This window comes from Zingiber officinale, chromosome 2B (assembly GCF_018446385.1).
Source record: "Zingiber officinale cultivar Zhangliang chromosome 2B, Zo_v1.1, whole genome shotgun sequence".
Classification (NCBI taxonomy): Eukaryota; Viridiplantae; Streptophyta; class Magnoliopsida; order Zingiberales; family Zingiberaceae; genus Zingiber; species Zingiber officinale.
Genome location: NC_055989.1, coordinates 144,039,463 through 144,183,641, shown reverse-complemented (window position 1 = coordinate 144,183,641; position 144,179 = coordinate 144,039,463). Strand labels below are relative to the sequence as shown.

General features: G+C 37.0%; 10 protein-coding genes and 1 long non-coding RNA gene across 14 annotated transcripts; 6 read left to right on the top strand and 5 right to left on the bottom strand.

The window, feature by feature from the left end:
• Positions 1-31,502: 31,502 nt before the first annotated feature.
• On the top strand, positions 31,503-32,105 carry LOC122048808. Its single transcript, XM_042610332.1, has one exon. It carries the CDS (start codon positions 31,503-31,505, stop codon positions 32,103-32,105), a length of 603 nt encoding a protein of 200 aa, XP_042466266.1.
• Positions 32,106-34,899: 2,794 nt separating this feature from the next.
• On the bottom strand, positions 34,900-37,120 carry LOC122049629. The gene is made up of 3 exons (XM_042610992.1): positions 37,039-37,120; positions 35,263-35,363; positions 34,900-35,162 (listed from the first exon to the last, which is right to left on the bottom strand). Exons 2-3 carry the CDS (start codon positions 35,354-35,356, stop codon positions 35,017-35,019), a joined length of 240 nt encoding a protein of 79 aa, XP_042466926.1. The 5' UTR covers positions 35,357-35,363; positions 37,039-37,120; the 3' UTR covers positions 34,900-35,016.
• A 3,890-nt stretch (positions 37,121-41,010) lies between these two features.
• On the bottom strand, positions 41,011-47,094 carry LOC122047585 (ADP-ribosylation factor 1-like 2). Its single transcript, XM_042608961.1, has 6 exons — positions 46,710-47,094; positions 45,699-45,789; positions 44,503-44,618; positions 42,246-42,305; positions 42,093-42,158; positions 41,011-41,423 (listed from the first exon to the last, which is right to left on the bottom strand). The coding sequence occupies exons 1-6, from the start codon at positions 46,764-46,766 to the stop codon at positions 41,247-41,249; spliced, it is 567 nt and encodes a 188-aa protein (XP_042464895.1). The 5' UTR covers positions 46,767-47,094; the 3' UTR covers positions 41,011-41,246.
• An 18,122-nt stretch (positions 47,095-65,216) lies between these two features.
• On the top strand, positions 65,217-71,702 carry LOC122047584 (protein transport protein SEC23-like). Its single transcript, XM_042608960.1, has 12 exons — positions 65,217-66,136; positions 66,218-66,391; positions 66,989-67,150; positions 67,313-67,455; positions 68,111-68,186; positions 68,281-68,453; positions 68,536-68,614; positions 68,904-68,981; positions 69,362-69,523; positions 69,655-69,918; positions 70,693-70,797; positions 71,250-71,702. The coding sequence occupies exons 1-12, from the start codon at positions 65,351-65,353 to the stop codon at positions 71,394-71,396; spliced, it is 2,349 nt and encodes a 782-aa protein (XP_042464894.1). The 5' UTR covers positions 65,217-65,350; the 3' UTR covers positions 71,397-71,702.
• A 314-nt stretch (positions 71,703-72,016) lies between these two features.
• On the bottom strand, positions 72,017-77,504 carry LOC122047583. Of its 3 annotated transcripts, XM_042608959.1 has the most exons (5): positions 77,436-77,454; positions 77,051-77,195; positions 76,022-76,141; positions 74,363-74,442; positions 72,017-72,367 (listed from the first exon to the last, which is right to left on the bottom strand). In XM_042608959.1, the coding sequence occupies exons 3-5, from the start codon at positions 76,130-76,132 to the stop codon at positions 72,295-72,297; spliced, it is 264 nt and encodes an 87-aa protein (XP_042464893.1). In that variant the 5' UTR covers positions 76,133-76,141; positions 77,051-77,195; positions 77,436-77,454; the 3' UTR covers positions 72,017-72,294. The 3 variants fall into 3 exon arrangements, with proteins under 3 accessions (XP_042464893.1, XP_042464892.1, XP_042464891.1); XM_042608958.1 differs by lacking the exon at positions 77,051-77,195 and having other exon boundaries at positions 77,436-77,504; XM_042608957.1 differs by lacking the exons at positions 77,051-77,195; positions 77,436-77,454 and adding an exon at positions 77,265-77,382.
• A 185-nt stretch (positions 77,505-77,689) lies between these two features.
• Positions 77,690-103,233, top strand: LOC122047582 (pentatricopeptide repeat-containing protein At4g04790, mitochondrial-like). Its single transcript, XM_042608955.1, has 16 exons — positions 77,690-78,272; positions 78,413-78,463; positions 79,696-80,328; positions 81,470-81,655; positions 83,983-84,047; positions 85,831-85,938; positions 88,089-88,202; positions 89,616-89,711; positions 90,199-90,297; positions 91,219-91,338; positions 91,457-91,561; positions 91,970-92,134; positions 92,250-92,377; positions 92,456-92,525; positions 101,613-101,824; positions 102,627-103,233. The coding sequence occupies exons 1-16, from the start codon at positions 77,726-77,728 to the stop codon at positions 102,757-102,759; spliced, it is 2,832 nt and encodes a 943-aa protein (XP_042464889.1). The 5' UTR covers positions 77,690-77,725; the 3' UTR covers positions 102,760-103,233.
• A 1,298-nt stretch (positions 103,234-104,531) lies between these two features.
• On the top strand, positions 104,532-111,506 carry LOC122047580 (monodehydroascorbate reductase 3, cytosolic-like). Its single transcript, XM_042608954.1, has 10 exons — positions 104,532-104,703; positions 105,249-105,320; positions 107,205-107,256; positions 109,284-109,364; positions 109,708-109,826; positions 109,928-110,147; positions 110,353-110,471; positions 110,544-110,669; positions 110,838-110,978; positions 111,046-111,506. Exons 1-10 carry the CDS (start codon positions 104,653-104,655, stop codon positions 111,367-111,369), a joined length of 1,305 nt encoding a protein of 434 aa, XP_042464888.1. The 5' UTR covers positions 104,532-104,652; the 3' UTR covers positions 111,370-111,506.
• LOC122047581 lies at positions 111,423-112,140 on the bottom strand. The gene is made up of 2 exons (XR_006130593.1): positions 111,675-112,140; positions 111,423-111,581 (listed from the first exon to the last, which is right to left on the bottom strand). It is a non-coding gene; the product is annotated as an uncharacterized LOC122047581 (long non-coding RNA).
• A 214-nt stretch (positions 112,141-112,354) lies between these two features.
• Positions 112,355-114,790, bottom strand: LOC122049628 (GDSL esterase/lipase At5g03610-like). Its single transcript, XM_042610991.1, has 5 exons — positions 114,721-114,790; positions 114,417-114,608; positions 113,246-113,520; positions 112,842-113,136; positions 112,355-112,764 (listed from the first exon to the last, which is right to left on the bottom strand). The coding sequence occupies exons 1-5, from the start codon at positions 114,776-114,778 to the stop codon at positions 112,547-112,549; spliced, it is 1,038 nt and encodes a 345-aa protein (XP_042466925.1). The 5' UTR covers positions 114,779-114,790; the 3' UTR covers positions 112,355-112,546.
• A 1,801-nt stretch (positions 114,791-116,591) lies between these two features.
• On the top strand, positions 116,592-121,156 carry LOC122047578 (nuclear pore complex protein NUP50A-like). Of its 2 annotated transcripts, none has more exons than XM_042608953.1 (2): positions 116,592-116,743; positions 119,515-121,156. In XM_042608953.1, the coding sequence occupies exon 2, from the start codon at positions 119,543-119,545 to the stop codon at positions 120,941-120,943; it is 1,401 nt and encodes a 466-aa protein (XP_042464887.1). In that variant the 5' UTR covers positions 116,592-116,743; positions 119,515-119,542; the 3' UTR covers positions 120,944-121,156. The 2 variants fall into 2 exon arrangements, with proteins under 2 accessions (XP_042464887.1, XP_042464886.1); XM_042608952.1 differs by having other exon boundaries at positions 116,619-116,787.
• Positions 121,157-133,880: 12,724 nt separating this feature from the next.
• Positions 133,881-137,626, top strand: LOC122047577 (ribosome biogenesis protein NSA2 homolog). The gene is made up of 9 exons (XM_042608951.1): positions 133,881-133,957; positions 134,047-134,166; positions 134,263-134,330; positions 134,765-134,873; positions 134,984-135,052; positions 135,146-135,203; positions 136,469-136,704; positions 136,831-136,882; positions 137,396-137,626. The coding sequence occupies exons 1-9, from the start codon at positions 133,955-133,957 to the stop codon at positions 137,461-137,463; spliced, it is 783 nt and encodes a 260-aa protein (XP_042464885.1). The 5' UTR covers positions 133,881-133,954; the 3' UTR covers positions 137,464-137,626.
• Positions 137,627-144,179: the final 6,553 nt, after the last annotated feature.

Below are 144,179 nucleotides of genomic sequence, written 5' to 3'. Positions count from 1 at the left end.
AAGCAAAAAAAAATTGTGAAAAAGAAAGTTTCAAACTTAAGTTTATGAAAGTGTTTTTAAGTTAAGTTTTGAAAGTTAAGTACTTGACAAAACATTTATTTTTAAAATTTAGCTAAATCTATGTTGAAAATAAAAAAAAACAAGTTTATAATGTTTTGGCTAAGTTTTCTTTGAAAAATCAAGTTAAAATACTTTTGAATTTTTTTTCCCTAAGTTTCATTGTACTTACCTAAGTTTTTCTTAAAAATCTTTTCAAAAACTAAGTACTTGATAATGTTTTTTTATATACTTTTCAAAGAAATTAAATCATTTTGTTAGTTAAATATTTTTAAAGGCTAAGTATTTTTCAAGCTAAATACTTAACTATGCTTTAATGAAAATCTTTTTAAATTTAAGTACTTAAACTAAACTTCTATCAAGAAAATCTTTTTAAAGTTAAGTATTTATCAATACTTTTAAGTATTTGTTAAAATCTTCTTAGAAACTCAGTTTTTTAAACAGCAATTATCTTCAAAAGCTTAAGTTTAACTAATTTGTTTTGTTGAAATTGACTTAAGTATTTTTCAAAGGATTTTCAAATTTTGCTAAGTGTTTTTCAATGCAATTATATTCAAAATGCTAAGTTTTCTAAGTTTTTTTTTAAAACACTAAGGATTGCCCAAGGTATTTTCTAAATTAAGTGTTTTTCAAAACAATTCTTTTTGAAACGCTAAGTCATTTTCAACTGTAAAGTGCTACTATTCAGGGGAAGCTTAGAATTACATAGAATATTTTTCTATTTTTTGTCTCTCTACTTATTCTTTTTGATTTATGTCAAAGGGGGAGAGAAGAGTCAAAGTTAAAGGAAATTAAGAATTAAGAATTTAAACATAAGGAGGAGCATAAGTTTTACAAATTTTTTTCATGCTCATGTTTAAATTTCTTATTAATTGTCATATTTTTACTTAACTTTGAACCGTGTTGCCATAATCAAAACGAGGGAGATTGTTGGTGTAGGAAGCATCCGACGATTGACCCTATGTTTTGATTATGTCAAAGGGTTCAAGTTAAGTTGTGTTGTTATCTAATGTGCTTGAATGAGTTTGCAGAAAAGTCCTAACTAAGGTTAGGTAGGTGGAAAATCCTAAGGGGCGATAAGCTTAGCTCCTAGGGAGTAGTAACCCTAGGTGGTGGAAAACCCTAAGGGGCGGTAACCTTAGGTCCTAGGGGGTGGTAACCCTAGGCAGAGGAAAACCCTAAGGGACAGCAACCTTAGGTCCTAGGGGGTGGTAACCCTAGGTGGTGGAAATCCTAAGGGGGGTGGGTAACCCTAGGTCCTAGGGGGTGGTAACCCTAGGCAGAAAGTCCAGTCGATGTGGAGGACCGGACTGGCATCAGGTATGCTCTCCTGAGTGGAGTAGGTGAGGACGCGTTCCCCGGAAGAGGGAACAGTAGGCGTCGGTTCGACCTAGGATTTCCTGTTGGAAATCCGAAATTAGAACCGGACAGTCCGATGATTGTCAATTACTTAATTTATTATGTTTATATGGTGCTAACTTTTGTCTTGTAGGGTATGTTGTTGTGTTGTGAACTAACATATTTTGCAGGGACTAAAGTGCACATCTTTCCTCGGATGAACAATACCCGAGGCACCCTCTATGGAGCTCAGAGGCGCCTCGGGTGCAAGGCAAGGTTGACTGCGAAGAGGAGCTGGAGGCGCCTCCATGGGACTTGGAGGCACCCTGGATGCTTGCTTGAAGGCGCCTTGGAGTGTTGATGGAGGCGCCTCCAGGCAGATAAGAGGCAGGCAGCGAAGACTCATCGCAGCGCAGGAAGCGGGATAAACCTTAGCCTTTGAGGCACCTCTATGAGGCATTGGAGGCACCCTCAACGTCCAATAAAAGGACATCTCGACCAGCAGATGAGAAATTCAATTCAAGAGTGTTGTGTCTCCTGTGTGCTGCTAACAAGACAATCCAGAAGTGTTGTTACGAGTTCCCGACGACCCGAAGCTTCAAGATTTCTATTTCGTGTTGTCAGTATATTTTTTTATTGCACTTATTGTAATACACATTTGTATTCTTTATGATATTATAGTTGTTGTCCATCAAAAGCGATCAACGATCGCGGGCCTTGGAGTAGGAGTCACCCAAGGCTCCGAACCAAGTAAATACTTGGATTCTTCTGTGTTGTGCTTATTTTAATTTCCGCTGCGTTACTTGTTGAGTCTAACGAATCCAAAACTCGTGAAAGCCATGAGCACTATTCACCCCCCCTCTAGCGCGGTCTCGATCCAACAATTGGTATCAGAGCCCGGACTGCTAGAAGGTTTAACCGCCGACTGTGCACAAGAGTTATGATCTGATTGAGCCATGTGGGTACATTATTAACCTTGAACAAAGAAAGTGGTGGCTCCTATGTTCGGATCAAGATGATCAGACACCAGAAAGAAAGTCCTAGTTGCGGCTAGGCAAGGAAATCCTAGTAGGTCGGGTGGACCGAGGGGCAGGAAGACCTGGTGGGTCGAGGATCATACATGGGAAGCCTGTGGTCCTTTGTTTGAGGGGGGGATTGTTGGGATTGTAAGGTTATAAATATAGTCCCACATTAAAACTACATGGGAAATATCATGGGTCTATAAGAGAAAAGATATCTCCATTGGCATGAGGCCTTTTGGGTAGAGTCCAAGAGTAAAACCATGAGGGCTTAGGCCCAAAGTGGATAATATCATGTCATTGTGGAGATATCTAAATTCCTTTCGATCCTACACTGCTGTGTCGGTCCTCTAATAATTTCGCTGTTGTGAAGTGTCAATCCTTGCCCTAATTTCGCCGTGAACTCTCCTCTTCAAGGATGTCTTTTCTAGTTTTCTATACGGTCGATGATAGCAACCTGCTAGCCTCTTCAATTAATCTTCCATTTTGGTAAGTTTTTGTTTGATCAGTGTAGTTTTTATTTCTGATCAACTTCGTTGTTTTTGACTTCTTGCTTGCGACATTAGTTCTCTTGCTTTTGAATTGTTGTGTTTTGTGCGGTTACAAAAGCAAGGAAAAAGGTGAGAGGGAGACAAGAGCAAAACTGATTTTTCTTGTTCTCTTCTGCCGCTCTGCTCCTGCTCCTTAATTCCTATTAACTCAATCCAATTTGATTCAATTAGTTTGTATCATTAAACTAGTTAGCTTTTTGCATCTGGAAGCGATCTAGAAAAAAGGATTCTGCACCTCCTTCGTAGGAAAAACATGAGAGATCTAACAAGCAAATCCACATCTAACAATTTAATTGGATTTTGCATGACTGATCACTAATGTTCATTGCATTAAATACTAAATATACCAAAAATAAAAACAAATAGATAAATTTTTCAGCAACAATTGGTCAATTGTTTATGCCCAAAACAATTCCTTTAGATTGGTTTCGCCCCAAGTACAAGAATGTTGGCTCATAGAATTTGACTGTGAACTCACTTAAGCAGGAGATATGCTAAGATGACTTTTTTATATGCAAGTAGTTGTTTTCTTCCTGTTCATCTGTTTGAGGTTAGCTCTTTGTCTCCAATCTACCATTTTGATGTCATTTTATGCTCATTTGTCATTGTAAAGGAGGACCTAATTGAATTAACCTCCCTGGCAAAAAACAGGCAATGAACAAGATCCCTTGTGCTACACTTGAATTGTAGCAGCATAAAATTTTCATGACTAGTTATGAGTGCAACTAGAGTCATTTGCTATATTTTCATTATATTTTGAAGTGTAGATGATTTTTTAAGTTAATATAGTAGTAAGATGGTGCAAGGGGCCCTTTTTATTGAAGTTCGACTCAGGCCATCAAAAGCTCAGGTACGACACTAACACCATAACAGATGGAAATAAGGAATCTTTACAAAATCGTGTAAAAGTAATGATATTCATTCATCACCATCATCATGAAACATTGAAAATTAAATATTTGACGATTAAATATCCACTTGAGCTATGGAATAATTTGAAGGAAATGTATAGCCATTATAAAACCGTGATTCTTCCAAATGTTCGTTATGAATGGATTCATTTACGTTTACAGGATTTTAAATCTGTAAGTGAATATAACTCAGCAATGTTTAGAATTAGCTCAAAATTAAAATTATGTGGTGAAAAAATTACTGATGAAGATATGTTGGAAAAAACATATTCTACCTTTCATGCATCTAACATGCTCCTGCAACAGTAATATAGAGAGAAAGGGTTAAAGAAATATTCTGAATTGATTACATGTCTTCTGGTGGTTGAGCAAAATAATGAGCTTTTGATGAAAAATCATGAGATCCATCCAATTGGTGCTAGTCCAATCCCTGAAGTGAATGTGATAACTGGTAAAAATTGATAAACGGCAGTACAGAAAAAAATTTCATCATGGTCGTGGTCATAGATACGGAAATGATCGATCTCAAGAAAATCATGATGGTTATAATAAAAGAAACACAAAAACTTACCAAAAGTGGGTTAACAATAATGTTCATCAAAAGTGGACAAATGACAATGGTAAAAGGGTTTAAAGTGGATTAGATAATGCCGAAAAGAAATTAGAAAATTCATGTTATAGATGTGGCATGAAAGGGCATTAGTCATGTACTTGTTGTACGCCAAAATACTTTATTGATCTCTACCAAGCCTCTTTAAAGGGCAAGGCAAAAGATATAGAGACAAATATTGTCTTTCAAGACAATAACACAATTGTTGGTCCTTCTATGACAACATATTTAGATGTTTCTGATTTCTTTACAAATCCTGATGGAGGGATAGACAATTTGATTGGAAATGAAGATATTTATGAAAATGTCTAAATTAATCATTTATTTTAAAATAAATTAGTTCATTTGCTATTATGTTTTCTTTTACTAATCTTTTAGTTGTTTCTCATTATGTATCTCTTTTGTTTTAATAAAGAATATCATGGCTTTTGGATTCAATAATGGAGATTTATGTCTTATTGATAATGCAACAACACATTCTATATTCAGAAAGATTTTTTTTTTCTTATTTAGAAATGGGTGAAAGAAATGTTAATATAATATCTGGTACTACAAATATTATTGAAGGTTCCGGAAGAGTTAATATATCATTATTTGGAGAAACAAAATTTGTTATTGACAATGCATTGTTTTCTCCCAAGTCTCAAAGAATTAATGGGTAAAATCTCCTCTTATAAATGTTTAAATTTGTATACGTCCACACTAACGTGACATGCAAAATTCACGGTGTTTTGAGGTGTTGGTGAATTTAAATAATATTGTTTGAGGACTCAATATTATTCTAAATTCTAAAGTCTTGACCAAAACTTATTTTGTGATTCTTAGGATGACTTTCAACCCACTGACTTTTATTCTGAAAGAGAACAAACTTACTGGTCCAAATTACATAGATTGGAAAAGAAACCTGGACATTGTCCTAACTGCTGAAGGCTATAAGTTTGTACTGTTAGAGGTTTGCCCTAATGTGCCTAATAGTGATTCTAGTGAAGAGGAGATTGAGTATCATAAGAAATGGGTAAAGGCAGATGAGATGACACGGTGTTACATTATGGCTTCAATGTCAAATGTGCTGCAACATCAGCATCAGGACTTGCCAACTGCCTATGATATGATGAACAATCTCAAGGAACTCTTCGGACACTAGAATCGGGCTGCTAGGCAGGAGGCAATGAGAAAATTAATGACAACCACCATGTCAGAGGGGACACTCGTTAGAGATCATATCCTAAAGATGATGACTTACTTGAACGAGACACAAATCCTTGGAGTTGAAATCGATGGGGAAACCCAGGTTGATATTATTCTCCAAATGTTACCCAAAAGTTTTGAGCAGTTCTGCCTGAACTACAATATGAATAAAATAATTTATTCATTGGCAGAACTACTGACAGAACTTCAGGCAGCAGAAGGACTATTTCGTCATAATTCTCAAATTCACTTTGCTGAAAATATTTCTACTTCTAAGTCGAAAGGCAAGAAGAAGAATAAGAAATAAGCTGGCTCGGCAAAGAAAGTGAGACAATCTCTAGGTACTGGACTTAAAGGAGGAGTAAAAAAGCCAAAGGGCAAGTGCTTTATTTGCAAGTAGTCTGGACATTGGAAGACGGACAGTCCTCGTAGGAAAGAGAACAATAAAGGTATATCTTAATCTCTTGTAGTTGAAACATGTTTAGCGGTATTATCTACCAGTACCTGGTGTGTAGATACAGGAGTCACTGATCATCTCTGCAATACATTGCAGGGGTTCCAGGAAATTCGATGACTATATGAGGGAGAGATAACCGTCTACATGGGCAATGCTACGAAAGTGGCAGTTGTTGCAATGGGAGACGTCTACTTATCGTTTGATAGGAATAGAACTTTGATTTTGAGAAATTATCTTTATGTACCAAGTTTTAAAAATAATTTAATTTCAGTTTCTAAAATGTTTTTGGATGAATATAATGTTTCTTTTGATGACAAAGTGGTTGTCAAGAAAAATAGGGTAATTATCTGTTCTGGTATATTAGTTGGCAATTTATATACTCTAAATCCGATAACTCCCACAAAGCAACAAATGAAAATTAATAACACATCCTCTAATTCTAATAAGAGAAAGGAACCTTCAAATATGAATCAAATATATCTTTGGCATCTAAAACTTGGTCATATTAACTTGAGTAGGATTCAAAGGTTAATAGCTGATGGACTTTTGGGTTCATTAGTGTTGGAAAACTTTCCAACTTGTGAATCTTGCTTGGAAGGGAAAATGACCAAGAGACCTTTTAAGGCCAAGGGGTATAGAGCAAAAGATGTGTTGGAATTGGTTCATTCTGATTTGTGGGGACCTATGACTATCCAAGCGAGAGGTGGGTTCGAATATTTCGTCTCTTTCATAGACGACTATTCGAGATATAGATACATTTACTTGTTGTGCCGCAAGTCTGAGTGCTTTGATAAGTTCAAAGAGTACAAGGTTGATGTGGAGAAACGTCACGGTAAAAGTATCAAGACACTACGGTCTGATCATGGTGGCGAGTACCTCTCAGGAGAGTTTAGGAATTACTTATCAGAGGTTGGGATTCAATCCCAATTGTCTGCACCTGGTACACCCCAACAGAATGGTGTGGTAGAATGAAGGAATATGACTCTTATGGAAATGGTTAGATCGATGATGAGTTATTCAGAATTACCAAATTCATTCTGGGGATATGCTTTAGAAATGGCAGTGTACATTTTGAACTTGGTACCTTCTAACTCAGTATCATCTACTCCCATAGAATTATGGAATTGACGTAAGCCTAGTCTGAGTCATATTCAGATATGGGGTAGTCCAGTACATGTGCTGAAGGGAAATACTGATAAGTTGGAATCTCGTACAGAAGTTCACCTGTTTATAGGATATCCCAAAGGAACGAAAGGTGGTTTGTTTTATAGTCTTAAAGATCAGAAGGTCATTGTTAGTACGAATGCCCGATTTTTAGAAGAGGACTATGTAATGAACCATAAGTCCATGAGTGAAATTGTTCTAGAAGAAATTAGAGAGAACACGTCTAGTCTAGTACCAACAGTACAAGATGAAATATCACAAGAAACTGCAACACGTGTCACAAATGATACACAATTACAGACAGTGTCTCGTCATAGTGGGAGAGTTGTGAGGCAATCTGACATATTTATGTTTTTGGGAGAGTCATCGGACTTGATCCCTGGTGACCATGAACCTGATCCTCGGACATATGACGAAGCACTCCAAGATAAAGATGCAGTATCTTGGCAAAGAGCGATGAATTCTGAAATAGAATCTATGTATTCTAATAAGGTCTGGGAGCTTATAGAATCACCAAATGGTGTAAAAACCGTTGGATGTAAGTGGATCTACAAAAGGAAAAGAGGGACAGATGGGAAGGTCGAAACCTTCAAAGCAAGGCTTGTTGCAAAGGGGTACACTCAGAAAGAGGGAATCAATTATGAGGAAACTTTTTCGTCGGTAGTCATGCTTAAGTCTATCCAGATACTCTTAACTATTGCCGCTCATATGGATTATGAGGTTTGACAAATGGATGTCAAGACAACTTTCCTTAATGGAAGTCTTGAAGAAAACATCCATATGAAGCAACCAGAGGGGTTTATTGCAAAGGGTAAAGAGCATCTAGTGTGCAAGCTCAATCGGTCGATTTATGGACTAAAGCAAGCTTCAAGATCTTGGAACATCTGGTTTAATGAAGTAATCCAGTCATATGATTTTATTCAGTGTCTGGATGAGTCTTGTGTATACAAGAAGTGTGATGGAAACATGGTGGCATTTCTTGTACTATACGTAGATGACATTTTGTTAATTGGAAACAATATCAAAGTGTTGTCGGAAATAAGGGTATGATTGTTCAAGCAATTCGATATAAAGTACTTGGGAGAATGCGCACATATTATCGGGATCAAAGTAATAAGGGATCGTAAGAAAAGAATGTTGTGCTTATCCCAAGTTTCATATATCGATACAATCCTAGCTCGTTTTAGCATGCAAGACTCCAAGAAAGGTTTTCTACTTTTTAGGCATGGAGTATCTTTATCTAAAGAGATGTCTCAGAAGACATCAAAAGAGATAGAAGAGATGAAGGCAGTTCCTTATGCTTCAGCTGTAGGAAGTCTAATGTATGCTATGTTGTGCACGAGACCAGATATCTGTTTTGTCATGGGCATGGTTAGCGGATATCAAAGTAATCCAGGGCAAAGACATTGGATTACCGTAAAGTATATATTAAAGTACCTAAGAAGGACTAGAGACTATATGCTGGTATACCAAGCAGATGATTTGCTCCCTGTGGGTTACACGGATTCTGACTTCCAATCAGATAAGGACAATAGTAAGTCTACATCAGGCTATGTGTTTACTTTAGGAGGTGAAACCATTGCATGGAGGAGTGTTAAGCAGAAATGCATTTCAGACTCAACCATGAAAGCTGAGTATGTGGCAGCCAAAGAAGCTGTATGGCTCAGGAACTTCTTGATGGACTTAGATGTGATTCCTGGTTTGCCAAAAATCATCACAATTTATTGTGATAATAGTGGTGCAGTAGCAAACTCGAAGGAACCACGAGCCCATAAGGCGAGTAAACACATTGAGTGCAAGTACCACCTGATACGAAACATCGTAAAGCGAGGAGAAGTTGTTGTCGCCAAGATTACATCAGCAGATAACCTGGAAGATCCTTTCACGAAGGCCTTTCTGACGAAAGCTTTTGATCGGCATGTTGAGGGGATGAGAATCAGATATATGATAACATATATGGCAGTATAGTCTTTTAGTATAAGTAGGAGATTGTTAGAGTGTATACTAAAAGCCTAGCTTTTTGTAAACATTTATTTGAAATAAAGAATCACATTGGTCAAATGTCTACATTTATATGCTAAGTGTAGTTGTTCAATTAATTTATATTGTAGATAACATGGTGTGTGGTGTCACACACAGAAGATCATGTTATCAGTTCCTTATAAGTTATAAATAGTAGCTCACGACTAAAATGGATAAGAACAAACCATTGGAATAGTCGTAGTATAATTTGGTATTAGTTTATCTTGACTATAAAATTATACTAGTACACTCTGAGTGTATTGAGTATGGTCATTTGAAGTAGTTTTTTTTTATACTGACTAAAAAAAAGAACAAGATCTCTATTATTATGGAAGTGTGTGCTCTTAATTCCGATATAATAACATGCACATATATTTAGTATTTATTTCTTTAATTTATCAGTAAGTGAGATTTAGATAGGCCCGATAAGTTGGGAAATAATATTATTTATAGTGTATGTTGTTAATTATAGAAGGAGACTGTGTCCTAACAATTTAGGTTGATGATGTCCCCAAGAGGAGCTCATAAGGATTGTCATATAAATCCTGCAGGTGGACTTAGTCCGACATGACAATAAGGTTGAGTGGTACTACTCTTGGAGTTAGATACTAATTAAGTGAGTTGTCAATAACTCATTTAATTAGTGGACATTCGATATCTTAAACACAGAGAAATTAACACACTCATGATAAGAAGGAACTCATATAGTAATATGGGATTGATGCGGTAGTTCAATAATAACTTTTTAGTGGAATGAGTTATTATTGATGAACTTGAGTTGGGTGTTTGGGGCGAACACGGGAAGCTCAAGTTCATCGGGAGACCAAAACCAATTCCTCCTCTCGGTCCCTGTCGTAGCCTCTTATTTATAAAGTCTTATATACACTCAAATACAACTTCTCACCCATCTTAAGGTGGCTAGCCAAGCCAAGCTTGGAGCCCAAGCTAGGGTCGGCCAAACCAAGGCTAGATGGGTTCAAGTGGTGACCGACCTAAGCTTGGAGCCGAAGCTTAGGTGGCCGACCACAATAAATTAAAAGAGGATTTTAATTTTTTAAATATTTCCTTATGTGGAAGCCATGGCTTTAAAATAGAGTTTAAAATTTAAATCTTTCCTCTTATAGCTTTCTACAAAAGATTAAAAGAAAATTTTGATATTTTTCCTTATTTGTAGTTGAAAATGGAGATTTTAATTTTGGAGAAAACTTTCCTTTTTTGCAACCATCCATATGCTTTAAAAGAGAGATTTTAATTTATAAAAGTTTCCTTTTATAACCAACCATGAAGGGAATTAAAAAGGAGAATTTTTTATTTTAAAAATTTCCGGAAACAAATAAGGAAGCTTTAATTTTGTATTTAAAACTTTCCTTATTTGGAGGATATGTAGGGGCCAGCCATAAGATGGATTGAGAGGAAATTTTAATTAAATTTTCCTTATTAGCCATTGGTAAAGAAAATAAGGAAGTTTTAATTATCTTCAAAACTTTTCTTATTTGCCATAACCAAGGATTATAAAGAGAGGGAGGGGTTGCCCCTTGAATAACACATCTATTATTTCTCTCTTCTAATTCCTTGGTGGTCGGCCCTCTCCTCTCTTCTTTCTCTCTTCTCCTTTTGTTGAGGTCGGTGGCACTTGGAGGTCTTGTTTCATCTTGGTGGCCGGTTGCTTGTGGAGAAGAAGAAGAGAAAGAAAGCTTCCCTTGAAGAATAGTTGGTGGCCGAAACTTGCAAGGAGAAGGAGGTTTGGGTGGATTCTCATCTTGGTAGATCTCACCCACACGATGACCGAGATAAGAAGAGGAATACGACAGAAGATCAAGAGGTCTCTAGTTACAAAGAAAGGTATAACTAGTTGTCTTGTTCCGCATCATACTAGTTTTCTTTGTACGGATTTTGAATTAACAAACACAAGAGGCTAACAATTCTAGGCAATCGAATTTATGTTTCGATTTTGTGTTTATTTTATTTTTCGATCTTGTGATTCGATTGTTCTTAATGGTTAAACCTAAGGTTACTATAAGGAGATTAAATATTGAATTTCGTTGAAAAGCTTTGTCTAGGAAGTAGTGGATGATCCCATACCCAAGAAGGCTTAGTGGCCCTCCGATGCTCAAGTCAGGCGAGGAATAACAAAGGAAGTGGCTTCAGAGATCTAGATGCGCGTACCTCCGGTGAAGAAATGGGGGCCTTATATAGACCTATTGAAGAAGCCTGAGCACGCCAATCGAAGCGATCACCTGCTTTCGATCATGCCCAGGTATGGGTCTGTCAGAAGGACATCCCTAAGGCCATACCGTTACTGTATCCACCTCTCTATGATGTGACGGCGAGATCCTCCATCGTGCGATCTTGTGTACGGCCTAATCATCAGACATGCTTCTGCTGATATCCCATATCCCGAGCCGAGCGCATAGGCCGCTCGGCCACCTTTGTACCCTCGCCCTTATCTTGGCCGAACGGACAACCCGCTCGGCCCTTTGGTCCCAGCCGAGCGGACTCCCGCTCGGCCCTTCGATCCTCCTGCCTTGGCGTCGGAAACCCAAGCCCATGGATGGGTTATCTCTAGCTCCGCTCGGACCATTACCCGCTTGGCCAGCCCTCCATCCGTCCTTAGGCTGGGACCCTTCAGAAGGTGGGCCCCTCATTCTTACTCCCGCATCACTTGCCTCTCCTTCAAGTCTAGTCGAAGGAGGCAGTGAGTCCGACTGACTGGGAATTTGATCTCCTCGTACTTCGCCGACTTTGTCCTCGACCGGGAATTTGATCTTCTGGTAGAATGTCGACACAGCAGCTCGAAACTCGCTTAACGCGCGGTCGCCCCAATATCACGTTGTAGGATGAAGGGGAGTCGACCACCACAAAGTTTGTTGTCCTCGTTCTCCGGAGCGGTTCTTCCCCTAAGGAGATAGCCAGTCTTACCTGTCCGACCGGAAGAACCTCATTGCCCGTAAACCCGTAGAGGGGGGTTGTCATGGGCAGCAGCTCGGCTTGATCGATTTGTAGTTGATCAAAGGGCTTTCTGAAGATGATGTTGACCGAGCTGCCAGTGTCAATGAAGATACGGTGGATGATGTAGTTGGCTATTACCGCTTTAATGATAAGGGCATCATCATGCGGCACTTCAACTCCCTCAAGATCCTTGGGCCCGAAACTGATCTCGGGTCCGCTCGCCCTTTCTTGGCTGCAACCCACCTCATGGACTCTGAGCTACCGAGCGCTTGCTTTTCTTGCCCTGTGTGAATCTCCTCCGGTCGGCCCACCCGCAATGATATTGATTTCTCCCCGGGAGATGTTGTTTCTATTCTCCTCTTCCCGAGCGGACTGCCTAGGTCGCTCATTGGACCTTCGAGAACGATCTTCATGCCTCGGAGGGAAACACCGTTCGGGAGATCTCCTATATGTTCGCCGACCGGACTCTTGCTGACGCTGCCGGCGGTCGGGCGAAGGTGATCGACGAGGGCCACCCCGTCGCACGGGGTGGGTGATTGAAGGCAAGCCTCGACAATCGCGGGTGTTGTGAGAGTCAGTATTATGGAAAGAGCAAAACATTGGAGTCCATACCCTCTTTTTCTTCATCCTTGGCCGCTCGGCCGCTACCTCTTGGACCACCGGGGACTTCGTATGATGCGCCCGGGATGCCTCAACTCTTGGCCCTCTTGGTGGCTGATGGGCAGCGGGCTGCTTCCGTTCGGCTTGGGCCGGACGTTCGGCATGAGTTCCCTTCCGTCGGGCAGCCTCCGCCTCTTCCACATTTATATACTCATTCGCCCGGTGCAGCATGTGGTCGTAGTCTTTGGGCGGTTTGCGAATGAGCGCGCGGAAGAAGTCCCCTTCCACGAGGCCTTGCGTGAATGCGTTCACCATTGTCTCCGAAGCGGCTGTGGGGATGTCCATCGCTACTTGATTAAATCGCTGTATATACGCCCGGAGAGATTCTCTTGGTTCTTGTTTGACGGTGAACAGGCTGACGCTTGTCCTTTGATAACGTCGGCTGCTCGCAAAGTGATGAAGAAATGCCGTTCGGAACTCCTGGAAGCTAGTGATAGAGCCGTCCGGCAGTCTCCGAAACCACCTATGTGCAGATTCCGATAGAGTGGTGAGAAATACCCGGCACTTTACGCCATCGGAGTACTGATGCAAGGTGGCGATCTTGTCGAACTTCCCCAAATGATCGTCGGGTCGGTCATTCCATTGTAAGCTCCGATCGGCGGTGGTGTATAATATTTTGGTAGCGGATCCCGATGTATGGCTTCAGAGAATTGCCGGTGAACCTGCTCGGGTGGCGCGTCCGCTCGGGGAGCTTTGCCCTTTCTATGATCCCGAACGGGAGGCTCATCGGACGAAGATCCTTGCTCCCCGTGGGCGGGCGCGGTTTCTGGGGGAGTACGGAAGAGAGCCCGAGGGAACCCTCCTGTTGAAACATATTTCGGGCGGCCTGCTGAAGCTGAGGTTGTTTGCTGTTGCGCTCGCTCAGCTTGTGCTTTCTCCTTTTGCTGCTCCACTATCTTGGCTGCCCTCGCCTCGACTATAGCGTCCAACTCTTCTTGTGAGAGTGCCACGGTGTGTAGTCTTCCAGCCTCGTCCATTGCCTCTGCTCGGATGCAGGTGCGTTCCCACAGACGGCGCCAAATTGATCCTGTCCGAATCAGGAGTCAACGGACGCTGGGGACGTGGCGCTCCCTGCTGGATCCTCGAGTGCTCCGGCGAACCTGCAACAAAACCGAGCCGGGAGGGGTGTCCCGGCGACGGCCCTCCGACGCTCAAGTCAGGCGAGGAATAACAAAGGAAGTGGCTTCAGAGATCTAGATGCGCGTACCTCCGGTGAAGAAATGGGGGCCTTATATAGACCTATTGAAGAAGCCTGAGCACGCCAATCGAAGCGATCACCTGCTTTCGATCATGCCCAGGTATGGGTCTGTCAGAAGGACATCCCTAAGGTCATACCGTTACTGTATCCACCTCTCCATGATGTGACGGCGAGATCCTCCATCGTGCGATCTTGTGTACGGCCTAATGATCAGACATGCTTCTGCTGATATCCCATATCCCGAGCCGAGCGCATAGGCCGCTCAGCCACCTTTGTACCCTCGCCCTTATCTTGGCCGAACGGACAACCCGCTCGGCCCTTTGGTCCCAGCCGAGCGGACTCCCGCTCGGCCCTTCGATCCTCTTGCCTTGGCGTCGGAAACCCAAGCCCATGGATGGGTTATCTCTAGCTCCGCTCGGACCATTACCCGCTTGGCCAGCCCTCCATCCGTCCTTAGGCTGGGACCCTTCAGAAGGTGGGCCCCCCATTCTTACCGCCGGATCGCTAATGAAAGTCTCATACCTTTCATTGAAACTCTTAATTTCCCCCTTGACACTAGAGTCAACAATTAACTTAGTGATAATCCCATATCACTTAAGTCTTTTAGGAGTAAAAACTCCCCCTAAAAGTCAACTCCCCTTGACTAATAGGTAAAATTCCCCCTAAAGGTCAACTCCCCCTTGACCATTGCACCAACAATGTCTTGGAGAGTTTCAACCCTTTAGAAATCCAAAACACCAACTTCATTGCTGAAATTTCAGAAATTTCAGACAGCACAGTCGAAACTGGCACGCCCTGATCGGTCACCAGACCGATCAGGTCTTCCCTGGATCGGTCACAGTGACCGATCCACGCACCCCTGGACCGATCAGAATCCCCTCTGATCGGTCCACAACTCTGATTTCTGATTTCTGATTTCTCTCCACGAAATTCAGAAACCTCTAGAAAATTATAGAAAATTCCAAAAATTGTGAAAGTTTGATAATACATTCCTCATAACATATACTATCATGGAAAAATAGTTTTCTATGAAAATAAGTTCCCTTTTCAAATCTTGATACAAAGTTCAAAAGTCTTTGAAATAGCTCAAAGTTAACTCATCTTTGTATCACTTTGCTCAATGATGAATGCTATCACTAGAAAAGCTTTATCAAGATTTTTCAAATCAATTTTGAAATGATTTTAAACCCTTTAATTTAGGACCACAATCTTAGGGCTAAATGTACATGACTTGTACACAAACTTTCCCTATGATCCTCAATTTCGAATTAGGCTCATCTAGGTACAAGAACTATGCACCTTGATCCTAACTCATGATCCTAATATCTCACACACATCTAAGGTGTATCAAACACATCCAAGTCAATTTTGATGTGAGATATGGGTTTAGGTTATCTTAGGCTAAGGTCTCATGCATTTTCTAAACATCAATTTGATCTCTATATCAAATTGTGTTTTTAACCTTAAATCCATTTCATTGATTATAAATGCAAGAGAAGAGATGATGACATGGCATATAATGATATCATAAATGAAACATGTGCCAATGTCATGATGTCATGGCATAAAGTATGAAACTTAAATAGAGCATGACATTTGACTAACCTAAGCATTATTATGACATTTTAAATGATCATAAAATAAATATGATGTCATGACATGGCATATGGCAAACAATATATGGCAAATAGCACATAAAGGTATAGAAAATACCTAATTCTAGCCTTAGTTGCCATTTTTGATAAATTCGATCATTTTGCCATAAATTCTATATTTCTAAGTGTGATAGACCTCAAATCATATACCAAAGATGTTTAGATCACTATGTGCCAATTAGATTGACTCTAGACAACTCCTCAAATTTGATTGGCACATTATAATCACCTTAGGAATAATTCTTAATTTCATTTTCAAGGCTTGATTATACCTTGAAAAATCCTAAAGTGCCACATTTTGCCATGATTAGGTTAACTACCTAGTCAAGTAAGGTTGGCACACCCTAACTCATCTAGCGTGATGAAATCACGCTCCTAGGAACCCAATACCTATTGGAGCTCATTGGGTTCACTAAATATTCACTAGGGATGACTTCCCTAGCAACCCTTCTAATGACCCTCCTAGACTTTGAAGCCTTGGTCATTTGGGACTCATCAAGATCAACTCTAGGGGTGACTCCCCTTGTGACCTTGGTGATGGTCTTCCTAACCCTAGGTCTTGTTCCATAATCGAATGGAACATTATGATAAGTGGGCTTGACCACTTGGGACTTAGGTTTGTGACCCAAACCTTTCTTGTCCTTGGACTTGGGTTTTTGACCCCTAAACCCTAGAGTCAAGTCCTCAAGAGCTTTTTCTAGAGAGTCAAGTCTTGACCTCAAGACTTGATTTTCTTTCTCTAATACCTCAAGCTTTAATTTATCATTTTTCTTTGAGGTATTCCTAGGCATGTGTCTAGTTGATTTGGGATTTCTACCTAGGTTATCCTTAACCTTAGATGAGTTGATCCTAGGGTTGGCTTTCCTAGTGTTATCCTTATCTAGGCTCACATGTTTGGCACCTAAGCATGTGTATCGATTTCTATAATTATCATGCTTATCATTATTGTCAATTGCAATCAAACTACTAGCATGCATCTTACTAGTATTGCAATAATGTGCCTTAGAGATTACCTTAGGGTTTGCCTTAGCTCCCCCTATCGATGTGCTCGGTCTCTTGTCCTTGTGAGATTGCCTCCCCCTCGGACATTGGCTCCGATAATGTCCCCTTCGCTTGCATTGGAAGCACACCACGTGCTCTTTGCCTTTGCGTATCGGGACTCCGGCTTTCTTGACCTTTGGCGCCGGTGGAGACTTTCTAATCCTCTTTGGACACTTACTCTTGTAGTGCCCAAATTCCCTACACTCAAAGCACATTATGTGTAATTTGCTAGAAATTAAAATGCTTGAGTTACCTAGGTTTGAGGTGGGATGTAAACTCTCTCCTTCATTCCTTCCGGAGGTAGAAGCTTCTTCTTCTTGCTCCGATCTTGAAGAAGAACTCTCCTCCTTTTCTTCCTTAGATGTTGAGTGGCCCTCAACTTCTAATTCCATGCCTCCATGAAGTGAGCTACTTAGCTCACTTGACTCCTCTTCATGACTTGAAGTGGAGCTTCTCTCATGGAACTTGGCCAAGTTGTTCCACAACTCCTTGGCATTGTTATATCCACCTATCCTACACAAAACATCATTAGGTAAAGAAAATTCAAAAATTTTCAATACCTCATCGTTGACTAGGGATTGGTGGACTTGTTCCTTGGTCCACTCCTTCTTCTCTAGGGTTTCTCCTTTCTTGTCCATCGGAGGCTTGAAACCTAATTGAACACAACTCCAATTTTCAAGGTTAGTCATAAGAAAGTACTTCATTCTTACCTTCCAAAACGCGACGTCGTCGCGATCGTAGAAAGGTGGAATTGTGATGTCCTCTCCAAGTTGATCCATCTCTAGCTTGTGCTCCCTCGGGTGTTAATCCAACGAAGAGCGACCTCGCTCTGATACCACTTGTTAGGATCGATGTACTCGGCTAGAGAGGAGGGTGTGAATAGCCGACCCCAAATCGTTCGTTTCTTTCTACAAATCAGGTTAGCGCAGCGGAAAATAAAACAATAGAAACGAAAATAAGGAAGAGCAAACCTCAACGCGATGATGTAACGAGGTTCGGAGATGAAACTCCTACTCCTCGGCGTGTCCGTAAGGTGGACGAAGCCTACCAATCCGTCGGTGGATGAGTCCCCGGAGAACCGGCTAATAAATACTCCTTGTGGGTGGAGAAACCTCGCCACAATAGCTTGCAACAACAATATGGAAATACAAAGAAGAGCAAGAACAAAATACACAATGAATGTACAAATACTCGCTTGCCTTCTCGTCGACTGAAGTCCCGGATGAAGCACCAACTTCACGGACGAATGCCAACAAGCAACTCAGTCGAAGAAGCTCACACGAAGCTTCAGAGCTCAGCAAAACTCAAGAGCACAGCTTTCAGAAGAACAACAGCTCAGTTCCGAGGAGGAAGAAGAAGAACTACATCTGTAGAAGCCCTCGATCTCCTTTTATATATCCTGCGAAGAAGAAGCACATAAACTAGTCGTTGTGTCGCAACGGCTAGGGCCTGGACCGATCAGGCACACTCCTGATCGGTCCAGACCTTCTCTGATCGGTCTTGGGGACCGATCAGGCTAAGCCTGGACCGATCAGGCTATGTCCTGATCGGTCCAGGAAGACCCTGATCGGTCCTGGGGACCGATCAGCCTTTCTCCTTCTTCTCTTCTGTTTGCTTCCTGATCGGTCTTCAGACCGATCAGATAATCCACAGAAGCATTCTGTTTGGTTACTGATCGGTCACCAGACCGATCAGCCGTATCACTGGATCGGTCCCCAGATCGATCCAGAGCTTGGTTTTTCCCAAACCAAGTCCCAAGCCTTCTAAACCAACATCCGGTCAACCTTGACCTATTGGTACATCATGCTTAGCATCCGGTCACTCCCTTGACCTGCTAAGACTCCCCACCAAGTGTCCGGTCAATCCCTTTGACCCACTTGGACTTTTCTCTTCGTGTCAAGTATCCGGTCACTCCCTTGACCTACTTGACCTTCTCAACACCAGATGTCCGATCACCCTTGATCCATCTGGATTTTCCCTTGCCCGGCTTCACTCACCAGGACTTTCACCTAGCTTCACTCACTAGGGTTTTCACCGGCTTCACTCACTCTAATGCTCGGCTTCACTCACGGGACTTCCAACTGCCTGCCTCACTCGGACTTCCCAATTGCCTAGCTTCACTCACTAGGACTTTCCGTCTGCCTGGCTTCACTCACGGGTTCCACATCCGGTCCAGAGCGAGCTGAGCCCTCTCGAACACGGTTCGGAGAACGAGCTGAGCCCTCTCGACTTCCATCCGGTCCAGAGAACGAGCTCCCGCCCTCTCGACCGGTCAGGAGAACGAGCTACCGAGCCCTCTCCGACTTCCCATGTGCCAAGCTTCCATACTTGGACTTCTCCGTGCCAAGTCTCCATACTTGGACTTTTCCCATGCCAAGCTCCCTGCTTGGACTTTTCACCAGATGTCTGATCAACTCACCTCGGGTCAACCAGGTCAACCTTGACCACGGGTTGCACCCACAATCTCCCAAGCTTGTATCCTTGTTAAACATCAAGATACAACTTTTCTGTTCACATCAAACATTGTTAAACATAACTCGTCAAACATCAAAACACAACTCGAGTCAAGTCAACTCGAGTCTGGTCAACCAGGTCAACCTTGACCTAAGGTTGCACCAACAATACATAGAGGCTACAACAGGGACCTTGCGGAGGAATTGACTTTGACCTCCTGATGAGCTTGAGCTTCCTGTGTTCAACCCGAACACCCAACTCAAGTTCATCAATAATAACTCATACCACTAAAGAGTTATTATTGAACTACCGCACCAATCCCATATTACATTATGGGCTCCTTCTTATCATGAGTGCGCTAATCTCCCTGTGTTTAAGATATCGAATGTCCATTAATTAAATGAGTCACTGACAACTCAATTAATTAACATCTAGCTCCAAGAGTAGTACTACTCAACTTCATTGTCATGTCGGAACTAAGTCCACCTACAGGGTTTACATGACAATCCTTATGAGCTCCTCAAGGGGACATCATCATCTTAATAAATAGGACATAATTTTATAGTCAAGATAAACTAATATCAAATTATGCTACAACTCCATCTTGGTTGTGAGGTACTATTTATAATTTATAAGGAACTGATAACATGATCTTCTGTGTGACACCACACACCATGTTATCTACAATATAAATTGAATGGGCAACTGCATTTAACCAATGTGATTCTCATTTCAAAATAAATATTTATACAAAAGTTAGACTTTTAATATACATTCTAACACCTCCTACTCATAATAGACTCCTGTTGTGTTCCGGAAAAGACTACATAATAAGAGAATTTTTTGCCTTTCGATTTCTGTACTGTTGCTAAGAAATAGTTGGACAAAGTATTGATGATAACAATTTTATAATTGAAACTTTTTGGTATTGTCAGAATATTCCAAATATTATCTAGTAGGTAATTCTATATATGGTCAAGTTTATCTTTGGAGGAAAATGAAATTATTCCTCATGTCTTGTAAATTGTTGTAATGATTGTCAAATCACATAGTTTTCATGGCAAAAGTTCATATCTTCTTTTGCTTATCCATAATCCTGAAATATTCAATGAAGTTTAATGTAATAGTCTAGATAAAGTATCCGCTAGGAAATTGTTTATTTCCTTAATATATTCTCAATAGATTTTTAATCCTCTATGACACTACTTTAAGTCCAAATGACAACTAATAATTCAAAATGTCCTTCTGGACATGAGAAGATTGTCCATCAATTGACTCAAGATGCATTTGTACTTGTTAGAATATTAACTTCATGTCAAACTTGGAATATCATTTTGAGTTTTATATTTTGTTAAGAAGTTGATCTTTATTTGGTATTTTTTTATCCATTCTCTTGATAGTTATCATTTAACCGTTTGTAATTAAAGATCATTCTTGACTATCCACATTTTTACTCAGATCCTTTATTTACTATAAATGTCGGGCTTCTATGTCTAGAGATGGATCATTGGATTGCTCATATGTTTAATAAATTGTTTAATGCACATGGTGCATTCTTCTACTTCCCAATTAATATATCTTAAGTCTTATGCTTTAATTGTTAGATCTAGATTTATTATAGAAAGTTTGCAGTTGACTTTATCTCTTTCCTAGTATTTAGTAGGGTTTTCTCCTATAATCTCTATTTTCTCCCATCTAAAAATTAGGGAGTCTAAGCTGGGTTTAGTGTTTAATAAGTGAAATAAATATACTAGAGAGAGTAAATAATCTATAGGAAGATCTAAGTCTTTAAGATTTTTTGTATTTGTTTCTAATTTTCCTGGACATGTAGCAAACATGGTCTTTTATATGAGTTGTGTGTATAAGTACTTCAGATTGATTTTGATATGATCAAACAAGTCAAGTTAGGTCTTGTTATATTTTGATGCCTTGTGTTTAAGTGTGCAGGGACTTTGGAACATAAGAAGTCGAGCGGAAGATACAGCGGACGAGAAAGATAGCACGAGAAGCGAGTTGACGGGTTTGGTGTATTTGAGGGATGAGCAGTTGCGGAAGAGTACATCGATTGAGCGAGAAGGATGCGTCCGACGCTTTTGAGGGATGAGAAGCTGGAGCAGAAGACTGCTCAAGGAGAGAAAGTCTAAGTTGTGTTCAGGTGAGCTCAACTCTGGATGACCGATGAATCACTCAAGCGATCGGAGTGGAAGCCGGACAAGTCAACGCAAAGTTGACTTGTCCAGGCGCTTGGACTAAGTCCAGGTGCCTAGACTACCCTGGTGTAGAAATGGTGCCTCGGCGAGCCGTTGCTGAGAGGATGACATTGAAGTCCATGTAAGCAACAGTCCAGGCAGCCGGATCGGTCCAGGCACCTGGGCATGGATAAAATTATTGCAAAATTCATGTTTTAATAATTGCATTATTCATGTTTTAAATTGTCAATTTATTTTTCAAATAAATTATATATTTATTTTACTCTAACTTTAACTTTTGATGCATATCAAAAAGGGGGAGATTATAAATACCCCGAGTTGGTTTTGATTTAATCAATCAAGTCAAGTTAGGTCTTGTTATATTTTGATGCCTTGTGTCTAAGTGTGCAGGGATTTAGGAACATAATAAGAACTCGAGCGGAAGATACAGCGGACGAGAAGGATGACATGGGAAGCGAGTCGACGGGCTTAGTGCATTCAAGGGACAAGAAAGTACAGAAGAGTACACCGGTAGAGCGAGAATGACGCGTAGGGATAGCAATGGCTGAGTTTAAACCTGGAACTGTATTAAACCCGCTCCATTTAGGGCGGGTTTAAACCCGGTCAAACGGGTTACGGGGTAGGTCTAAACTCGTTGACCGAGTTTAGAAGCGGGCTCGGGCCGTGTTACGGGTTTCAATGAACTCACCCTGTTTGTGTGTATATATATATATATATATATATATATATATATATATATATATATATTATATTTATCTTTTTAAAGTTTAGCGGGTTGGTGGGTCTAACCCACTATGGACCTGCTGGGTTTTGAGCAGGGTCGGGGCGAGGTGGGTTGAAAATTTAGGCGGGGCGGGTTATGGGATTAGCTAAACCCGACCCGAACCCGCCCCATTGCCATCCCTAAGGACGCGTGTGATGCTTTTGAGGGACGAGAAGTTGGAGCGAAATACTACTCGAGGAGAGAAGGTCGAAGTTGGGTTCGGGTGAGCTTAACTCTAGATGGTCGGAGAATCACCCAAGCGACCGAAGTGGAAGCCGAACAAGTCAACTTGTCCAAGTGCTTGGACCAAGTCCAGACGCCTAGATTCCAAGCGCTCGGACCATCCTGGTGCAGAAAGGGTGCCTTAGCAAGCTGTTGCTGCAAAGATGATGTCAAAGTCTGTGTTAGTGACAGTTCAACACCAGGAACGGTTCAGGCGTCCTGGCGTGGATAAAATTTTATCTAAGAGCCGTTTTGCGAAGGAGATAAAGTGCACCACTGGGGGCGGTCGGACCCACTCTAACCTGGAGCTGTCATGTTAGCAAATGGTCAAATTTGAGCAGAGGGCTATAAAAGGAGAGCTTGTTCTCCTATTCAAATACAACACTTGTATATGAGTCTTTAAAGTCAGTTTTCATTTTCTGAGCTATTAATTATTGTATGAGGTTTCTCCGCCCCTGACCTTGTCGAAGGAGTTTCGATAATGTACTTCACTTGTCTTAGATTAGCAACATCCCTAGTTGTAAACCATGTAAATCCGATAGCCTTGTTCAGGGCCGGCTTAAGCCTAGTTGAGGCCCTAGGTAGAAAAAGATTTAGGCTTTGATATTGTTTTAAAAAAATCTCTCACTCATTTTCATTCGGATTTGAGATAGATAGCAATAGATTTTTTTAGTAAACATATTTATATTCATATAATAATAATAATAATAATAATAATAATAATAATACAAATAATAATATAAGCCTCTACTAATTTATTAAAATAAAAATGTTTAAAATTAAAGGAATAAAATTTTGATTTATATCTTACAATTTCAATATAATGATACTTTAAAATTTGATACAAATTTAAAAACATTCTTTTAGATGTATTTTTATAAACAAGAGAAAAAAATAATAATGATTAATCAATATACAATCATTCTATAATAAAGAATCACTCAATACATTTTAAATTTAAATCTATTTTTAAAAAATTATTATTATTATCATTTTCGCTTCCCTTTCCTAAATCACAATCTTATTCATTTTTTTTTAATAATTTTAAATTCTCTATAAAAGAAAATTCTACCACTAAATTTTTATATTTTTTTATTTCTTTATCTAACAATAATTAACAAATAATTCTTTTCTAGCAAAAAGAGCGCAATGTGTTGATTGAATCATCAATTTGATAAAAAAAAAAAAAAATGCATTACAGAATATCAAATTTAATCATGCACAGGAAAAATAAGTTGTTGTGATTAAACTTTTAAGGTAATGAAACAAAACAACTTTTCTCTAAAAAAATTCAAAAGAAGATATTTTTATCAAAAAATAGTTATCGTGCATCACAGTCTCACCCCCTTGTTACTTCTTAAAATTGGCTTCAAGTTGGAAAAGGGCCAAAAGAAAAAAGAGGAAAGTAACAAGAGAAATCTAATGGAAAGGTAGGCTTTCTATAGATAAGAGGGATAAAAAAAATAGTATTTTGATAAATCCATTGGAACGTAACAAAATCTATGGGAAATCCAACAAGACCATGTAACATGCAAATCTTTTAATATCTTTTTATATTCATTCAAATACTGATATTATACGTGATTTTATTTTACGCGCCTGTACGCAACAGTAAACGTGTCATCTAACGTGGCATCTCATGCGTTTTTTTTCTTTCTTTGTCGCATCATTTGATATTTCCTTTTCTTTCTTAAACCTAGCTTTCGACGTCGTTCCTGCGACGTCGCTCGCCGATCCCCGCCTCGATGCTCCTCTCTCGCCGATCTCCGCCGTCTTTCGTCACTGCCGCCGCTGTCTGTCGAGAGCCACCTTCTTCGCTCTCCAATCCTCGCAGCCCTCACCTCGGCGTTCCTCGCTCGTCGATCCCTGTCGTGTTTCGTCCCTGCCGTCATTGTTTGTCGAGAGCCGTCGACGCCACGCCGTCCCTACTGTCGTCGCCTCTCCGTGAGACCCCTCCCTATTTGGTTTCTAATAGCAAAACTTTTTCTTGCAACACATTCCTGACTTGCTTCATGTATTGCAAGTATTTTAGAATGATTCGATGATGTAGCGGCTATGGTTTGTTTGATAGATCTCTAAGATATGGTTGTTCCACCATATGTAAATAAATAACCAGTCTGAGATCGACCTTTATGTGGATCAGATAAATATCCTGCATCTGCATAACCAATAAACTCTGAAGTAGATATATTAGAATAAAATAAGCCCAAATTGATGGTACCTTAAAGATACCTAAATATATGTTTAATTCCATTCCAATGTTTACGTGTTGGAGAACTATATCTTGCTAATAAATTTACAGCAAATGCTATATCTGGTCTTGTATCGTTAGCAAGATACATTAATGAACCAATTGCAGTTAAATATGGTACTTCAGGACCAAGCAGTTCTTCACCATTTTCACTAGGTCGAAAAGGATCTTTGTTCACATCAAGTGATCGATATCAATTGCAAACTGTTCAATTTGTAATCCAATACAAAACTCCATTTTTCCTAGATTTTCATCTCGAATTCTCTTTTCAATATATCAATTGTATTTATAACTTCTTCAGGACTTCCAATGATATTCAAATCATCAACATATACAGATAAATTTTAGTACATCCTTTATTATAAAAACACATGGACATATTAGATCATTTTGATATTTATGTTGCACCAAATAATCACTTAGACATTTATACCACATACGTCCAGATTGCTTCAATCCATACAAAGATCTTTGTAATTTAATGGAATAAATATTTTTAAAATATGAACTTGATGCTTCTAGTATTGTGAGCCCTTCAGGGATTTTCATATAAATATCATTATCAAGTTTTTCATACAACTAAGCTGCTACTACATCCATCAAACGCATTTCAAGCTTTTCTTGTGCTGTCATACAAAGAAAATATCGAAATGTGATTGCATCCACTATATGGGAATATGTTTCTTCATAATCAATACCAGGTGATCCGGCGGTAAGAATGGGGGGCCCACCTTCTGAAGGGTCCCAGCCTAAGGACGGATGGAGGGTTGGCCAAGCGGGTAATGGTCCGAGCGGAGCTAGAGATAACCCATCCATGGGCTTGGGTTTCCGACGCCAAGGCAGGAGGATCGAAGGGCCGAGCGGGAGTCCGCTCGGCTGGGACCAAAGGGTCGAGCGGGTTGTCCGTTCGGCCAAGATAAGGGCGAGGGTACAAAGGTGGCCGAGCGGCCTATGCGCTCGGCTCGGGATATGGGATATCAGCAGAAGCATGTCTGATGATTAGGCCGTACACAAGATCGCACGATGGAGGATCTCGCCGTCACATCATAGAGAGGTGGATACAGTAACGGTATGGTCTTAGGGATGTCCTTCTAACAGACCCATACCTGGGCATGATCGAAAGCAGGTGATCGCTTCGATTGGCGTGCTCAGGCTTCTTCAATAGGTCTATATAAGGCCCCCATTTCTTCACCGGAGGTACGCGCATCTAGATCTCTGAAGTCACTTCCTTTGTTATTCCTCGCCTGACTTGAGCGTCGGAGGGCCGTCGCCGGGACACCCCTCCCGGCTCGGTTTTGTTGCAGGTTCGCCGGAGCACTCGAGGATCCAGCAGGGAGCGCCACGTCCCCAGCGTCCGTTGACTCCTGATTCAGACAGGATCAATTAGGAAGAAACTCTTGACCTTGATTCACTCTTTTTGATGTGTGTCAAAAAGGGGGAGAGTAGAAAGGAGAATGGAGAATGTCTAGAGAATGTTCAGGGAAGAACATTGGAAAACCTAAGTTAGGTTATCGGGTTAACCTAACTTGATTATGGGTTTGATTATGGGTTTTGTCAAACATCAAAAAGGGGGAGATTGTTGGTGCAACCTTAGGTCAAGGTTGACCTGGTTGACCAGACTCGAGTTGACTTGACTCGAGTTGTGTTTTGATGTTTGACGAGTTATGTTTGACAATATTTGATGTGAACAGAAAAGTTGTATCTTGATGTTTGACAAGGATACAAGCTTGGGAGATTGTGGGTGCAACCCGTGGTCAAGGTTGGCCTGGTTGACCCGAGGTGAGTTGACCAGACATCTGGTGAAAAGTCCAAGCAGGGAGCTTGGCACGGGAAAAGTCCAAGTATGGAGACTTGGCACGGAGAAGTCCAAGTATGGAAGCTTGGCACATGGGAAGTCGGAGAGGGCTCGGTAGCTCGTTCTCCGGACTGTGGTCAGAGAGGGCTCGGGAGCTCGTTCTCTGGACCGGATGGAAGTCGGAGAGGGCTCGGTAGCTCGTTCTCCGAACTGTGTTCAGAGAGGGCTCGGTAGCTCGTTCTCTGGACCGGATGTGAAACCTAGTGAGTGAAGCCAGGCAGACGGGAAAGTCCTAGTGAGTGAAGCTAGGCAATTGGGAAGTCCTGGTGAGTGAAGCCAGGCAGTTGGGAAGTCCTGGTGAGTGAAGCCGGGCAGATTGGAAATCCTGGTGAGTGAAGCCAGGTGAAAACCCTAGTGAGTGAAGCTAGGTGAAAGTCCTGGTGAGTGAAGCCGGGCAAGGGAAAATCCAGATGGATCAAGGGTGATCGGACATCTGGTGTTGAGAAGGTCAAGTAGGTCAAGGGAGTGACCGGATACTTGACACGAAGAGAAAAGTCCAAGTGGGTCAAAGGGATTGACCGGACACTTGGTGGGGAGTCTTAGCAGGTCAAGGGAGTGACCGGATGCTAAGCATGATGTACCAATAGGTCAAGGTTGACCGGATGTTGGTTTAGAAGGCTTGGGACTTGGTTTGGGAAAAACCAAGCTCTGGATCGATCTGGGGACCGATCGGTGATCTGATCGGTCGGTGACCGATCGAACAACAGAATGCTGGATTATCGATCGGTCGAAGACCGATCGAGAAAAAGAAGAGAAGAAGGCTGATCGGTCCCGGACCGATCAGAAGTCGATCAGTAACATACTGATCGGTCCAGGCTTAGCTCGATCGGTCCCCAAGACCGATCGAGGTCTCTGGACCGATCAGGAGGTGTTCTGGTTGCGACACAACGGCTAGTTTATGTGCTTCTTCTTCGCAGGATATATAAAAGGAGATCGAGGGCTTCTACAGATGTAGTTCTTCTTCTTCCTCCTCGAAACTGAGTTGTTGTTCTTCTGAAAGCTGTGCTCTTGAGCTTTGCTGAGCTCCGAAGCTTCGTGTGAGCTTCTTCGACTGAGTTGCTTGTTGGCATTCGTCCGTGAAGTTGGTGCTTCATCCGGGACTTCAGTCGACGAGAAGGCAAGCGAGTATTTGTACATTCATTGTGTATTTTGTTCTTGCTCTTCTTTGTATTTCCATATTGTTGTTGCAAGCTATTGTGGCGAGGTTTCTCCACCCACAAGGAGTATTTATTAGCCGGTTCTCCGGGGACTCATCCACCGACGGATTGGTAGGCTTCGTCCACCTTACGGACACGCCGAGGAGTAGGAGTTTCATCTCCGAACCTCGTTACATCATCGCGTTGAGGTTTGCTCTTCCTTATTTTCGTTTCTATTGTTTTATTTTCCGCTGCGCTAACCTGATTTGTAGAAAGAAACGAACGATTTGGGGTCGGCTATTCACACCCCCCTCTCTAGCCGAGTACATCGATCCTAACATGTATAAAGTCTCGTATCCAACCAAGTTCACTTCTTACCCAAGTAATGGGTCGGCCACATCCTTACTTGGTGCCCAAGCAAAGGTCGGCCAAGCTTTGCTTGGAGCCCAAGAGGTGGTCGGCCAAGCCTTGCTTGGTACCCAAGCAAGGGGTCGATCACAGGGGAATTAAAAGGGAATTTTATTTTTTTAAATCTTTCCTTTTATAGCCATCCTCCAAGGGATTTAAAAGAGATATTTTAATTTTAAAATCTTTCCTTTTATAGTCATCCTCCAAGGGATTTAAAAGAGAGATTTTAATTTTAAAACTTTCCTTGTATAGCCATCCACAAAGGGATTTAAAAGAGATATTTTAATTTTTAAATCTTTTTTTTTGTAGTCATCCACAATGGTTTAAAAGAGATATTTTAATTTAAAAATTTTCCTTAATTGATAAGGGTCGGCCACACATAATAGGAAAGTTTTAATTTTAAATCTTTCCTTTTTTGCATTCACCAAAGATTATAAAAGAGAAGTAGATGGCGCCTTATAGGAGAACACAACCTAAGTCTCTTCTTTTAATCCTTGTTGTGGCCGACCCTCTTCCCTTTCAATTATCCCCTTGTTTCCTTTACCAAGGGTTAGCGACATCAAGAGGCTTCATCTTCTTGTGGTCGGTTACTTGGAGGAGAAGAAGAAGAGAAGGAGGCTCCCTATTCTAGCATCCCTTGGTGGCTGAAAGTCTTGGAGGCAAAGAAGTGGTTGTTCGGGTGGTGTTGTCTTAGTATATCGTCGTCCACACGACGTCCAAGAGGAGGAGAGGAATACAACAGAAGATCAAGAGGTTTTTAAGATACAAAGAAAGGTATAACTTGTTAATTGTTTCCGCTGTGTACTAATTTAATTTTCCTTTGTATGGATCCTAAAATACCAACACAAGAGGCTATCGATTTTATGCTTCAATTGAGTTCTCTGTAATTAAACCTAAGGTTTACTGTAAGGAGTTTAAATATTCAATTTCTTTAAAAGGCTTTGCCTAGGAAGTGATAGATGATCCCAAAACCAAGAAGGCAAAGTGTCTCACCAACGACTTGGAAGTCAGTCCTTGAAATAGATATTTAATCAACTTCTGTAATATGGTTTAACTTCTGAAGACCACATGAGTTGAACTTGGATTAATAATGTTAAATTTCGTTTGCAATCCAAGTTTAATTTTTGAAGAACACATGGGTTGCTAGGAAAAATTCTGTACTTGTACAAATTTTTGTACAGAGGAAACATAACGAAATTCAAAATAGCACCCAACAGGAGGGAGTCAAAATAGCAATAAAAGGTTGTAAAAAAACCTTTTGACAAAGGCTTTTACGTTTTAGATGAAACCTTTACTTCTACAGGGTAGCAATAGGTCCTAACTGCTTTATCAGCACATTACTTAAGGAAGGCGAAAACATTTAGATAGAAAAAACTTATGCTCAAGCAACTATCAATGAACGTGAACAAAACCTTCTAGACCTCCTCATCGATCTAACTACTTGGACCCAACTTAAAGTCAAGGTTGCTGAAACAATAGAATAAAGAGCTTCAGAAGCAATGCCCTTGAGACTCCCCACAACTATTCCAAAAGACATCTCCACATATGTTCATAGTATGGCAAAAAGATTCATCTTCCAAAATTTCTTAGACTTATTTGAGATACTTAAAACTTTTCATACAAGCCCTCTCGCGAGCATGACAATTGTCTATGAGGCAAAATTCATCTATAAAATAAAATACCAAAAGACTTCCCAGACCCATATATATTCAGTAAAATATGATAATCAATGTCAACTAATTTGGCCAACATTAACTATGAAAAATATATCTCAATAAACTTTAGAAGAAGACTTATCACTCAATTTACTTTCTAAGAGACAATATATTTTCAAATAATCAGCATTCAATTTCTATATGATACATTTATTGTGATTAAATTACTCCTGTGATGTTGGATCGCCATGCCACACCATGAATCATCACATGTCATGCCACACCATGAGTTATCATGCTTCCTAAGTTTACTTGCTAGATGAAATATGGAAATAAACCGTCCATCTCAAAATTAATCAGCTCAGCTCGTAAGAACTAGACACCGGATTATTAAAAAAAGGATCATGCTTAGCTCTCAATTCAACTTGACTACCCGTGATCCTCGCTCGACGTGACTAAATTGAAACCATGAAACATTTTGAAAGTTTTTTAGAAGCTAAAAGTTACCAAATAGACAATTTTGATCCTGTCACCGATGTAAATTCAAATATCTTGCCTTTTAGCATTCATTATTCAACGAACTTGCTCTACTTGATGAGTGAAGACAAAGTCGAGCTCGAAGGATCAATTTGACCCATGTTTTAGCTTCGATTCTTGCCTCTCGCATGCAAAAATAGCCAAAAATGTCCCTATCTTTAACAAATCATTTTTTTCAAAAAATAGAGAATATTATAGCCATTTTAATACTAAAATTATCATAATTCTCCATCATTTTCATCCTAATTAACTTCTAATTCATCTCGTAAACCCTAATTCAACTACGGCTAGGTAACGAATGACCCATTGACATGATTATACAATTCAAATAAATAAATTAACCAGTAAGAGATCGGCGACTTTCAAGATTAATTGATGTAAGTTGAATAACGGATGCCAACTTGAAAAAAAACAAAGGTTTCAAATAAATTACAAACCACATTCATCTATATATACAAAAATGATTATTCAGCCTTGCTTAAGCCTCAGCTTTCACTTCGTTGAAAAATTATGGCTATGTATTGTGCACAATAACATACTCGACAAACAGGAGAAGAACTTTTCCCTGATCAGAACATTCTACGATCGACACTTTCTATAGAACATGAACTTCACCGAAAGAATAATGCGGTAAAACAGCATGAAGTACATAACAACATCATTCGTAGCTTCCATAGCGATCGAGGCATTTACAATTGTTGAGGGAAAGCAAGCTTACCAATTTCGGATACACCAACTGCAGATGGTTGTTTGAGATTCATTCCTTGTCAATGAAGAAATCTTAAGTTGGCATGTACTTGAACTCCGCTCGGAAGCCAAAGCCTTAGTTGCAAAACACAAACACCCGCAAAAATGATTAGAACACTGTGATGAGAGAAAATATATTAGCCATATCGATTCCTTGATCATCTCTAGTGATGGCACCTCGTAAAGAAAAGGTTGAATTGCACAAGGCAAGTATGGTATTTTTCTTCGGGAAACAAAGAAAGCGATCAATTCCTTTAAGATCACATTTAGCTAGAAGACCTATTACTCAGCAAAGAAGATACCAAACTTTCCACATTACCTTGGACAAGAACCCCAGCACAGGGATGAAGCCACCGGCCGACCTCATACCATAGCTAACATCATAAGAACACGAATCGCGGTCGCTGTATTTCTTCTCCCCAATGCTGTTGATCACGGTTCATCATGCCACCCCGCCTGATTTCCCAAGAGGGTCGGCAGACCCATTTCGTGATCTGGACACTTGCAGTTCTGTGCGCCATCCTTACGATAGCTGTTATCGTCGCAGGCATAGCAGTGTTTGTAGTGTACATGGTCTACCAACCAAAGATGCCCTACATCAGGGTGGCCTATGCACATCTCGACGAGCTCCTCTATGATCAATTAGGGTTGCTCGAGATAGACATAACCCTAAATTTGGAGGCAGTGAATGATAACAACAAGGCCCACACCAGCTTCTCCGCCCTGAGCTTCCTTCTCCAGTTCCATGACATTGATGTTGCAGTGCTGAAGTCCAACTCGCTCGAGGTTCCTAAGAACAGCTCCCGCCCGCTCAATTATCACTTTCACTCGTCGCCAATACCACTGGACCAGGATGCAAAGGAGGCCATGGACAAGGCGTTGAGGCGGGGAATCGTGCCATTTGATCTCAGAGGGCATGCAAAAACCAGGTGGAAGGTGGGCATCTTTGTCTCCGTGAGGTTCTGGACACACACCTCGTGCCGACTCCATTTCTTCCAGACAAATGGCAGTACAGTTGAGTCAGGTTGCAGCACCACATCCCATTGATTGCCGTCGAATCAGATTGAATCCATTTCCCCTAAACAACAACAACTCCATTTCACATAAATTTACAAAATCTGTATAATCTAGATCTTGCTCGGTGATAGTTAAACAGAGATGCATAGAATGTGGCTAATAATGGAATAAGAACAAGAATCTTGTGAATTCATAAATAAGAACACAAACCTTGTTCTTCATGTTTTTGCCTCTACTTTCTCTCAATAGCATCTTCTCCATTTCCCTCAAGTTTATGAAATCTGTATGTTACTAGAGCAGTCTAGATCTTGCTTGGTGATAGTTAAACAGAGATGCATAGAATGTGGCTAATAATGGAATAAGAACAGAAATTTTGTGAATTCATCAATAAGAACACACGCCTTGTTCTTCATGCTTTTGCCTCTATTTTCCCTGAACAGCATCTTCTCCATTTCCCTTAAGTTTACAAAATCTGTATGTTACTAGAGAAATCTAGGTTTTGCTTAGTGATAGTTAAACAGAGATGCATAGAATGTGGCTAATAATGGAATAAGAACAAAAATCTTGTAAATTCATAAAAAAGAGCACAAACCTTGTTCTTCATGTTTTTGCATCTATTTTCCCTAAACAGCATCTTCTCCATTTCCCATAAGTTTACGAAATATGTATATTACTAGAGCAATCTAAATCTTGCTTGGTGATAGTTAAACAGAGATGCATAGAATGTCGCTCATAATGGAATAAAAACACAAACCTCGTTCTTCATTTTTTTCCCCCTCTATTTTCCCTAAACAGCATCTTCTTCAGTTCCCTTAAGTTTATGAAATCTGTATGTTACAAGAGCAATCTAGGTTTTGTTTAGTGATAGTTAAACAGAGTGGAATGCGAACAAAAATCTTGTGAATTCATCAATAAGAACACAAACCTTGTTCTTCATGCTTTTGCTTCTATTTCCCCTCAACAGCATCTTCTCCATTTCCTTCAAGTTTATGAAATCTGTATGCTATCACAGCATTCTAGGTTTTGCTTAGTGATAGTGAAACAGAGATGCATAGAATGTGACGGATAATGGAATAAGAACACAAATCTTGAATTCTTGGTTGAGGATAAGATACACACCTTGTTTTCGAGTCAAAAGCACAAAAAAAAGGGCCCTTTTTCATCTTCTTCTACCTTTACCAGCTAGGGTTCGCTCGCTTGTTCATTGCTGCTCAAATCCAGCCGAAAGCGAACACTTCGCGAAAAGAGAAAGTAGGAGAAAGAAAAGGCAAGCAAGATCGTCACAGTTTCCTTCTATAGTTGACTTTAATTGCAGGAAGAAATAGTTTATCCACAGAATGAGCCCCGGAAATCCAGAAGTAGATCGCAATCGGCGCTGGCGCCCCGCTCAATGCCTTCGCTCGTGAGAAGAAGCCGCGAGCAAGATAAATTTTCATTTTGGCCCAAATTGTTTTGTCTTTTTCATAAAATACTCTGAAGAGAAGAATTGAACACTTCGTGTTATTCACAAAATATTGGAAAATGAAGTAAAATTTTCAAAAAGACCTCCGAAGTTTTACTTTCTCTCAAGACGCATCCTTCTTTATGTAGAGACCAGATCTGCTCGTCCATAAAAGAGAAAAGAATGGACCAAGAATGAACCATTTATAATTTTGATCAAAGCATAGCCGTGATCCCACTGTACTTAGTTACGATCCCTCATCCTCAAGTTATAATTTGGATCGAAATGGACGACTGAAAGCCGTCCAAAGTGGGCAAGTGGCCATATTGCGAGGCGCTAAGAAGGGGTGGCCTCCAGCCGCTCTCTCCGATCTAAATTATAATGTGGGGGACGATGAATCTAGGAGAGATCTCAGTTAATTGAGCTCGAATCGTGATCACAATCTAATCACAATTACAATTGGTTCATCCCTAATCCATTTTTTTATGGACCAAGAGATATGTTCCCTTTAGGTATGGCCCAAAGTTAATATTTTTAAGGAGAAAATTTAAAAAGGCCACTTTTGTTTTTAAAAAAATTATTAAAACTGTAATGTATTTTAAAGTAAAATAGCTTTCATTAAGTTGTTTATCAAAGCTTAATATAATTGCTTAACAAGCCTCAACTGTGGTATTGCAGTTAGGCTCTTTAAATAATTAATTAAATATTTAAGGTTTGAATCTTAATACAGGGTACCATAGGAATTTTTTTCTAATGGGCAGATAAATCTAAGATTATTGGTCACTACTTCCTAATTACTCCTGGATAAATAAACATAAAAAAATAATTAGGTGGACGAAACTCCTATTAATAAATTCTAAAAAAAATCTTATTATTATCTATATTATAAGAAAAAAAAAATACACAGGATAAATCGAAAAGCGCTTGCAACGGACAACCCAAGAGCCCAACATCTTTTAGTTGCGTGCCCCATTTGAAGAAAAAATTTCTATAAATTCGTCATAGTTGGAGTTCGAATCACGGATGTCTTAAGTGACAATCTGAATACCCTGCCACGGCACCATAACCCAAGGGCGTTATCTATATTATAAGAGGTTGTTCCCTAAGTGGATAAATGAACATAGAGAAAATTAAAAGTATGAATATATAAATAGCATTTAATTTACATTTATCCCCCCTCCCAAAAAAATCAACCATTGATTTTTTTTTTCGTCTTTCAATGCTGTCCAAGCATGATAAAAACAATTTGTGTGATTAGCCATAACACAAAGAAAAGCAAGAATTGATCTTTGAGTCCATGAATCTGAAACTGAGGAATCTTAAATGCTGAAACCATGTTCATAGTTTTCATAGTAAAAGGATCAATAAGGACATAAACCGGAGTCAATCTGGAGAAATTATTACGACTTGGACATCTCCAGAAAGCAATAATCTTCAAACAGAATAGAAAAAAATGGGAGATCAAAATGGCAGCAGAATGTTACTCATGGCTTCCCTTCTTCATGACTCAGATGAATTGACGATGAAGTTCTGTCGGCGAATAGGATTCATGACGACGGGTGGTCCAGCAGTACGAGGCCATGCCTGGAACTTCTTATCAGTCTCCTCCCACCAGCTCTTGTCCGAGACTGTTTTGGGGGTTGTACCTGGTTTGAAACAAAAAGATGAGGTAAGTCCATTTTGTTAAATTTCAATTGATGATCTCCAGTCTCCACCTAAGGACTATGGGCGTGTGATCTAACTGACCTCCAAAAATCTTTACATCTGAAACTACTGTATCGGATACATATGATAAAATGCAGACTGCAACAGTAGTTCCAATAATTTTTCCGGCCGTCATGCCTGATCTGTAGAATAAATATAAGGATTTTAAGTTTTTGAGCACTCAAGAAAAAGGATAAAGGCCATGTAAATATGAAATTAGAAGTCGGAAAGTGAAAATTGCTTAGTATGACAAGATCAACTCATGAGTTTTAATTTCATAGTCATCTTCTATTTAGCTTGTTTAAAAATTCAAGCCTAACACAATGAAAAAGTTCACCCAAATTAAAATTTATGAAAAACAAGTTACAAAATAATAACAAACACTTTAAGTAATTATTAGTCACTAGTACCAAAATGGATGTCATGCATTCAAATGAGAGCATTGATTCTTGTAGCGTCCTAGTGAGATCATTTTGATACGGTTAAAGAAAATTCACATCTATTAACTTTTAAGAAAACATAGTTGTCTAGTTGATTTAGTGAATGCCCAACTAACTCCAAATAAAGTGATGAGCATTGCTCAGTTATTATAGCTTTACAGTGAAAATGAAGCTTAAAAGAACTGTTTTACATAAAGCTCTAATGGGCTGGCACTTGCTATATAAAACCACCTTTTAAAAGCTTGTCATTTCATTTCTATAGATCTAGACTCTGCCACTATTTGTCTGGCGACCAATTCAACTCAATGAGACCCAACCTTACATATAACCAATCAGAAATCTTACCACTTCAGACCATCTTGAACATTGGTTCCTCGTATTCAATTTAAATTAGCTGCTTCCTGACTAATCTATTGGTCTCATATCCCCATTTTTTGGGATTGACTACACCCAAAGATCATGTCCCATGTTTGAATTATAAGTCTATCTATATATTTTGTGATATCTAGATATTCTAAATCACTTAACCAAGCCAAATATATATTTTTTTGTGATATCTATAAAAACTTCCACAATGCTCATGCCTAGTCTTTGAATATGTCCATGTCCTCCAAATCCGTTTCACTTATATCATGAAACATCGTAGCTAATAAATAATGCTCCTAGACAGTAAGTTTGTTCACCGTACCATGCAATAACATCTGCAACCAGTAAACACCAAGGCAGTAGAAAAAACTATCGTAAAAGGCAAGGGATCCAAGAGATGCTAGAAAAATAATTAACTGCAAGCATTATTTTAGTTCATCCATGCTAGTTTCCATTCATCGAGGTCAAGGATCCACTTTCAACTGGATTCATAAACTGTATCTCTCATGCAACTGACATGGAATCTAAATATATCAGTTCTAAATGGGCCGCCTATATATATGTATCGAAGATTCAAACTCCAGAGGGATACCCTTCTCTCTGAGGTCAGATTACATGATCATTACTAAACCCCGCAAATCTGAAAGATCACTTGTTTTTGGTTGGTTGGCGCTATTGCGGTCACGTAGAATTACAAAGTGACAAAAAAAACTTAGTTCAACTCTAAGATAACCAAAAGAACAGATATATCAGAAGTTGATCAGATGAAAATCTTCAGTTATATCCACAAGAGGAAGCCATTATCTTTTAAAATTGAGCAGGCGTCGAAATTTGGAGCCCTAAACGCCGATCGGCCAATCCAAAAAAAAAATTAACGCAAAATAAATTCCTGACGACCACGGCAACACAATAAGCATTGAAACCCAAGATCGCCAGTCGATCGGGAAGAAGAAGAAAAACCAATCGAACAACAGAACGACTGAAAAACAGAAACATAATACTACAAACTCACGAGAGAACTGGATCGGTGGTTCTACTCTTCTCTTCGAGCTCCGTGTGGATCCGGCGGCGCTGAATTCGGCGAAATGCGTAGCTGATACCTGAAACGGGAGGAAAATGCTTAAATAGAGAATGGATTAATAGCAGACAAAATGGATTAATAGCGGACAAAAAGGGAGTACGGGAAGGTGACGACATTAGGGCTAGACTATAAATTTAAAGAGTTTAACGATGAAATTAGATTTTATATATTTATTTAGATTTTTTTATTATATTGATATCCTTAAATATATTTATTATACCGAGAACATTAACTTTTTTACAGATAAATCAGATTTTAAAATATATTTATGTTTAAAAAAATTTACTGTTTGATATTTAAAATTATTAATATAATCCGTTAAATTAGACGCGCATATATTACCTAATTTTATATATCATTTTAAATTTTTTATGTCTAACAATTAATTTTGTTCAAAATTAATTAATAGATTTAGAGAATTTATATAAAATGAAAGTTATCTTGATTATATTCCTATTTTTAAATATTAATTTAATACATTATATTGAGAATAATAATTTTTTATTTAAATCTAAATTAAATTTTAAAATTTAACTGACTATAAAATCATTCTCAAATAATTTATCGTCGGATAGTAAAAAAAAATAAATTGGATATGGAATATATGATTTGATAATTTTAAATTTTTAGATAATTTAAATATTCTGGAATTTTATTTACGTTCTTTAATTTGCCTAGACATAAAAATGGAGTGAATTTGATTTATTAGATTTAACCTTCCTAGAACCAACGGATTCATAAAATATTACCTTTTATGTTTAAAAAAAATTACGAAAGACTTCTAAATTAATGTATTTATGGAAATCACCTTACCACCCACCTTTTAAAAAATTTTAAAAATTATAATTAAAACTATAAAAATGATTTATTTGGGATAAAATAAATGATAAAAATACTCTTAATTATCTATATTATCAAAAATATATATATAATAATTTTTTTAATTATTAAAATAATACTCCACACTAATTAGATACCTAAATATCCCTCTTCGAGATTGTTCCGCTGTGGATCTGGCGGCGCTGAATTCGACGAAATGCGTAGCTGATTCCTGAAGCGAGAGGAATTGATTAATAGCGGACAAAAGGGGAGTACGGGAAGATGACAACATTAGGGCTAGACGATTCGGTTTAGAATTCAGACCGGTGCAACTTTTGAAATTTACAAACCCAACCGGATTTTTGAAAATTTACAAACCCAAACGAAACCGTTCAAGTCGACTATAAATTTAGAGAGTTTAACGTGGAATTAGATTTTATATATTTGTTTAGATTTTTTATTATATTGATATCCTTAAATATATTTATTATACCGAGAACATTAATTTTTTTACAGATAAATCAGATTTTTAAAATATATTTATGTTTAAAAAAATTCAATATTTAAAAATATTAATATCCGTTAAATTAGACGGGCATATATAACCTAGTTTTATATCATTTTAAATTTTTTATGTCTAACAATTAATTTTGATCAAAATTAATTGATAGATTTATAGAATTTACATAAAATTAAGTCATGTATATTTCTCTAATTATCTTGATTATATTCATATTTTTAAATATTAATTTAATACATTATACTGAGAATAATATTTTTTTTTTTAAATTTAACTGACTATAAAATCATTCTCAAATAATTTATCGTCGGATAGTAAAAATAAATAAATTGGATATGGAATATATGATTTGATAATTTTAAATTTTTAGATAATTTAAATATTCTAGAATTTTATTTACGTTCTTTAAGTTGCCTAGACATAAAAATGGAGTGAATTTGATTTATTAGATTTAACTTTCGTAGAACCAACCGATTCATAAAATATTACCTTTTATGTTTAAAAAAAATTACGAAAGAGTTCTAAATTAATGTATTTATGGAAATTACCTTACCACCCACCTTTTAAAAATTTTAAAAAATTATAATTAAAACTATAAAAATGATTTATTTGGGATAAAATAAATGATAAAAATACTCTTAATTATCTATATTATCAAAAAAATATATATAATAATTTTTTTAATTATTAAAATAATACTCCACACTAATTAGATACCTAAATATCCCTCTTCGTGATTGCTCCGCTGTGGATCTGGCGGCACTGAATTCGATGAAATACGTAGCTGATTCATGAAGCGGGAGGAAAATGCTTAAATAGAAGAATGGATTAATAGCGGACAAAAGGGGAGTGCGGGAAGGTGACGATATTAGGGCTAGACGATTCGGTTTAGAATTCAGACCGGTGCAATTTTTGAAATTTACAAACCCAACCGGATTTTTGAAAATTTACAAATCCAAATGAAACCGTTCAAGTCGATTATAAATTTAGAAAGTTTAACGTGGAATTAGATTTTATATATTTGTTTAGATTTTTTTTATTATATTGATATCCTTAAATATATTTATTATACCAAGAACATTAATTTCTTTACAGATAAATCAGATTTTTAAAATATATTTATATTTAAAAAAATTCACTGTTTGATATTTAAAAATATTAATATAATCCGTTAAATTAGACGGACATATATAACCTAATTTTATATCATTTTAAATTTTTTATGTCTAACAATTAATTTTGATCAAAATTAATTAATTGATAGATTTAGAGAATTTACATAAAATTAAGTATGTATGTTTTTATAGTTATCTTAATTATATTCATATTTTTAAATATTAATTTAATACATTATATTGAGAATAATAAATTTTTTTTAAAATCCAAATTAAATTTTAAAATTTAACTGACTATAAGATCATTCTCAAATAATTTACCGTCAAATAGTAAAAACAAAATAAATTGGATATGGAATATATGATTTGATAATTTTAAATTTTTAGATAATTTAAATATTCTGGAATTTTATTTACGTTCTTTAATTTGCCTAGACATCAAAATCGAGTGAATTTGATTTATTAGATTTAACCTTATTCATAAAATATTATGTTTTATGTTTAAAAAAAATTACGAAAGAGTTCTAAATTAATGTATTTATGGAAATCACCTTACCACCCACCTTTTAAAAATTTTAAAAAATTATAATTAAAACTATAAAAATGATTTATTTGGGATAAAATAAATGATAAAAATACTCTTAATTATCTATATTATCAAAAATATATATATAATAATTTTTTAATTATTAAAATAATACTACACACTAATTAGATACCTAAATATCCCTATTCTAAATAGATTTAAGGGCGAACTGCCCTAAACTTCCTACATGTAAATTTAATTAAAATTTATTTTCACCCTGCATATAAATTTTTCTTTGAAATAACTATTTATTTAATTATCCTTATTTTTTTAAGTAAAAAAAAATTAAAATGAGATATATTTTAATTAAAATTCAATATATTTTAATTAAAATTTAATATATTTTCTATTAAATTAAATATAACTCTTTTGCAGATTATATTTAATTATAATTAAATGATGCTGAATTTAAAATAAAATATGTCATTATTTTTATACCAAAATTATTTATTATTTTTTATAAATATAAAAAAATCTAAAATAAATTATGATTTTTTTTAAATTCAGTATCATTTACTTAGAATCTAATATATCAATCTTCTACCCAATTTGATTAAAAAAAATATAATCGAAAACGAGTAGGAAATTGACTTTGCTATTAGGGATTTTAGGACAATTAGATCTAACCACAAAAGAGGATTATGTATGAAATACTATTTTGATCATTTTTAAAAGAAAAATATCCTCTTAACAATAGAAATAATTAGACCGCCCAAAAATTAATATACAATTTTTCAATAACACACTATATAGCACGAGGAAATCTCACCGAAATAATTTCAGATTACTTATCTGTGTATAATAAATCTAATATAAAAATTACAATATCTTTTTAATAATAAAATATTTATTTCTGAAAAAAATACAATAAATTTATGTACTAATATTATATTAAATTTATTATAAAAATACATTAATAAATTATCTCTATTCCAAAATTCAGAAGACTCTTCACTCATAACTTGTGATGTGGAGCAAATGCAGTATGAACCAGTATACAACATACTCTAAAAAACCAAAGACACTGTACAAAGTAACAAGCAATCTTCAGGATCAAATCTATCATAACTTGCAATGGAAACAAGGAGTCGCAAACCAATCAAGTCGGATGCCGTCCAGGGACCTGCAACTCCTTCAGAGCTGACACTAGCCAGTCGAGCCCCTCGTACAGACCATTTCCGGTGAGGGCACAAGTTCCCTGAGCATGCCAAGTTCGGTTCCGCAGATCATGGAGACCCAACCCTTCGGCCACTTCCATTGGAGTCATTGCACCTCTCTGAATGAGAAAAATGAAGTTGAACACCAAAATCAATCTAACATGTAACTTGAAAACATTGACTCTGATTATCGAGAAGTTATGATGTAACCGGACAGACATAATAAGAAGATTTCACTGAGCTTAAGGCACGGCACGTAGGTTGATCTAAAGGAAATATCAAAAGGAGCAGGAAGAAAATTTTCAATGATAATCATGCGATCTGAATGTAGAATCGAGACAAGAATAAGGTCAAGTTAGCAAATAGAAGCATTCAAAATCCCAAAATCGAAAACAAAAACACTTCCATGTATTACTAACTCTACAAATACCATGAAGTTAATAACTGCAAGACCCGGACGATATTTGGAAAATGAGGATAGATCTATGCAGGGATATTTAAGACGACAGAATGGTTTGAAATCTTATATCGTATCTGGAGGCACAGTATGAAGACGAAGACACACTTTATATTGTTTCATAAGAGATCTTCATATTGTCCCAACAAAAATTGATTGTATAATCTTTGCTGTCATAAACTCCTTTTTCTCTTATTTGCACATTTTCACAAGGAATAATTCCACTCTCTATCCTCGAAAATAAACACAGACAAAGAACAAAAAGCAAAGCCAATGTTTGTAACAGAAACACATTAAGGATGACATGATGAAAATGAGATCGCCTACTTACCAAGTCTTGCTTATTAGCAAATACCAATATCACACTGTTCAACATGAATGGATCTCTGATGATAGTCTGAAAGAAATATACAAACTATTTATCAGAATTTTGTAAAGGGAAACAAGGCTAAATAATGGCATCATCAATCATTACACTCCATACCTGAAATTCTTCTTTGGCCTTTCCAATCCTTTCTCTATCCAAAGAATCAACAACATAGATCTAGAAGCATAAACAACATTAGAGCCGATAGTGATCAGTCGATGGAAAGCAACTCTGTGATTCAACAGATAATCAATTGTGCGAAACAAGAAAACAGTGACTTGTTGTAACAAAAGTTGGAGAGAGAATCTTGATATCCTGCTAATATTGATCATTTACCAGGTTATCAATCACCAAATAGCTTCACTGCAAAGAATAGAGTTTCGTACAGAGAAACCTTCTTAAGCTTGCATCAGTGAGACCTAATGCACTTCAGCTGCACTATTCTAATGATTCATGATTATGCATTCAAGGTCAAGGATATTGAGGCTAAAATAGCCATGCATGACGTGTCATTATTTTTGTTACTTCCTTATCTCACTGTATCAGTTTTTGTTTCTTTGATTCATAAACTTGCAGTATACAAGTTTGTCGAACTAGACACCATCATCAACTATTCATTAAAGTTTGCTCATAGATTCATGCCATCGTGCAATGCAGCAACAGAAAAAAAAAAAAAATCTCCCCCAAAATTACATAAAGATAATCCAATGTTATTGTTGGAATTTGTAAACTTCATCATCATTATCAAGCCATAACATTTTGTTTGATTCTCGAATCATGAATCATATGGTTCAGATAATTTTTTAAAAAATATATTAAAAAAATTCTACTTTATTCAGTTTAGTTTTGATATCCTAAAATATAAAAAATCACAAAATGTTTCATTTAATGGCAAAATAGAATAAATACAGTAAGTTCATATCATCTATTTATGACAACATATAAATTATTGTTCCATTAAGAAATAAAATAAAATGAGAAATAAGAATCTTTTGCTTTTGACATCAAACAATACATTGTTGTCAAATGTAAGCCAATTTAGGCACCACGTATCTTCTAAGTCACTATCGATTTCATCATTATTCTCATTTTATATATCAATCCAACAAGATTTATTGTATTTAATCACTGTGAGGTGTCAAATTCACATTGCCTATCATAAACTTTGTATCTTCACTTAACAAATTTTTTTGACACATCATTAATTTCTAAACTTCACTGTATTTGATCATTATGCTTCAATCCTATAACACAAAATTTATCATTTCTTCTTTTAAAAAAAATTCAGTTTAATTTCTAGTATATTGATTTAATTTAGATTGACTTTAAATTGGTTAGATTTAAGTTCTTAATGATTTCTCTTTCTTATCTTTAGATTCATACAAAATCATAGGATAAGATTTGTTTCAAATTATCACAATTCATTTTTTTCATATGTTTGAATCTTATTATTTTATATGTGAATCATATTGCATTGTATAATACATATCGTGAATTGTATACTAACAACTATGAATTGTATTCTTTGATCTTCATTATCCCTCAAACCTTCAAGTTTGACCTATTCAACTTTTCTGACTAAAAATCTATTAAATTTCTTTGAAAATGTCAAATATCATCTTATGCTATTTTCTTTTATTTTATAATCTAATTTGTTCATTTGATACTGAATTAAACAGTAGCATTTTGTTCATCCATAGAGAAGCATACATACAACTCATAGCGCACACAAATTAACAACCAAGAAATTTTTGATGCTTTGCATCATAAAAAGTGGATGATAAAAAATATTTTAGTGAGTTAAATGGAGCCGATAATATACACAAATTAACAACTAACTAAAGAATCTTTTGATGGTGCCATTGTCGTTGTCATCATACTAATCAAGCCATCAAGCCATGTTTTTCCTAACTATTTAAGGTTGGCTACATGAATCCCTTCATTAATTTATGTTCATGGTAGTATGATTAATAATATTTTGTTTTACTGACTAATATTTTTTATAGTCTCTCTCTATCTCATACACCAACTCTATTCGATTCAACTCTTCTAACCCTTGTGCATTTAAATACGATTTTTCATTTTCATAATTGTTGAAGCTATACTTATTACATTTTGCAATAACTTTAAAAATTATTCAGGTGACATGCCTCAAAAAATTGGAAGACAGAAGGAATTTTAGCAAGTCGAGATGTGTTTAAAACAAGCAAAAATATAATCAACTTTGACACTCAAAATTGTCAGATATCTCACTACTGAACACTACATCAGTACTACTTACCAATACTAAAACTACAATCAGATATCTAATGATTAACACTAAACCATACTGCTAACCAAAACTAAAACTAGAACATGAAGGATGACAAATTACCAGTGCATCAGTGTTGCTAAAGTAGTGCCTCCATAAGGGTCTTAATTTTTCTTGCCCACCCACATCCCAGACAGTAAAAACCACATTCTTATATTGAACCTTCTCCACATTGAAGCCTAAAAATACGTAAAAGAGATTTATTATCAACAATGCAATAGAGGTCAGTAAAACTCTCATAGCTATATAATGAACGAAGAGAAGAATCAAATTAGATATAATCACTAGAAAGTGGAATAGAGAATAGTTGGAAGATTCTAATATCATAGGCAAATAGATAATTCATTAATAAAGTTAAAAGAGCCATATGAAGCAAGAGATCTTTTACATAAAAGGACTAATATAAAACAAAAAAAAATGAGTCACAAAACTAGTTGTCTATCTATCGATGATATATTTTAATTACTAATACAATATCAATTTTAACCATAGAAAGGTAACAGATTATAATTTGAGTGACTCGTGGAGGGATAAGATCCATTGAGCGGGACCACATTCCACTTAAAAATATGATATCAAAAAGACAATGATCAAGAGGAAATAATAAGCAAGATGATAAAACCTCATATAAGCTCGAGTAGTAGTTCAAGATGATATCAAGAGGAAAGTTAACACATTATAATTTGAGTGGCTTGTGGAGGGATAAGATCCATTGAGCGGGACCACATTCCACTTAAAAATATGATATCAAAAAGACAATGATCAAGAGGAAATAATAAACAAGATGATAATACCTCATATAAGCTCGAGTAGTAGTTCAAGATGAATATGAACTTCCACCCATAAACTAGTGAGTTTTTCAAATCTATGTAGACAACAAAATGTCTTCAAGTAAAACAAATTTCTTCCCCTCCAATGCATGGTAGAAGAGTATATTCAAAACCAGACCAAACTGGCTAGTTCAACCAGCTAACTCAGGAACCAAAGAACAAGGCTGTCCAGTTTGATTGATGGGGGCATCCTAGTAGAACAGAATTTTAGCCCAGTTCAACCTGAAAAAGTAGGAACTAATTGGCCACCAGTCACAGTCTGGTTTTAAAAATACTTGGCTACTCTACTACTCACACCGAAATTCCATCAATATCAATGAAAGCCATGCAGATCTTATACTCATAACTTCTTGAATAATTATAATAAGCAAATCAGCTCCATAATTTCTGCAGCTTACCTATTGCATTTAACAGTGAAAGATGACTTACCAATAGTTGGAACTGTCGACAAAACTTCTCCAATGTGCAACTTATACAAAATAGTTGTCTTTCCAGCTGCATCTAATCCAAGCATTGCAACCTACAAAGGTCCAGATTCAGAATGTCATAGATATTCTCTGTGCTAATTCATAAAATGAATACAGATAAAACGAAAGGAGTATGATGTGAGATTCGATGCGCACAGTACCAACAAAGCAACACCTATGCAAAGGAAAAAAATGGCTGCAAACCTTTTTACTTATCTATCTTATAAAATCCTATCATGTTCTAATTTTTAAAAAGCATAGTTTCGATAGTAAATATAGCAGGTTGCAAGGGTCTGTATTATGGATTCAATTTCTTAATGCAGTTAAGCAATTACATTAGGTTCCTCCCCGCTTCTATAAGAGTAGCATCTGCTCTTCTTTGTTCTAACCCCAACAGAGTTATACAGGACACCCAATTGATAAATTGAAGTCTTCTTTCTTCTCTGGATAGCCAGTCAGCTTCTCCATTGTCTTCCTGCAGTCAGTAGTTGATCCGCGACTACCAGTTCTTCGTTCATCGGCCCTTAATACATGGAATGTTGAAGCAAAGTGATGGACACCTTCAGGCTCCATTCACGATTCCAGGAGCCTCCGAGCTGATATATCAAAATCCATCTCGGTACAAGTTACTCTGGACTGATAGGAATTATGAATTATATCATTCCAGACAAGCTTCTGTGTATTCTCAATCTAGCTTAAAGCCTACATATCTTGCTATATAATTTTGGCTCCGAAAGTACATGTGCGTCTCTATACGTGCTCCTTCTCGTTCGTTAAATTCTAGATCAAAAATCTTCTTGCTCGTCCATAAAGCATCTTCCCAGTTACCTACCTAAAAATCCGATCTTGCCAATCCTACCGATCACAGAGAAACAAAGAAAACTACGCGCTAATGGTTGATTTATCTGGACAACGAAAAATATCCGATCTCTACGAACAGAAAGAGATGAAATAAGGGGAGCGGAAGAGGGACCCTCATTTCGACGAGGCCGAAGAATCTGTCGAAGAGCTTGCGGAAGGCTTGCCCCATGGCAGGACTCGCTGCTCGCTTCCTCCCCCCTTGCTTCTCCTCCCGCAGCAGATATTCGCGTAACTCGAAGCCGCTCGATCGAGCACCCGATTGGCAATGGCGAAGAAACGAGGCAGCACGTGCGATTGAACAATAGAGGAAAAGGAAGTAGGGGAGGAGATCGGTGGTGGGATATGGCTGCTCGACTGGCCGGAGACGACGATGGGTTGGCGCTGGGTGCCCTAAACCGGTCGGGATTCGGATCTAGCTGCGAGGTGCCTGCGTTCGCAGGGCGTCGATGAATCCAACTTGAAGACCGTCGATCAGCCCCTCCACGATAAAAAAAAAAAATAGTGAAAATAAATGGGTGCAACAGCGGACGCCTTTAATGAATCTGAAAATATTAAAATTAATGAATGAATTTTCTATAATGTACTATTTGACTTAATAACATTAGGAGGTCCGCTCCATTTTTAAATCGATTTCAGATTTAATGAATTATCGGATAAATATTTTTAATAAATAATTAATTTAAGAATGTTAAATTAATGTACGAATATTTTTTTGATTGACCATCGAAAATTTTTATAGGACCGAATGCTTAATGTTAATTTAAAAAATAATAAAAAATAAATACACCAGATAAAGATAATGGATGTTCAATAAAAAATAAATGTTTGTGAGTTTTTTCAAAAAGAAGTATTTGATTTTTATTTTAAACTATCAAATTTAGTTGAATTAGATTATATTCGATATAATATTTTATTTAATTATTCATGAGTAACTCAGGATGAAATTTTATTTATTTTTATATAATTTTAATTTAAATATATCAAATTAAAATTCCAATAATTTAAATCAAATTTAAATTAAAATCATTTCAAAATTATAATTTAATTACGCTCAAATTAATATTCAAACAACTTCAATCGAACTCAATCAAAATTCATTTCGACATAAAAAGTATATATATATATACTTTTGACAATGAATTTAAATATTAATATTTTTATATTATTCACGTTCAATTCGATTCCTTTACAACCTCTAATTTTTTTTCTTTTGTCGGATTATTTTGTGCAGAGTCTTAGATCGTTTGGTCCGTAATTTTTTTTCTTTCATAATTTATACATTTGATCGTAATTAAAATTAATTATAATTTCTTCTAGGTCATCTTTTCATTTAAATTATAATTTTGAGCCGAATCAGGTAATCGAAGATCGTCAATGATGGATAGATTATATGGTACTGAGTAAGGCGGCCCATTTATCGACGATAACTTCTAACCTCTTATTCGATTCAAAATTATAATCTAGATGTGAACATAAATCTAAAAGAGATCTTAGCCAATTTTAACTAGATTATGACATGATCGAATGTGTATTATATAAAAGGGATAAAGAAAATTTAGAAATTATAAACCCAATAATCTAGACTCCTATATTTAGAAAGATCATTTAACTAAGGTTCGAATAAATTTTTATGATTTATCCCTTCCAAAATATTTCTTAGTGGGCCGCTAAGGTGACAGTACAGCGGGGTAGACACTTCAGCGGGGGAGAGATTTTTAAATTTTACTTGAGTTCGGATGAACTAATAATAAAAGAATATCAATTTGCCACTTAACTTTATTCTGCTAAGTGCTCACTCACCCAGACACCGTGCATGGTAAGCAACCAGGATGATTCTGTTGGTGTAATAATTAATAATTATGCCCTAAATTTAATGATCGTTTATGCTAATATGTTCGATTTTACTCGAATTATAAGTGTGTAGGATAAGGAAATTCTAAGAAGATTAAGGATTGATTTTTTGACAAAAAGATGTTAATGTAGATCGAAAGATCATATACCAAAAAAAAGTCCAAAAAATTCTAGGGTTGAATTCTTAACAAGAAAAAAATTATACAAGTTGAAAGATCGGATGCAAGAAAAAAAAATCCAAAAAGATCGATGGTTAAATTCTTGACAAGAAAAAGAGTATGTAGGTCAGAAAATAGGATACATGGTAAGAAAAGATCAAAAAAATTAAGGACTTGATCCATCGCAAAAGGAGGAAATCCAAATAGATTGCGAGATTAGATGCAGGGTAGATTAAGAATTAGAAATGAGAAAGCTCTAAACGCAAAGTCCATAAAGATGTTCATCTAACATGAGGTAATTAGGATGGATGGGTACATTAATGGGAGGTATATGGTTGAAGATTTAGGGATAAAAAATTTAATTTAGGGTTCACTAATCAATTGATGAGTTATACAAATCAATTGGTGAACTAAAACTCTAAACCTTAATTTCGGGTTTTGCAACACCAATCAATTGTCACAATCAATTAGTGGATTAGATAAGCATTGTATCAATCAATTGATAAAGAATTCCTAGCACACAGAATGTTCTCGAATTGATTGACCAGATCGATTATGCATTGTCGATTGATTGGATTGGCAGAGGTTTTGATTAGCCAATAAATTCAAATTGTCAATCAATTGACAAAAGTTTCGTGATGAAACAAAAGTCTGCTAAATTGATTGACCGATCGATTTAGTATTATCAATCGATTGATAATACTCACTAATCGATTGTGATTCAAAATCAGAATAATCTCAATCGTTAGTATGAAATCATTAATTGTTCAATGAAAAGTCAATGGCCAACAATCAATTGATGTGTTCTACTAATCGATTAATTATTTAAAAAAGTGAAAAAATGACCCGGTTCTAAATCCTTTTAGATTAATTATTTAAAAAAGTGAAAAAATGACCCGGTTCTAAATCATTTAAAAGGAGGGCTCAAGGCACATGAAGACACTACTATTGTCTTACAATTCTCCTGCTCATCTTCGGTGTTAAACTCTCATATGCAACATCTTCAAATAGCTAAGAGAAGGAGAACTAAGTCAAAACATAAAATCTCTTCTTTTCTTCTCTCTTATTGCTATTTAATTGTGGAACTTTGTAAGCTACTATAATCTTGTTGTAGATTTCTCCACCTTCGGATTTAGTTCTAGAAGGAAAATGTTTAGTGAAAGAATAGAGCTACAAGTAGATCCTTTAATTAATTGTCTTAAGGACTTAGATACTAAGTAAAATCATCTTAGTTAACATTGTGCTTGTATTGCTTCAAGGTTTCCATTTCCCAATCTCAATACGAAATGATTTGAGCTATTCAACCCCTCAGCTCATAAGGTCCTAATATATTCTCATGTAATGAGGGTTTAAATCTCAAACTAACATTTTTGAACCCCTTATAATTTGAACCACATGTGATGTTGAGTTTTATGCCAAAATCCATTTCCACTTTTCATGTTTACTAGTGGACCATTTATGGAGCGGGTCGTTTCATCATTTGAAAGATTAATTGGACATAACTAGATTTTTAAAAAAATCCGTGTATTATTATTATTATTATTTACGTTAAAAACGTTAATTGATATTATTGCTTTGAAATGACATCGAATGGTATAGGAATAGCACTTTTGCCATTTTTTAGTAAAAAATATAATTCATCAAATCAACTTATGTGAGTTTTTTTTTAAATCTCTATTTTAAAATTTTACGCTGGTAAACTCCATTTAAGAATTTTATTTTCATCATTGTTAAGAAAATATTAAAAAAATATTTCATCTTATTTTTTATTCTAAGCACTATTGTATAAATTAGGTCATAATTATTATAAATATTTTTTTTATTAAATTATTTATATTAGAGTAGTTTTCGTCCAAACCCCTCTAACAAATAATAGTTACAATCATAGTTATTATAATATTATTTAAATACTTTTAATTACAAATAATTTTAATTAAGTTAAACAATTTTTTTATATGCTTTATAGTTTATATAGGTAACAATTTTGATTATTTTTCAACTATAGTTACAAGAACGGTATTTTTAGAATAAAAAAAAGAAAGAAAGAAAAAAACTCTTTAATAAAAATTAAAAGAATTATTTATTTTAAAAGTACTCTTATTGGCAGTAGTCTTTTATTTAAACTACTATATATTACAATAATTTTAAACAAAATTCTTATAATAATATTGAAATTAATTTGTTCGAGTTGAAATGATTTTAATAAAATTAGAGTAATAAATAGGTTTAAAAATAATAATTGATATAATAATATTTTATATCTAATAATTTAGATAAAAATGGTCTAATTTTTTTAATCACGGACGCCCTCTTTGATATGTCCTATTTCACCAATAATTCATATTTTATTATTGTATGTCATTCCATCCTATCAACTAATTGTAAGAACAAGATTAAATCTTATTGTGGTCCGTGGGGGTCCTAGGACGAGAGTTTCATCTTTTGCTGTAAAAATAAAATCTCATTATATGTGATGTAAAAGGATAATAATATTCATCCTAAACACCTCTCCATTAGTTGTCTAGCCATGCCGAGAGATTGTGGAAGAGAGGTAAATTATAGTACCAAGCAACTTCTTAGATGGGAAAAATTTATTCCTTAGAAGAATGAATCCGACAAGTCCTCGCTCTAGCAACTATGAATTGTAGTTATCATAATAGCAGTTATGATTTCGTAACCGCTAGAATAATTATAACAATATTATTTGTAGCCATTATAATATGAATAAAAAAAATGACAATTCGGTGCACGAAGTTCCCGTCACGCGGGGTCCCGAGGAAGGATTCATTATAGTATACGCAGTCTTACCATGTTTTTTTATAAGAGACTATTTCCAGAATTCGAACCCGTGACTTTTTTGTCACATGGCAATAACTTTATCGTTACACCAAGGCTCCCCTTCAGCTATTATAATATGAATATTATTTAATAAAATAAATTTGATAATAACTACGGATACATAATTTAGAGTATCCATAATGTATCATCGTTATAACATCCATCATTTTATCAAAAAGTATGGGGTCCACTGTAACATATCATTATAACAACATCATTCTTTCACTCCACATTACTTTTAATATTAATTCTCATTATTTATGGGTTCCACAATCCACTCAATCATTTTAAAATTATATCATATTAAATAAATATATTTTAAATACGTTTTTAAAATATTTAAATTATTATTATTTTTTTAATAATAATCTTACTTAAAAATATAAGTTTTACTATTTTTGTATTAATTTTATATTTTAAATACGTTTTTAAAATATTTAAATTATTATTATTTTTTTAATAATAATCTTACTTAAAAATATAAGTTTTACTATTTTTGTATTAATTTTAAAAAATAAATATAATTAAAAAAAAAAACAAGGCGTTGCAATTGAATGTGTTTAAAGTGGGAGTGTTATAACACCCCTCTATAATGGGTGTTTAACACTATCAAAAAATATTATAACACTCCTTAAGTCCTTATTAACGAGCATTGTAGTCTGTAGATGCTCTTATATAATATTACAATAATTACGGATTCTTATATGTTACCGTATAAATATTGTTGAATAGATTAAACTTATCTAACATTATATTCAAATCCATCATTTTACAGGTTGGAGTGCTTTTTTTATTAAAAATAAAATAAAAAATGCCCCCTTCAACGTCCTCTTAATATTTACCATAATAATTTTAATAAGCACAAGGAATTTAATATTTTTTTTGTTAGGATACTTTGAAAATTAGAGAGACATGATTAACTGAATCACTTTATCCACGATGATTTGTCACAATAAGAAATTCGAATAAATAGTAACATTAAAATTTATTTGATATTCCTCTTATTAAGATGATTAATCTAAGAATCCATTCTTCTCACGATTTCATCCACTATGAAATTACTCTTTCTCATAAATAAATCGAAGACAATGAAGTCTCGTACAAGCTCACAACAAGAATACAAAGAAAAATAAGGAAGTAAATACATAATACAATGAAAACCTTGATTGTTTGATCTTTTGTTACTCAGAGATGTCTCTTGAAGTTTGGAAAGTGCAACAACACTTGCTCAAGAACTGGCGGAGAGTGTGTGAAGGATGTGGTTCAAAATGTCCACGAGAACTCTTTTCTAGGGTTCTTTGACACCTCCCAATCGATTAGGCTCATTTCTAATCAATTGTCACGTAGGATATGCTCGTTCAACTTGCAGAATGGCTATTTTTTCGAACCATAATCGATTAGCGAGTCATCCCAATCAATTCAGAGAGCCTTAATCAATTACCCAATCGATTTCGCAACTCTCTGTTCACTCGCAAGAATGCCTTAATTGATTGTCTCAAATGATTCTTGTTCTCGCGACAAAATACTGCATAATCGATTGACACAATCAATTAGAAGTGGCTGAATCGATTGGACGAATCGATTCAACCATTGTTTTCACAATTTCTTTTAGCGAAACTCCTAATCGATTAGGAATCCATACTAATCAATTGGAGCAGTCCTACTCGATTAGCCTAATCAATTAGGCTTGGCCCAATCGATTGCCCTAATCGATTGTCTAACTCTAACTTGCTTGATCCAAGTCTAAGGCTCTCTTGCCCAACATCTAATCAGCCATGACTTGTTAGAACTTCTTCACCAAGTGTGTGTTAGGTCAACCTTTAACCCACTAGGGCTTTGCCAACTTTTTGTTGGACCTCTGATCACCAAGTGCAGTCCTCCTTGACCTACTTGAATTTTCCTATTATCTAACTACAGTTAGGACTTTCCTTTTGCCAACGTTCAGTCCTCTCTAACTAACTTGGACTTTCCTTTGTCTAACCGCAGTTAGGACTTTCTTCTTGCCAACGTTTAATCCTCTCTGACTAATTTGGACTTTTCTTTGCCTAACTACAATTAGAACTTTTTCTTTTAACAACGTGCGGTTCTCCTTGACATACTTGGATTTCTTTTGCTTAACCGTAGTTAGGACATTTTCCTTTGCCAACGTGTTGTCTTCCTTGACCCACTTGGACTTTTCCTTTGCCTAACCCTCGAGTTAAACTTGCCCTGCCAATGTACGGTCCGCTTTGACTCACTTGGACTTTATCTTCCTAACCTCCAGTTAAAACTTTATCCTTGCCTAATCCTTGAGTTTCTTCATCCACGACCTACTTGACTTTCTTCTCACACATCGTCAAGTAATCAATCAACCTTGACCTATTTGACTTTTTTTTAGATATTTTTCAAACATATTATCCAAATATCAAAACTTAAGTTTGAACTGACTCGAACTTAGTTAACTAGTCAACCTTGACTCGAGGATGATTGCACCAACAATTTTCTCCTTTTAGATGTTTGACAATATGTATGTTTAAGTTCGGCTAACCCATATACATGAATGTGGATTTCTAACTTAAACATGAATGTGGATTTCTCTTTTTAGCCAAATTCCCATGCCAAATACATGAATGTGGATTTCTAACTTAAACCCTACATTTTCTCCCCTTTTAATACACATAAAAAATTCTTCACCTTAAGAGTCAATTTTATCACAAGAACTCGATGAAAGTCTCATACCTTTCATTATATCCTATTCTCAACCTTAAGCATAATTCTATTATAATGAAGATTTCCAATCTTCCATAGTTTTCAATGCTAGCATTCATAATAATGAAAGTTCCCTACCTTTCATTGTTTCTTCATCCTTATATAAAGAAAAATCATGCTTTTAAAGAAGACCTCCACCTCAAAACATGCACTAAATTTTTACCATTTTACTAACAATGATTTGATGTTTCTAAACTTTTAAGAAACCTAAAAATGAAGTTTTGAGATTAAAAATTCAATATTCAAACCTCCTCCTAAACTCCAAATCAGTCTCCTTTAACCATTCATTTCTTATTTTCATTAATAAAATTATTCTAAAATACTTGTAAAGGCATTTCTTTAGGTCATTGATGGTTAACTCGACTAAATGTGCCTTAATGGATTGAAATCATACCACTTAAACCAAAATCAGCCTTTCTAATTGATTGGTTTTAGCTATCAATCGATTACAACCTCTCTTAATCGATTGAAGTTGGGATTCAATCAATCATCGCGTGCTAATCAATTAGTACCTCTTAATCGATCACTTGATTAATTCTGCAAGCCTCTATGCTCGCGAAATTTACTTCAATTGATTGCCCTAATCAATTATGGTGTGGTAATTAATTAACCAAACTGATTACCGTAACTAAATTTTTGATTTTGATTTCATACTGAATTTCAGAAATTTCTAAATAATTCTATAATTTTCTAAAAATCATGAAATTTTACGCAGACATTATTTTGTTAGTGTAGTGAGTACCAATGATCAAACTTAGGTTTTTATAAATGACAAATGGTTAAAGTTATGTTCCTTATTGTTTAATGCTCTTACTAAGTGTGTAGGACTTGACGAGTCTAAAGGACCTGACACCAGGTTAAAATCCAGCTTGGTCTGTTGGACCTGACAGCCGGTGGGAAGTCTAGATAGGTTAAAGAGCAACCCGATATCTGGCGAAATGTTCGACTAGGTCCACGGGACCTAATAGCTAGCCGAAGTCTAGTTGGGTCTACGGGCTGACAACTGACAAGAAGACCTAGTGGGTCAAAGGAGAGTCAAGCGATTTTGCATGATAAAGATAGTGATCTAGTGAAGATGAGTCTCAATTAGAGACTTTAGGCATTGGTCTGACTAATATTCATTTTAGAAGTCTAAGTTGAAATCATGACTAGATCCTTCTTTCAAAAAGATAAAATCTAATTAATAGTCATTTTATTTTATTGTGTTAACTCTTTTTTATAGGCTATTTTTTATTATTTGGACTAACATGTATTACAGGAGTTAGTGTACAAAAATCAGTCTCGGATGAACAGTGTCTGAGACGCTTCGGAGGGTCAAAGAGATTCTTTGGAGTAGTGCAGAGGCACCCTCGCATGGATGAACTTTGAGGATAAAGTTCTCATAGTGGGGAGGCACCTTGGAGGCTCCTCGGAGTGTATTGGAGGCTCCTCGGAGTGCCTAGAAAGCGCCCTTGCACTGATAGGAATTGCAATTTGTGGAGCTTATTGAGTCCGAAGGCAAGGGGATCACATTTGTAGTTGGAGGCCCCCTCTGTTGGATCGAGACGCACGTGAGAGAGGGAGGGGGGGGGGGGGGGGGGAATCATGTGGTTTTGAAAAAATTTGTTCTTTTTCATTTTATAAAGTCAAGTGCGCAACGAAAAATTAAGTACTAAAGCGAAATCAAAGAACAAGCAACAAAACACGCAGTCGATTTTACTTTGTTCGAAGTCTTCGGCGACTTCTACTCCAAGACCTAGGTCCCGTAGACCTATCGACGGATAATCGACTAAATAACTCTTCTGGAATCACCGGGAGAGTAAATGAGTACAAGGAAAGTCAGAGAAGTGTAACACGCTACACTTCTCGTTTGCAGAAAGTAAATGTAGTAATTAACTTGTTATCAAACACTTGTTTGTAGTCGGTTAACTTCAGCTCGGTGTTTGGGCAGTTTCTTGGCGATAGTCGGGTGTACCAAAGTTGTAGTAAAGTAGCAGCAGCAAACCAGAGCAATCAGAAGGCCGCTCAGACGTGTAGAAGCTCGTATAGAAGTTGATGAAGAAGCTTTGGGTGAAACATCCTTTTATTGAGCATAGAAGGCGCCTTCCATAGCCTTGAAGGCATTTCCAATGTGAGAAATTTGATCCCGAACCACCCGCTCCTTATCTGCGATATGGTTTGAATTTTATCCTACGGAAGGCACCTTCTACAGTATCGATGGCGCCTTCCATGAATAGTGTGAAGACACCTTCCAATGCTTGAAGGTGCCTCAGGCACTGTTCATCCAAGGCCTTTTGTGTTCTTTTTATCCTGTAAAAAGTGTTAGTCTAATAACCTTCAAGATAAATGTTAGCATAGTAATAATGATGAATAGTAATTAGACCATGTCTCCTCGAGACTAGGATCTAGTTAGGGTCTCAATTTAAATTTTCAAAATGGACCTAAATTGGACCAACGCCTAATGCCCCTTCGAATGAGGACACATTCTCACTTAGTCACTCTCCTCCAGTGACTTACCTCTATTTACCAGGTGTAGAGTTACCTTCCGGAATCAAACATCCAAACTTCGGGAATTAAACATCCCGACCTACTGGAATCGCACATCCGGTATTCTCAATCGAGAATTGCACATCTCAACCCTTATAGAATCCCACATTTGGACTTCAACCTGTTGGGAATTGAACATCTCGACTTGTTGGAATCACAGATCCAGTCTTCAACCAATCATGAATCAAACATCCTAACTAGGGTTAGTCAACCCTGCACACTCGGTAATAAGGTTAAATTGTAACATCTCTAACTTTAACCTATTTGTCATTCATCAAAACTTAGGTTTGACCATCGGTGTTGACTGCACCAACAATCTCCCCCTTTTTAATGCAATGACAACTTGAGTTAAAGTTAGAAAAATAATACAAAAGAAATAACAATAAAGATTAAGTAAGTTTGTTCTATTCTCTTGAGCATTTTAAGGTTTTCAAATTTTTAGTAGTTTTCTTATTTAACCCTTACCCTCCCCCTTTGACATTCATTAAAGAATAGGTAGATAAGTATACCAAGAAATCGAAACACACAATAAATGTTTCCAAGAAAATTCTCACTTAATTTTGAAGAAGTTTTCAAAATTTATAACAGGTTTTGAAAGTTGACTTTTACAAAATAATTTTAAAGTTTAAAGTAGCTTTAAAGATATTTTCAAATTAATTTGTTAAAATGCTTGAAGAGTGGGTTGCAAAGCATTTTTTTTTAAAATAACTTTCAAAATAAGCTTTTTCAACCATTTCAAAAAGTTAAGTAAACTTTAAAAATATTATAAGAATTCGAAAGATTTTCAAGAAAATTTTTTAACCGAGAATTTAGAAAGATTTTTAAAGTATGTTAAATAAGAACTTAGAAATATTTTCAAAATACTTTAAATAAGAATATTCTAAGTTATTTTGGGTAAAAGAAATTTCTAAGTAAAAAAATTCAAATAATTTTCAAGGTGAAAAAGATAACTTTTGAAAAATACTTTTTAAAGAAAATTTCAAAATTTTTTCTAAAAACGTCTTTTAAAATATTTTATAATTTGCATTTTTCAAAGCATAAGGGAAATAAGTTTTAAAAAATTATTTTTAATTATTCTTCCCCTGAACCTGATATATAAAAAATATTTATATAAAAATTTTGAATTAGTTACTAACTGACTATCAGAAGATAACAGTATTCACTAGGATAATCAAGATAAGTAAACATATCCCGTTAGTGTTTGACTAAAATGGATTTCTTAACTTGATCACTATAATTTTAGTATTTTTCTCTCAGACTTGTATTGATGCACTAATATAAGCATCTGAAGTAAAGCTAATAGGCGTATGCATCTCACGCTGTTCTAAGTTTATGAATACATAATTAAGGTAGACCTATTGTGTTTGTGAGATGCTCAATTTCTATATCTATAGGAACATGCTTTCTATGCATTTGATATAAATTAAAGCTCAAAATTAATTTTGAAATTCTAAGAAAATAGAAATTTTTAGAAAAAATAAGTAAAGAATTTTTTCTAGAATTTGCAAGCTATTTGAAAGTCCTAGTCTATCGTGCACATTCCCAATCGTCTTTGTAGATTACTGAATTTAGATTCTGGTAATAGTTTGGTGATAATGACTAAATTTAACTTGGACTCAACACAATTGAGTTCAATGTCTCCTTTGGCGACATGATCTCTAATAAAGTGATGTTTATTTTTAATATGTTTAGTTATTGAATGATGTATTGGATTTTTGGTTAAGTTGATTGAACTAATATTATCAATACAATTTTTTACATTTTTATATTATAGGTTAAAATCGTTTAATGTGTGCATCATCCATAGCAGTTCTGCTACACACTCACTCATTGCTATGTACTCTGCTTCAGTAGTAGATAATGTAACACAGTTTATTTTTTACTAAACTAGTTGAAAAGTGATGATCCAAGTAATTGACTTCCACCACTTATACTTTTACGACCTAGTTTATAGCTGGCATAATCTGACTCAGAATAACCTATTAGTTCAAAATTAGGTGTTCTAGGTACCAAATTCCTACATTTGGCGTGCCTTTTAAATATCTAAAAATTTATTTTACATTAGTTAGGTGGGATTCTTTAGTACAAGTTTGGTATCTGACACACATACTAACTGTAAATAAAATATCAGGTCGACTTGCAGTTAAGTATAAAATGTTGCCTATGACACTCCTATAATATTTTAGATCTACAAGTTTCCCATTTAGATCACTATCTAAGGTTGTATTAGTTGTCATTGATATTTTTATTTCTTTGGTATTTTTCATTCCAAATTTTTTATATAATTCCTTTATGTTTTTTTGTTGGTAAACATAATTTTCTTCATTAATTTATTTAATTTGTAATTCTAAAAAATAGGTTAATTTACCTATTAAGCTCATTTCAAATTTTTGTTCCATTAAGGTTATAAATTATCATAGAAATTCTGAGTTGGTTGAACAAAAAATTATGTCATCTACATATACTTGTGCTATGAAAATATCTTATTTGAGTGATTTTACAAATAAATTTGGATCAATTTGACTTTGGTTGAACTCTTTGGAAATTAGATAGCAGGTTAACCTTTCATACCAGGCTCTAGGTGCTTGTTTAAGACCATACAAGACTTTCTTTAGTTTGAATATATGGTCAAGATGATTTATACTTTCAAATCCAGGTGCTTGACTTACATACACTACTTCTTTAATTAGCCTATTTAGGAAGACGGACTTAACATCTATTTGATAAAATTTAAATCCTTTATGGGTTGCATATCTCAGTAGCATTCTAATAGATTCAAGTCTGACTACTGGAGTATATATTTCATCGTAGTCAAGTCCCTCTACTTGACTAAATCCTTTAGCAACTAGTCAAGTCCCTCTACTTGACTAAATCCTTTAGCAACTAGTCTAAATGCCCACTTTGTTTTTATTACCTTTTTATTTTCAAATAGTTGTACTAAGTCTTAGACTTCATTTCTTTCAAATTGGGTAAGTTCTTCCTACATGGCTATAATCCAGTCTGGGTCAAGTAGAAAGTCTTCTTGTAACGACCCGACCCCTCGGCCCCTTGGCGGTCCCTTGAGCGGCCCAACTGGCGGCCCAACTGGCGATCCCTTATGTCGTTGATCGACGACCCTCGGCCGTGCCGTTACTCACTAGGTCTTCCCACCCTTGGTCAGTGAAATTTTGCCTTCCCCAGGATTCGAACTCTAGACCTCCAGGCTAAGTACTAGAGTTTATGAATCCTGGTAGCCAAGTGAGCGCCTGGAGGTCTACCAGGATTCATAAACTCTAGTACTTAGCCTGGAGGTCTAGAGTTCGAATCCTGGGGAAGGCAAAAATCCACTGGCCAGGGGTGGGAAGACCTAGTGAGTAACGGCACGACCGAGGGTCGTCGGTCGACGACATAAGGAGTCGCCAGTTGGACCGCCCAAGGGACCGCCAAATGGGCTGCCAGTTGGGTCTCCCAAGGGGCCGAGGGGTCGGGTCGTTACACTTCTATTATTTTGGTTTCATTTTTAGAGATTAAGGATATTTGACTTAGGGTTTTGAAGGATAATCTAGTTTGAACTCTTAGGTCTGAGTTACTATAATTTATTCAACTGGGTGGTCTGAGTTGACTTTTATTGTTCTAAGTTCAGCTTGTGTTTGTTCATTTTCTTGTGATTGATTTTGTTCATATTCGTATTCATTGGTTACTCTTCCTAGGTCAGTGCCAGTTCTAATGAAATCAATTGATTGGTATTGAGGTTGAGTCGAGTTAGATTCTTTAAAGTTTATAATTTCATCGAATTTTACATTGGTTGTTTCTTCAATTCTTAGTATTATTTTATTATAAACTCTATATCCTCTACTGGTTAGGGAGTATCCTACGAAGGTTCTATTTTCTACTTTTGAGGTAAATTTTCTTAAGTATTTTCTTGTGTTTAATATGTAAACAGGAAATCCAAATACCTTAAAGTATTTAATATTTAGTAATTTTTTATAGTAAATTTCAAATGGAGTCTTATTATGTTTCTTATTTATTGTTGTTCTATTTTGTACATAGTAGGCTGTACTAACAACTTTTGCCCAGAAGTATTTTGGTAATTGGTATTCATTAAGCATTGTTTTAGTGACTTATTGGAGAGTTCTATTTTTTCCCACTATTCCGTTTTGTTGAGGTGTATTGGGACACGAGAATTCTTGATGGTACTCATTTTCTAAACATAATTTAGTGAACTTATTATTTTTAAACTCTCCACCGTTATTACTCTTGATTTTAAATCATTTTCATTTTCAATTTGTTTACAAAGATTGCTAAATATTTTAAATATTTCATTTTTAGTTTTTAAGAATTTTACCCAAGTGAATCTTGGGTAATCATCAATTATTACTGGATAGTATAAATTTCTATTAATAGACTTAATTCCATGTGAGTCAAATAGGTCTAAATGTAGTAATTCAAGGATTGAATTAGTGTGAGTTAGATTAGTTGATTTGTGGATTGACTTAGTCTATTTTCCTTGTTGGCAAGCATTATAGATTGTTGAGTTTAAGTTGAGTAGTTTTAGTAGTCCTCTAACTGAGCCATTTAGTTTGGAGAGGTTTCTAAAGTTAGTGTGTGATATTCTCCTATGCCACAACCAGATTTCCTCTTTCTGCGTCAAGTGACACATAAGTGAGGGGCTGGCTAGGTTAATTATATAAATGTTATTATTCTTAAGTCCTTTCGATTTTATTGTAAGGTCTTTTATGTACTTAATTACACGTTCAGTGGATGTAGACCTAACCTTATATTCTGAATCACACAATTAACTAACATTGAGTTGGGTTAACCAACCTTCCATTTAGAGTTGACACACTCTAAATCCATCTAGGGTGTAGAGAACACATTCTTAGGAACCCAAAACCTATTGATGCTCCTTGGATGCTCTATGTATTCATTAGGGATAACTTCCCTTGATACTTTCCTAATCCTAATGTTCTTAGAAGCCTTGGTTACACTAGTCTCCTTAAGGTCAACTCTAGGGATAACTTTCCTTGTAACCTTGAATTGAATCCTAGACCTAGGGATAATTTTATAACTATACAGAATTCTATAATAAGAGACCACCTTTTCCTTAGACTTAGACTTGTACCCCAAACCCTTCTTGCCCTTAGATGACTCTAGCTTTCCCAAACTTAGGTTTTGTTCTTTTGACCCCTTAAACAAATTTTCTATTCTTGTAAGGGATTTTTCTAATTACTCAAGTTTTGACCTCAAAACTTGATTTTCTATCCTTAAATCATCAAAATCTGATTTTCTATTATTGCCTTGGACACTTTTCCTTTAGGCACATATTTAATTTGTTTTGATTTCTTATCTAAATTATTTTCTATCTTCCTATTCTTAAGTAAGGTCATTCTAGCATGAAATGACTTATAATTTTCCCTAGGTTTTTCATGCTTCATATTTTCATGATAAATAACATTAAAATGATAAAAAAAAAAATACTTTTAGTATACTTTTTATCATGACATAAGTACCATTAACTAGTGGTACATTGGGTTTGCCCTTTGAAGCTCTCTCTTGACTTGAGCTTCCTCCTTTCTTTTTGACTGAAGTTCTCCCCTTTGGATATTAGTTCCGATAATGTCCCTTTTGATTAAAAGAAAAACATACAATGTACTCCTTGCCTTTTTGTATCATAGGACTGATCTCTTTTGGCTTCTCCTTGCTCTTGGGTGTCACTTGAGCCTTTTTCTTGGTTAATTTTGAACACTTGCTCTTTAGTGACATTTTTCCTACAATCACAGCAAATAATATGATATTTATTTTCACAAATTAAAATTTTTATACCTTTGCTTGTAGGGGTGACACATGATCCTTCTTCATTTGACTCGGAAGTAGAGACTTCTTCTTATTCCGATGTCAACGGAATACGCTCCCCCTTAATCCTAGAGGTGGATGTTCTTGAATTTTGTCTTCGGATGTTGAATGTCTTTCAACTTCTGAATTCTTTTCTTCTTGATCCAATGAGTCTCACTTTTCGGATTTGTCTTGATTTGGTAAAGTGGAGGAATTTTTATAGAGCTTGGCCAATTTACTCCATAACTCATTAGCATTTTGATACTCTCTAATCTTGCATAAGGTGATGCTCAATAATAGATTAACCAACACTTTGGTTACTTTTTCATTGGCTTCGCATCTTTTGATTTGCTCCTTAGCCCATTTCTTCTTCTTGAGGAGCTTCCCATTTCTATCAATTGGAGTTTGCAATCCCTCCATTAAAGCAAACCATTACTCTATCTCTATTATAAATAATTTTTCAACCTTTGATTTACAAAGGTCAAAACTCCTAATTTCGTAGGGTGGAGGTGCTCAGATATCATATCCGAATCTATTTCCAAAATCCATTTAAAGTTGAGCTCCTTGATGATGAATCTTTGACCATTGAAATTAGGGCTTTACTTCAAAACTTCTTCTTCTTCCTTTAGCTCGACGCTCTCTCAGCGATTAGTTTAATGAAGAGAGACCTCACTCTGATACTACTTGTTCGGACACTCTAGGATCTAGAGGGGGGTGATTAGATTCAATCGCTTCGTCAATGATGATTTGTTGCAGCAGAAAACTCGAAGCAATGCTAACACTAGAATTTACTTGGTATCCACCTCCTTGAGGTGACTAATCCAAGGGATTCACTCTCCTTACGATCTCATCCACTATAAAATCACTCATTCTCAGAAATAAACCAGAGGCGGAGAAGCCTCATACAAGCTCACAATAAGAATACAAAGATAAACAAGGAAGTAAATACACAATATAATAAAAATCTTACTTTCTTGATCTCTTGTTACTTGTAGACGCTTCTTAAAGTTTGGAAAGTGCAACAACACTTGCTTAAGAATTGGCGGAGAGTGTGTGTGAAAGATGTGGTTTGAAATGTCTATGAAAATCCTTTTCTAGGGTTCTTCAACACCTCCCAATCGATTAGGCTCATTGCTAATCGATTGCCACATAGGATATGCTCGTTCAACCTGCAAAATGACTCTTTTTTCAAACTCTAATCGATTGGCAAGTCATCCCAATCGATTCAGAGAGCCTTAATCGATTCCATAACTCTTTATTTACTCACGAGAATGCCTTAATCGATTGCCTCAATTGATTCTTCATTCTCGTGACAAAATATTGCTCAATCGATTGACCTAATCGATTAGAAGTGGCTGAATCGATTGGGCCAATCGATTAAGCCATTGTTTTCATAATTTTTTTTCGCGAAACTCCCAATCGATTAGGAATCGGGGTGGCCCTAATCGATTAGGCTCGACCCAATCTATTGCCTAATCCTATCTTACTTGATCCAATCTAAGATTCCCTTACCCAACATTTGGTCAACCATGACCTGTTGAAACTTCCTCACCAAGTGTCTGGTCAACCTTTGACCCACTTGGACTTTGTCAACTTTTCGTTAGACCTCCGATCACCAAGTGTAGTCTTTCTTGATCTACTTGGATTTTTCTCTTGCCTAACCACAGTTAGGACTTTCCTCTTGCTAATGTGTCGTGCTCTCTGACCCACTTGGACTTTCCTTTGTCTAACCGTAGTTAGAACTCTTCCCTTTGCTAACGTGTGGTCTTCCTTGACCCACTTAACTTTCTTTGTCTAACCGTAGTACCTTTGCCAACGTGCGGTTCTCCTTGACCCACTTAGACTTTTCCTTTGCCTAACCCTCGAGTTAGGACTTGCATTGCTGACGTGCGATCCTCCTTGACCAACTTAGATTTTCTTTTGCCTGACTACAATTAGGATTTTTCTTTGCCAATGTGTGCTCTTTCTTGACCCATTTGGATTTTACCTTGCCTAACCTCCAGTTAGGATTTTACCCTTGCCTAACCCTCGAGTTAGGATTTTATCTTGCCTAACCCTCCAATTAGGACTTTATCCTTGTCTAACCCTCGAGTTTATGACTTTGCCTTGGCTAACCTCCAGTTAGGACTTTACTAGTTAAGTATTCGGTCCTCCATGACCTACTTGACTTTCTACTCACATATAGTTAAGTATCCGGTCTATCTTGACCTACTTGACCTTTTTCAGATATTTTCCAAACATATTATCTGAACATCGAAATTCAAGTTCGAATCCACTAGGGCTTAGTCAAACCAATATCTTGACCTAAAGACGATTACAGTAATAATCTCTCAATATTTTTAGGATGAAAAATAAAAAAAGTATTGATTTTCTACCATAATCATTTTAATAAGCAGAAGGAATATAATATTTTTAGGATGAAAAAATTTAAAAAGTATTGCTTTGATATTTTTAAAATTAGAGAACCTTTTTTTTTTAAAAAAATTTACAATAAGGGGGCTTTTGATTTTCACCTTTCTTCTTAAGTTTTGCCCCTTTTTGTTTTAATAAAAATGTGGAGATTTAAGGGAAAAAAAGACCAATTTTAAATTTTATAGGGTTGTTCTTTGAAGAAAATGAGCCAAAGGGTGTTATTATTAAAATTTAACTTTAATTCGATGACAGGTAATTAACATAAAAAACCCTTTTTTCTTTATTTTGTTTTTTTTTCTTGACCGACTCCTCCAAATCATCCGCCCACGCTTCCTCCCCGTAACCGTTTGCCGGCGATCGATCTCCTCCGCCAACGCTACCGCTGCCACCACCGCCACTGCCCCTATCAATGGCGGAGGAACTCGCCGGCACGGGCGCCGCCGCTTCCGATCCGGACGGTCCTGACGGCGTCCGCATGACATGGAACAATTGGCCCCGCACAAAGGTGGAAGCGAGCAAGTGCATCGTCCCTGTCGCGGCCTCCATCTCCCCGATCCGCCCATCCCCCACCCTCCTCGTCCTCCCTTACCACCCTCTCCGATGCAAACCGCCGTGCTTCGCCGTGCTCAACCCCTTCGCTGTCGTCGACTTCGCGGCCAAGATCTGGATCTGCCCTCTCTGCTTCACCCGCAACCATTTCCCCCCTCACTATGCCGGAATCAGCGAGAACAACATGCCCGGTGAACTCTATCCCCAATGCACTACGGTCGAGTACGCTCCCCCGCCCCTTGACCACCTGTCGTCCCCTCCGCCGCCCCCTCCTGTGTTCCTATTCGTGATCGACACTTGCATCATCGAGGAGGAGCTCGTGTTCCTGAAGTCGGCCATGCGTCGCGCCATAGGCCTGCTCCCTGATAATGCGCTCGTCGGGCTGCTCACGTTCGGCAGAATGGTCCAACTTTACGAGCTAGGGTTCACGGAAGTCTCCAAGATCTACGTGTTCAAAGGGACCAAGGAAATTCCCAAAGAGCAGATCTTGGATCAACTCGGGCTATCTACTACCAATGTCCGGCATGGCGCTGTAATTGGAGCTCCAGGATATCCCAAATCGCCGCAGAGTAATGGATTTCATCCATCTGGTTCGGTTAATAGATTCCTGCTTCCAGCAGCGGATTGTGAATACGCTTTGAATACTGTGAGATCCGCGTCTATGCAAACAAATTTATGTAACTATTCTTCTTAACTTAATCTTGTGTTTGTTTTTTTCCTTTTGCAGTTGTTGGATGAGATGCAGACGGATCAGTGGCCAGTCGAAGCAGGGAGTCGGTCTCTACGTTGCACTGGGGTGGCTCTAAGTGTTGCCGCTGGCCTCCTTGGAGCATGCATGCCTGGTACTGGGGCTCGTATCATTGCTTTGGTCGGTGGACCATGCACCCAGGGCCCTGGAATGGTAAATATTATGTTCTCCGCTTCATACATTTTTTAAACTTTTGTAGTTATTAGATTTCTTATCCCTAAACCACTTTAGCTTGTAATGATACATATTGATTGAAGATCTATGTAATTTAGTTTTTTAAAACGATGCAACAAGAGAAAGAAGGAGGGAAAAAAAAAATGCAATGTACTCAGTTATCACATTTCATTTTGTTCTTATATATATCTTTTCTAACTTCCTTGCAAATATAATGCTTCCCTTTTTTTATAGATGGCTTCAAATGTCTGGCTTTTAAAATTTTATTTTATTTTATTCTGATTCCCTTGATATTTTAATTTTGATTGCTCTCACCATTCTATAGAATCAACCATCCCAATTATATAATTACTTTCATTGCAGTTTTACCCAACACATTATACAGCTTAAAGTCTTGTATTAGGCCTAATTTGCATCTTTGAGATTTCAGCGGAGTGTATATATATACATATATTATATAGTAGAAGAATTCATTTTTTTTAGCTGTGTTATATACCCTCTTGCTTCAGTTGTTTCATCAAGATCTTCTCTGGACATATTATGTTCATTTTCCTTGATTGTGTATTTGATACGCAGATTGTGTCAAAGGATCTGTCAGATCCCGTGCGATGCCACAAAGATCTTGATAAAGATGCAGCTCCACATTTTCACAAGGCTGTTAAATTCTATGATAATTTAGCCAAACAACTGGTTAACCAGGGCCACGTATTGGACCTATTTGCTTCTGCCCTTGATCAGGTTTGAGTCACATGGTTCCCACTTTTTCTGTATTGTAGTAGTTGTTTTGCCTCAGCTAATAAATTTCTCTGGTTGTAGTTGTTATAATGGCTAAATTCAGATAATATTTATAGCTGTGGTCACAGATTTGATTTTACTTTCACTATTGCAACACATATACAGGTTGGAGTTGCAGAGATGAAAGTAGCAGTTGAAAGGACTGGTGGGCTTGTTGTTCTTGCAGAAAGTTTTGGCCATTCGGTTTTCAAAGACTCATTCAAACAAATTTTTGAAGATGGAGAGCAATCTCTTGGCCTTTCTTTTAAGTAATTTTCTTGCATTTTTGGAGTCTTGTGTGATTGTTCTGTACTTAGGTTAACAGAAAATTTAGATTCTAATACGACCTGTCATATGTACTAACAAAATCTAATGTAGTAATTATGTGTAAGGTTTACTAAAGAAGCTAAAATAACAACAGTACCATCTGGGAGCAATTGGATGTATTTCAAATAAATTAAAAATGATTGACAATGATATAAATATGTTCAAAGGCGACCAGAGATATTATCTTCTATGACATGTCAATCATGATTTGGAAATTGACAGTAGTTGATATTGATGGTAAAGTAACATAAAGTACTCAAGGAATCATTCTTTTAACATTCCAGTGGAACTGGTTCTCAATTATTAATGGAATCTACTGGTTGTTTGTAAACTATTTTATATTTTTAGCCCATACAAGTTTATTCTATTAGCTCTATGGAATCTTAAGTGTAGTAAGTTATTTAGATCCGGTGCAGACTAGGTGGCAACTATTCAAGAGATGCCAAATATTCTTAGCTAATGGGCAATATTATTCACTAAATTTTTCCTGTTTTTATCCACTGATGCGCCACTTTTAATATGCTGTCATCTTCATTATCTTCTCTTTAGCTTCTATTTCCTATACTGTTAATTCATACAATTACATGTTCCCTGTAGTGGCACACTTGAGATCAACTGCTCGAAGGATATCAAAATTCAGGGGATTATTGGATCATGTACTTCTCTAGAGAAGGTTGTTGTAAATCTCAATGTTATTTATCAGCACAAGATATATAATTAACATTCTCAAATTTTCAAATTGATTCCTAACTTTGTAACATTTGCAGAAGGGAGCTCTTTGTGCTGATACTGTTGTAGGTCAAGGAAACACAACGTCATGGAAAATGTGTGGCCTTGATAGGAGCACTTGTTTAACAGTATTCTTTGATATTTCAACTACTGAACGATCAAACCAATCTGGAATTCCCAATCCACAATTATATATACAGTTTTTGACAAAGTATAGTATCTTGTTTTTTTGTTCATTTACAATGCCATAAGTTGATGTTGCAACCTAAAAATCAGATGAGTTGTCCTTGCAGTTACCAGGGCCCTGAAGGTCAAATGAGGTTACGTGTTACAACTGTTACCAGAAAATGGGCAGATAGTTCTAACACAGAGGTTAGTCAAAATTCAGAAAACTGTTTGCATATATGCTTGAAAATCCTTACTTTCTAAAGTTTGATTTAAAATTGTTATGAAGTGGTCATCTAGTTATTTCCGTCTTATTAATTTGTGAATGTAACTTTTTGTCAGAAAATAAGTTGATATAAAGTATAAATCTCCTTAAACCACTATCATCAAAGTGAATATATAATATAGTTGTAAAAAGAGACTCTTGCCACAACTCCTTATTCCTCACTGTTAGTTTAAATCTAGTTGATTGATTTTTTAATGCTGCCTCGGACAGGAATTGGTTCAAGGATTTGACCAGGAAACAGCTGCAGTTGTTTTGGCAAGATTCACCTCCTTGAAAATGGAAATGGAGGTAAGATACAGAAATTTTAGATATGCAACCAAATGTTTACAACATGATATCCATTATTTGTTTTATTGTTTGTCACAATATATGGTGGTACTTATAGTTCACAGTTCAAATGAGAACATCAATTATGCCTATACAAGGATATTTGTTTTTAAACTAATTGTAATCTATGTAGTTTTTCACCTTTCACTATCCAGGAATAATCTCACTGTACACGCTTCCTTTCTATGAATTAAGAGTTTGAGACTATTTTGTCGCCTATATATTTTTCCCAAGTTCAACTTATTAAATGGGTCTCTTTTGTATTTTCTTTAAGCAGCTAAATCTAAAAACTAGGTGATGTGTAGCATTTGCTGTAAGAATCTGATCTCTTCAATATTCAGGAAGGATTTGATGCAACAAGATGGTTGGATAGATCTCTTATCCGCCTTTGCTCAAGATTTGGTGATTATCGAAAGGAGGACCCTGCTTCATTTACATTGAATCCAAATTTCTCAATACTTCCACAGTTCATGTTCAACCTGAGGCGCTCACAATTTGTACAGGTATCTGGATTACTTACAATATAATTTCATATCTGTGATTCTTTTTTGACATTTGCACTTGCAATATATATATATATATATTTTCCTTTTTGCAAATCTTTCTAAATTTCTTTTTGCAATTCTTACGTCAGGTTTTTAACAACAGCCCAGATGAAACAGCTTATTTCCGCATGATGTTGAACCGCGAAAGCATCACTAATTCAGTTGTCATGATACAGCCTTCACTTCTTTTATATTCTTTTAACTCGCCTCCTGTTCCTGCACTATTGGATGTGGCATCTATATCTGCAGATCGTATACTTCTGCTAGATGCTTACTTCAGTGTTGTTATCTTCCATGGTATGACCATTGCCCAATGGCGCAATATGGGTTACCAAAATCAGCCCGAGCATCAGGTAATTAGATTATACACAAGCATTTCTATTGATCTGATCATAGCATCAGGTAATTAGATTATACACAAGCATTTCTATTGATCTGATCATTAAAGTGTCGACCTTTTTGAAGTTAGAATAAGTAAAGAAAAACACTATCTAAACAGAAGGATAGGGGCCTCTTCTATTATGATGTTCTACATTAACTGAAAGCAAACTAAGAATTATCTCTACCAATGTTGTTTAGTGCAAGATTGAACTCCGTCAGTAGAATTTTACCTTTCACTGGAAAAAAATTCAGTCCATCGCAGAAATTCAGTCTATCGCAGAAACTATCATGAACTTTTCAGACTGATACTACTGCAACCATGCAAACTATATGGGATGAGCAACCAAAGCAGACTGAGCAGGTCGGGTGAGTCGAGCTAGGATAACGGGTACCGACTTCTATTCTATTCCTAATCTACTTCATTCACTGTGGGAGCCCATCTTAAGTTCACAACCTGACTTTCATCATCTCCTCTAGGAAGTTAGTGTGTACTAAAGATATTTCAATGCATGTATGACCGATCAAGTTGATGCTTGTCATAGTTATAACAATTAGGGATTACAGTCTCGTTTTTTAAATGACACTTAATGTTGGTCTTTCAGTTTTGTGATTCCATCAGAGCCAACCTTGGATCCTGCATGTCTAGTAAATCATACTTGATGACAACGTGAAATCTTTACATGAATGTATTTGTTTTCCTAGATAGTATCACTATAATTGATTATATTTGCTTCTGCCATCCACAGGCATTTGCTGAGCTGTTACAAGCTCCTCAACACGATGCCCAGACGATCATCAGAGAGCGTTTTCCTGTTCCAAGATTAGTTGTTTGTGACCAACATGGCTCCCAGGTTTGTTGCTATTTGCCTTTTACAATGTCAAAATTTTCTCTTCTACACTGTATGTTATTCCTGGATGTTTCCTTTACTTTTACCTAGCATAACCAAATTGGAACTGAAGAAAGACATGGAATCAGATCTTGCATCCCATACATTTTTGAAAACCGTTTGTTTGGAACTGAAAGAACGAAAATTCTACAATCTCCAAAATTTTGAATTTTAAAATTCTTGTAGAAGCCATGAGATCACCATCTTTGTTAATATCACTCGATTTTACCTAATCGAGTTGAAAAAAATGTAGAAGAAACACTGTGGGCCTCCAGATATATGTTTCCTGATTTAGGCAATTAACTGTTAATAGTCAACCTTTTCCCATTTGATTCCTTTTATAATTCAATTCAAGTTTCCCCCTTGAATACAACTGCAAAAAGTTAAGGCAATTCGTGGTTTTTCAATCTCCACAGGCAAGATTCTTGTTAGCTAAGTTGAATCCATCTGCCACATATAACTCTAGTCATGAGGTGGCCGTGGGCTCCGATATCATCTTCACCGACGATGTTAGTCTTCAAATATTCTGCGAGCATCTTCAGAGGCTAGTTGTTCAGTCATAACAGCATTGATCACCAACTGGATGCCTGTCTTCAAATTTTCGCTTAAAATGCAGTAAGCGAACTTAGATCACTTCTTAGTTATTTGGTTCTTCGACACTTAAATCTATTGTTTCCCATCAAGAATAAGCCGCCATGTTGGGCAACTTCACATTTTACTCTTTACTTGATTTTGTTTGAGAATAAGGTGGATAACTTTTATCAGTCGACTTTATTGTATTTTCGCCTTTTGCTTCCCTCGCCATTGTCCAATGTAAGATGTATTGTATTAATCATCCTAATTTGAATTTATTTTTTTACAATATATAATGATATTGGTTAGCATATAATGTATTAAGTATGCCAATATGTGTTACATTTAAAAGGGAAATTTTGGCACAACAATAAAGTTATTATGTGATCTTGAAGTCACAGGTTTCGATCATGAAAACCTCTGATAAAATATAATATAAGACATAATGGGCCTAATGTAGTCTAGATCTGATCTAATGTGATCTGATCCTTCTTTGAAATTTTTGAGATCTTTCATTGACAGAAGTTCCGTATACTAGATTAGTTTTTTTTATACAATGTTTTAAATTTAAAACACTTGAAGTTGTAGTGATTAGAATGAGTTTTGGATCTGCCAAAAGGGGGCGATCGAGAGATTCAAACTAAAGCAACCATCCAAACAAACACAAGCATGCTGTTACATTAGAGTCTAAGCGCACAACTTATTTGTAACTGCGCCAATTTAGCACTAGTAGAATTCAAACACTTTCAAGCAGTTTTAGCTGTGCTACATGTACATGCACATGTGATGGTCAAGCAACATTTGTTTCTCAAGGCAGAAAATTTAGCAAGAGCTAGCGGCACCACCAATTATCGAATGGCGAAGGCTCTTGCCCAACAGAAGCATCAGCTATTCTGATTCAGTCTCTGGCCTTTTTGGTGGATCCAATTCTAAGTAGTAGAACGGTTCAGTTGGTTCCTCCCTGCAAATAGGGACAGATGAATCTTCTTGATCATTGAAGCGAAGAAACACATGAAGTTTGAGACACTAAAGCTTATGCTTTATAAGGACTTATTTGTGCTACTAGCTTTGTGGCACAAGGATTCTAAATTCATATGAAAGCATACTTTTCCTTGCTAAGAAAGTTGCTCGACAGGAGAAGCAACATTAACAACCAAATCATGAATTATCGTGTCCGGTGTAATCCAAACTCCATGATTCTAAGCTGACGGATTTAGTATGTACATTATGTTAGAAAAACAGAGCAGTTCGATGTACAAAACTTCTGTCAATACAAGATCCCAAAGAAGTTGGACCACATTAATCTATTATGTTAGAATTGATCCAAAAATTAAATAAATGCAATAAGTTAATCAAGAAAAGATGAAGTAAATAAAACCATGAAGCGAGAGGCTATGCCTTAGGCTATACATCCGAACAACCTGGGCAACCGGAATGTATATCCTAGACACAACTATAAGGGTAATGTTTTTGTTGATCTATAAAGGAGTATCACATCTTTAAATAAAGGATCTATTCAGCTTATTATAAAGTCAATTGAGCTTATTCGATTACGGTCTTTTGGAAATATCATGATGATCCAATAAGAAGGGGTTCAATTTATTCAAATGAACAATTGCTCATTCTAAGTTTTATCTAGCATTAATCAATAAAATAAAGAGTATAGATAAATTAGTCTGAAATAAATGTTGGCAACAAAAGGAAATAAATTAGTATATATTTTTTGAATTTAAATTTAAAATTTTCATCATCCAGAAGTAGAAGGTTGACATTTAAAATTAGGACTCCCAACGACACTCCTTTTTCTTTGAAGTAGAGAGAGAAAGAAAGCCTTTGGGTAAATTGATCTCCACATGCAATGCAATGGAGCTAAAATCCAACCTTTTAAAAATTTAAAATTATATTTTTAGAAATCTATCTATATATATATAACCCTAAAAGTAAAATCTTATTGGCATAATCAGGTGTTTAATTTTTTTTTTTTTAAAAAAGTTGTATCTCGATCAACAAGAGACATACCCTAAGGACCTTATGCTGCACATCCCGTGCATATCCAAAAAACTTTTTCTATTTGAATTTTTTGTTATGCTTATTGCTTAATACTATAATTCAACCATTAAACCCTAAGGGCAAAATCTTATTGGGAGCTTAAAAAAAATCAAAGAAAAAAGAAAAGAAAAACTACATGGTTGCGGATGGCATCTGCAGGAACGATTTAGAGCATAAAAAATATATTTACACTACATACCTTCAGTTGCACACCTAAAAAAAAATTGATTTGAAATTATTTTTGTGCTTAATACTATGACCTAACCCCTAAACCTTAAATACAAAATCTTATTGGCATAACCGAAATTTAAAAAAATAAACAAAAAAAACCTACGATGTGTCGTCATGGACGAGTCCACAACGCAAGGTCCGCAAGTCAACATCCTTTGATATATATATATATATAAAAGAGAGTTTTGATGCAACGATAAAGTTGTTAGCATGTGACTTAGAGGTTACACGTTCAAGTTGTGAAAATAATTTCTTACGATAAAAGATAAGACTACATGTAATAGATTCGTGGTCCAACCCTTCTTCAAAATCCTATGTTGGCAAGAATTTAGTGCACTGCCATTTATATTATTAAATAAAATTTTGACAATTATTCTCCATCCCCTTTCCTTCTTGCCACCAACAACAAAAGACAACCAAAACACAAAGCTACCGCTAATGTTAAATCCTAGAGAAAGATTGGACCATATTAGATCTATTGTACACAATCTTATCTTGTATTGCAAGAGACCATTTTCACAATTCGGACATATGATCAAAAGGTCACATGACAATAATTTTACTTTTGCAGCAATGCTCCCTTTTGCCAACAACAAAATCAATCCTAAAGGATTCACTCTGTACTATTCGTAAAAGGCTTAAAGCAAGATAAAAGAATGTCAGAGATCAACAATACCCAGGATTTGAATTCATGCATTGCCAGAAGAGCTTGAAGGGGCCTGGAACCGTTTTAAATGGATTTCCTTCAAAGCAAGCCTGAGAAAAGTAGCTTGTGAGCACGATCATTTAAATCATTAATTGCAATCTACAGAATGTTATACAGAACCACATTTGCTATGCACTTCAACAAGATGTACAAAAGAATTCTCAAAGCCACATATTACATGCACTTCAGTCCTCGAACAACTTAAGAAGTAGGTGAGAATCTTACAACTATAACCCGAACAAAGCTTGGAAGAATATTTAAGGTCATTGTTATGCTATGTGGTCGACCATGGCAAGTTACTAGTGCACCTACACCTTTAAGATTCCAAGCAAGCAGGCTAAAAACACACATTCGAACAGAAATCAGTCTCAGAAAGTATTTAATCGCGCGCACCTGCTATATGACTTGCACATCACAGTTGACTTACCCAGATGAAGCCAGTATTTGAGTTGGCTACAGTTAATATCTTTAGAACAGATTAAATGAGAAGACAATGATCAATCTAGTCATATTTTATACAGAACCATATTTGCTATGAACTCCAACAGGATGCATAAAAGAATTCTCAAAGACACATATTATGTCCACTACATTTCTCGAACAATTTTAGAAGTAGGCGAGAATCTTACAACTATATCTGACGATGGAATTGTGAACCTGAATGAAGCTTGGAAGAATATTTAAGGTCATTGTTATGCTGTGTGGTTGACCATGGTATGTTAGCAAAACTACTGGTGCTACTACACCTTTAATAGTCCAAGCAAGCAGAGGCTAAAAACACATTAGAACAGAAATTGTAGTCTTAGAAAGTATTTAATTGCACACAAATGCTATATGACTGCACATCGCAGTTGACTTACTACCACAGTCGATATCTTTAGAACAGATTAGATGGAAGACAATGATCAATCTAGTCATATTTAGTTTAACATAAGTATAAACAATGAATAAAATAAGACAATAGTTGACTCTTTGGTTAAAAAAGGTGCAATAAGTTCATTACAAAGATCAATTAATCGATCGTTCCTAGTATAAATACTAGGGACTTAAGTATTATTTGGGTCATGTTAATCTCATGGGATGCCTCTTAGGTATTAATTAAGCTTTTAACTAGGATTTAGTACAGAAGATAAACTACTCCACTATCGATCTCTCTGCTTGGGTTGCAACTTGAAAACAAATTACGAAACATGTTGCTTCTGACCCTGGGAGTAACAGACACATATACTTTGGCATAGCTATCGAAATGTCCCATCTTCCTAATTGTTACAAGAGTGAAGTTTTCAAAAATACACTATACTTTCATTCAATAGGTTCAACTCTATATGATCCATATAATTTGGAGCATGATTAAAGTATCAAAATCAATCAAGTTTCTGATAATATACTGAACCGATCGTTATGTACAAACAGAGCTGAGGAGTCTGGATAGAAAAATACAACAAAATACATTAACAAATACACATCAAGGACTAGCTCCCAGTTACAAGAGAGCATATGTTTTTTTTCCAATCAAGATATTATTTTGTCTTTGAAACAAAAGAGAAAAATCCTGCATGCACTATTGAACGAGAAGCGTACACTTAAGGCACTAGGTTATTTCAAAGATTTAAGACAAAGAAGAAGAACCTGAACAATGTCTTCTAGTCGATCATTACATCTGTGTGCCTTGAGTTCTCTTGTATCACTTTCATGTATGCCCCAAGGGCTCTCTCTTGTTGGCACAGGCCTAGTGCTCATCCTTCGTTCCTATAGCGAATAATAAAATCACTACTGTAATAAATAATACATCCCTATTCAGTAAACTGGCAATGAGAAAACAAAAGCATATTGGGAAAACAAAATCCATTTTAAAGAGTAAAAAGATCTAACCCTCTTTTAATCCAGTTGCACCAGAATTTCCAAATAGATCAGCCAGAAAATGATGCATGGACACGGGATAACATAAAAGAAAGAACCGAGAAAGGCTAAAAAAGGCAAGTTAACAAACTGTCTAAAAGATCAAAATCGATAAACTGCAGTTCAGCAGCTTGTTAACAATGCAACTCTAGTAGTGATCCACCAAAACTGAAATATCCATAGTTTTAAAATAAAACACCCTAAGCGAGTCTCCATGAACCATAGGCATGGCATGACACCAACAAGGGTCATGCAACAGTTTTTCCTTAGCGTCTGGGAAGTCAAATTCGACTACGCCAAAAAGATCAACATACAAAGCTTCCAATTAACATTTCTTTTAAAATTTTCAACACTAAAAATCATAATTTAAAATCTAGTATCGGGCCGAGCAAACTGGTCGAAACTATTGTTCCGATAAATAAACGAAACTCAATACCACCTTCTTCCTCCTTCAGTCTCCATTCCAACACTAGCACCATAGTAATATCATTTCAATCAAAGACTGAAACTCTGACAGAGTGCGAGATTTTGAACCTTGCTAAAAACCTAACCAAGCTATTAAAGGAACCATAATGAAAGCCCATAATCAATTATTAGTCATCTAAAGTCTTACATTATTAACAGAAAAATAAAGACAATACAAACAAACATATAAAAGAAACCTAACTATAAGATACAGAAAAAAAATAGAACAAAAAGGAAAGACTGAAATCTTCAAAAAAAAAAAAAAAAAACACTAAGCGTCCATAGAAGCTCCACCTATCAAGGATCTATTCTCACTCCACTGTAACCTAAACAACTTCCTCTTCCTATCCCGACTCCGGAGTTGCAAGAGGAGGGATCGACAGCAAAAATGTGTAGGCCAAGTAGCATGATTGTATTCCTTTACGATCTATCATCTACCCTGAGAAATTGGAAATCAGAAGCAACAAACATGAAGAATTCAATCTCGAGAAGCATCCGGCGATCTCACCAGATGTTTCATAACATCCGGCTACGAAATAGTTATCTCGGCATCTTTGTTCCCGATAAGCATCAGGTCAGCACGGATAAAGAGCCCATCTCACTCGAGATCGATCGAACTCTTCGCTCGATCGAAGGAGAAGATTCAAAGAGAGAGATAGAGAAAGAGAGAGAGGAGCACCTGAGTAGCGTTGCGTCGTGTAGCTGTGGATGAGATCCGAGGATGACTTTGGTTTGGGCGCTAGGGTTTATAAAGTAGAAGTTTTTCATTTTGCCTCCTGTCTTTTTTATTAATTGCTGAATTATCATTCAACCCTTTTCATTTTTTTTCATTTGTTAAATTGCACTTTTAAAAATGAAGCAGCGTTTTTTTTGTTTTGGGGCATTTCTCAAACTTACGGCGCGGTTCTATAAATTTGCCGAATCCAGTTGAGAAGTGAGAAACCCTCGTCCGCTTCCGCTCCCGCTCCCATGCCCAGGAAGAAACTGGCCAGTTTTTTCGCCTCCACCGCCACGAAAACGTCCAACAGATTCCAGAATGCCTCTCCACGCCACGATGCCTCAATCGCCAAGAGTAGCCTCGACCCTGTCCACGTCGCTGATTCGCCTTTGCCGCCCGCGGGGACACCGTCGAAGGCTTCGCCGGGCGTCTCGTTGCAGGTGCTGGCGCGGCTGAAGAAATCCTCATCGACGAACACCGATGAAGTTGTTGCTCCTGGTGATAATCAAGTGTTATTGCATCTGGTGAAACCCTCAGCTACTTCCGCTCCCATGCCCGAGAAGAAACTGGCTAGTCTTTTCGCCTCCACCGCCACGAAAACCTCCAACAGGTTCCAGAATGCCTCTCCACGCCAGGATGTCTCAATCGCCAAGAGGAGCCTCAACCCTATCCACGTCGCTGATTTGCCTTCGCCGCCCGCAGGGACACCGTCGAAGGCTTCGCCAGGCGTCTCGTTGCAGGTGCTGGCGCGTCTGAAGAAATCCTCATCGACGAACACCAACGAAGTTGTTGCTCCTGGTAATAATCAAGTATTATTATTATTATTATTTTGGGGGGGGGTTGTCCAAAGATGCCTTTTTGATGCAATTTTGGGTGGCGAGATTGCAAAATACTTTCTGACATTTATTTCCAACCTTGTTCCTTTTTTTCTTTCTCAGGGAAAGAGTCTGCCATTGACATTGCAAGTGTCATATCGTCAATCTTGTGTGGTATGTATGTTTTATTGGAATACTATGCTTTGACCTTGTATCATGAGATGAATTTTCTTTTTTCTTTTAATTTTTTGTACTCATGTTATTAAGCTAATTAAAATGATGCAATGACAGACCATTTGTGTCTTTTTGGCATCACACCAAATTGGGTACTAAGACAAGATCTGCCCTAGATATATCTTTTCACTGAATATGAGATATTGAGCTAATTAAGATATGTATATCAGAAAATAAGTTCGTTTTCTTTTGCAAATCACGTACAATAGCATGCAAATTTTCTGCTGATAGTCACAAGTGAAGAAGTTTATCGCTTGTAATGCTAAGAATTTTAACTGTTGCACAAGTGACGACCTTATTTTTCTTTGGTAAATTAGACCCTTTCCATATTCATCTGGTTCACTTGAGAGTAGAAAGATACATCTTTATTCTGCAAAATAAATTCAGTTTCTATGAGTCTGCAATTCATGTGTAGAGATAGTGTGTTCATCTACTCTTATCAAACCAATATATTATTACTTCATGTTTATCTTCCATTTCATATGAAGCACTGAACTTCTATTGTTTGTCCCTGCTATGCATAAACCTTTGGCCTTCCTCTAGTAGTATTTTCTGCTAGCAAAAAGATCCAACTACTGTTATTTTTGTCAATTTAGTTTAACACTTTTTTGGTCTGTATCTATGTTAGTTATGTTGAAGGGGAGCCTTGGCGCAATGGTAAAGTTGTTGCCGTATGACCTAAAGGTCACGGGTTCGAGTCTTGGAAGCATCCTCTTACAAAGCAGGTAAGGCTGCAGACAATAGATCCTTTCTCGGGATCCGATATCGGCAGAAACTTCATGCACCAAGCTGCCCTTTTAATCTATGTTAGTTATGTTGTGTGCATCTTTGTTCCATGTTCACACTATATTTATAATTCAGTTTTTTGACCCAACATTATGTTCTTTGCATCATTTTTTCTTTTCTCGTCTGTGTCTATGTTAGTTATACCGTGCACATTTTGTCCTATGTTTACAATGTGAAATATTTCTGTGGTATCTTATAATTTTTCTGGAGTTTGTAGTCAACTGCAATCCATTATTCTCTGTTTGGATTGACAGAAGTAGATGAGTGGCTAACATGATTTGCAATTTAATCCCTAAAGGATATGAATGAGTTCTTTTTAAATAGAAATTTTCCTTTCTCTTATCTGCAGTGTAATATTTTAAGCATTTCCTTTTTGATGTTATAAGGTGATCGTGATAAGGCCACGACTGCTCCTCATTCTTCCAGAGATTCCACCGGTGATATGCCTTTCAAGAATGTATTAGATTTTCCATGGTTTTCAAATGGATCTCAGAATTGCACAACACAATCTAAGAAGATATTATTGAGGGAAAGAAAGAAGAAATATATATTCAAGAATGTAGAATCTCGCAGATTTATAGAACTGATGAAAAAATGTGCTGACAAACTTGGCACCGAGTCCACTTTGCAGTTCTTCGAAAAGCTAGGGAGAGAAACAGGTGTGAAGGAATACAACACCTTAATAAAGCTTTGCATAGATAAAGCTAGAGGTTGTAGGAAAGAAGAAGATTCTTTAGTTTATATCAATAAAGTTCATGGACTTTTTCTATCCATGATTGAAAAGGGCATGCCAATTGAGGAAGAAAGCTATGGTCCGCTTCTAAATTACATGATTGACAAGAAAATCTTACTAGGATTCCAGATGTTCATTGAGTTATTTAAAAATGAGATTCCTGATTATTCGAGAATAGGTTACTATGAAATGGTTTTTTGGATAATGGTGGGTAATGAAGAAAAGATAGAGGAACTTCTTGATCTAGTCAAAGTTGGTAGTTTTGAAGACAAGTATCCCTTTATAGGTAAGTGTTGAATTTGTTAAAAAATGTTTTACTTAAATTGTTATTTTGTGGTTTATCTATTAATAGCATCATTTTTTTTTTTGGTTTTTTGCTTAAACAAATTCTGTTCTTGCTATATTGGTAATTCCCTCATGAATTGTCTTGAATTTCTTCTTTTTTCTTTACCAAATTATAAGCACATGATACTATTTTTTTTCAATGTTTTGTTGTTTCCTTCATTAGTTTGAGTGTATCAGTGATGATTCTTCAAATTATAACTTCTTTTATGTTTAGTTATATTGACATTTTTTAATTGATGTAACAATAAGGTTAACCCTACTTAATGTCTTTAGAAATAGACACTTGGTTAACAAGTTGACCTATCTAATTAAATTGAGCTTTATAAGAATTTGTTCAGGCTTAGTCTTCTAACTGCAATATGAGACAACCCAGATATTGATTGGCCTAACTAGTTCTTGTCTATATGAATTTTGCATAATCTGGAACAATTTTGATTGGTCAGTTTGCCTGAATTTTCCTTGCTAAGTTATGGTTTAGCCTTGTTAGGTTTTGCGGAAACCAGATATTGCAAAGGTAATTTCTTCTTACATTACTTTGGATATAAACTACAGTAGCATAATGCACTCTAAAATTAGTGTTATAACTATGATAGATAAAATTCCACCTTATTCTACTTGGTTGATATGTTTGTTCCTAACATTATAAATTTATCTGAGTCATGATCCAATAAAAAGTTGTCATCCTCTTCTAAAAGCCTTTATACTTCTTGAGTTTGGGAGATTAAAAAAATATCTTCAACTTATACCAGTCCAGATTCCGAGGTATATGGAGCCCAAGGTTTCATACCATTTAAATGGTGCATTTGTGACAACAACCAACCAAGTGGTTCTTGGAGTTGCTAAATGTTAATAAAATCCACTTCTTTATGAGGGACACCATAACATGATTGCATGGATCGATATATTTGTCTAATTCTCTTGCATCTTTCGAGATATCAGCTTTGTAATCTGCTGTCTGTGTTTTATCAACTTTAATTAAATAACATAATTTTCTTGAACTGTACTATTTAGATTTATTGAGTGCATTTTAGCTGATGTCTTGTTGGTTTTGCTGCAAATCTTATGCTACCTTGTTTTTTCAGAGAGCTACTTGTTGGCATTCTGTCGAAGTGGTAGTGATCGGAAGAAGGACCTCTTGCAATTGCTGGAGATTGTAGATATGGGGAGAATTTCTTCTCCAAAGTGCATAGAGTGTGTGTTTAGGTCCTTAGGGACATTGCAACTGGAGGATTTAGCAGAGAAGTATTTTTTTGAGCTCAATACAGCTGGTAGATGCCTTTTCTTCTTTTAGCTCATGCAATCCATTTAATGCAATAATTAGTTGGAAAAATATATAACTGACACTCGATGGTAGATAAGGGATCAATTGACAGGGAATAATTTGTGCAACTCCAATGACACTAAGTTGAGTGATAGATATAGATGTTGTAGAATGATTGTGGCTATGGGATATGAAGTGCTTGACCATTTTAAATTATTTTCTTACTCTTCTTTCATGAAGGGCTATGGGATAACTCTCGAACTGTGATTAGCAAGCTGCACTCTCTCCGGATCTATGGCGCAGTTTGGATATGATATATTTACAACAAATATTAACAGAGCACAAGAATCCAGAGACTTTTATGTTTGTTGGCAGCCTTAAGTTGCACCTATTGAGGGAGATGGCAGATTAGTGATTTCAGGACTAGTGATTCTTAGCAAGATTAACAAATTACTAGATTGTCAACACTGTCTTGTGCTAGTGTTATTCCTTCAAAGGATCTTAATATGGAAAAGAATATATTTACATAAATCTCAACATAGATGTAAATTAATACTTTTTGTTCCTGTAGAGGCTACAGTTAGCAGTTGTCAAATTTATGGACTTGATCCTAGTACTCTCAATTCTCAGAAAAGGAATTGTTGTAACTCTTTGTTCAATCGGCTAATTGAACTTGAGCTATACCGACATAGGTTTTTTGTGGTTTGCTGTCCATGACGAAGCATTACTGAATGGCATCAAACAATACTCATCCTGTCCTAGTTGGCATGGGCTGACAAAGAATCTACTGGGCATATAGGAAAAATAAGGTAGAGAATGAGAGGAAGAGAAAACATGGAAGAAAGGAGGAAGTGGTTTCCAAAGTCTTTGAAGAGTACATCTATAATTTAATTAATCTATAATCTGTTTATGGAGTAAGATATGATGTTATTGATCAATGAGTTATAAAGTTTATTGAATTAATTAATTAATATAAATTAACTTGATATAGTTTGGTTATAAAGTTTATGATTAATTTAATCAATTTATAGGTTATATTATTTAAATTATTAAATTATTAAGTTATTGATCAATTAATTAACTAAAATTTATAGATAATAATCTATAAGTTATGTTATCAAACTTATGAAGTTATATAGTTGTTGATTAGTAAGCTAATAAAATTATTAAGCTTAATATGTTATATTATTAAGTTTTTTTATTATAATTAATGTACAATGCAATCAGTTTATTAAACTTATTATTAATATATGTGATTAGATATTAAATAATTTTGATTATTTCTAGGTAATATAGTTATTAATAATTATAAGCTTATATCATAAATTAAATATATGGACTAATATGATAGAGTAATTATCATTATAAGCCTGTAACATAAATTAATTGCGTGGATTAATTTTATTATATTTAATTATTAATTATGTTTTAATATCAAATTGGTAGATTATTACCTTAAATTTAATTATAATACTTTATATCTTTGTAAGTTATTGTAAACTTATGTGTCGTTACTTAATTACAGTTAAGTTTAAATATATTAGTATTATATACATTAAAGTTTATACGTAATTAAATTAGTCAATTAATATCAGTTAATTTGTTAATTAAAAGTATTACATACTTTATAGTCAATTAATAAACAATTACAGGTAAATTTAGGTATATAATAATTAACTCTAAGTTAATATTAAATAGTTTAATTTTTATTTTATACATAAATAATTATACTTACCTATTAATTATATACTTTATAATTGAGCTTAAATATTTAATTAATTAGGTTTGATTGATACAACTTTGTAATTTAGTTATAATTAAAAATCTATATAATATATGAAATAATATATGATTTAGTAAGATATATCATTGCTTTAGATGTTTAACTTGTTTAACTTCATTATTTAAGCCAAGTGTAAGGAGATCAATGAAGAAAAATCCATCTGACTTTATCTTGGCACACTTCAATGCATGTTGGTTGTCAGCATGTTACATTACTGAAACATGATTTTTGTCAGATGCCTTACTTTAAGCCTTGTTAGAGATGATGCCATGACATATACACAAATTTTCAGACTTTAGGAACTCAATTTTTATCAAATGCTTGCTATAGTTGTCTCTTCCACTTGTTTCTTTTTCTTTATTATGTTGATGAAGTTTAGACTACATCTTGCTTGATGCTATTTGATTATCTACCACTTGTTAGTGAACCTGTAATTAGTGCTTTTTTGAACTGTAATTACTTGAGATCAGTTTCTTTTGGACTGTAAAACTACTTTGTCATCAATTTTCTCATGGTTCTACATTTTTTTAACATATGTTTTGTTACTGCAGGACTATGGAAGGAGGACATTTCATCCTTCATTTGTAAATATGTAACTTCTTTACCGAACTTAGTGGTGAGAATCTTTTCATAATGAACAATGATAATTTTAATGTTTCTAGAGATCATGTTGCATGTCCTTGTCTGAAGTAGGGATGATAATTTGTTTCGTGCCCATCAAAACTTCCCTGCCTTGACCTGATTGTGTTTGGTATGTGGGGCAGAGCATGTATGGGATTTGTTTTTTACTCCACCCCTTGTCCTAAAATTCACACCGAATTTGCCCTGAACAAACCTACTCTAAGCCCGATTGAACTTGCCCCGAGTATTTTTCTTCCTCCACCCTGCCCTATCCTAATCCAATCTGCTTCTTATATGGGAGTGGGGACGACAATTGAAAAATTCACTATGTCCCACGTTATTGCCATCCAAGAATTGTGCTTGCTGCTTTTTCTAGCTAAGATCTCAAAATTGATACATTAAAGATCAAGTCTACTGATCAAAGTTAGTCTCAAGTTATTGAACAATAAATTCCTGAGTTGAGAAAATGAAGAGTAGCTAAACATTGTTTACAACCTTATTGCTAAGCATAGTTTACAAAGTAATTGTGTTGAATCAATGCTCAATATAAAAGACATGAATCATTTAAAAGTTACAAATATACTTCCTGTAATTTATGTTTATAGTACATAGTCAGTGATTAGAAATTGTGCTTATTCAATGCTTAATATAAAAGAGATGAAAATTTGAAAGTTACTTAACCTTAGACAGATATTACTCCCTGAAATTTATCTTTCTAGCACATAGTCAGTGATTAGAAATTGGGCTATAAATAAATTTTATCAAATAAGTCTACTTGATTAGAGATCTATACCATATCAACCAGTACAAACCTAAATGTTGAACCGATTTCGACTGCTTCCTCTTCCCTTCATGCCTGCCTTCCCATCTCTTTACAATCACTTCTCCATGCTTTCTGCTGGTGCAATTGATTGAAAAATAATTTATATAATCAGCAGAGGTTCTATTGTTTTTTTTCTAAAAATAAGCTCTTTTCTGTAGATCATTGTTCCTTGCACTCCTTAGAAGAAACTTAGGAGTCCAAATGACAGCGGAGAACCATAGATGTCAGGGATTGGTGATGGGACTCAATATGTTGCCCGCAACATCATCATCACCATCGCCGTCGTCGCCGTGGTTGTCCCAACTACTTAAGATTAACTGTCTACAGGAATACATGAATTTTATCTTCCATTGAGCTCTATGCAAAATCATAGCATTATTAATATTTAAATTATTGAAAGTATATTTTGTTACTATGCGTAATGTTCTCTTTGATCTCTCTACTCCTTACAACTTTCATTCTATTAGATTCAACTCTTTTAACTATAAAATCCTTTTGGTTGTCTTTGAATTTATGCCCATACCATCTCAGCCTATTTTCTTTCATTTTATTTATTGATGCTCTTGAATATTAGTATTTTGGATTTTATTCTTTCTAATAACTTCTCATATTCATCTTAGTATTCTCATCTTCACTGTGCTAGTTTTAACTAGTAAATAACTTCTATGCTAGTTTTCACTGTGCTGGTACATAAACATTTCTGTATGAATTATTTATCATTTTATAGAATTCAATTGAAGTTTTTACTGAGTAAAATACATAATGTATTTTGTTTAGTTTGAGTGTAATCTACATAACTAAATGTAATGCACATTATGTGAATGTTCTTATTCAATTTTTTAGCTTTGAAGTTGGTTCCTGCAACATTATGTCTGTTACTGGTTAAGTTTAGACTACACTTATCATCCTTTCTTAGTCTGTAATTTGACCTTATGATAAGATGTCAACATTGAAGGTGGAAGATGTTATATCGAAGTTCATTAACACACACCAGAAACTTGGAATTGCAGCCTCCATTGCATCATACGAGAAGCTCATATCACTCTGTTGCAGCTCCAATAAGGTTATTTATGGCTCATCTTCTGTCATGCTGTTCTGATATTCATGATTTAATTCTTATTGGAAAGATTGTTTTTTAACAATGATAATACATGAAAGACAACAATAGTGAGATTCTGTGTAATAGCTTGTTTTTTTTTTTTAAAAAAAGAAAAACATAGTTGTGCAATTCATAAAATAAAAGAGATTGTAGATGTTAAAAATTGGAAGGAAAAAAATTCTTTTGAACTCTTTTACTAAGGCCGTGAACAGAAAAGTTGAACTTTCTGTCAGTCAATGACCTCCTTCCATCTGGTGCTAAGTCTGTGATGCTATTCTGATTCAATTCAACCACCACGTAAATGAAAAAATCAATTCAAAATAATTAAAGCCAATTAAATTCTAGATCATTAATTAGGGTATATGCATAGGTGCATGTTTGCAGATTATTAATGTTGAAGCTTGTTAATTGGTTAACTTATGCCCCTGATATGTATAAGCTTAGGTCATTTTGCCCCCAGGACGTAGCGCAGACGGTGGATGCATGTCATCTCTGGCGCAATGGCCAGGGATCGATTCTCAGGAACTGACGATCTGAGATTTATCCCACCATGCGCCTATGGCCTATGTACCTGCATTTTCCTCTCTCCATATCCGTGGGGTCGACACTAGGGGGGTCGCTAAAGTACCGGATCTACCTTTATTTTTAGGTCGCTCAGAATTCATTAATATTCTAGGTACTTATGCTCCTGATGTTGGATTGAATGACCAAATTGAAAGAGAATATTGAGAAATTATTCTTGATATACCTATGACTAAAACCTTGGAGAAGATTTAAATTGTTATGTAAGGAGAAGATACAAGGGACACAAAAATTTGCATAAAGGATTTGGAAAGAGAATCAAACATAATAAAATTTTGGATTTTGTTACTTATGAAGTTGATTGTAATTATCATCATCAAGCTACATTAGACCCAACTTGAATATTATTTCTCTATCAAATTCTTGCATGCGAGATTGTATCACTAGTAATATGCAAATTTATCATTTTTAATTATATTAACTAGAATTTCTATGGTTCCATTTCCCATTTGAACCTTCAGTTCTAATATGTTCATGATTGATAATGCTTATTAGCTGAACATTTGAGTTCTTTTGAGAGAGATAATAATCATGGATATATGTATCTTTTTCTTACTAGTAGGGAATCAAGTTCTGCATAGAAATTGCAGTCTTTACTTAAGAAATGCTTAACTAATCAAGATCGATTAACTTAAATATATTTAGAACTAAATTTTGAAATTTTAATGATAATTATAGTGGTCAAGATAAATTTCTCGTTGTTTGTTCTTTGCTGGCAATATTCTGTTAATTGATATGAGTTAAATTAGAATAAATTCACTCTGAACTTTAATATTTTTATTTAAAAATAACAAAAAAGAGGGGATAACTAAAATAAATTGGTGAAAAACTACTGCAAATTAGGCGTAGTGCAAATGAAGTGCAGCTTTTGAAGGCCTGTGTGATCGCCTTGTGCACTCTAATTTAAAAGAAAAAAAATATAACCCTGGTACAAGCAATTAGGATTCATGGATCAAATTTCTTTTATAGACTTACATGTAATTAATAGGGATATAGAGCGCCAATATCTAAATGTGATGTTTGACACAATTGCAAGACGAGATTATCAAAATAGATGTGCAGACTTGTAAGAAAATAAAATAGCAATACTATTCAAGAGTATTTAGGTGTAATTCCATTAGATATAAAAAGAGAAAATAGCGTAAAGGTGGTATGGTCATGTTCACAGACAAGAGATAGGTTCTATAATTAGACAAGTTGAATTTTTTATAATTGAAGCAATTAGTGGTAGGGAGACTATAAACTCTAAGCACAATTAACAACAATATAAAGATCTGGATATTAGTAGAGAAATAACCTATTCAACATGGGATTGGGTCCGCTTATACTGGTTGTACTGATTTTAAGACCTATTATGGTTTTAAGTTCAAGCTGGATTCTTATTGGTACATATCAGTTAGAATATTCCACTGATTATCTATAGACTATGCTAAAACTGTCAGGTTTTCTTTAGCTTCACTTGATAGTTTGCTTTTTCACCATTATCTTTTGTTTCTTATTGCATGAACGAAATGTTCGATGCTTACTTGCAGGTTTGCGTTTCCCTTGATATAGTGGATCATATGTATAAATCCGGTCTGTGTGTGCCAATTGAAGTTCTTAGTCCAATATTGCACGCTTGTGAGCAAAGTGGCCAACTTGAGATGGTATGCTTCTCTCTTCAACTACCATTTTCTATGTGGATTAAAACAAGATAACCAAGGTTTTCTGCCCATTATGGTTATGCAGAAACTCAAACATTGGAACAGTTAACCAGGCTGAGAAGTAAAACATTAATCTTCTGTTTCATTTTTGCTGATAGTCTCTACTGGGTTTAAGTTTAACTACTTCCCTTAAAAAAAGGTTACTAGTAGATTATGCTGTTGATTATTAGCTTGATATCTTTATTTTAAGGAAAGGTTGGTTCTGTGGTCTTGTTTGGTTATGAGAGAACAATCTATTGTTTTTTTCCTTATTTTCCCCATTTTTTGTAATATTTTTTTATTGAGGGAAAATGAGCAGCGTTTATGTCAGAATTAAATTCTATTATACAATAATGACAAGAGGAGGATGAGAAATGTTTTTTTTTTCTTTTTTTTTCAAGTTATTTTATAAAAATGAAATTAGAAAGAAAAAAAGGATTTTTTTCACAAACCCAACGTCGTGATTTAAAATCTTGACCTATGCCGACGTTTCAGTCTCAGAACGATACAGTTTCGGTATCATATCATGTATAGTTTCGATATTTTTAAAATTTAAAATATATTTATTAAAAAAATTTAATCTAAATATTTAAATATAAAAATAATATATATAAAGTTAATGGGATAGTTTTGTTAGGGTTTAATTAAGTCTATTTAAATTATCCCTATTATAGTTAAAAGTTGATTGAATTAACGTAAGTTTTAATTAAAGCACCTTCACCCCATGTGCTGTTAGTGACCTTTGGGCTTGCACGAAGCGTCCACGCCGGCCGCGAGTCTCGCGATGCGTCTGTGGGCTTGCGCTACATGTCCGGTGCTGGTCGGTGGGCAGAACTAAATGTTTCACCCATGTTGCTCGGTATTGCACGAGATTTTAAACCATGCCCGACACAGTAGGGCCCTAATTGGGAAAACCACACATTATAGGTGTTTAAATTGTAAAGTTACAATAAGGAATATAATAAAAAAACAACAACCAAGCCTTATCCCGCTAGGTGGGGTTGTCTAACAATAAGGAATATAAAAAAGACTACCAGGTAAAAAACCTTAATTTTTTAATTACACCATAACTTATTCTGGTACTATGTTAATTGGGCTACAGAATCTTGTAATTTGCATCTATAATTGAGTTAAACAGTAGATGAGATCATTTATTTCCTGTTTCTGATGTACATACACTATAAGATCTAGAAATTGGGGATTATTAATGATACAATTTTGTACATCAAAAGGTTGGCAATGAGGTCATTTGTTTCATAACTTGTGTTGACCAGTCTATGTTGAAATATTTTGAACTTGTCTCATCCATTTCAAAAGTTATTTCCACTTGTTCTCATTGCATTTTTTTTATTGAAATTGAGATATTTGTTAATTTAGGTTCATCCAATCTTTCTGGTGATGCGGCAACATAATTTGCAACCAACAGAAGACACCTTGAAAAGGATAATACACCTATACATGAAGATGAAAGATGTATGTTGGTATAGTTTTTACTAATATTCCTGATTATCAAGTCCATGGTTTGTAGTTCCTTTGTCATATGATATACTCATTTGGTACAATTTCTTGTTCATTTTGTGCCATGAAGATATGTAAATATTTTGGAAGCACCATATGATGTCAAATGTTGTTAGTCCCACATGGGTGAACTCTTGTCACCTGTTAAATAGAGAAATCAACTAAGGAAAAACAGCTAAGCAAAGGGTAGCAAGAATGACTTGCTATTTTGTTGCATGCGTTCATGCTATGTTCTTTGGAGCTGTTTCACTGAACTAGTCATAGTTCTGGGAACTTAATGAAAAGAGATACTTTTCACATATATAAGCGAGTATTAGGCTAAAATAATAGGGATAGTGGAAAATTATACAACATTATAGTATTTTTTTGACCATAATTTTGATTTTCTCAATATTAATGAAGTTAAGTTTTGATGTTTAATTAAGTATTTTCTGGCTAGCAGTTCGAAGGTGCATACAATGTAATAATAGATGCGCAGGAGATGAATGTAATGCCTACGACAGCCATGTATAATGCTATTATGGCAGGGTATTTTAGGGAGGTAAGTATAGTAGTTAGTTTATTTCTCTGTATCTTTCATTTGGTTTTCTAAAATGAAACAGATTTCTCAAAACCATTGAATGAATCATTTTTATAACAATTTCTTTCTTGAGAACATTGAAAAAAATGAAGAACCTATTACATTTAATTATATCACATCTTACTCAAAAGTTTATGCCATTTAGAAGACCTATCTTAACCTAGACTACTACTATATTCTCTACTTTATGTGTGGTTAGCTGATTAGAGTGTCTCAAGACAGCTCATGAATTAGTTTAATTTGGCACTCTATTCTCTTACTCACCAGCTGTAGCAAAGATTTGAACAATATGTCTTCTTGATTTGATATTATCTTAAAATTGGTTGGTAGGTCATCTATCCAAAATGTTATAGTATTCACCTGTTGTGATTTATTCTCAACATTGTCACTGCTGAAGAATTTTTGTTTTTGGGTCTAAATGTTATTTTCATCTAGCAAACTTTTGTACATTCTTTTCTGATATTGGTCAACTCCGAAAAACAATCTAACCTTTGAGGGTTGTAATAGATGCAACCAAAATCAAAAGATGATAAATTTCTTATACACTGTTAATAACTATTTAGTTGGTTGTTAATCATTGATATGCAACCGTGATGTGTGAAGGTTCTCTCGATAGTCTGACAAATTACCTTATTAATATAATCTAAATTTTGATGCCTGTAACAAATATTTTTTTTTAGCAAATAATTCTTAATCTTAAATGACATCTAAGATCTATCCGCAGCTACTTTCATTTGGCCTAACTTGTCTAAACATGGAATTCAAAATGAAAGTAGCTACCCCTGAATATGATTTTGTTTCCTTGGCCTTGTGCCTAGATCTCTTTTCTTTTGTATCTAGGGTGTTTTTTTATTTCCTTTTTCATTGGTTTCTGTATTGCAGAAAAACAATCATCGAGCGCTAATGGTTTTGAAACAAATGGAACATGCAAATCTGAAACCTGACTCTGAGACTTACAGCTATTTGATAGCTAATTGTGAATGTGAAGAAGATATTGTCAAGGTTAGTATGATCTGTAGATAATGAGCTTCTAAATTTCAATTTTCATGATTCTATTTTAGATCCATGGATCACAAATTCATTCTTTGCCACTTATAAAAGAACCTATTAATTCATGCAGTACCGTGAACAAATGTGCCGTTCTGAAGTCGGATTTACTAAGTATATTTATATGTCTCTTGTGAATGCATATGCAAAATTTGGAAATTTTGAGATGGCAAAACAGGTAATCTTTTTTTTGTGCATACACTTCCCTTGTCACGATTGAGGCAATTATTGCTCCTTTTACGTCTTATGTTCTATATTTTGTTGGGTTAATTACCACATTTGTGATATACTTTTTAGGGCTAACTATTGAAGTCTAAGGATAAAGTGCAACTTATTGAGGGTAGTTCTAGAGAAGATAATCTCGAAGAGATACCCATAAATATATCATAATTGTTGTGAACCTTCTGGATTCATAATAATATAATATTAATCTGAAGTGATAAAATATGAAAGGTTATAGATGAAAAAGATAGATTAGGATTCTAGTATTTACTCTTATGATAAAGAGTTAATATAGACTGGGTAAATCTAATATCACTTATATAGACAATGATTAGCATGACACTGATTTTGTTTTCTTATGCAGATTATTTTGAATAAAGAAATACCAGTGAATTACCTTAATGAAATCAATGGTGTGCTCATGTCAGCCCTCTCATCGAATGGACAAATACATGATGCACTTGGTATTTATGCTGAAATCAAGCGATCTGGAGCTAACATAGAACCTAAAGCTGTTATATCCCTTCTTGTAAGTACTCTTTAAGTTGGTTGTTCTTCAAAGTTTTGTTCAGCTATCATTTAAGGTTATACATAATGGATAATTGTTAGACATCATTGATTAATGTCTTATCCTTGAAATCAAGGAACATCTTCAAACAGAAGGAGAATTGGATAGATTGCTTCAACTGCTAGAGGAGTTGAAGGATTCAAACAGTTGGTTTGATGGATGCAGTAGAGTAATTCTGTACTGCATACAATATAATCTTACCGGGTATTCTGAGCTGACTCTGTATTTCTTCCTGTACAAAATATATTGCTATCTATCTGATGCCTCTGTTGTCTTAACTAGTTCCGCACTTGAGTTACTAAAGAAGCTGAAAGAGAAAGATGTGTCGAGTGCCAATCTTATCATCGGTCAGGTCAGTCTTCATCATTATTGTTACTATCGAGCCTTGTTTGTTCCAACTATTTGGGATTGGCTGTATTGATTCAACTCGAGTATGAAATCTATTGGGCATAGTGAATTTGTCCATTTCATTTCATCTCAACTCGAGTTTGCAAAAAATTAGAGAAGGTGCACCCTTTGCAAAATTCATGAAACTAGAAGTGTCTGTAGGGAAATTCCTTACTTTACATGTAGCCTTTGGAAAATTTGTTGATCTGTTACCTTTTGTTCTTATAAACAGAAACTCTAGAAAATTCTTATCCATTCCTTTGGCCTCTTGTTTTGAAAAATTATTTCGAACAACTTAATTAACCAAAAAAGTAAACTTATTCTAGTATTGCTAATGTCTTAACTGGGTCAGGCTGCTTGAGGCCCGGGACAAGGTTTGGGCAGTGTTCGACACATCTCAAATGCAAATGGACCGTGTCAGGTGCAGGGATTATGATCCATGTTAGGGTCGATATGTAGTTAGGGGTTTGAATATCTCGTTGTGCTCGTTGTCTTGTTTCGTGATTATGATATGCAGTGGAATGAAACACGAAACACACTTACAACGCTAAGGATTTACTTGGTATCCACTTCAAGATGAGGTGACTAATCCAAGGATCCACACACACGAGTCCTCTCCACTAAGAAAGAAACTCCTCAGTACTATCGGAGGTTGAGAAACCTCTTACAACACCCACACAAGCATACAACTCAACGCAAGAAGAAAAATACAAAGAATATAAATGAAAAACCTTCTTCTTGCTCTCTTGTTGCTTGTAGATGCCTCTTGAACCTTGGAAGTGCAACAGCATTTGTCTCCAAGAGCTTCCAAGAACTGGCGAATAGTAGTCGAAGAAGTCGTGTGAAGATCGGGAGAATGCTCGAGTGAACTCTACGGAGATGAAAGCTCGTGACGACTTTATACTCGACGTTTCTAGGGCTCCCAATCGATTGAGTTTACTCCTAATCGATTGGGCTTTCTCCCAATCGATTGCCACGTCACATCCACGCAATCGCAACCGTCCATTACTCGCTACCTGCGCAACGGTCATATCCCAATCGATTGGGAAGACTTGAATCGATTGATCAATCGATTCAGAGCGCCTCTGTGCTCTGCTGGAAAAGGCCTGAATCGATCGCTAGATCAATTCAGCATTTTTCGCGTCGCGCGAGAATTCCAGCCACCGATCGATCGATCGATCAATTGGCGGTGCCCAATCGATCAGCTGATCGATTGGGGAAGCTTATGTGCTTGCGATTCAGGTTCCCAATCGATCGGTCAATCAATTGGGTTGTTGTTTGTCGCAGCACTCTCCCAATCGATCGGCTAATTGATTGGGCTTTGGTTCAATCAGTCGGTTGATCGATTAACCACCCATGACTTGCTTAATTCAAGCTCAAGGGTTCCCAAATCTAACATCCGGTCAACCGTGACCTGTTGAAACTCCTCATGCCTAGCATTTGGTCAACCTTGACCTGCTAGGATTTCTTCACCAAGTGTCCGGTCAATCCTTTGACCCACTTGGACTTTTCTCCTCGTGCCAAGTGATCGGTCAACCTTGACCCACTTGGATTTACTGTCTCGTGCCAAATGTTCGGTCTTCCATGACCCACTTGGACTTCCTTTCACCGGATGTCCGGTCATCTTTGACTCATCTGAATTTTCTTGTGCCAAATATCCGGTCACTCCTTTGACCTACTTGGACTTCCCAAGACTATGTGTCTGGTCAACCTTGACCCACCTGAATTTCCACGTGCCTGACTTCATTCGCTAGGTCTTTCCATCTGCCTAGCTTCACTCATTAGGACTTTCAGTCTGCTTGGCTTCACTCACTAGGACTTTCAGTCTGCCCGGCTTCACTCACCCGGACTTTCATCTGCCTAGCTTCACTCACTAGGACTTTCACATAGCTTCACTCACTAGAATTTTCACCAGGCTTCACTCACTAGGATTTTCCCACTGTCCGACTTCACTCACCGGGACTTTCACCTGTCTGGCTTCATTCACTAGGACTTTCACCTAGTTTCACTCACTAGGATTTTGACCTGGCTTCACTCATCAGGATTTTTCCACTGCCGGGCTTCACTCACTGGACTTTCACCTGCCCGGTTTCACTCACTTTCACCTAGCTTTACTCAATAGGATTTTCACCTGGCTTCATTCACCAGGATTTTTCCACTGTCGGACTTTCACTTGTCTGACTTCACTCATCGGGACTTTCACCTGCCTAGCTTCACTCACCAGGACTTTCACCTAGCTTCACTCATTAGGATTTTCCCAACTGCCTAACCTCCAGTTAGGATTTTCCCAGTCAAGTATCCGATCAACCTTGACCTACTTGACTCTTCTTCACATCTAACTGATCAAACCTTGACTAAAGGGGAATTACACTAACAATCTCTCCAATCGGACGATTGCACATGCAATCTCCACATATTGTCAAACATTGAAACTCAAATATTAAGACTCAAGCTTGAGCTAACTCAAGTTTAGTGAACCTGGTCAACCTGACCCAAGGGATATTGCACCAACAATCTCCTCTTTTTTGATATTTGACAATACATTTAAGTTAGGCTAATCCCATAGCCTCAACTTCCTTTCATGTCAAAGCATGAATGAGGGTTTTCTTTATTCTCTCCCTTTCCTAGAGGGCAAACTCCCTCTTTAGGTAATGAAAGCCTAACTTAAACCCTACATTCTCCCTCTTTGGTACACATTAAAAACTCTCCTCCTGAAGAGTTACTCACATGTTGTTCACAACACTACAATGAAGGTCACAGACCCTTCATTGTCTTAATTCTCACCCTTGAGCGTTAACCAGTTTACAATGCTCATCATAGAGCATTCATCATTCCAACAATGAAAGTCCCATATCCTTCATTGTATCCAATGCTCACTCTTGAGCATTGATCCACTTCATAATGCTCATCCTAGAGCATCCACAACTAAACAATGAAGATATCCACTCTCCATTGTTTTTCAATGTTCAACCTTGTGCATTTACTTTAACGAAGGTTAACCATCTTCTATAGTGTTTGAAAAATTAATTTTCATGTCCTTAAAGAGTGACTCCCCCTAAAGACATGCTCCAAACTTCTGTCATTGCACCAAATGACTTGGAATCCCTAAACCTTTAGGAAATCCAAAACTTGATATATTCCAAGGGGTTAGGAGTGGATACTAAAAATGGCTTAAAGTGTTGAAATCAGTCTTCTCAATCGATTGGGGTTGGGGCTCAATCGATTGAAGTTATTTAATCGATCAGCTAATCGATTCCGCGAGCTTCTGTTTGTAGAGAAAACGCTTGAATCGATCGATCGATACGGCAACGTTGAATCTTAGCAGATCGATTCCGTGTGTTTCTGCTCGTGAGAAACCCTCATTTCAATCGATCGCTTGATCGATTGAGACTATCCAATCGATCGATTGATCAATTGGAGCTATGATTTCTTGAAATCCAATTTCAGCAAAATTCAGAAATGTCCTAAAAATTCTAAAACCATGAAACTCTTGTAGACATTATTTAGGGTATATACTATCATGGAAAAATAGTTTTCTAAGAAAATATACCTTATTTTCAAAGATTGACACAAACTTGAAAACTTCAATGTTTTCTTCTAGTTTGTGTCTAAGTTTTCAATGATGATTACTATCAAAAGATAACCTTCACCAAGGTTTTCCAAAGTATATTTAAAATGATTTTCAAAATCAATTTTCAACTATATTTTTTGAGCTCAATGCACATGACTTGTACATTAGCTTTCCCAATGATTGGAGTACACATAAATATGTATTTTGATGAAATCAAAACTCGAATAGATGCACTAAATCAACATCTTGAGTTTTGTTCATTATCCTAACATCCCACTTGTATCTAATGTGCACTAAAACACGTACAAGTCACCTTGTAGTCTTTGTGAGATGTAGATTTTGGTTTTGCTCTAAACTAGGGATCATGCATATCTATCTAGACATTTTAATTTATGAACATCCACCTAGGATGTCACTTGTTAGTAAATGTCATTATCTTTAATTACAAGGAAATTAAAATAATGTAGGATGATATATGACATACATCAAAATAAATAATTTTCATAAGAAAACATACTATTGCTACATGATGTATGTATGACATGACATGATATTTTTGTTGTCTTTTTAATAATAAAAATGAATGCAAAATATGATGTCATGGCATATGATGGGCAAACAATCATGGCAATTAGCATAAATAAAATATACCTAGATAATCTATCTAAGTATCCTTAATTCTTAACTAAGTTAAATGAAATGATCCTAGGTTATTGACATTTTCTTAAGAAAATGTCAAAACCCAACTTGACATTTCTTTTGTTTTTCCTCATTTGTGCCAATTTAAATTAATTCAATTCCTCAAATTTTGGCACATTTGACTCTTCCAAAGAGTAAACAATTAATCCTTTTCATTTTCAAATGTTAACAAAAACCTTGAAAATGCCTCAAAGTGTCAACTTTATCAAAGTTGGGTTAACCATCCCACCCATTTAAAGTTGACACTCTCTAACCCATCTAGGGCGTAGAGAATATGCTCCTAGGAACCCAAAGCCTATTGGTGCTCCTTGGATGCTCTAGGTACTCACTAGGGATAACTTCCATACCTTCCTAATGACCGCTCTAGGCTTCTTAGAAGCCTTGATCACTTTCTCTAGGTCAACTCTAGGGATAGCTTCCCTTGTGACCTTCTTGGTGACTTTCTTTGGCTTCTTAGAAGTCTTAGTCACGTTGGTCTCGACAAAAATACTTCAGGGATAACTTCCCTTGTATCTTTGACTTGACCCCTAGACCTAGGATTGGTTCCATAGCTATATGGAACTCTATGATAAGAGGCCACATCCTTCTTGGTTTTAAGTTTGTATCCCAAACCTTTGTGACCATAGGATGACTCTTATTTATCTAAACCTAGGTTTTCGCTTTTGGACCCTTGTTTTTCATTTGTCAATTTTTTAAGGGTCTTCTCTAATTTATCAAGTCTTAACCTTAAGACTTGATTTTCTTTCCATAAGTCTTCAAATTTTGATTTTTCATTAGATCCTTGATTTTTCCTTTTCTTGGGCTTTAATCTAATATCTTTAGAGTTATTGTCTAATTTGTTATCTACCTTTCTAACGTTAGGTGAAGTAGTCTTTGCATGATAAGCTATATATTTTTCTTTAACTTTATCATGTTTTCTATTTTCATGATGATAAATAACATTAAAATGATATAAATTAGAACTAACATGCTTTTTATCATGGGTCAAAGGAATTGATTCAATAAATGATACCTTGAGTTTTCTTTTAGAAGCTCCTCCTTGACTTGAGCTTCTTCCTTTGACTTTGATTGGTTTTTTCCCCTTTGGACATTGGCTCTGATAATGTTCATTTTGATGGCAAGTGAAGCACACAATGTGCTCCTTGCCTTTTCGGACCGAGGGACTGATATCCTTGGGTCTCTCCTTGCCCTTTGGTGCCACTTAACCCTTCTTTTTGGTTAATTTGGGACACTTACTTTTGTAATATCCTTTTTCCCTACACTCAAAACAAATGATATGATCTTTATTATTGACAATTGAAATTGTTATACTTTTGCTTATGGGGGTGACACTTTCTTCATTTGATCCAGATGAGGAGGCTTCTTCTTAATCCGACATTAAAGGTCCACGCTCCCCCTCAATCCTAGAGGTAGAGGTCTCTTCATCTTCATCCTCAGGCACATAAAATAATGAGTACACTCCTTTGCCTTTATTTTTATGCTCTTTTGAGGATGACTTTTCTTGAATTTCTTCTTCCGATATTGAGCACCTCTCAACTTCAAATTCTTCTTTCTCTTGATTCAATGAATTGTCCTCTTTGGATTCTTCTTGATTTTGTAAAGTGGAGGGTTCTTCATAAATCTTCACCAATTTGTTCCAAAGCTCTTTGGTGTCTTGATAATCTCTAATTTGGCTCATGATTGTGCTTGGCAATAAACTAACCAATAATTTGGTTACCTTGTCATTTGCCTTGCACCTTTGAATTTTTTCCTTGCTCCATTTGCTTTTCTTGAGAATTTTGCCTTTCAAATCCATTGGAGCTTCAAATCCCTCCATTAGAGCAAACCATTACTCTATCTCCATCATGAAGAAATTTTCGATTCTTGATTTTCAAAAATCGAAACTTGTCATTGTGAATGGTGGAGGCACCTTTGTGTTGTATCCAAGTCCATCTTGGAATTCTATTTGAAGTTGAGCTTTTTAAAGTCTTTGACTTTGTTGAACTTGCTTCAACTTCTTTTCCCTCTAGCTCGTTGCCCTTTTCGACGATGATTCCGGTGAAGAGCGATCTCGCTCTGATATCACTTGTTAGAGTCAATTTGTAGCTAGAGGGGTGGAGGGTGAATAGCTCGTCGCGCTTGTTGTCTTGCTTCATGATGATGATATGTAGCTGAATGAAACACGAAATACACTTGCAACGCTAATACGAAGGATTTACTTGGTATCTACCTCAAGATAAGGTAACTAATTCAAGGATCCACACACACGAGCCCTCTCCACTAAGAAAGAAACTCCTCGGTACTACCGGAGGTGGAGAAACTTCTTACAACACCCACACAATCATACAACTCAACGTAAGAAGAAAAATACAAAGAATATAAATGAAAAACCTTCTTCTTGCTCTCTTGTTACTTGTAGATGCCTCTTGAACCTTAGAAGTGCAACAACACCTGTCTCCAAGAGCTTCCAAGAACTGGCAGAGAGTAGTCGGAGAAGTCGTATGAAGATCGGAAGAATGCTCGAGTGAACTCTACGTAGAAGAAAGCTCGCGACGGCTTTATACTCGACACTTTTAGGGCTCCCAATCGATTGGGCTTATGCAATTGCAGCCGTCCATCGCTCGCTTCCTACGCAACGGTCATATCCCAATCGATTAGGGAGGCTTGAATTGATCGGTCAATCGATTCAGAGCACCATTATGCTCTGTTAGAAAAGGCCTGAATTGATCGCTGGATCGATTCAGCCTTTCTTGCGTCGCGCGAGAATTCCAGCCACCAATCGATCGACCGATCGATTAGCGGTGCCCAGTCGATCGGCTGATTGATTGGGGAAGCTTATGTGCTCGCGATTCAGGTTCCCAATCGATCGGCCGATCAATTGGGTTGTTGTTTGTCGCAGCACTCTCCCAATCGATCGGCTAATCGATTGGGTTTCGGTTCAATCAATCGGTTGATCAATTGACCACCCTTGACTTGCTTAACTCAAGCTCAAGGGTTCCTAAATCCAACATCCGGTCAACTGTGACCTGTTGGAACTCCTCATGCCTAGCATCTGGTCAACCTTGATCTGCTGGGACTTCTTCACCAAGTGTCTGGTTAATCCTTTGACCCACTTGGACTTTTCTCCTCGTGCCAAGTGATCGGTCAACCTTGACCCACTTGGACTTATCGTCTCGTGCCAAGTGTACGATCCTCCTTGACCCACTTGGACTTCCTTCCACCAGATGTCCGGTCACCTTTCACCCATCTGGATTTCCTTGTGTCAAGTATCCGGTCACTCCTTTGACCTACTTGGACTTCCCAGCACCATGTGTCCAGTCAACCTTGGCCCACCTGGATTTCCATGTGCCTAGTTTCACTTGCCAGGTCTTTCCATCTGCCTAGCTTCACTCACTAGGATTTTTAGTCTGCCTAACTTCACTCACCAGGACTTTTCATCTGCCTGGCTTCACTCACCAGAACTTTCATTGAACTTCACTCACGAGGATTTTCACCTGGCTTCACTCATCAGGATTTTCTCACTGTCCAGCTTCACTCACCGGGACTTTCAACTGACTTCACTCACTAGGACTTTCAACTGACTTCACTTGGCTTCACTCACCAGGATTTTTTGACTCCTCGGCTTCACTCATCGGGACTTTCACCTGCCTGGCTTCACACACTAAGATTTTCACCTGGCTTCACTCACCAGGATTTTTCCACTGCACGGCTTCACTCATCGAGACTTTCACCTGTCTGGCTTCACTTACCAGGACTATCACCTAGCTTCACTCATTAGGATTTTCCCAACTGCATAACTTCCAGTTAGGACTTTCCCATTCAAGTATCCGGTCAACCTTGACCTACTTGACTCTTCTTCACATTTAACTGGTCAAACCTTGACCAGAGGAAAATTACACTAACAATCTCCTCAATCGAATGATTGCACCTGCAATCTCCACATATTGTCAAACATCGAAACCCAAGCTTGAGCAAACTCAAGTTTAGTCAATCTGATCAACCTGACCAGGGGATATTGCACTATGACCTGGATTGATCCAAACTCAATCAGGTTTAGCACGGACCATGAATGAGTTTGGTCCATTAATTTTTATTAAAATATTAATACTATATATATATATATATATATAATATTTAATAAAAATTATCATTTTTTATCTATTTTTAGTAATTTTAAAAAATTGGGCCCTGTTTGACTCTAGCTGAGTGCAAACCTCGGTCAATTGAGATCGGGCTGAACTTGATACAGCTTCTCACAGGTCGTCACCGACCCGTGCGCTCAGCACAATCACAACCTGTTGACCCGTGTGTGATAATTTCCCAAAAAGTTTGCTTTAGATAAGTAATTCCTCTTCATGTTTTCTTGTGTTATTTCATCTTACCCACTGCATCGCAATAAATTAAAGATATAATCGTTGTACTTCTCGTCAGTTAGTTGTGTTCTTGGCTGGAGTTGATCGAATACCAATTTGGCATCAGATTATTGATTCCTTTCCTTTCTAGTAAGCATCATTGACTCTGCATACATCAATTCCTTGATTACTTGTAAAATAATTGGTCTCGTTGAATAATTTAATCAAATGCACTATATGAGAATGTTAAGATGAACGTGTAGACTTGTTTGCCGGAACAAAATTATTATTAGCTGAAACAATTAGATAAAACTCTAATGGACAATAAAATGATAGTAAAAAAGGTTAAAATGATCTGAACTTGCCCGACTACTGGATTTTTTTTTGTTTACACAGATATGCATTCCAGTTCTAAATAGCAATGCTATTGACTGGTTTTCTACTATTGCAGATGTTTAGCCAAATATTCAAAACACCTACTAATTTGAAGAGTGGGTTTGAACTACTACAAGGTGTTAAAGAACTCGGGCTTCATCCTTCGCGAACGTGTCTTGATTTTCTTCTCAGTACCTGTGTGAAAGCAGAAAATTCACAAATGGCTTGGCGTGTTTGGTCAGAATATGAAACTTCTGGTCTCGCTTATAATTCTTTGACTTTTATAAGGTATGATTTCGCTTGTTATAACGAATATAATTTTCCAAATTTTGTCACAGGTATATTCACTGCAATCTTTAGATTTAATGTATAAATTCTCTGACAAATTCAGTAACAGTCCACATGGGCGAAACATATAACTATGTCAGCTGATTAGCACAAGGTTGAAACCTAGACACTCATGTGAAACTTCCTCCACCTCATATGAACCCATCGCTTTCCCTATTCGGAATGTGTTCCTCTAATTCAGGAAGGCATGTTAAGACACAAGGTCCCTTGTAGACGAGTTGATGAGGATCATCAGATTTCTAAGGCAATATTAGGCAAGCAACCTTCTTCTCGATTCCACTATTGCCGCGGACACCATGTATCAACACATTGGTATGATGTTGGCTGGCACTTGAACAATACCATTGTGGTGATCGTCCGACCGATAATGTAAACGAGGCGGGGGTGGGTAAATATATACCCGGTTGAGGTGAATATGGTATTAGAATATTTATCCAACATATTGCTTTGCTTGCTCACCTGATTTAATTTACCATATATATCTATACAATCATATATAATTTATTTTAGATTTGGCTGGCTGCCTCAATTCGACCCCCATGAAAAGCAGGCTAAGGTGGGGATGAGAAAGAAAAATTCATTTCATAACCCGCTAGCTCTCCTATAATAAGAGCCAGTCGGTCCCAGAAAAATTCCTAGATAGTTGTGATTTCAACATTGATGCCCGAAAGCCGCTGAATGGCTTCTGCTTTAGTTTGTTAGTAGTATTCTTACATGCTGCTTGTGTCAATGTTCCTTGCAGAATGTACCAAGCGCTTCTTGCATCAAAGGAATTCGCCGCGGCTAAAGAACTTCTTAAACGAATACCGAGAGAGGATCGCCATGTTCAATACCTTATCAAAGCTTGTGAAACGAGATACTGCATTGGCTGCTAAAGCGAGGAGAGGGAAAAGTCGCCCCTCATCAACTTCACATTATGAAAGAGTTGAATGGAGTTGATGTCTGCTGGTTCAGGCGGAAGTCGACCGGAGACAGACTGATAGTGGCCCAAGGAAATTGTATCGGCAAATCTGAGAGCTTTGGAAAAGCATTAGCCGTTGAGAAGTCGCCCCTCGTAAACTTGGTTCGGAACGATCCATAGCGGAAACCATTTTAATTCTCGTTTCAGCCTTTGAAGATCCGTATAGGACGAGCTCAATTCAAGTCAATCGAAGTCATATTTGTGTGCTACCTAAATTACCCGATATTTGATCTAATATTTAATTATTATTTTTTTAAAACTTATGTTTGATCTAATATTTAACGCGTCGTAGTTCTGATCATATTTTTTTTATAATTCTTCCAGTAGAATCTAGAGGATATTCGTTTGGCATGCATATTTCTTAATTAACGGGAATTATGTGAATGAGAAAGATGCCACACACCCTTCTCTACGGTTGTGTGAAGAATAATTTTCTGTATAAATAAATAGATTTATGGTTATTTTATTCATGTCCATTTATATATATAAAAAAACTATTTTGTTTTGGAAATATATATTTTCATATTGGATGCATAATCTTGATATTTTAGTAAATCATTTTAGCAATTACTTTTTAATTCCAAAATTGAGGCGGTGGTTCCATTGGTCAGCGTTCGTACCAATTGCTCCCGACCGAACTGATACGGTTATTTAGTTGAGCTGGGTTGAAAACTTGGTTCGGTCCGGTTTGGGCATTTTATTTTCGGCCATATTTACACATAAATCACGCACCTATTTTTTTAATTTCTAAACCATGCATTGATTTTTTAAAAGTCTTTTTTTTTTCCTTTACGGTTTACTTTCAGATAAATCATAAAGCCCTTTCATCAATCCAATATACGCTCATTAATCAGAATCGGACTAATAGAATTTTTTCTAGACGCATCAAACCGTCGAATTTTATTATTAAAAACGAATAAATATATAAAATTCGACGGGTTATCGTTCTTTTCTTAATAGTGGATTGATGATGTAATTAGTCAATTAATATTAAATAATCTAAGTCATTCTAATTTATCAATTGATCAGTTGAATTGAACCATTGGTGTTGATTCAAATAAACAGTCAACTGTACCCATTCTATATAATCAAATTTAAAATTTTAAAATTAACATAAAATAGAATAAATCAAGATTTTTTAAAAAAAATGAAATTTCAAATTAATTATTATTTTTATATTAAGTATTCATATTTTGCAAGACATCCCAATTTCATTAGTAATTTAATCATTATAAGTGTGTCATACATTAAAACTAAACTCTAATTATTTAAGAAATACACGTTATAATAAGTAACCATTCGATTCATTCAATTAATTATTTTAATTTAATCGATATTTTATTCAATCCAGCCACTTAGTTTCTCGACTATAATTTTAAATTAGACCATAATTTTATGGCATACTATAGACAGATGGGGTGTGAACAGGTAACTTTGTTTAAAAAAAATACTTGTATTTAAAAACTTTACATAAATTGTTATTTTACTTTAATTAGGACATTTCATTTTACAGTCTGATTGATTTTATTTGCAGCTCCGGTTTGCGGTTTAAGGATTCCACCCGGTCTGGCCGGTTTGATTTCCATCCCGAGGGATCAACCAGAATCAGCTGACGCAATCGCTGACGTGGGCGATCATCTTCCCAATCTGGCGCTGTTGCTTTATATACCAGCCGATACCGATGGCCATGGTCTCATCAGATCCGGCGACTTCGACTCTCCGATCGCGCGGGCAGAGAGAGCAGAGGGAAGTTGAGCGACTACTTCTGTTGCGAGAGTTTTACTGATTTTGATTGGAGACATCGAACATGGCGGAGAAGCACTTCAAGTACGTCATCCTCGGAGGCGGCGTTGCTGCGGTGAGGATCATCTTCTTGATTCCTTGATTCATATTTTCTTTTGGTGGAAGAAGATTTTTGAGAATCCTCACCTTGACACTTGCTGTTTTTCTTCTCATCGCATAAAGAAAAGAGTTGGATTTTGATTCATTTTTCCCCGTTTGTTTTGGAAATGAAACTGAAGAGACTGGAAGTAGATAATAGAGCAGATATGAGTTTGTTTGGGTGGAGAGCATATATGGGGAACAGAAGCGTACGGAATGGTCTTCACCATAAAACATTGTTTTCCCTCTTTTTAGGTCAAATATTCAAAAAAAAATTTCGATTTAACAAATACAATTAGAACAAACATTCCCTTTGCCTTCTCCTTTTTCTTTTGTTTTCCTTTTCTTAAAAACTATTCTCCAAGCAGGATTTTGTAACAAAAAGTTGTGATGACTGATTACTTCAAGGACACTGATTACGGCTTCTGTATGGACATAAAAGATGGAATTCTTTTAAGAGAGAAGACAGTCAAGGATATTTGAAATCTTTGGTATTTCCTGATGTATTGTTCTAATTTTCAGGGATACGCTGCTAGAGAATTTGCAAAGCATGGCCTCATTCCAGGAGAATTAGCGATTATCTCAAAGGAGGCGGTATTGTTCTGTTATGTTTTCCGATAGTATATTTTTGTGATTCCTATTGCTTGATTAATGGCTAAGTTTCACATAATCTTCGACCTGAAAGTTTTATCTGGAGTTCTCTCAATCTAGCTGTTCCTATCTTCAAAAATCAAATATCCGCTTGTTTCAGTTCCTAGTTGTTCCTAGTGATTGATGTTGCAAAGCTATGGAGTCTTCAAATCAAACTGAGATTAGGATCAAGTTTTTCAATATGAATTTGATGCCCTGGATATTCTTTTGTGCCTGAATAATGATGCGTTCAGGGAGATACATCCAAGTAGAAAGTAGTTGTATGAACGACATTAATTATCAGATATGTCAAACGTGTGAGTTAAAAAAACACATGGAGCCAAGATGGTAAAAATGAAAGAAAAGAGAAGTTGATTAAGTTGTGCAATGTCTAGTGGCCATACTTTGCCCTATTGAATTTTAGGTGGAAAACAGGTCAAGAGGCATCAAGATTACGATGCTGATACGGTTAAAAATTAATAAAGGTGCCAAGTGAGTGATGAAAAATAGAGCCAGGGATCTGGGGATCTTTTATGTTGATCATGGATGTCTATGTGCTTGTTACAAAAGAATCACCTCTTCAGCCATTATCATCATGAGCAGAGAGGATTTTTGTAATTAGGCATGCTTTATACTTTTTTGCTTTGTACGTTGCATGATAAAGCCTGCATAGATCTTGGGATTGAACTGAGATAGAAATGCAAACTTTCAAGTTTTCCAAATGAACCATGTTTAGACCATTCAAATTTTGAAGTCTTCCAGGTCTGATGTTTGGATCCAAAAGCTAATATCCAACGATGATCTAGAGAGGTTAGACATGTGCCGAGCTGCATAGTTGATTTCAAATTCTATTTGTAAATGGGCATTCCTCATGTGGAAGGTTCATGTTTTCTTTGTTTGAATTGAATTGCTGGAGGAGCATACCATAGAAACAAATAAAAACAAATTCCAACTAGAGTTCATATTGAGTTGGTTGTGGCTAGGCAGAATTTGAATAGATCTGGTTATATTGTTTATTCGCTGATAAAGATCTAGGTGGGGTGGATCCACCACTTCAACAACCCCCCTAGAGCCGGCCCATAGGTATGGAGGGAGGTAAATTTAGGTGCATAGGTGGGAGGCGCATGGTGGGGTGAATTCCGGGTCATGAGTTCTTGCGAGATTCGACCCCTGGCTCGTACACTAGAAATGTCATGCACCCACCGCCTACGCTACGTCCTGGGGCACTGATAGAGCTTGTTATGATCTAGGAATCTAATGGATAATGCCCAACAATGAATAGATTTTGTTATGTTGTTTTCTGTGCTAGAATTGAGTGTCAGGTTCATTTCCACTCTGTATGCATGATTGATACCTAATAAGTTTCTCACTTCCCATTTCCCTTTCCAAATGTCTCACCATCTATTTGAGTTATCCACTTTGCATCGCTATTTTAGCAAAGTAAGCAGCAGCCTTACAATTTCTGTTCATGTGCTGTTGAGTGCTGTTAATTTATCTTCCTTATCCAAATAGCAAAGTCTGAATTGATTATTTTTTCTAGTTTTGAATTGTTTTAATTGTGCATCTATGTGGAATTGTGAACTTCCATAGAGTCAGAGACAAAGCAAGTGATTTTAACTGATCTTGAATCTCCTTTGTTGATAAATATTTTTCAAAATTGAAACAGTACAACTGACAATATTCTAGAAATTCTTAAATCTCTTTACTTCATCAATATTTTCACTTAAGGGACATTTTATATTTTCAATTCACATTTATGAAATGCATATTAATTAATCTTCAATAGTCCTAATTTTTGTCGTTATTCAACAATTTTTCATATTTAATGTACCTAATGTCATTTTGCAGGTGGCTCCTTATGAACGCCCAGCACTTAGCAAGGCATATCTCTTCCCTCAGGGTAGGTCATGCACAATCAACCTCCCATTTTCATCACTTAAATAATGAAATGTTTGAGTTGATAGATCCGAGTACATAATATGAGTCTTTTTACAATCAACCTCCCATTTTGATCGCTTAAATAAGAACCAACCAACCCCCGTTTGTATGAAGTTGTTCTGGTTAATATATACATAACTTCTAAATATACTGAAATTATTCTTTCTGCTGAAGTTTTAGTTCAAATACTAAGGTGACTTTTGGTTCTTTCCTAGCAATCGGAATGGAAATGAGAATCATAGAATTGGGGAATGGGAATTGGTATGACCATAGATATTACTCTTAAAAATAGTGTTTGGTTAGTTGAATATTTTCTTTCAGAATGAACCTAAATTTCCTTTTTTACCCTTAGAGGAAAATAAGAGAAAAAATTATGTGTGAGAGAAAGTTGAATGTGAGAGAAAAATATGATGAGAGAGAAAGTGTGATGGGAAAAAATGATGAGAAAAAAGTGTGATGAGAGAAAGTGAGAAGAGAGAGAGTGTAATGGAAGAGATTGAGGAGTGAGAAAGTGTGATGAGAGAAAATGAGAAGAGAAAGTATTGATGAGAGAGATTGAGAAGAGAGAAAGCATGATGAGAGAGAATAATGAGAGATAAAGTGTGATGAGAAAAAGTAAGGAAAGAGTGTGTGATGGGATAGAAAGCATGGTGAGAGAGGATAAGGAGAGAGAAAGTGTGATGAGAGAGAATGAAGAGAGAAAGTGCAATGAGAGAAAATGGTGGTAAAAGGTGATTACGCTCGCCCTCAGCGCCCCCACCAACCCGTCCAAGGGCTAACACGGAGGAGGTAAATCACGGGTGAGGGAGTCATTTACCTCATCTATGCCGAGATTCGAACTCCAGATCTCATGGTGGCAGCACCTCATGCACTAGCCACTAGACTGTCCTTAGGGGACAAGTGCGATGAGAGAAAATGAGGAGAGAGAGCGTAGAATGCATGATGAGAGATAAATAGTAGAGAAAGTGTGATGAGAGAAGAGAATGAGAGTGAAAGTATGATGAGAGAAAGAGGAGTGAGAAAGTATGATGAGAGAGAACAAGAGAGAGAGAGTGATATAAAAGAAAAATTAAACAAATATATTAATAGTATTTTCGTCCAAAACTTAATTTTCATTCTCATTCTCATTCAAACCCGAGGGAGAAGGTGAGTTTCATCAATACTTAAGTTTTTGGGTTTCATTCCAAAATCTTGATTCTATTTCCAACAACCAAACGCAAGGTTTGAGAATGAATCCAATTCCCCATTCCTATACCCATGTACCAAATGTCACCTAAATTTTTTTGACATCAAATTTGGCATGATTTGGGTAAATTATGGACAGGTTTTGTTGGATCATTTAGTACTATGGCAATAATATTTTTTACAGAAATAGGATTTTGAACATGACTTCAATTAATATAATAACAATTGTCTAAAATTTAAAACCCAGACATCCTTTTTAGCAAAGTAATTGCGTGAAAACATATGCAGTATATGAGACACATTACCTTTCTCAGAACTTCTTGCTTACTCTTTCAAAATGACCCATGCAATTTAAATATCTGAAAAACATGATAATATTCGCAACCCTCATACCGTATGCATGCACTGCACACTAATCATGGAAGAGAACAATATGCTTAATCACAGGAATAGTTTTGTGTGCTTACATCAATTGTATCAATCCTCCTAGATCAATACCGAATGAATTAAACTATTGGGATATGTGGAGATGGTTTCTTCATCAATTGTCTCACATTAATGTTTATCAGTTAAAGATGTTTATCAGTTTTGTGTGCTTACATCAATTGTGTTGTACTGAAGCTGTGCTTATTTAATGTAGGAGATGGTTTCTTCATTTCTCTTGTTATTCAGTGTTAACGTTATCTTGTTTTAGACTGATTATTACTGATGATCACAAGGTCCATTGATGGTTTCCATAATGATGCCTTTTTCATGCTTAGTTATTTTCTTTTCCTCATTGTCAATTAAACATGAATTTCACAGGTGCTGCAAGGCTCCCAGGTTTTCATGTTTGCGTTGGAAGTGGAGGGGAGAGACTACTTCCAGAATGGTACTCCGAAAAGGGTCAGTGTGCATGCATTTGTGTGCTTTAATATCAATGTGAAACATACAGATTTTAGTTTTAGTAGGTAAGATGCTATAGCTATTTCTATTTTAGTGTTTCTAACTCAAAAAAAAATAGTTGAACTCAAACAAAGAAATACTATGGAAGGTTAAAAAAAAGATGCTACTCAAAGACAATTACTTGCTTCTACTGAAACAGCTGTTCTTTTGTCTTCTACAACAGCCATTGGTTCTGTCACTTGTACTTGTCTAATGGATTTTGTTCACGATTGTAATAGAAAATGAAACAAATTCGATGGAATATCATGGTTCTTGCATTCAACCAATTTGTTTCTGGATGCAGGAATAGAGCTGATCCTCAGCACTGAAATTGTAAAAGCAGACCTTGCTTCCAGGACTTTGACCACTGCAGCTGGAGCAACCATCACATTTGACATTTTGATTATAGCCACTGGATCCACTGTAAGTTGGATGAAGTTTCTCCTTTTAGTATCTGGACCATTTTCCAAGACCAAATAGGCTGCTCTATAAGATATATTGATTTTGTAACATGGCATTTGTAGGTCATAAATCTCTCTGATTTTGGTACTCCTGGAGCTGATGCTAACAATATATTGTATCTGAGGGAAATTGATGATGCTGACAAGCTTGTGGCGACCATCCAAGCAAAGAAGAACGGGAAGGCTGTCATTGTTGGAGGTGGATACATTGGGCTTGAACTTAGTGCCGTTATGAAGATTAACAACTTCGATGTCACTATGGTGTATCCTGAACCCTGGTGCAGTATGTCCCTTGCCTATATCCTTTAACTTCTCCCTATCTCTCTTTAACAAAATCAAAGTTAACACCATATATGCAGAAGTACAAGGTCCGAAAGAATTATCTTTGGTTAATTCTACCCAAGCAACATATATTTGATCTTTTCTTATTCTGAGAGACTTGTCGATTACCGTGTCACAGGATCCTTAATCTCTCTTCCTTCGTGCAGTGCCGAGGCTATTTACTCCAGATATCGCTGCTTTCTATGAAGCTTATTATGCAAACAAGGGAGTCAAAATAGACAAGGGCACACTAGTCATTGGATTTAATTCTGACACCAATGGGGATGTATGTTTTTATTCTTTGGCAGTGTGCGTTTTGTTTTTTCAGGAATTAGATGATACTCTTTGTTATTAACAGGTAACATCAGTCAAGTTGAAGGATGGAAGAGTGCTCGATGCAGATATTGTAATAGTCGGTGTTGGTGGACGGCCTCTAACAAAACTATTCAAAGGCCAAGTTGAAGAAGAGAAGGGAGGAATTAAGGTTAATGATTTTTTTTTTTCGCTTTCTAAGTTAATGTTACAAGAACATGTTTCTCCCAATGCCTTAATAATTCCAGTCTAAGTTTAAATTTTCTTTCGACTTCCAGTTGATCTTCTCTTTGAATTTTTTGCGTGTCATCTAAGGTAATGTTTGTTCTTTGTGATGCAGACTGATGCTTTCTTTCAAACAAGTGTTGCTGGAGTGTATGCTGTCGGCGACGTAGCTACCTTCCCTTTAAAGCTATACAACGAAACACGAAGAGTGGAGCATGTCGATCATGCCAGGAAATCAGCAGAGCAGGCCGTGAAGGTAGAAACTAACATCGCACCAAAAAACTTGTTTTCTTGTTTATCTCACTCCTTTTGTTATCGAGCAGGCAATCAAGGCAAGCGAGGAAGGTAAAGCAATTGACGAATACGACTACCTCCCTTACTTCTACTCCCGCTCGTTCGATCTGTCATGGCAATTCTACGGAGACAATGTGGGAGAAACTGTCATATTTGGCGACAATGACCCTGCATCATCAAAACCGAAGTTCGGGTCTTACTGGATCAATGAGGGGAAGTTACTGGGAGCTTTCCTGGAAGGCGGATCTCTGGAAGAGAATAAGGCCATTGCTGAGTTGGCAAGGCTTCAACCTGCAGTTCCAGACCTCGAGCAACTGGCAAAGGAAGGTCTCTCATTTGCTTCGAAGATTTGATGGTGAGAAAGTTGTTACTGTCTTTTATGTCAGAATTAGGCAACTTGCGGACCTATTCTTAAGTTTTCTTGAGAAATAACTTCTTGTACCTTTGCAAATCGAGACAATAATATCGAGACAAACTTCTCATGCCTTAAGTAATTGAATTCCACAAACACAGATACATAGTTCAAATTAGTTCCCTCCGAAAGAAGTGATCTTGATGACGAGACCTGGGTACACATCATCGAAGTCCAGAATGTGAGGATTCTCCTCGAGTATGAATGGATCATTGCACTTTTCACTTATCGTCTGAAGTGTCTCACCTTCCCTGACCACATAGATCTCGTCGCAAGGTTGGCCGTTCATCAACCGACTCCTTCTAGCCAATGTTGTATCGTTAGGCAGCTGCTCCTCAGGCTCGCAACAATTCAGAACGAGGAGGAGCATCAAGATGAGGGTAGAGTACCACGAAACCTTCTCCGCGGCCATCCACGAAACCGAGGAAGAGGAAGCCATGCTTAGAATTGGGAGGAAGAGAGGCACATCGTGGTGATCTTTAAAAGGATTTGCTTACAAGTGGTTGAGACTTCTGGAGGTGGTTGGGGACTCGAAATAGGAGTAGATGAGTTACAATGGATCCTTGTCTTCTCGGTGGTTGAACTTTGAGTTGGAGCAAGTAAGACATTCAAAAGGAAAGCCAAAGAAGGAACACAATGTATTGTTTTAGTAATTAGCATTTCAAAGCCATCTCATTTCGCCGTAAACTCATCTCATTTCGTCGGCGGTGTATCTTATTAGTCACATATGCCATTCAGTTTGTCTAACATTGTTAGTCCTACTTATTACAATGCCATCTATGCTCAAAGCCGAAAGATTTCTATTGTCATTGTCGTCACTTGAGACACATTTTCGCGTGTGATACTCTTTACTTATCGTGTTTTATTTTGACAATGTCGATATCGTTAAGCGCTAGCCAACCACTACAACTTTGACCCAGCAAAACTATTAAACTAACCACTTCATTAGCAGGGCAGCATAAACACTACTGAATTGGTATGACTAGCGGTTTGAATCATAACCTTTCATTCAAAGATCAAAAACGTCAATATATAAAGGGACACAATTGAACAAGAATTCAAGTTCCTTATTCCTTCCGTTATTTTCTATTTTATAGAAATCACCAACAATTTATTCATCAGAGGAACCTTTTGATGGTTGGCTTGAGGTACTCAAAGGCCGCGGCCCAACCGGCTTGTGTCGGGTGCAACGAGTCCCAATAGAAGTGCTCCTCCGGTTGTTGGCACACCGAGTACAACTTTTGCCCCTTATCGTCCAAGGATCCACATAGGGTCTTTTCCGAGCTACTCTCACAACAAGGCAACAAAGGATACTTCATCTTGGTCGATCCTCTCACTAACAATAAAGGAGGGAAACAAAATAAGATACTTGTTGCCATAGCATTGCAACAAACATTATATAATTTTGTGTACCTTGGTGGAGTATGCTCAAGAAGGCTTTATTCACATTGAGAATTAAGAAATCGGTATTCGAATTGTTGCTTCTCCGCAAGTCCAACACGAGTTTGTTCATCGCATGGTTGTGCTCGTAGGCGATTCGGGAGATGTTTTGCGAGCAGAGCGTGTAGTTGCTAGGTCTAGTCTGCATTGGCGTGCACTCGATCGGATGCAAGTTCGTAACCATTACCTTGGGGACCCCTATTTCTTGTAGTCGAAGTAAATCTACTTTGAATTGTGCAAACAATTTTCGTATGAATTCGTGAATGTGCTATTTGTCACGACAAGAAGATCTTGGTTAGTCGCGACCATAGAAAGGCATGTTAAAAGATACAAAGAGCTAATTCAAATGTTTTGATATCGAAGGATTCAATACTCACCAACCAAGAGTTGGGATCTTGTTCCCCGAAGTGTCCATAGTCATTGCCAGAGACGACGACTAGCGCGGTGGAGGAACGAATGCTAGCATTCGAGTAGACTCCGGCATCGATTTGGGATTGAAGATGATCGATCTGAGTGCTAAGGTTGCTCTGGAAGTTGCCGGTATCGAAGATACCACTGCCGGAGACCGCAAAGTTCATACCATAAGGGAGTAGGGTTGGGCCATATCTCCTGATCTTGTAAGGAATTGGGGACTTGCTCTGCATGAAAGAAGCTGCCATAGTAATTGGAAAGTGTTATTTTTTAAGTATAAAGGGTATAATTGCATTCTGATAAATACGTAAAGTCAATGGGTAAAAATGAAAAATTCCCATATTTTACCAAAAAGACCCTTTATAATTGGTATTTATTTATTTATCTTTATTTTTTTTCTCTACCCCAAATCGTCTATTATATAAATATATTTCAAAGCTATAGATAAGTGTGCGAGTTTGTTTGAAACACGTGGCAAACATGGAGTGAGACACGTATTTTCCTTGTAAAAAATTCTTTATTTATTTATTTATAAAGTCTCGGTGGCCATCCTCTTCCCTGTCTATTGGTGAGAATTTATGCCTATTTTTAGGTTATAGATCATGATAAAGAACTAAGGAAAATTATTCCTACGAAAATTTAGGCATAATTCTGAAAATAGATATCTCTTAATTTTTCTATCTTGTCTATAGTAAATTTGAAATACATTTATCTATATTCAGATCATACTAGTGAAATTTATGATTTTTTTTTTTTATAGATAATTCAGATGTTTAGACTTCCACTTGATTAATTTTGAAGGTGAATCATATTTTTTTTCCTAATTCATATATCCGACAAATTGAGAACACAATTTATTGAAGACCTAACTATTATCTATGTTACAAAAAGGTATGTTTATACCTACCTCATCTATTCCGTGTCCATTGTCTTCTCATACTATGTCGAGATTTCATCCTACTAATCTTAGAAGTAATTATATTTCTCTCTGTTTCATCTACCAAGTAAATTTGAAATATAATTTATATACACACAGAAACTAACTTCTAAAATTCATTTTATTTTGATAATAACATAAGTTAGACCCCCTATTATTGAATACAATGTAAAGAAAAATATCGATAAAGAAATACTAACCTACATAGTCGGAGAGAACTCGGCCATCAGAGTAGCGACCCGTCGGCTTCTTAGGGAAGGTCATGCCATAAGGCTCAAACCATGAACGTGCATTCCGCCCCAATACTCTCCCTAAGTTTCCAGTATCCGCATACGAATCTCCAAACACAAACAACTTTTTACTTGTGTTATCGTCATAACCACTCTCAATCCCTAAACAAGAAACATAAGCAAAACCAAACAAAAAACATATTAAAAACACTTTTTAACAAATTAAAAAAAAATATTTACACAAACTAAAAACATGCACGAGATTATTAATTACCCTTCAGGAGGAAAAATAGAGAGATCACAAAGAAGAAAGCCTTGGCGGCTTTTGCCATTGCGATGAAGGAAGGAAGGATGTTGCTAGAAACAATGACTAGAATGAGTATTTATAGATACCACTAGATGCCTTTGGAATTTTTTGGTAAATAATTATATTTTATAATTTTAAAAATATATAAAAACAAAGAGGAATCTTAGCTGTTCTTGATTCATGGCAAGAGAGGAATTAAAATATAATAAATGGAAATTAAATTATTTCCTAGGGCATGTAAAATTAAATAGAATAAATATTTATCGGGAGCATAAAATAAACAATATTTCTTGTTGAGTGTTTTTAGTGATTTTGATGTTGTCTATTCAGCTCCTCGTCGCCACCTCCGCCGGCGAAGAAAATTATTTTGGTAATTTTGATAAATAATTATTATTATTGTTATTTGAAAGGTCAATTAAATCCATTTACACGATGACAATTGAGTCATGACAAACAAAAATTATGTCCTAGGTAGTGGTAAGGCGCGTTCTTAATTTCTTAGATATTTAAGGATTGAATTTTAATTTTAATGAATTAATAGATAAATTTTCATTCTAATAGGTGATAATTCACATGTGTAGGAGTATTTATTCTAGTAGGTGATAGAGAGTCCATTCTGAAAGCATATAAAATATTTGATCTTCTATAGTTGAAAGATTATTACGTTAGAGTAAAATATTTATCATGATTTTTTTATCTATATTTTATGATGGGCCAAATGATACTAAATCGTTTGAAATGAACAATATCAATATTTTTTTCTCTAAAAAGAAAAAAATTATGTCTTAGGTAGTGGTAGGGCGTGTTCTTAATTTCCTAGACATTTAAGGATTGAGTTCTAGTTTTAGTGAATTAATAGATAAATTTTCATTAATAGACAGTTGGCCTTAGAATACTCGTTTCCCAATTTATCTTGGTAGGTGATGAGAAACCTTTGTAGAGCCTGATCAATCATCTAAAGATTAATCGATATAAACTGAATACTTAATACCAACTAAAAAAATTAAACTTTTCATAGTGGTAATTTAATTGTGGCAATCTATTTCTTCTGGTATTGTATTAATTGTTATCGCATTAAAAATATTGAACCAGATAAATCCGAAGTAACTGATCCGGTCCTATAGAAATTTTTCACTTATCGTCAGGGTAATTCAAGAAATGCTTGTGGCTGGCGGTCCAAAAATTCAACATCCTATTATTACATATTCCATTTAAAAAAAAAATTATAAATATATCATAATTAGAAATTAAACTGTGAAGACCTAAATGATACTTGAGGCAATTGTAATATGGTTATAACGAGTAGTTGCTATAAAAATTTGTAGGTGATTTTGATTAATTAAAATATTTGTAATAAAATTTAATTAATTTTGATAAATTAATAAATAATATTTTGATAGGCTACGATTCCTTAAATACGAGGCTTATTTTGGCATGCTACGATTGCTTGAATACGAGGCTCTTCCGATTATAAATTAATCCATAATTTATTTCGTTACTTATAAGTGACATTTAAAATGGGCTTAATTATTTTTTTTAACTATGATTAAATATGAGACCCTCTTTAATTTAACCTTTAAAAATATGGTAAAATACTTTTTAAATTTTTTATAGGGCCCTTGACCTCGCTTTTGATTTTATCACTCTCTGTATATTAAATAAATGGTCCCAATAAAATAAAATTTAAAAATAGAGTCCCTTATTTGACATTTGTCCATTTTTATAAAACACACAAAGTCTTAATTATTTCCTCCTCTTTCTCCTCCCTTTTCCCATTTGTCCACACTCTCTCTTAAATCAACGGTCAGGATTAGTTAGGTCAACTCAGTTTCCGAATCATTAGAATTAGAACTATTCGACGAAGACAGAGAAAATTACCATACAGCCATCGCCGTCACTGCTCTGCTTCAGGAGACTTCACGTTCCATTTCCGCGATTTGGGCACTCCTCTCGCGACCGACAGCGCGTCCGGCGATCGATCGAGCTCACGGTATCTTCCCCGTCTCACTGCTACCTCTTCTACCACTCTTGGAGGTGCTCGATCCCTTCCCTGTTTTCGATTTACCGGTTTCTCCGCAAAGGAATTTCTTTGATTGGTTTGTGTTCTGATTGATGCTTGTGATTGAGGGTTTTGGTCTGTGATGCCAAGGAATTACTGTTTGTCTTGATGAATTTGAGCGATCTGGTGCTTTGAGTCGCTAATATTTGGATTTAGGTATTGTTTTCCCCCCTTTTTTTTTGTGATGGTTGTTGCTAAATTCAATCCAAACACTGAGGAGTTTTATATCCACAAAGAAAAGTATATTATAATCTTCTGACTACCTCTTTGTTTGTCTGTTATGCTGATCAATCAATGACAAAATACTATCTCCGCCTAGTTCTCTACGGAATCTTGGGTGAGATCACCTTTAAATGAAGTCATTCACTAATTAATATGTGCTTAACAGCCAAATACAAAGAACAAGCCCGCTATCCGAGCACAAAAAAAGTATCGTTCTTGTCTAAATAATGAAGATGTCTGCACATGTGCTCAGGGCCACCACACAATAATATTGTTTGTGGGTTGAGGCAGGATATCGCATTAGTATCGTATGAGCTTATATGGTGGTCATTGGTGACCACATAAGAAGGAGATATTGTCGTCCCAAATGGCTAGTAATTTTGAGTTGGATAGAGTTCCTCTTCGTTCATGGGCCAGTTGGGTTGGACGAGTGCCCAATCATACCTTTACAATGGGGTGGAAACCTGGCCACACTCATGTGAATGCTAATTTGAAGTGCTTTAGCCTATATGAGTTTTTCAGGAAGAACACTAATTTTAAATCTGCAATCATATGACTGCTCTCTTTGGATTTCTTTATTCTTCATTTCTTTTCTACTTGCTTTATAATGGTTCTCTATTTTTTTTTTTTTTGTTGATATGGTTTTTTGTATCATTTATGTTTTAGTTCTTTTAAATCAAGTACATTACGGTTATGCTTTAAAATGAAAATATCAGGAGGATACGATTGATATTTTCGGTTAAAACAGAAAAAATGGACCATCTTCTAATTTAAGTAGTTGAAGTCAATGAATGCAGTCAAACTTTGCAAGAATAAAGCTAGAGAAATACAAACATTGTCATGCTGCTCAACTTATTCTCTCATTTTATTATTATCGGAACTAGACCTAATTCCTCTTAAAATAAATGTGTTTTTAAATTTTTTTTACTACACACATTTGTCTTCGCATTCTTATCTATTTTCTACATATTGCTTCCTAATGGTCCAACACTTTGATCCATGAAGCATGTCAAATGGTGTACAGTTTTATAAAATTTTCCTCTTAGACTAAGGGGCACACGATGATCACATGAGATTGTAGAAGCTCCTCTCTACTTCAATCGCTCAATATTTGTTGTAACAAATCTTCATCAATATAACTTTCTTGTCAAATAAAAAATAATCTGATATAAACTGTTAAAGAATAACTTGGTCCATTATATACCATAAGCTCAAATTGTAGTGACACTTTTTGTCCAATCTTATCTTTTGCCAGTTTGCCTTGTTTTTAATCTTTTTTCATCTCTTTCACAGTTGAAGTTTTAAATTTTACAAGTAAAATCCTTTACCTTGTAACTCATTTTACTTCTATGAAGACCGACCTTCAAAATGTGGTTTTTCTTCAACACTCTGGTCTAATTCTCTAGTGCTCAAAAACTCGCCAGTTAAGAATGATCCTTGTGAATTAAAATTATAGTCTGTGTTGGATAACAAAACATCATGGATATCCAACTGATTAGAAAAATTTGAATCCAAAATATTCTTTAATAAACACATATACTGGCAAAAGATGCAAAGCAGATAATAGTTCATAAGAAGGGAAGAAACTACAAGTCATTATTATGTTGTTATCAAGATAAAACATCTTGGTGTATTTTATTCTGCAAGTATCTGAAATGGATAGAGAAGGAAAGTTCTGATTGCTAGCTGCTAACTTTGAAATTTCTCACGATATTTCAAAGTTAAGTGGAAATAATTTATTGAGAATAAAAAGAATATCTCCTAAATAATAGTTCATATAATATCACAATATGCTAACAATTTCAAGGGAATAATTATTGTTTACAGTTCTTAATAAGACTTATTATATGGAATTTTTGAATAAGATAAGGAAAGATGCAAAAATTTCAGAGATAATTTCGTTCTAGACACCCCTGTAAAATTGTATTTTGCCTTTGATTTATGATTTAACTTTATATTATGTGAAAATTATCTTTAGTCTCAATAACAGCAAAATCACAAACTTGTTAGTGCATCTTATTATGCTATAAGAATACTACCACTTCCACTCACATCGTTTGAACTGTGATATAAAATTCCCCTTTTAAAGCTTACCTTTGTTGTTTTGGTCGGAGTATGGCTAGCTTCCACTGTCACGGAGCATTGGTAGGTTTCCACATTTCATTAGGTTATGGAGAATCAATATAGTTTTCCCCTGGTAATAGAGATTGTCGCTCTTGTTTCTACCGTGATTGAAGAGCATTCTTTAGAAAGGATGGCCTTTTCAACATGTTGCTGGTTTTCAAGACTCTTTTGGCATGCATGATCAAATATTTTGAAGAAACTGTTTCTCTTTAAGAAAATGAGGAATTATCTTCGAAACTAATGATTTAATACAAACAATTTTCAGCTAATTGAGCAAACATTATTAGCTAATTTTGCTGCCAATTAGTACAGATCGTCTTCAAAGTTGGTAATATAAACTTCTGTTTTCTGTTCAGTCAATTGTTCGATCTAAGACTCGCGACAATGGGAGATGCAGAAGATGCCCTACCTCCATCCAAGAAGAGGGTTGCTGGGAGACAGCTTACCAAGGACGACCCTGATCGGGATGATGATGCTCCTGACTTGGAGATGGGTACATTTAAAAAGGCCACTGAGGAAGTGATGGCTACCAGAAGAATCGTGAAGGTCCGTCGCAGTCAGCCTGCACCAGCTGCTTCTTCGAATCCTTTTGCCGGAATCCGCCTAGTTGCTTCTTCGGACACTAGTATAGAAGCAAAGAAATCCATGGATTCTTCTAAAACTGATGGCTCAACACCACAAGATGAAGAACAAGGTGAATCTAATGAGAACAGTGATGTTGGAAATGTTGCTAAGGGAACTGAAATTGCTGTTAATTCTGACAATATCGAGGGTGCAGAGAAGAATGGTGAGAAACCAGATAAATTTTCTGAACCATTATCAGATACTGCTGACGATAAGGAGAAGAATATTCCTGTTGCAGAGGAAGTTCGACCTGCGGAAACCAGTAAAGCTGAAAAAAATGGCAGAGAGAAAACTGACAATGAATCTGTAAAAGAAAGAATCGAAGATCAACAGGAAGAAAATGGAAAGAAAGCTGAAGAAACAGAGGGGGATGCTGGACAAAATGTTGAAAATGCAGTCGAAGAAAGTGATAAAAAAGCTGCGACGAATGATCTGAAAGAGCCAGCAGCACCTGCTGCACCTCTGAGTTCATTCCAACAATTATCAAGCAGCCAAAATGCCTTCTCAGGTCTCATTGGAACTGGATTCTCAACTTCATCTTTTGCCTTCGGCTCTTCTGTTTCAGGGCTTGCAGGAACTGGAATCTCGACCTCTTCTTTTACATTTGGATCGCTATCCAAGGAAGGATTCTCGTTTGGAACATCTCCAGGAACGACATTTAGTCTCTCTACTGGGTCTACAAATGGGGGGTCTTCCTTTCCGTCCTCGCTTGGCACTACACCAGATACCTCTAAAAGTGTGAAACTGTCAATGCAAGAGGTCCCTCTAGAAACAGGCGAAGAAAATGAGAAGGCGGTTTTCACGGCTGATGCGATAATGTACGAGTACATGGATGGAGGCTGGAAGGAAAGGGGGAAAGGAGAGCTTAAACTGAATGTCTCAGTATCAGATGTCGAAAAGGCAAGGCTTGTCATGAGAGCCAAGGGGAATTTTCGACTGATCTTAAATGCAAGCATTTACCCAGACATGTCTCTCACCAACATGGACAAGAAAGGAATCACCTTTGCTTGCGTTAACAGCGCGGGGGAAGGGAAAGGCGGCCTAATCACGGTGGCGCTCAAGTTCAAAGATAGCAGCATCGTGCAAGAGTTTCTCGTATCAGTCTCGGCACACAAAGGGAAGAAAGCCTCTACTTCAGAGCCCACAAAGGATGCAGATTAAGCAACCAGGAGTCATGAAAGAAAAGTTTCGAATTCTCAGAATCGACACCGGCGGTGTCTACCTGTTACCCCTTTAGAACTTTTTGATCGATTTGTTTAAGTCCGCAAACTGTTGCGTTATTCTCCGCGGACCGCCCGTCGACTATGTCATTTGCCAACTCTCGTCTATGAGCTGAAACTTGAAGAACAATACAGTTAGCCTTATCTTCCCACAGACCCAGTTGTTCTTGCTGTTATTGAATGCTTTGGTTACAATTTAGGGTCTGTTTACTTGGTTGGAAGACTGGGAGGATAGACATCTAATTGAGTTTGTCCTCAAAAATATCTATTAAACATCAGGAACACTAGATAAATCTTATAAAAACCCTTTTCAATTAATGTTTATATTTTTTCTATAATTCTAAAATTAATTTCATTTTTACATTATTAAACTCTAGCAGATATTTAAATGTATTTTGTTTCATTAATTCTTTTCAATTTGACTTTATTTAATTTTTATTAACTTTATTTTTATATGGACATCCATCACCCCCAACTCTCTCACACCATTGATAGCAGTAAATCAATAAATCGAAAATAGCGATCATATGAGAAGGTAACTCCTCAGTCGTTGTTAGGATTTGACTTTGGTCCAAATTTATAAAAATACTATGTCATAATCAACTTAGCTATATAATAGGGTAATAATTTTGTTTTTATAGTTACATAGATCGGTGAGGTGAAAATTTAGAAGGATTTAAATAAAATATATGCCAATAGTTTTTTAGATAAAATATTACCTTTATTTTTTTTTATATTACTTAAAATTTGCAATGCCTGTTTGTTTGGTGTACTTATTTTTATAATTTTTAATCGTAACTATTAGAAATTAAAGATACCTGTTTGATATATCATTTTTATAAAATCATAAATTATAAAAGATTATTATTTCATTATTATATTTTTTAGTTATAAGTCTATATATGTTTATACTAACCATGTACAAATTTATTAGACATATCTAAGACATGATAGGTATATTATTTGATTAATTTTATGTGATATGATGAAGTATATATATTTTAATTTTTATAAAATATATATATATATATATATATATATATATATATATATATATATATATATATATATATATATATATATATATACTAGAATTAAAAGATTTTAGATTTAAGTAGAGTAAATATAAAAAATATAAAATTTAAGTTTAAAAATATTAGATATAATAGGATAATTATTAAGATAGGAGATTCATAATTTTAAACATTTAAGATTTTTTTTAAAAAAAATAAAAGGAATGAGCAATGTCTTACATATTATAGCAAAAGGTAGTTACACTCTTCCTAGACATTCCTCACAATTTATCCTTGAGTTATGTGAAGGAAGGTAAATCTTAAGGGTCTCTTATATTCAACTGCCAAGCGATTAGAGGATGGGAGAAGTTTTTTTCCAAGGCATGCGCTAGCCAAGAATTGATTTTTGTCTCATTGTAGTAAAGCTGTCACTCTCTAGTTAACTGGGCACTCTCGTGGGGACAAGTGATGTCTTACATAGAATACAAGTAAAATGATTGAAATGAAAAAAAGCATATGTTCTATCTAATTGTAAAGTACCTCTAAATTTAAAAGGAAACTTTAGAACATGACAATTAGATCCTCTATATTATATGGATCTACCATATGGATAACAATTTCCTCCGAACTTGATGGAAGATTTAATATCCAACACAAATGAAGGAGAATATTGATGGACTACCGATATCTAATATCCAACCTGAATACTCGATTAAATTATATATATACACACAAAGTTAATTCTAATATGTTTTTTTACCATGATAATAGTTAGATGGAAAAAAGAAAAAATATTAGTATAGAAAATATTCGATTCTTTAATGGATATTGATCTTGTCCGAAAGTTGAAGAGACGGAAAGCTGGAAATGTGGTGCTTACGCTGACCTCCTGTGGACTCCGCATGGACCTGCAACACAAACTACATCAGTGCCGACCCAGGGAAGGGTCCTCGGCGTTGGCCCTCCAACACTCAAGTCAGTCACCGATGATGAAGTGGAAAGTGGAGCAATAAGAAAAGTGTAGCACAAACAGTGAATATCGCATACCTTCGCCGATGCTTGGACCCCCCCTTTATATAGAGTTCCGGTAGCGTGTGCATGCTTCCCAAGGTGAGCACGCTTCTCAAACTTTTCCTTGAAAAGACTTGTCGATAGCCCTTGACACAATACCTTAACGGACCGAGCATATCTCTAAAGTAACAGTGGAAGTTTCCGTCGTACGATCTTCTGGTTGTCCATGCTCGGTGTCAGCGACACCAACTCCCAAAAGGATGTTGCTGGATATCAGAGGGAGTACACTGCTAGGCCGAGCGGGTTGGTCGCTCGGTCGATGATTCGCCACTCTGGTGCTTCGTTCGGTTAGCCAGAACCTCGATACTCCTTTGCGTGTATGCTCGACCGAAGTTCCACTCTTCCGCTGTCAAGACCTGCTACCAGGCCGAGCGGGGTAGCCGCTCGGCCGAAGTTGACCTTTTCGATGCTAAGCCCGATTGTCTAGCTGAACGGGATAGCTGCTCGGCTGAAGTTCCGTATGCCAATGCCGAATACTGATGCCTTGCCGAGTGGGCAAGCCGCTCGGGCGGCTTCTGCACATTGTCTTCATTTAGTGTTGGTCGTTTGACTTCTCTATATGTCAAAGGTGGAGGTGGATCGAGGCCTTCGCCTCCGATTGGGGCATGCCTCGCCTGACCGGTCGATGACATCTACACGTTGACCGCCTTGACATTGACCTCCTTTGACCTCCACCGTGGCAGCACGGTGGGGCCCCTCATTATCACTGCATCACATGTCATCTACGCTTTGACCTCCACCGTGGCAGCGCGGTGGGACCCTTCATTGACCTCTTGTGGACTGGATATTTGTCTGAGCAGCTTTCCTCCCGATCGGCCTTCTGCCTTAACTTGGCTTCTAATTGGGATGTGAACGCTCCATGCTGGTTGGTCTGTCGAAGCGTGTCATTTGGATAGGTATGCTCCCTCAATCTGATCGGCACGACGAAGGTTTGCACTTGTCAAATCTTTCCTTGGGCTGTATTGGGGGAGCTCGAGCTAGGCTTACGTCACCCAGATTTCTGGGAAATCGTGAAAATCTCTTCACCTTAAGGCTGAGCACGCCCCCATGCCCTTATTAAATGTCGACCTGTGGCGATGCGTCACGTGTCCTGCTCTTTGTCTCCGCACGCTTGATGTGATAGGCGGATATCCATCGTGATGTGACGTTTGGCGGTTCAAATTTAACGATGAGATCTTGGCCTAGGTTTTTGCAACCTAGATCGGACGGTTCCGGTCGGCTGACCCCAAGGCTTATAAGCCCGTGCGTGTCGCCGCATTTACGCACTTGAAGCGAATTCTTGGACGACGCTCCTGTGCTCCGGTGACATCCTTCTTTTTCGCTCCTCCGACGTCCTTTCTAATAAGCTTTCTCCCTATATCCCCTTGTTTTCACGTCTTCCAGCGTCTGTTCTTATTCGTCCTCGAGTTTTTTGGCGTCTCAGTGTTCCGGCGACAATTCTGCCACTTTATTCCTTCTCTTTCTTTCTTGTTTTGCAATGGCAAGTTCCTTGCAGCCTCCCGCCGGCATCCCGGGGCCCTAGTACACCTCTACCGAGTCCCAGTTTGACGTCGGCAATGCTGAAAGTCTGAAAGCCTCTTTTGAGCTTCCTCCCAAATACGAAGTTGTTCTTCCTTCTCCCTTCGATCAGCCAAATTCTCCGTCGCCCGGCTGTATTTGCTTCTTTAGGGACCATTTTATTGCCGGTCTGCGATTTCCCATCCACCTTTTTTTTCTGCAGTGTATAAATATTTCCAAGTCTTCTTCCATCAACTGGTGCCGAACTCCTTTCGGCTGTTGTGCGGGGTGGTGGTTTTTTTTCACCTACACGACATTCCACTTACTCACTAGCTCTTTCATTACTTTTATTATCCTAAATCTTTCGAGCTGGGGACTTTTCTTTTCCAAACCCGAGTGGGTTTGGTTTTCTTTGATAAAATGTCGACTTCCAACAAACACTGGAAGAAGTACTTCTTTTTTGTGCGCTTTCCCGAGCTACCGGACTTTCCCACCTCCTGGCAGCTCGATGTGGTGACTCATCCTCCATTAAAGAAGTATAAGAGCCGATCAGACTACATCAATGCAGCTTCAATGTTGGCCAGTCAAAAGTATGATATCCACAAGCTGCTGCTAGAGGGTGTCCTTTATATCTTCGGCTTGAGTTTGATTCACACCCGACTTCCATTCAGCCTAGGTATGTGACCTCTTTACTCCTTCCTTTGATTCTAATTGATTTTCTTCATTTTTTTCAGCCGAAGTCATGCTTAGCGCACGTCTAACCGGCAAGGTGAAGCTTGTGGACGTCGTGATCAATGCGGCCACTATAGAAGAATTGGAGAGCCGCGACCTACAGCCGATCGGCTCCCGAGAAGAGCTGCAGGATGAGAGCGAAGTGGCTCCCTCCTTGGCAAATGATGGAGCGACCGGTGGCTCCCAAATTCCTACCGAACAACAGGCGATCGTCCAAGTTGAGGGGGCTTCGGGCTCAACCTTCTCAACCGAGCCATTAATCAGGTGCAAGAGGCGGCGGGGGGAGCCTTCATCGCGCTCTGCCACTTTGGGAGTGTGGTCCGCCAAATGGGTAAAGACGTCGACCCTGCTCCTGTCCAAGAGTCCACCACCCCCTGAGTCGTCAAATTGGACCCCCTCCCTGTCCGATCTACCTTAGGGAGCAGTCTACGCGCCGTCGATGGCCTTCTTGCCACCAAAAGCGAAGGTCCAGAAGTCAGGCATTCACCCGACATCTTCATCCCGACCGTCCGGACAAGCTACTTCTGTGCAATCATCCCCGAGCGGCCAACACCATATCACAGTCATTCTTCATCTGCCAATGGAAGAGTGGTGTGAGTCGGCCTATGCTTCATCCCGAGCCCCGGAGCACCAAATCATCATCCAGGGTTCGCTTGCCCAAATATGGGCGGACGCCCGATCCCGTGCGGCGATGATGCCTCCTGGGGCGCTCGCGAATAGCCACACTCAAATGTCTATTGGGGTAAGTTCCCCATTTTCATAGTTGATTTCTGATCAGTGCTTATATTTGCTTTGTTATTTGTAGTATTGGGTGGAAAGCCTAATCACGTAACACAGGCTCGTATTTTTGGAGGAGGAAGTGAAGAAGATGAAGGCGTTCAACGACCAATCCTCCGCCTCTCAAGAACAAACGAACGCCGAGGTGGCCAAACTACATGTCGATTTGGATAAGAGCAATAAACTGCTCGAGGCTGAACGGGACAAGAGTGTCGCCCATGCCACTATGCTGGCTCGGCTCAATAAACAGGTCACCATCTTCAACAATAAAATTGAGTTGACCAATGCAAGGAAGAATCAGGCCATCGAAGACCTCAAGGCGAATAATAAGGAGGCTCGAGCCCTCGCCCAAAAACTCAAGGAAGCTGAAGATTTCCTGGTCACCGAGCGGAAGAGTCGATCAGCCGAAGAAGTCGCCCTTCGTGGCTAACTTGTCGCCAAAGATACCGCATTGGTCACCGCGAAGGACGAGCTGAAGGCCTCTCGAGCGGCATTGAAGACTTATCAGGATGCTGAGGTCGGCCGGTTCAAGGCGATGAAGAAGAATTATATCTTCTCAGATGTGTTCAACGACAAGGTTGCAAACCGGGTACTCCACCTGTTCAACTTGGCGATCGACGACACAATCGATCCATGGATACCTGTCGGTAGTTCTGACTAGCAGCATCATCAGCCAAGATAAACTTACGATGTCGCTGCCTAACAACGCCCTAGACTATCTTGAGTGAGGTCAAGCGTCCCTGTACAATTTCTATAAAAAATTTTGAAGTCTTAATAAATGCTTGTCCGTTCGGACAAGCTTTATTTCCTTGTACGTTTTTTTGACTCCCTTTTCTCTTTTTGAGCATTGCACGAACTCGTGGCCTCGTGAATTTGATTGTCTACGATTAGTCTATCTAGCCGACTGATCCCTTTTGTATTCAGAGTTCCAACACGCTTCTATGAACTTCCGATTGGTTATGGGAGTATCTTGATGAATAGTATCGAACGGTCACTATATTTTGAAGACTTCGAGCTTTTGCGTAACCCGGGCACACGGTCGGCTATTCATCGGCGCTTTCCCGCTCATTGAGCTACTGGTTTAAGGTCATCGCTCGACCATTAAGGAAGATTAGGCGAACATTGGGGTTTAAGGTCGTCGCTCAACCGTTGTTGTAGACCCGAGTTTAAAGTCGTCGCTCTATCGTTGGGAAGACAAGAGTTTAAGGTCGTCACTCAACCGTTGATGGAGACAAGCGTCTAAGGTCGTCGCTCGACCGTTGTCGTTAGCCCGGGTTTAAGGTCATCGTTCGATTGTTGAGAGAGACACATTTCAAAAGGCTTTAACTTTTTATTCACATTTTGCCTTGCGTTCAGGAGCCATACAAAAATACATGGTATTCACTCGCGCACCTTTTATCCGGCCATGTAGGATTGGAGATGATTTGCACTTCATGGCCTCTCGAGCTGCCTTCCCTCTTCATCCTCTAAGTAGTAGGCTCCCGAACGGAGCTTCTGTAAAATCTTGAAAGGTCTCGCATATGGGGCTTCAAGCTTGGTGACGTCGTCAACCGGCTTCACTTTCTTCCAAACGAGATCACCGACCTGGAAGGACCTCGGGATCACCCTCCGATTGTAGTTCTGTTTAATTCGCTGTCGGTATGCCGTTAGACGAACCGCTGCTTTCACCCACATTTCGTCTACCAAGTCGAGCTCCATAAGCCTCCACTCGGCGTTGCCTTCATCGTAGTACTGCACCCGATCGAATTCTATTTCGACCTCCACGGGGATAACTGCTTCGCCGCCGTATACTAAATGGAAGGGGGTTATACCGGTCACCTCCTTCGAGGTTGTACGAAGGGCTTACAACACGCTGGGGAGCTCGTCGACCCAGCTGCCTCCAACGTGGTTGAGCCGAGCTCATAAAACTTTGAGGATATCCCGATTGACTACTTTGGCTTGTCCGTTGCCCTGGGGGTAGACCGCTGATATGAAGGCATGTTGGATGCTATAGCCTTCGCACCATTCTCTAAACCTCCGACTGGCGAATTGCCGACCATTATCTAATACGAGTCGGCGTGGGATGCCGAACCGACAAATGATGATCTGCCACATAAATTTGAGAACCATATGCTCGGTTATTCTCATAAGCGGCTCGACTTCCGCCCACTTCGAGAAGTAGTCGACCGCGACGTGCAGAAATTTTCGCTGACCTGTCGCCATGGGGAATGACCCAACGATATTCATGCCCCATTAGTCGAATGAGCAAGATACTGTGGACATCTTCATTTCGTCGATCGATCCGTGAGGAAGATTGTGATACTTCTGGCAGGACAAGCAAGTGGCCACCGTCCGAGCGACGTCCTCTTGGAGGGTCAGCTAAAAATATCCGGCCAAGAGTATCTTTCCTGCTAGCGCACGACCTCCCAGACGGCCTTCGCAAGAGCTTTGGTGCACCTCCCGTAGAATATATTTGACATCTTTTGACCCGACGCATTTGAGTAAGGGCCTGGAGAAGGCTCTCTTATAAAGCTGGTCGCCAAACAAGGTGAATCATCCGACCCTCTTCTTCAGCAGACGAGCTTCTTTCGGATTGGCAGGTGTTGCTCGCGAACACAGAAACTCTGTCAGATTTGCCTTCCAGTCATTCGGGAAGGTTATTCCTTCCATTCGGTCGATATGTGCCACAAGTGAGACTTGTTCGATCAGCTTCCCTATAATGATCGGCGATAGTGAACTGACTAACTTTGCCAACTCATCCGCTAACTGGTTCCCTAATCGAGGGATCTTTTGTATAATGACCTCCTGAAAGTTGGTCTTCAGCTTTTCGAAGGCCTCCGCGTAGAGCCGGAGTCGGACGTTACTTATCTCGAACGTCTCAGATAGCTGCTGAGCGACCAACTGAGAGTCCGAGTGGATGAGGACTTTAACGGCTTCCACATGCAGGGCTACCTGTAGGCCGACTATTAATGTCTTATACTCTGTTTCATTGTTGGTAACTCTGTAGTCTAGCCGAACAGAGAGTTGCATCCGGTCTTCCTATGGTGAGATAAGCAGTATGCCGATTCCGTTGCCTTGCCAAGTGAACGAGCCATCAACACGTATCTTCCATGTTGTCTCCGGCTCAACATTCTGGACCTCTATGACGAAATCCGCCAAGGTCTGAGCCTTGATTGTCGCTCGGGGTTGATATTGAATGTCGAATTCGATCAGTTTGGTCGTCCATTTGATTAGTCTTCCCGATACTTCGCGATTGAGAATGACTCGTCCCAAGGCGCTATTTGTTAGCACAATGATTGTGCGCTAGGAAGTACGGACGAAGCATCCGAGTGGCGAGAATCAAATCATACGCTAATATAATTTTTCGAGATCGATGAGCGAGACTTTGCATCCTTCAATATATGATTCAAAAAATATACATGCTGCTGCTCTTGGCCATTCTACCTAACCATAGCTGATCCAACGACATGTTTGTTGGATGACAGATAAATCCAAAGTAGCTCACCAACAATCGGCTTGGCCAATACAGGCAGAGAGTTTAGATATTCCTTGAGCTCTTCCAATGCCCGATCTCACTCGGCGTCCCACTGAAATTTTATAGCTCGGCGAAACACTTTGAATAATGGCAGACTCCGATCAGACGACTTGGATATGAATCTGGACAATGCCTTGATCCGACCAGTCAGCCGTTGAGCTTCTTTCAAGTTTCGAAGCAACGACATGTCTTGCAAAGCTTTAACTTTGCTCAGATTGGCTTCAATGCCTCTCTCGGTGATGATGTAACTTAGGAAGCGACCATTCTTCGCGCCGAATAGACACTTGCCTGAGTTCAACTTTATTGCATAGGTCCTCAGCGTTTGGCAGGTCTCGTTGATATCTGCGCATAGGTCAGCAGCTCGGAGGGATTTAATTAATATGTCGTTGACGTATACCTCCATATTACGGTCGATCTATCGTCGGAACACCTTGTTCATTAGCCTTTGGTAAGTGGCTCCGACATTCTTGAGTCTGAACGACATGACATTGTAGTATTATGTTCCGTCGGTCGTAATGAAGCTGACCTTCTCCCGATCCTTGCGGGCGAGCGACACTTAGTGATATTCTTGGTATGCGTCGAGCATGCAAATCAGCTCGCAGCCCGCCGTCGAGTCCACCATCTGGTCTATCCTGGGCAATGGATAGAAGTGCTTCGGGCACACATTGTTCAAATCATGAAAGTCGATGCAGACCCGTCATTTATTCCCTGACTTGGAGACTAATACGACATTGGCTAGCCAGCTCGAGAATTGAACTTCCCTAATATGGCCGGCCTCCAGCAGCTTCTCTATTTCCACCCGGATGATCACACTTTGTTCCGCGCTAAAGTCTCTCTTTCTTTGCTTCACAGGCCGAGCGTCCGGTTGGACATGAAGCTCATGTTGAGTCACGCTCGGGGAGATACCGGGAAGCTGGTGTGTCAATCAGGCGAACACATCATGATTTTGTCTAAGGCAGACAACCAACTCTGCCTTCTTCACCACCTCCAGGTCAGTGACTATAAAGGTGGTTGCTTCCGCTCGGCTGGGGTGGATCTGAACCTCCTCTTTTTCTTCATATACCAATGTAGGAGGCTTTTCCGTGATTGCGTTCACCTCCAAGCGCGGATTCTTTCGAGCGCTCCTCACCTCGGACTTGATCATCTCGACGTAGCATCGTCGAGCGACCAACTGATCACCTTTGACCTCCCCCACCCGGTTGTCTACCGAGAAATTGATTTTTTGGCAGTAAGTAGATACTACCACTCGGAACTTATTGAGGGTCGGTCGGCCTAGGATGACGTTGTAGGCTGATGGTGCGTCCACCACGATGAAGTTAGTGGTCCTGGTTCTCCTCAATAGTTCTTCCCCGAGTGAGATGGCCAGTCGAGCCTGTCTGAGCGACAGTACCTCCTTGTCCATGAAGCCGTAGAGTCATGGGCAATAACTCATTTCGATCAATTTACAATTGATCGAACGTATTCTTGAAAATAATATTCACTGAACTCCCTGTATCAACAAAAGTTCAGTGAATAATATAGTTAGCGATTACCGCCTGGATGATCAGTGCGTCATCGTGAGGAATCTCCACTCCCTCAAAGTCGCTCGGGCCGAAGTTGATCTCGGACCCTTCAACCTTCTCCTTGCTGCATCTCACCGCGTGGATCTCCAGCCGTCGAGCGTACGACTTCCTGGCTCTGTTGGAGTCGTCGTCGGTTGGCCCTCCGATGATCATGCTTATTTCTCCTCGAGATGCGTTGATTCTATTTTCTTCTTCCCGAGCGTAGGGTATATTTCTTTCGGCTGGGATTCGGGAGGGATCAGTATCATCCCTCCTTTGATGCTGATGGTGTCGCTCGGGCTCCCTTCTTTCGTCCTCCTGTCGCCCAGTAGATCGATGTCTGTGTCTCTGATCGGGAGAAGGAGATCGACGGCGGTATCCTCTTGGGGTCGGTCGACTGATGATTGGTGTCAGACCGCGGCAATCCCGCATGTTGTCGGTCGTCGACTGATAGAAAGAACAGAACATCAGCGTCCACACCTTACCTTTCGCCGCCGTTTGCCGACCGAAGGCCACATGCTGCATGACATGTGTCCTGGTCTCCTGGTGTGGCCTACCCCTTTGGCTCTTGGTCCTTTGGGTGGTAGATGGCTGCTTGATGGTCGGCGCTCGGTCATCGCCGGGGGCTCGGTCGGCGCCTCTTTTCTTCTAACCGCTTGGGCTTCTTCCACATGTATGTACTCGTTGGTCTTCTTGAGTATGTGGTCGAAGCCCCTAGGCGGCTTTCTGATGAACGATTGGAAGAAATCTCTCTCGACAAGCCTCTGGGTGAAGACGTTCATCATTGTGTTGGATTAGATTGAGGGGATGTCCATGGCTACTTGATTGAAACGTTGTATGTAGGCCCGGAGCGTTTCTTTTGATCCTTGCTTCATGGAGAAGAGGCTGACGCTCGTCTTTTGATAGCATCAGCTGCTGGCGAAGTGATGTAGGAAGGCAGCTCGGAATTCCTTGAAGCTATGTATGGATTCGTTCGGCAATCTTCTGAACCAGCGCTGCGCCGATTCGGAGAGTGTAGTGAGGAAGACTCGGTACTTCACTCCATTTGGATATTGGTGCAGCGTGGCTTCATTATCAAACATATCCAGATGATCATTTAGATCGGTCGATCCGTTATATGTCCCGATCACCAGCGGGGTATAGTGTCTGGGCAGAGGGTCTTATAAGATTCCCTCTGAGAACTGTCAGTTAATCCGTTCAGACGATGCGCTGCTTCGGGGCGCCTTGCCCTTTCGTGCATCCCGAACGAGAGCATCATTCGAAGACGATCCCCATTCTTGATTCGCCTGAGCTATTTCTGAAGGGGTTTGGAACAAGGCGCGATGGAAGGGGATCAACGCGAGCGACGCTTCCCCTTGCGTGCCGGTCGACCTTCTATTCTGCCCCCATACGGAGATTTGCTCCGCTCGATCTTCTTGCGCCGCTCGTCTGCCGACTACCGATATTGCAGGCTGTGGCGCTAGGAGATTAGCTAACGCCTGTTGTTGCTGCTGCTTGATCATCTTTGCCGCTTAGGCTTGCACGAGCATGTCAATTTCTTCCTGGGTGAGCGTCATGATGGTGAGTCGTCCAGAACCTCGATACTCCTTTGCGTGTCTGCTCGACCGAAGTTCCACTCTGCCGTTGTTAAGACCTGCTACTAGGCCGAGCGGGGTGCCCGCTCGACCGAAGTTGAACTCTGTCTATGCAAAGCCCGGTTGTCTAGCTTAACGGGATAGCTGCTCGACTGAAGTTATGTCTGCCAATGTCGAATATTTATGCCTTGCCGAGCAGGGAAGCCGCTCGGGTGACTTCTGCACATTGTCTTCATTGAGCGTCGGTCGTTTGACTTCTCCATGTGTCGAAGGCGACGGTGGATCGGGGCCTTCTCCCTCGGTTGGGGCATGCCTCGCCCGATAGACCGGTGTCATCTACATGTTGTCCATCTTGACTTTGATCTCCACCATGGTAGCACGGTGGAACCCTTCATTATCACCACATCAGATATAGTTATGAGGATGGATATTCAATACCCAATGCATGTGAGGATGAAAAATATGGAATCTGACTCAAGTCTGACCCATTGTCATCTCTAATCTAACACATTAGTAAAAAAAGATAGAGTTGTAAAGATAAAGAATAATGGAGCACATTAGTAAAAAAAGATAGAGTTGCAAAGATAAAGAATAATGTTAAGGTGAATCCATAGGATTTACGAAGATGAATAAAATAAAAAAAATGAAGAATTACATGTATAGAAAGAAAATATATTTTTTTAGATGGTATAAATATGACCTAAAAGATAAATCAATGTTTTATTAAATGTTCTGAACTATGATAAATATTTATATCAACATCAAAGAAAAATATATTTTTCAGATGATATAAATATATCCTGAAAGATAAATCAATGTTTTAATTAAATGATCTGAACTACCACAAATATTTATATCAATATTATATAGGTAAAAGAAATCTTAATTAATAATAATAAAATAAAATAAAATTTATTTAAATATAAATAATAATATAATAAAAAATATAATTTAATAACATAGAAGAATTTATACAGTTATACGATTAAATAACTAAAAAAAATGTCATTTGTCTCTTCATATCTTGCATCAGTTCAATTTTAATCGGACATTACTTGTCCTACGAATATCCGAGTTGATATTCGATTATCACGTTAATCGGATGTTAGTTAACACAAGTCGCCTTTCAGAATTAGCTTGTTCCGCGGAACATCATACCCCTACTATATAAAATGCCTTCCTCTGGTTCGATGACCGAACCAAACCCTAAATCTTGGTTCCGCTGCCGTCGACATGGTGAGTGGCTCTACTCGTCTTGTTGGATTCTCTTGCATTTCGAGTTGTTTTTGATTGGAGTGGTTGATTTACTGGACTTCTCTGATTAGCCGCAAGGGGACTACATCGAGCTTCACCGGAAGCGCCATGGCTACCGGCTGGATCATTTCGAGCGGAAGCGGAAGAAGGAAGCTCGGGTGGTCCATGAGCGGTCTGCGTTTGCCAAAAGGGTGTGATTTTTTTTTTTTTACTGCTAGTAGTTACTTCTAACTCAAGGATTTTCCATGCGTGTGGAACTGTCTTAGAGGTTTGCGATTTATTTACAGGTTCTGGGAATTAAGGGGAAGATGTTTGCTAAGAAGCGCTATGCCGAGAAGGCTTTGATGAAGAAGACGTAAGCTTCCTATGCATCTCTCTAGTTTCTGAGTTCTTACTGATGTATCCATGTTGTTGTTATTGTCTTTGCAATTTATAATCAGTTCATAATCATGTGGTGCGCTGGGTAATCTAAGTGTCTGGCTTGTTTTTTAAAAATTTATGAGGGTTTTGTGTGGTTAAGATTGCAATTTGAATTTGTTTGTAGTTTATAGACATCTATCAATGTGCCAATTTACAGTTTTGATGTAATTAAAATAGATGAAGTAGTAAGCAAACAGTTCTGTTGGACTGTGGTTGGTGTTTCTGTCATTGGCGTCATCATCTCGATAGATTAGAGAATAAAATGGTTTCAAACATAATGATGGATTTTTTGTTGTTTTTTAAAGAAAATAATTCTTGGTTAGTTGGCTGAATGGAAAACTAAGCAAACTGCTTCGGGTTGATTTGCAGGATTGCTATGCATGAGGAGTCATCAAGTAGACGCAAAGTGGATGATAAAGTTCATGATGGAGCTATTCCTGCCTATCTTTTGGATCGTGATACTACAACAAGAGCAAAGGTTACTGATCTTTCTTGTGCACACACTCTATTGATGTTATTGCAATGCCCATATATATATATATATATAAAATTTATGTTTGCCTCCTGTTGATGATTATTTGCTTTTAGGTCCTTAGCAACACTATTAAACAAAAGAGGAAGGAAAAGGCTGGCAAATGGGATGTTCCTTTACCAAAGGTATCTTTTTATTGTCTCATGTTCTGTCAATAACAATCTCTATCAGGCATCAAACGATCAGAAACTAAGTAAATGTATTGTTCTTCTTTATAGGTCAGGCCTGTTGCTGAGGTAGAAATGTTTCGAGTTATTCGATCTGGGAAGCGGAAATGTGAGCATCTGAATGTAGTTCCTGTAGTATACTAGCTTTGATTATGTTTTTTGGTCATTCCAGATTTGTCAACCTAGATAACTTTCAAATAAAATAATAATATGTATTATATACATATCAACTTACAAAAAATTTCATAGTTGTTCGTGCAACTATGCATGCATCGTATAGTAGGACTAGGAGAATTGATTGTGTTGTTCAATTGCCATTTTTTTGGTTGGTTGTCTCCTACATTCTTTTATACTTTCTGATTTATCCTAAGAAACTGAGGCCTTTTTTTTCATAAATATGTATTAGACATAATTGGAAAATGTGTTTTTTTTTTTACTTTTGTGGAGGATTACAAAGATTTTGGAGGATAAAAGAGTAATATATCTTAAGAGAGATACTATGGAAGCAGAAGAACAACATAGATTAATAGAACCAATGCAAAAGAATCCAAACTTAAGCATGGTTGAAGTTGACTCTAGGTTCTAGTGATGTTACTTATGCATGTTGGTCAGTAAATGCTTCCGAAAGAATTGGTTCACTTGATGCCAATATGAAAGTCCAGATATGGTAGTCGGTTTCACTTCATTTGTTGGATTGTGCTTGGCACTTTTCATATTACCACTTATATTTCAATACTTTGGTATCTTGTTTTAGAGTTTTGACTGGTGTTCTACTTTAATATGTTTGGTACCCTTCTGTTACATTACTTCAGCGTGAATGTCTTTTTAGATGTATATGTAAGCATTTTTTTCCAGAAAAAGATATTTTACATTTATTATATTCATACAAATATATCATAGGTGAACATAAGAACTTAATATTTGTAGTTATCACAGTGAGTGAAAAAAAATACAACTAAGATTCAAGTTTATAATATTTTTAAGTCTAAAATAATCTTATAAGTATTCAATTTTCACACATAGTTGATACTTCAGAACTCTTTCTCAATATGTTTGGAATTAAATACAAACTACTGAACATCTTCACTTCAAATTCATCCCAACTTTATCAAGTTGGGTTAGACAAATAAACTAGCTGTCTTTTGGTGAGTGATTTAGATAATAGATATTAAAACAATATTCACTGTGATGCAGTGGAGACAGCAAACACATATTGTCCCTACTTAACACTGTTTTAAAGAGCGCTTTGTGACATTGGGATTTGAAAACATTTGATATTTTGGAGTATGCATATATCATATCCCAGTAATCCAGATCAACCTATGATTTGCTTATTTTGTAAGCTTCTAATAGTTGAAATGGTTTCTTCAACAGCCAAACAGTGGAAGAGAATGGTCACAAAAGTGACCTTCGTTGGACCAGGGTTTACAAGAAAGCCTCCGAAGTATGAGCGCTTCATTCGACCAACAGGCCTGCGATTTACTAAAGCTCATGTAACTCACCCAGAGCTGAAATGCACTTTTAATCTCGAAATCATAGGGATAAAGAAGAATCCAAATGGGCCAATGTACACTTCGCTTGGTGTTGTAACCAAAGGAACGATCATTGAGGTAACCATTTCTCCAGTTTTAACCCTTTGACTTCCATTCTCTTTGTTCAAGTTGATTCAAAGGAGCACTTTAATCGCCATTAGAAAATCAATTTCATGTTGAAAAACCTTATTTTTGGATTGGCAGGTTAATGTGAGTGAACTTGGTCTGGTTACTCCAGCTGGAAAAGTAGTGTGGGGTAAAAACTCTAACCTCATTGACTTATAGTTTGCATTTTGATTTGTTTTAGGGTTATTTAATAATCTATTGTGGTAAAGTTTGTACGGGAATCAAATCCATCATAATCATTTAATTTTTCAGATATTTTAAATCTTGCACCTGTTTGATTACTATATGTTTGCACAGTGATGATGATTTGACATAATGTTGATTTAGCAAATTATTTGCAAATTAGCAAACCTGAATCTGTGAACCTCTAAACCCCTCAACCCATAATTTGAAATGAGTTTGGATTATATTGGGTTTTAAATGGTGTTTAGGGTTTCACAAGCCTAAGCTAGTGAATTCATCAGTGACTTAGTCCTTGGCATTATTTTATGACATCCGCGTCATCATCAAGTTAACAGCCGCTGTGAATAGATATAAATTTAACAGATCGTGTCTTTTGACATAAATGTCATGATAGATTTACCAATTGATCTTTCTTGATGCTCACCTGGTTAATTATTTTTGCCCCTGGAAATTTCTGTAGGGAAATATGCACAAGTGACCAACAATCCAGAAAATGATGGTTGTATAAATGCAGTTCTGCTTGTGTGATATGTACCTGGCGTGTCCGTGGGACTTGATGATTGAGCTCGATACCGAACCAGATCAATCTGATACCAATATGGTTTGTTTTGATATAGAGGATTGAGAAAGGAACTAACTTTTTGGAATTGTTAAGAAGCATTGCTTAATTTCAATTATTTTTACTTGGTCATATCTATAATTTATGATGATCTTGTTCATTTTTTTTTATTGATTTAACCATCAAATTTAGGGTTTGTTTTAAAAGAAAATGAGTGCAGAAAAGAGAGATTCATATTCTCTTGTATTTGTGTTACAGTCCAAGGAAGTTTTGATAGTATACCATGTGTAATAACTTAGGGCCATTAGATGATGCTTATGGGAACAAAAATCCTCTCTATGTTAAGGGAAAAGTCGATTAGTTTCTTTAGAATCTGTCTTGACAAAATGCATTGGTAGCTTGAATGCTGGAAGATGAATTTACTTCCAGTGTGAAGAATTTATCTAACATGAATTTGCTGACCACCAAACTTCTTCATGCGGCAGAGAATCCCTAAACCCTAACATCATTTATAACTCATTCAACTATTTGAAATGAACTCTCGTCAGTTCATGGGTTCCAAACTACTTTTTGGCTACCATTTTATCGAATGCTAGAAACATCTTTCATTGTGGTGTAGGAGTTTGTGACCTTGGAGGCTTCAACCTCTTGTGATTTGGAAGGTGCATATATTCGATAACAGATAATATTATAGAATGTATTGTTAATAGGATGGGGTCTTTGATTAACAAAGAAAACGTACCAAAAAAAATAGAGCATCCTATTTATTTTTAACCAGTATCCTTTCTATGCATACGTAAATAAAGTCTTAACGCAATTGTACTTTCTCATAACTCAGCAATTTATAAAAGATGTAGGTTGGATATGGTATTTATTAAAAGGTATATAGTAGTTTTGTTTATATCAGAGGGTATAAATAAAAAAATAAAAAAATTTCTTTTACCTCTCCTGTCAATCTTCTCTTTTCAATCATCATTTTCCAAACATCTAACTTATATTTTTAATTGAAACTCATTTTATGATGTACATTTTCTCATCCTCTTTCCTCTTTCATCCCTCTGTCTAATCTTATAAATATGAAATGATCATGAACTTCTCACCCTCTTTCCTCTTTCATCCTTTTGCATGATCTTATAAATATGAATGATCAGGTTCTTCCGCTTGCCATATCTTCTCATGCTCTTTAGCGGGATTGCAAAAGATTATTTAGGATTTAGCGATATTATCGTGAGAATTTCAAAAGAAGAGTTCAAAGGATAATAACGATTAAGAATGTCAGTGTTGAAGGATAAACTTCTAGCAAGAGTGAAATTAATAGAAGAATATATTAAAAAATTTAGCGATATATGTATAAATTTACTACTGTAAAATAGGGTTGTCGTGTAAAAAAAACTTACAATTTGGTAGCAAAGGGTGATGATAAAAATTGTGTTTATGGTTTCATTGGATGTGTGGGGAATCAATATTCAACAACACCTGCAATATGATGTACTCCAATACTTAATCGATTTGCAAGGTGCTCCAATGTGATACTAGATTTTAGCTAGACCTTGCTCATGTATGTTAGATTGATATGATAGGTATCAACATGTTGGACCTGATATGCGATCATATCAGGCTCACTTTCTTCCTTGATCAAAATTTTAGTTTGATACCATATCTACTTTCTCCTCGCTAAACCCTTCATAGTGATTGAGAGTTTACATAAATCTAATTATCCTAGATCCATCAATGTATTTTAACCAAAACTCACTTATGGACCTAAACTTATTTGCTTACACTCATTTAACGTGTTGTTAGTTTTGTTGGTGCAATATCCTCTAGGTCAAGGTTGATCAGGTTGACTATGCTTGAGTTGGCTCAAGCTTGAGTTTTGATGTTTGAGTTTCGATGTTTGACAATATATGGAGATTGTTGGTGATTGGGGAGATTATTAGTACAATTCCCCTCTGATCAAGGTTTAACCAGTTTGATGTGAAGAAAAGTCAAGTATGTCAAGGTTGATCGGATACTTGACTGTGAAAGTCCTGGTGAGTGAAGCCAAACAGGCAGCTGGAAGTCCCGATGAGTGAAGCCGGGTAGTGGGAAATCCTGGTGAGTGAAGCCAGGTTAAAGACCTGGTGAGTAAAACTAGATAGATGGAAAGTCCTGGTGAGTGAAACTAGGCAAATGGAAAATCCTAGTGAGTGAAGCCAGGTGAAAGTCCTGATGAGTGAAACTAGGCAGATGGAAAGTCCTAGTGAGTGAAGCCAGACAGATGGAAAGTCCTAGTGAGTGAAGATAGGTAGATGGAAAGTTTTGATGAGTGAAGCTAGACACGTGGAAATCGAGATGGGTCAAGGGTGAATGGACATCTAGTGGAAGGAAGTCCAAGTGGGTCATGGAGGACCGAACACTTGGCAAGAAATGGTATGTCCAAGTGGGTCAACGTTGACCGGACACTTGGCACGAGGAGAAAAGTCCAAATGGGTAAAAGGATTGACCGGACACTTGGTGAAGAAATTCCAACATGTCAAGGTTGATCGGATGCTAGGCACGAAGAATCCCAACAGGTCAAGGTTAATCGGATGTTGGGTTTGAGAGCCCTAGACTTGACTCGGGGGAGCTAGGGTTGGTCAATTTGATCAAGTGATCAAATTGGACCAAGTTCAATCGATCAGCTGATCGATTGGGCATAGTGCTGCGACAAACAACAGCCCAATCAATCAGCCGATCAATTGGGAGCCTTTGTCGCGAGCACAGAGAGCAGCCCAATCGATCGGGCGATCGATTGGAGTTGGGATTATCGCGAGGAAGCAAGCGCACAGAAGCACGCTGAATCAATCTAGCGATCGATTCAAGCCTCCCCAATCGATCAGTCGATCGATTAAGATATGATCGTTGCGTAGGTTGTAGGTTTTGGACGGTTGGGATCACTGGGATCTGAGTGGCAATCGATTGGGAGCAAGCCCAATCGATTGGGAGCCCTAGAAGCGCCAAGTATAAAGTCGTTGAACGCTTTCTTATTCGCAATAGTTCTCCCAATCTTCACACGATTTCTCCGACTTCTCTCCGCCGATTCTTGGAAGCTCTTTGAGACAAGTATTGTTGCACTTCCAAGATTCATGAGGTATCTACAAGCAGCAAGAGAGCAAGAATAGTCATCCTAAATGCTACAAATCTGCTTGGAATTTATAGCAACCTTAAAGAAACGAGAATCACAAACAGAAATGTTACAATTTACTAAGTCCGTCCTAGAAACTCAGCATCATCACCAAGAGCAAAATCACAGTAAAAAAACAAATCCAAACTAAAACATCCGGTAGGCATAATGCAAGGAAGACAAATCAGGTTCCAAAACTTCTCAAATCTGTCCCATGACACCAAACCGCTAGAACGAAGCAAAGCTACATCGAAAACCCATCATAAACCTCCAATCAAGGAGTTTAAACCAAACTCAGAACCTCAATAAAGAAAATAGGGAGACCCTTCAGAATCTCTATGCATTCAACTCCCCATCAACCTACTTACATCTACACCTACAGAATGGATTGCACTTGCCTTTTCCTCTTCTTGTGCCGCTGAAAGGAGCCTTATCGCATGGGATGACACGTCGGTAGTAGAGAGTAGTCACGGAAGTCGGCTCCTTGTGGCGTCGTCCACTGAGGTCGCCGGGGCTTAGGGCACGAGGGGGGTGGGTTACGTCAGCGGAGAGGAGAGGAGGAAAAAAATTGGGATGAGAGGGTGAGCGGCGAAAGGCTTTAGGGTAATTAAACTCTCAACCTAATTGGGTGTTCCAACAGGATTTTATTGTCTTACTAGACCTATCCCCTTAAAATATGTCTTACGAATTCGTTTAAAATCCCAAAAAAATTCTAAAAAACTTTATAAGTTCATTTCTTAATTAACGTCTATTATTTTGTTTTAACTTGGCTTGTGGGACCTTACAGATATCATATCAGGCCCACTTTAGGACAAATTTAGGATTGTATCAGGTCCACGTTGGGCTTGATATGAGATCATATCAGGTCCTTGTTTGCTATAATTCTCCACTATCAGGGCCATTAGTTGACTAAAATATTAACCTTTTCAAATTATTTTATTTCACTATACAACTACTTCGTGATTAAAATTGACAATTATAAGTTGTACCTGAGAATTTAAAGGTTTGAGAAGTTGAATCCCAATTTTGAAATATATTGCCCAATATATCATGGATATGCGCTGCATATCTTGTATATCCAATAAAATACTAAAGGGTGACTATTTAATCATCTCTATGTGTTAATAATGTAAAATAACGGATACATAATATCTTCCTTTCTTTGTCTATGCTTGAAAAAAAATTTGCAGTGACCTAAGAAAGAGATTATTATCAAAAACCCTAAAATTCTTCGCGGTAGAGTTGCAATCAATGTGGATTTATAGGTGGAAATGTTTGATACCGCCTGAGGGACACACAAAGACACTTAGTTAGGATTTGAGTGAGATGACGATTTCACCACTAAAATAAAGTTGCTATTAGAGAGTTACGAAGAGCGGTGAGACATGCACTAACTGAGCAAGGGAAGAAAAAAAATGATCACTCCATCACCATCATTATTATTTTTAAATCAAAATTATTTAAAATATGGCTCAGATATCTGAAAAATCATGATTGAAAAGAGGAGATTGGCGAAAAAGTTAAAATAAAAATTTTACATCATTTTACTACATTCTTTAATAAATACATAATTACAATAAGTGTTTTGGTAATTTTTATATTCCATGTACATCTTCATAACTTAATTAGATTTGTATACGGTTTTACCATTGAATATTTTATATTTTTAAAAAATTATTTTTGATATTTATTCTTTAGAAATTTTTTCAAAAATTATTTTTGATATTTATTCTTTAGAAATTAAAAGCGCATTAACTAAATTGATACGAAGCAGGGGTGTTTTAGACATTTCACGGTTGCTAACTTTGATGGCGAGGGCGTGCACCTGCTAACTATTATTTATTTATTTTAAATCGGCTTTTTGTCTTTTTCGTGAGCGAGTCGACGTGTAGAGTAAGATGGTGTGGTGTTATCACCATTCGCCGGGCGCATTAAAATAATCTGTCCCTTTTTCTGATTCCTCACCCTCTTCGCCTACGCGCGTCATGATTGGGTGCCGCACTCGGAGGCAGTGGGCCCCGCAGCCTAGTGGTGGCTATACGTAGAAGAAAGTTGTCGTGCCGGTTTAGCACCGGTTCAGCCGACTCGACACGCTTTTTCACCCATCACCGATGCGCTATAAAGCTGAACCTCTTTTTTTTTTTTTTTTTAACTTTATTTATTTTTTAAAAAATAATAAAAAAGATTTAGAGGATATTTTATTTTGCTCGAAATTTAATATTTTTTTTATAATTTATCTTAAAAAATGTAAATATTACAGATTGACCTTACTATTTTCAAATCTAAAGAAACTTTCCTTGACGTGCAAAATAGATGAAATGCTCTAGAGGATGTACTCGTCCGTTATACATCGTAGTAAAAAAAAACTAATTCTCTTTCTAAAAGTTCTATAAGAACTTTTGCACTACTCTCAGGCATAATCGATATAATCGATGATAGATTATCATATGATTAGAAGAGATTAAATTCTCGGGAAATATTTTTTTTAAAAAAATAAAATATCTTTTTACGTCCACCAAAATATATTGTTCGACCATTAGACATGTTTTATGATGGGAAAGAATTCCAAAAGACGCTCCCTAAAATAGACATGTAACTAGGTTAAGTCAAATCAAAATTTATATTGATCAAGCTTACTTAGGGCAAATCATACATCTTCGGACGTCATGACTTGCGGTAAGATGATTCATTTTCTCTTTTATTATTCAGTCTTTGTCTTGAGCTATTCTCATGGCAATTGAATGTAGCATCGGAGCAAGAGGATTTTCACTTCCATCCTATGTGTGAAGTGGCCTAAGTCATCCATTTATATTAATTATGTCAAATTATGGATCCCTTCTTGATGTAGTGACTAAGAAGATTATTTCTTAGCCGAAACGTACTTTATCTTATGTAGAATGCTTGAAGCTACTACAGTCAGTGCTGTAAGGAGTTGAATGCTATTAGTTATCTATTCTTCCCATTCCAAATGAGATGATTGATAAGCTCTATAGAAATTCTCCCCACTAAGCATCCACTGATCTCTTAGGTGACTATTTGTTTATCTATGACGAAGGAGACTATAACATTCGGGACTTCCATGCATGGAACATCCAAACTAAGAAGGATTCACTTTGGGAACATTATGGAACAGTCAAACTAAGAGGGATTCACTTTGGGTTTGTTGGGTGCATCACCATTATCTCAATGGTGCAGATTTTTGATAGTGGTAATGCAAAGCGTTGATCTCCCCTTTGATCAAGAAGTTGATTTATATTCATGGCCAAATTGTGCAGTGAGGAGGCTATATATAGGGAGGGCAACATGAAACTTTTAGAATGGTTTACAGCAGAGAAGAATGACATACCTAATGCCTACTGATTTTTCTAGCCACATGCAGCGGTTGTCTCTTGGACGCCTAATGTATGGAAAGCCGGCTTGCTGCCCAAGCATCGATTTTGCTGTTGGATGCTTGCTCATCGATGATTGTGGACAACGAACATATATTGACATTTGAATCTCACAAACAATGCTCCCTATGCCAGCAAGTTGTGGAGTTAAATG

What these genes read in the sequence shown, in the direction of transcription:
- LOC122047583 (XM_042608957.1), bottom strand. An exon ending in GACTAGAAGACATTGTTCAG is followed by an intron (nt 74,443 to 76,021) that starts GTTCTTCTTCTT and finishes TACTTTTCTCAG; the next exon opens with GCTTGCTTTGAAGGAAATCC. An exon ending in TGCATGAATTCAAATCCTGG is followed by an intron (nt 72,368 to 74,362) that starts GTATTGTTGATC and finishes CCCTATTTGCAG; the next exon opens with GGAGGAACCAACTGAACCGT.
- LOC122047578 (XM_042608953.1), top strand. Translation starts at nt 119,543, where the DNA reads ATGGGAGATGCAGAAGATGCCCTACCTCCATCCAAGAAGAGGGTTGCT.
- LOC122047580 (XM_042608954.1), top strand. Translation starts at nt 104,653, where the DNA reads ATGGCGGAGAAGCACTTCAAGTACGTCATCCTCGGAGGCGGCGTTGCT. An exon ending in TCGGAGGCGGCGTTGCTGCG is followed by an intron (nt 104,704 to 105,248) that starts GTGAGGATCATC and finishes TCTAATTTTCAG; the next exon opens with GGATACGCTGCTAGAGAATT. An exon ending in TTATAGCCACTGGATCCACT is followed by an intron (nt 109,827 to 109,927) that starts GTAAGTTGGATG and finishes TGGCATTTGTAG; the next exon opens with GTCATAAATCTCTCTGATTT.
- LOC122047582 (XM_042608955.1), top strand. Translation starts at nt 77,726, where the DNA reads ATGCCCAGGAAGAAACTGGCCAGTTTTTTCGCCTCCACCGCCACGAAA. An exon ending in CATATCGTCAATCTTGTGTG is followed by an intron (nt 78,464 to 79,695) that starts GTATGTATGTTT and finishes TGATGTTATAAG; the next exon opens with GTGATCGTGATAAGGCCACG. An exon ending in CCAATCTTATCATCGGTCAG is followed by an intron (nt 92,526 to 101,612) that starts GTCAGTCTTCAT and finishes CTACTATTGCAG; the next exon opens with ATGTTTAGCCAAATATTCAA.
- LOC122047584 (XM_042608960.1), top strand. Translation starts at nt 65,351, where the DNA reads ATGGCGGAGGAACTCGCCGGCACGGGCGCCGCCGCTTCCGATCCGGAC. An exon ending in GCACCCAGGGCCCTGGAATG is followed by an intron (nt 66,392 to 66,988) that starts GTAAATATTATG and finishes TTTGATACGCAG; the next exon opens with ATTGTGTCAAAGGATCTGTC. An exon ending in TATATACAGTTTTTGACAAA is followed by an intron (nt 68,454 to 68,535) that starts GTATAGTATCTT and finishes TTGTCCTTGCAG; the next exon opens with TTACCAGGGCCCTGAAGGTC.
- LOC122047585 (XM_042608961.1), bottom strand. Translation starts at nt 46,766, where the DNA reads ATGGGGCAAGCCTTCCGCAAGCTCTTCGACAGATTCTTCGGCCTCGTC. An exon ending in AGGCCAAAGAAGAATTTCAG is followed by an intron (nt 42,159 to 42,245) that starts GTATGGAGTGTA and finishes TATTTCTTTCAG; the next exon opens with ACTATCATCAGAGATCCATT. An exon ending in TTGCTAATAAGCAAGACTTG is followed by an intron (nt 41,424 to 42,092) that starts GTAAGTAGGCGA and finishes TTTCTCATTCAG; the next exon opens with AGAGGTGCAATGACTCCAAT.
- LOC122047577 (XM_042608951.1), top strand. An exon ending in AAGGCTTTGATGAAGAAGAC is followed by an intron (nt 134,331 to 134,764) that starts GTAAGCTTCCTA and finishes GTTGATTTGCAG; the next exon opens with GATTGCTATGCATGAGGAGT. An exon ending in AGCTGGAAAAGTAGTGTGGG is followed by an intron (nt 136,883 to 137,395) that starts GTAAAAACTCTA and finishes AAATTTCTGTAG; the next exon opens with GGAAATATGCACAAGTGACC.
- LOC122048808 (XM_042610332.1), top strand. Translation starts at nt 31,503, where the DNA reads ATGCCACCCCGCCTGATTTCCCAAGAGGGTCGGCAGACCCATTTCGTG.
- LOC122049629 (XM_042610992.1), bottom strand. Translation starts at nt 35,356, where the DNA reads ATGACGGCCGGAAAAATTATTGGAACTACTGTTGCAGTCTGCATTTTA. An exon ending in AGATGTAAAGATTTTTGGAG is followed by an intron (nt 35,163 to 35,262) that starts GTCAGTTAGATC and finishes GTTTCAAACCAG; the next exon opens with GTACAACCCCCAAAACAGTC.
- LOC122049628 (XM_042610991.1), bottom strand. Translation starts at nt 114,778, where the DNA reads ATGGCAAAAGCCGCCAAGGCTTTCTTCTTTGTGATCTCTCTATTTTTC. An exon ending in TCTATTTTTCCTCCTGAAGG is followed by an intron (nt 114,609 to 114,720) that starts GTAATTAATAAT and finishes TTTCTTGTTTAG; the next exon opens with GGATTGAGAGTGGTTATGAC. An exon ending in AAGATCCCAACTCTTGGTTG is followed by an intron (nt 113,137 to 113,245) that starts GTGAGTATTGAA and finishes CGTGACAAATAG; the next exon opens with CACATTCACGAATTCATACG.